The 112,893-nt window shown below is 40.4% G+C and overlaps 8 protein-coding genes across 10 annotated transcripts; 5 read left to right on the top strand and 3 right to left on the bottom strand.

Annotated features, from left to right (window-relative positions):
• The first annotated feature begins 10,792 nt into the window (after window positions 1–10,792).
• lman2lb (lectin, mannose-binding 2-like b) lies at window positions 10,793–18,702 on the top strand. The gene is made up of 8 exons (XM_071911518.2): window positions 10,793–10,997; window positions 11,940–12,058; window positions 12,915–13,032; window positions 13,168–13,250; window positions 14,340–14,501; window positions 15,150–15,264; window positions 15,839–15,955; window positions 16,969–18,702. Exons 1-8 carry the CDS (start codon window positions 10,793–10,795, stop codon window positions 17,109–17,111), a joined length of 1,062 nt encoding a protein of 353 aa, XP_071767619.2. The 3' UTR covers window positions 17,112–18,702.
• A 4,655-nt stretch (window positions 18,703–23,357) lies between these two features.
• Window positions 23,358–28,254, top strand: LOC139921332 (leukocyte surface antigen CD53-like). Its single transcript, XM_071911534.2, has 7 exons — window positions 23,358–23,472; window positions 24,041–24,229; window positions 24,711–24,785; window positions 25,564–25,674; window positions 26,212–26,319; window positions 26,659–26,742; window positions 27,191–28,254. The coding sequence occupies exons 1-7, from the start codon at window positions 23,410–23,412 to the stop codon at window positions 27,257–27,259; spliced, it is 699 nt and encodes a 232-aa protein (XP_071767635.2). The 5' UTR covers window positions 23,358–23,409; the 3' UTR covers window positions 27,260–28,254.
• A 1,772-nt stretch (window positions 28,255–30,026) lies between these two features.
• Window positions 30,027–35,260, top strand: LOC139921329 (leukocyte surface antigen CD53-like). The gene is made up of 8 exons (XM_071911528.2): window positions 30,027–30,187; window positions 31,237–31,321; window positions 31,918–32,103; window positions 33,332–33,406; window positions 33,971–34,060; window positions 34,255–34,359; window positions 34,575–34,658; window positions 34,789–35,260. The coding sequence occupies exons 2-8, from the start codon at window positions 31,259–31,261 to the stop codon at window positions 34,858–34,860; spliced, it is 675 nt and encodes a 224-aa protein (XP_071767629.1). The 5' UTR covers window positions 30,027–30,187; window positions 31,237–31,258; the 3' UTR covers window positions 34,861–35,260.
• A 5,178-nt stretch (window positions 35,261–40,438) lies between these two features.
• araf (A-Raf proto-oncogene, serine/threonine kinase) lies at window positions 40,439–65,182 on the bottom strand. Its single transcript, XM_071911511.2, has 16 exons — window positions 65,153–65,182; window positions 62,856–63,069; window positions 61,369–61,472; window positions 57,242–57,344; window positions 56,781–56,935; window positions 54,262–54,366; window positions 54,026–54,170; window positions 53,613–53,640; window positions 53,361–53,491; window positions 52,452–52,654; window positions 50,711–50,887; window positions 47,398–47,444; window positions 46,639–46,757; window positions 45,768–45,899; window positions 44,239–44,373; window positions 40,439–42,837 (listed from the first exon to the last, which is right to left on the bottom strand). The coding sequence occupies exons 2-16, from the start codon at window positions 62,964–62,966 to the stop codon at window positions 42,697–42,699; spliced, it is 1,836 nt and encodes a 611-aa protein (XP_071767612.1). The 5' UTR covers window positions 62,967–63,069; window positions 65,153–65,182; the 3' UTR covers window positions 40,439–42,696.
• Window positions 65,183–66,538: 1,356 nt separating this feature from the next.
• On the bottom strand, window positions 66,539–71,201 carry imp4 (IMP U3 small nucleolar ribonucleoprotein 4). Its single transcript, XM_071911529.2, has 9 exons — window positions 71,128–71,201; window positions 69,976–70,084; window positions 69,763–69,846; window positions 69,538–69,647; window positions 68,465–68,597; window positions 67,847–68,001; window positions 67,673–67,767; window positions 67,499–67,572; window positions 66,539–67,223 (listed from the first exon to the last, which is right to left on the bottom strand). The coding sequence occupies exons 1-9, from the start codon at window positions 71,128–71,130 to the stop codon at window positions 67,111–67,113; spliced, it is 876 nt and encodes a 291-aa protein (XP_071767630.1). The 5' UTR covers window positions 71,131–71,201; the 3' UTR covers window positions 66,539–67,110.
• Window positions 71,202–71,919: 718 nt separating this feature from the next.
• On the top strand, window positions 71,920–76,958 carry LOC139921334 (uncharacterized). The gene is made up of 5 exons (XM_071911535.2): window positions 71,920–72,026; window positions 74,233–74,520; window positions 75,657–75,746; window positions 76,304–76,326; window positions 76,513–76,958. The coding sequence occupies exons 1-5, from the start codon at window positions 71,990–71,992 to the stop codon at window positions 76,597–76,599; spliced, it is 525 nt and encodes a 174-aa protein (XP_071767636.2). The 5' UTR covers window positions 71,920–71,989; the 3' UTR covers window positions 76,600–76,958.
• On the bottom strand, window positions 76,821–89,462 carry rabl6b (RAB, member RAS oncogene family-like 6b). Of its 2 annotated transcripts, XM_078285245.1 has the most exons (17): window positions 89,363–89,462; window positions 88,327–88,762; window positions 87,424–87,558; window positions 86,917–86,964; window positions 86,680–86,709; window positions 86,224–86,276; window positions 85,962–86,050; window positions 85,080–85,220; window positions 84,835–84,940; window positions 84,421–84,524; window positions 83,249–83,655; window positions 82,205–82,358; window positions 81,114–81,317; window positions 80,183–80,465; window positions 79,878–80,064; window positions 79,450–79,508; window positions 76,821–79,357 (listed from the first exon to the last, which is right to left on the bottom strand). In XM_078285245.1, exons 2-17 carry the CDS (start codon window positions 88,454–88,456, stop codon window positions 79,163–79,165), a joined length of 2,325 nt encoding a protein of 774 aa, XP_078141371.1. In that variant the 5' UTR covers window positions 88,457–88,762; window positions 89,363–89,462; the 3' UTR covers window positions 76,821–79,162. The 2 variants fall into 2 exon arrangements, with proteins under 2 accessions (XP_078141371.1, XP_071767623.2); XM_071911522.2 differs by lacking the exon at window positions 86,680–86,709.
• An 848-nt stretch (window positions 89,463–90,310) lies between these two features.
• Window positions 90,311–98,131, top strand: traf2a (Tnf receptor-associated factor 2a). Of its 2 annotated transcripts, XM_071911521.1 has the most exons (11): window positions 90,311–90,498; window positions 92,043–92,121; window positions 92,681–92,779; window positions 93,709–93,870; window positions 94,228–94,302; window positions 94,451–94,525; window positions 95,065–95,151; window positions 95,365–95,559; window positions 96,126–96,303; window positions 97,095–97,243; window positions 97,913–98,131. In XM_071911521.1, exons 1-11 carry the CDS (start codon window positions 90,311–90,313, stop codon window positions 98,129–98,131), a joined length of 1,506 nt encoding a protein of 501 aa, XP_071767622.1. The 2 variants fall into 2 exon arrangements, with proteins under 2 accessions (XP_071767622.1, XP_078141330.1); XM_078285204.1 differs by having other exon boundaries at window positions 95,065–95,559.
• The last annotated feature ends 14,762 nt before the right edge of the window (window positions 98,132–112,893 follow it).

The raw sequence follows: 112,893 nt of genomic DNA, 5'->3' as shown, positions 1-112,893 counted from the left end.
ACGAACGCTTATTTGAAAATGTAATTGATCTTTGCTTCTATTGGTGGCTGTTTGCCATATGATGATCACCAACTGCAGCTCATTGTTCACCCCCCTTTGTATTTACCACTGCATCACTGATGATGGTAGGTAACTGGAGTCCCTTGGTTGAGAAAAAGATGACGCTTTTATTGACTGACTAACTTCAGATCATGTTTTTTTTATGGATCATATAGTATTTTGGAATAATACTCCTCATCTCCGGCTTCAGAGTCCATTGCCTTTGAGAAGAATTCAAAACATTGAAGCACTGAGGCTTGAGAAGGGACATTAAGGAGCTGAGGTAGAAGAAAAAACACTTTATTTTAATTTGACATGGTACAAAAAGTGCTCAAAAAGTTCAAAAAATGACATTTCAGCCCCCTTCTCCTCTTTTGATGGTGTTTTTTGAACCAACTAACCTAAAACGCGTGCCTTAGTCAACACAGGCACAGTATCAAACACTTTATTCACAATGTCTTTGAGAAGAAAGCCAATTGCCAATCATAAACAACTCTGATCAAGTCTCCCCCAGCTCTTTCCGGCAAACTTAATGTCCTCTATAGCTGGAATCCCTCTCCGCACAGCCGGGGTCACTGGAAAGCCTCCAAACCCACTCTGGCCGCGCCGTCTCCCTAACACCTCTGATGTTTGGACAGTCCAACGTTGACGAATGGCCTAATGGTAACGGGTTAGTGCGACGGAACATATTTGGGCCTTCGGAGGTGGGAGGAATGTAGTTTAACAGCGGAGCGGAGGTGCTAAAAGAGACGGTGCTGGAGTTGATATCAAACACACACAGCGGCCGCATGTCTGGAGGCGGAGCCGCCGGGAAGAGGGGCCATGAGAAAGTGAAGCGCAGTGCGTTTCATCATCACTGCTTTCATGTCAGCGATGGGGATTTTCACAGAGCATAAGCGTGGAATATGAAGGTTCCGTTTGAGTCGTGTTGAGGTACTGCAAAGGTTTTCATATGAGCTGTATGTTGTACCCATTTTAACATTTTCACATCTCAGATTTCTACCATGAATAGAACAATATATGAATAACTTCTGGAACTTTAGAATCCCAAGATCACAAGAGGGAACATGCAATTTTGACAGGAACACACCCTAATAAAGTATGTTAAAGCATTTTTTTCTGTTTTTCTGTTAATGCAACATCAATGTCTGCATAATTAACTAAATAAAATAAATGTAGTATGATGCCACATTTCCATTCGCAATTCATTAAACTCTAAAGGGTTTTTCCATTTTATATCTCTATCATTCATGGAATATGCATCCATGTAGGCTACTGCTGCTTCCCCAATTTTCAACAATAATTTCATTTTGTCAGTGTATTCCTTTTTAAATATGCATTCAGCTGATGCTTTTCAAGAGCAAATTACAATGATTCCAATAGTAGAATACGCTATATTCATAGCTTGCCAACATTACAAGCAGCCAGTAGTAAGGAATGTGAGGGCCGGAGCCACAGCGCCCGATATGTATTCATTCACAGTTCAGATTTGCCCGTAAGACACGATTCACACCGAGACGGCTCAGTCCAAAACACGCTTCAGGATGAAACTGTGTGCAGACGAGGCCGGCAGAAGATAACCTCTGGGCCGCGGGGATGAGTGGGGGGTTCTGAGGCGCAGGATTCACAAGGTGATGCTAAGCATTCCTAGCATTTCCCAGCTCCTCAGATCCTCTCCGGGAGGTGGGAGGGTGAAGTCAGACGTAGTTAAGACACGTGTTCGGTAGGGTCTGAGTATCGAAAAACAATACCCATTAGCACCGTACACATTTTTGGTGTCGTTTTTGAGGTATCAAAAGGTTTAAAGGTGTCCAAATATTCAAATCTTTAAATAAGAATTTTCTTCTTGTTTATGGGAGTTTGTACAGAGGAATTCAATGTAGCAGGTGTGGATCTCTGTGGGGAAATTGTCTGGTTGCATGACAAGGACATATTAAGTGGAAATGTATGAATAAAAAAGTATGAGCATTATGAGGGTGTAGCAGCAGTAGAGCATACTGAGAGAAAATGAAAATATCTGTGATCTGAAAATATGTGGAAAAACATTAAAAATAACATATGCATGTGATATTTTTGTATGACATGAAATATATACAAATGAGAAACAATATGGGCATAGGAAGAAAATAAATATGTGAAACAAATTAGGAAAGGAAATAAAGGTGCTTTCATTCAGCAATCAAAAGTATTAGGAACAAAAATATTGTAATAGAACCGATACTGAAAATCCACAGATACCCAGCACTAAAGTCCAGTTTCATATTTGTCTTAATAAATGTCAGCTATGCCCCTTTGAACCCTGCAGATAAAGCCTGCTGAGGCTAAAGGTTACTCCTCACAGGCTAATGTAAGAACCTAAACTAGCTTGCAAAAAAGATATGTTCTCTATTATGTATTTTAGACTAGTTTACAGTCTATTTTAAATCTCTGTCATTTTCCATGTTTCAGTGGGTGGCAAGTTACAAAGTACATTTACTCAAGTACTGTACTTAAGTACAATTTTGAGGTACTTGCACTTTACTTGAGTATTTTGTGAAACTTTCTACTTTTCCTCCACTGCATTTATCTGCTGGCTGGAGTTACTAGTTACTTTGCAGAATAAGGTTTTACATGCAAAACATACAATAAGCTCATAAAAATATGTTGCATTGTTAGAGTTTAAACTCCCCAACAGTATATGGAGCCGTTAGACCGACAACATTAAAATACTTCTTACAGGTTAATGCTTCAATAATTTAACACTCTGAAACAATGAGTACTTTTACTTTTGATACTTAAGTACATTTTTACTGCTAATACTTCTATACTTTTACTTAAGTACAATTTTGAATGCAGGACTTTTACTTTTAATGAAGTATTTTTCCATTATGGTATTGCTACTTGTACTTAAGTAAAGGATTTCGGTACCTTTTCCACCACCAGCCTCCAGTTAGAAAGCCTACATTCCTGCCAGCATCCCATGACAGCAGCCGTGACACACTCCACTCTGGACTGCTGCATGTTCATCACAGCATTATCTTGGAAGGGCCTCGGGTCTTAAAGGTGCTGCTCTACCCACTGACCTTTAGCAACAAATCTAGATGTTTGCTCTGTTGTTTGTCTCATCAACAAACGGGCCGGTGTGCTGAACTATAGGAAAACTAGGGTCTGGAGGTGAAAGAGAGGATCTCACAGTATGAACATGATGCAATGTAAGAAGAAGAAGAAGTCTCGTTTATGTCCCTATCTCCATTTTTTCCACCATTAGCATTAGCATTGAGGAATTTCAGATCATATTTTGGTGAGTAGCTAAATGAATATTGATAGGTAGTTTTTTTTTTGCGTAAAGTGAGCTAGTAAATAAACAGCTGAGCTTTAGGTAAATTCTCCTATAGATGTGGCTGGAGCCTGTCAAGTTCCATTTTGCATGCATTTATGTTTTTTCTCCTATCTTCATATACCTTTCATCAGTTTCATATTACTTACTATTATGTGTAATATGAAATGACTGCATGTCATAAAGATTTATATGAAGCTTAGCTGGGTTCACCCTCCTCTATCCCGGACTGTATTGCAATGAGAATAAAGGTGAAACCACACAGATGTCAAAGAACACTGTTTAGCAACACCATGGCATTTAATTCACTTCATATTTCATATTACATATTTCCTTTTTTCTAAATTACAGCATAAGCTCTCCAATGGGTTCTCTGAAGCTTTCGACTGAGATTTAACATTCAGCAAAGTTCACTTCTCTCGGATTGCAAACTTTACACAAAACAAAGGTTTATGTAGAGAAAAAAAAGAAATCAATATGTTTTTTTTCAATAGCAACAAGGCTATAAATCACTTGCATGGCAGGGTGAGTGAAGAAAGGGAATGAGAAAGAGCTGTGGAGGGAGGAGGCAGAAGGCTCCTAGAAATCAATTTTCACACATTAGAACTATTAGCTTATTGAGAGGTGAAAGACAGATTGACGGCTCGCCGTTAAAGGGAGCTGTAACTGTAAAAGAGCTTCTCCATTGATGAGCTTTCTCTAAAGTGATGCTCTGTGAGGAGCACAGCCAAATATCTCTTGCTCATTATTTTCCTTCACTCCTTTATGTCCATAGATATAATGTAGTGAAGGAAAATAATTAGTTTAAATCCTTTAAAAATGTATTGTAATGTAATGTATATGATAATTTAACCCAATATTAAGAGTTTTGTTCCATAATGCAATATTAACCGTTTGAAAATATCCACTCTTACATAATAATTTATAGCACAAAATTCAAACAATTACTTTATTATTAATTATTCTGCTTTTTAAAGCATAGTAGGTGACTTATGTTGTTGGTTGAAAAAAATGATAACACTTTAGATAGACTGGATCCATAATATTTTACAGATATAGAGTGCTAAACTTCAGACAAGTTGTTGTTTTTTCCAATATCTAGTTGGAATAGAATAGAAATACAATAGAACATATAATACATGCAGAGTTATTTATATCTCAACTATGCCGTTCTTTTCTGCCGATTCTTGAGCTCTCACTGTCATCACTATTTTTAATTTAATGTCTCATTCCATCAATAACCCATTTATCCTGAGAGGTGTGAATAGCTTGATTCACAACTCTATAGTTCAGAGGATTTATCAGTCTGGATCGATGATGAATGTCACTACACAACACTCAGTATTGGACAGTTTACCAGTTAAGTGATGAGGACATAGACACCAAAAACATCCATGTGTCCCTGGTAGATCATTGACTTCAGTGTTCCATGCTAACACTTTAGCGTACACTATGTTGAGTGATAGCAGGCTCCATGCTAACTCTTTAGCGGACACTATGTTGAGTGATAGCAGGCTCCATGCTAACTCTTTAGCGGACACTATGTTGAGTGATAGCAGGCTCCATGCTAACTCTTTAGCGGACACTATGTTGAGTGATAGCAGGCTCCATGCTAACTCTTTAGCGTACACTATGTTGAGTGATAGCAGGCTCCATGCTAACTCTTTAGTGTACATGTTGAGTGATAGCAGGCTCCATGCTAACTCTTTAGCATACACTATGTTGAGTGATAGCAGGCTCCATGCTAACTCTTTAGCGTACATGTTGAGTGATAGCAGGCTCCATGCTAACTCTTTAGCATACACTATGTTGAGTGATAGCAGGCTCCATGCTAACTCTTTAGCGTACACTATGTTGAGTGATAGCAGGCTCCATGCTAGCACTTTAGCATACACTATTGTTGAGTGATAGCAGGCTTCATGCTAACTCTTTAGCATACATTGTGTTGAGTGATATTGAGTGAGAGTAGGCACCATGCTAACACCCTAGGTGAAGATGGTGGGCAATGGGAGACTGTGTACAGCTAAAAATCACTACACAGTGAGGAATACGTGGTTGCTTGCCTGAAATAGTTCCAAAAATAAACCAGGATAGATCTGCTAAATTGAGTTAAAGATATTTCATTTTAAAATGTATTAATTAAGAACTTTTTATTACTAAAAGGTCAGCTTTCTTACTTTGGATAATGCTGGTGGCTTTCTATCACTCAACATAGTGTATGCTAAAGTGTTAGCATGAAACACCGCAGCCAATACTGGGAACATTTGATGATTTTTTTGTCTATGTTCTCATCACTTAATGGGTAAGTTGATCAATGGGCCAATCTCCCAAAAACTTGGTGTATTCCTAGACTAAGACTATTTGTTATTAGAAATAGGATGTTTCTCCAATAATCAGTGTTTACAAAAAAAAAGCATCTCATAATGAACAACAATCTTGACAACTGAAATGAATTCAAATTCTTCTAATTTCGCATTTTTAATTTCTTGCCATTTTCTAATTTCCTATGACTAAGATAATAATAACACAAATATTTAAAAGAAGCGCTGATGGATAATTAATTAATAGCACCTCATCTCTCATGCGTATTCATTTTCCTGTCTTTCCTTCTACCGTGCATTCAAGTTTGATGCTCTGAACTGAATGCCGCTGCACTTTTCAGCACAATTTACCGACGCTGGCAGACATTGGCTAATTTTCTGGAGTAGCTTTTGACTGCGTGAGGAAGTCAATATTTTTAAGCAGTGTGCTACACAGTTACAAATTTGTTCAAGGCCCAGACAACTTCCTGCACTCCATCTTAGCTGGCCAGTGGGGTCAAAATTTGGATAACTCGCGAAAAATGAATTCTCAATTTTCTCTTGACATTATATTTTCTGAACAGAGAAATACTGAACAGAGCTTGTCAAGTAAAGCCTCGTGGCACCATGATGACCTATATGTTAATTTTGATTAAACAGAAGAACTACTACATTTATAGAGCATGTTTGTAATATCGGTGCGCCACAATTTTCCTCCCTTCGATAAATAACCTCAGACAAATTATGACATGATAATCAATTTGGTGTTCATGAGATCACCGCGGCTGTGAAATATTGACACTGAAAGTGCCTGGATAACACGCCCCAAAGAGAAAATAGTTAGGAAATGAGCGCTTCAATTAAGAAGATGTGTTTTCCTTTTTGTCAGCACAAACAGCGGCGGGGAGGAAAGGCCCATTAAAGCGGATCTGACATGAGGGAGCGGCCATATTTTACCCCGCCGACCGGCCTGACGATATTCTCTCAGGGCCGTTGATTTGAATAGTGTGAATATTTATGTCCAGAGGTGTTTTGCCTGTTCTTAATGTCCGCCGTCTTTAAGTAGATAAAGAGGACAGTTATTGTCTCCCATAAGTGGCCATAGATTAGAAGAGGCTTGTCCTGCCAGAGGAAGCATTAAGGCCTCTTCATTATTTAATCATTCCCTGCTACACACTGTGGGGTTGTGTTCGCATATGTGCAAGGTAAAGCCAATCCACACTGTGTCTGATTAGCAAAGATAATATAGATTATTCCAAATTGGTCCTATAGAGATATGGTGGTAAATCTACTTCCAGTTGGTGATCATTATAAGGCAAACAACCATCAGTATAAAGAGAAATCAATTCTACTTTAAGACAAGCATTATTTTTAATTTTTTTGCTTTTTTCCCCTTAAATCACGTGGTTCTCAACGTGTGGTCCGGGGACTGCCAGGGGTCCTTGAGGGAGTTCCAGGGGGTCCCCAGCAAATTGATGAATTGTTAAATATGAGCAAATAGTTGTCAAAGCTCAAAAAGGAAGGAAGCCCATGTTGTGTCTCTGAAGTATTGTATATTATATATGCAGCTATGTAGGCTATATTATTTCTTCATTTCAAAAAGTGTATAACATGTAAAAGCCACAATGCATAGAGTATGGTCATATAAAAGTGATGCCTTCCACTCCCATAGGCAGCATTCAACCCCAATTGTTTAGATGCCAACAGGTGTGGCCCGCTTTCATAAAGATGTGTATTGAGTGAAAGGATATTATAATATCTCTTGACCTCGCAAACACGGATTACGGTCCGAGTCTGGCGCAGCGGGGGCCCGACGGCACATGACAGGCCCCGTGATCCTCTACACTCAATAAGCCGAGGCACGATTTACGGCGTGCAGACGAGGCCCCTATGCGCTGTGTGGCGGATGCGGATTATGGGATACGCCGATGGTGATGTGTGGGTGTCGGGGAGACGCGGCAGACGCCGGCGATGTTTCGAGTTTCAAGGTTCAGCTGGAATTCTGCGGGGCCTTTTCCAATGGAAGTGAACCGTATCTTCCCCAGGGGACGTTTGGAGGAAATACTGCAGGCCCCAGAGTCACTGCAGGATCATAAACATATGATCTACGGCGGTCTTAACACCTTCCTGTTTGCTCTCTTATTTCCGCTCTATCTCTTTGTCTGTCTGTCTGCTGAGAGGCCGTCGTCTCCGAGGAGCAATAGCGTCTCCCGCGAGTCGACTGCATTAGTGTAATTCCTCCCAGGATGTTGACACAAGCCCGGCGCCCGGCAATTAGATGTCAATACTTGGCCGTGTCCGTCAATCGAAGCGGCCGCCATTCTTTTATGAGGCGCAGCGAGGACGGGTGAGCAAGCACAGAGCAGGAGCAAAGAGCTGAGTCAGATGGATTTCACTGTTGTGCCAGGCTGCTTCGCAGTTTGAGGCTGCCATCTAGCTCTTCATTAAATCTGCCTTGTGAAGAGGCAAATAATGGGAAAATGCAGGGTTTCAAAGTGTAATCCATCACAGATTACTGATTACCTGCTTGAAATCAGTACCATAATCCGCTGGAATATTTATAATCAGTAACATAATCTGATTACTTGCAGTTACATTTGGATTTTGCCCCCCAGCCCCATAGAATATGCATTTAAAAGAAATGTTTTATTCCACTTTACAGACTGTAATTTAAATAGTGATGTTACTATCTGCAGCCGGTATTAGTACAACCAAAAGTTAGTTCAACATATCAGTGAGCAATCCAACAAATCTATTTATTCTATTTTTTTTATCTGATTACTGTGATTACTGATTCTTTTTCAGTAGATGTAGTGGGTGATGAGTTTTAGTCATTTGAATACTGCAGCCCCATCACATGTAATCCATTACTCTCCAACTCTGCAAATAGTGGCAAACTATGCAGCTTTGCAAATATGAAGGCAAATGTGAAAGCAAAATCATCCATCCATTTTAGTGACTCTGACATAATCCAATTTGACCAAAATAATGCCATCTCACTTTTCTTTTTCTTTTTTTTTCTTTTTTTTAATCCATACAAAGAAGACATCAACAAGAATTGTATCAAAAATATCAAAATGTGGTAATCTCCTCCTGGAATTGGACTATTTGCTCATTACTTCAGATTGTGTTTCCTCTAGTCTGTATATCAGTTAGATTTGTTTGAATAGGCAGACAGCCAGAAGCCTCGAAGGCTACATTTCCATTATTCATGATCAGAAACCTGCATGATCACTCAATCCACATTGAGTGATCAACTTTTTTTTATTTATTTTTTTTATAAAATCATGCTATTCAGAGAAACAGGCTTAAGCTGCAACTGGGTCATGAGAGCATAACACTATCAGTAAACAAAACACCTACATTTATCTGAATCATTTTGGAAAATAAAATGATCAAAGCTGTTATTTATGTATCTTTTGCTATCCATCAGCCTGGTTGTAAGTTATGACTTTGTGACTTTTTTGGTATTATTAGGCTACGTTTTGACTTCACCATTTTGTTTTGCACTATCAATGCCTTAAGTTGGTCCGGTTCTGTTCAACCCACTCATGATGGTGACCGTATGGGTCACTGGACTACTGCACCACTGGACGCTAGGGCTGGGCGATATGGTTGAAATCAATATCACGATAATCATAAGGATTTTTTTTCGATATTGATATATATCACGATATGGCTCACGTATGCAAAATCACATGTTAAATAATCAAATTAATCTTCATCCCACTGAACCGATTGTTAGGTGTAATGTCAAATGAAACTGACATTTTCAAATAATATTCCTACCATGAAGGTTCAGGGCATTCAGAAGTTCGTTTTGGGCAGTTCTCAGAAGCAGTTCTGATGAAGCATAACCAAGCCTTTAGCCCTTATTGTGTTTGCCTGATCCCAATCATCATGATCTGGAATAGCCATTCCTTGCCTTACATCATCACACTGATCTCCAAAGCAAGCCATCCATAACAGTTGTATATCTCTAGGTCTTGGGTTGTAACAGTGACACACTGTGGTTAACTGGCTCATAAAACCTTTCATCTGCCATTCAAATTGGTTAACCATTGCACATAATTCTGAAGGAGTCCATGGTCGATAAACCTGTACACAATCATTTTGTCCAGGTCCTGCAGGGATAATACGCATCGGCATTTGTGTTAATTTTGCTCTGGTCCTAGCCACTATGGGGGTTAAGTCTTGTGCATCACCATAGTATACATAAATAATATACATTGCGGTATTAAGAAAGATGTTGCCGATGTGTATACAGATGAACATTCCGTTAGAGTGAAGAAAATAAAAAAAAAGGAAGAAATAAGAAAAATACATAAAACATTGTAAAACATGTTATGTTAAATTCTAATTGCTGTTCTAATTGTACTGATTCATCCCAGAGCAACGTCTGAGCGTCAGCCAATAGGAAAAGGACTAGAAGCTGAACCGTCCAATAGCAGATGTGGGCGGTGGGATAATTGTGGCTGCATCAAGTTAGGCAGAGTTAGCAGGAATACTACCGGAAAAAGGCGATTTTCCTTCAAAATAAAAGCGGTTTATAGTTGCTGATTTATTTGCAGAGGTGGAAAGAATAGACGTAGCCTACTACTTCTACTTAAAATTTAAAGGATTCTCATTCAAAATGTACTCAGAGTAAATGCCACTGAGTTAACAATACTTTACAAAATAATTATAAAGACGTTTGACCAGTTTCTGATGTGATGGTTATGGAGAGCCTACAAAATCTCAGTTCCATAATGGATGTAATTTAAAATGTTGAAACGTGTAAATGTTCAGTCAAAGCACATTTAAATAAAAGAAAAGATACTGACTTCAAACAATATTTTAAAAAGTAAAAAAACAAACAATAAAAAAACGACTCAAATACAGTAGTAATTTATTTCATCTATCTTTGCTCGTACTGTGAGAGTACAGCCTACAAAAGCAGCAAATGTGCTTTGATTTCCTGACTTTCATCCTTGAGTAAATTCATTTTCACTTCTGTAGTTTACTTTGCATAACCCAAAAACACCTGTAATAACGGTCGTCAGTGAGGTTTGTATTTTGACAGTTGTGGCCGGAAGTTATGTTTTTTTTTTCTGGCGAACTTGACAGTAACTGATTAGTTTGAAGTGGGAGGGGAAAAATGGCTGCCGCCGTAACCATGTCTAATCTGTGTCGACTGAGAAGTTTCTTTATTTCACGTTCAGTGTTTCGTTTTAAAAACATCCGTGAATTAACATGTTTGTTTGTTGTGTTTTGTACTTTGATGAGCCAGTCGTTGGCAGATGACGAATACGAGATGGACGACTTTTTGAAGCGGGAGTATTCGCTGACAAAGCCATACCGAGGTAACGTTAACTGTAAACTAACTAGCCAAGTAACGGCGTTTCAACCAGTTAGTTAAACTCAACCAGGCGAAGTCAACCAACCACTGAAACTGCTTTTATCATTAAGGTGTAGCAAATTCATACCGTCTAGCCCCATTCTAAGGTATATTTGTGAAATAATTAGTGTTAACCAACAAGAACTTGGTTTGTCCGCCTCGGGCACTTGTGATTGCACAACTACACAAATCTTACAGCACGGAAGGTGACAGTGATATTATCATTATACTGCTAGATACATGATGAATAATAATGTAAAGAAGTTGAACTTACTCCACTAGTAGCCAGTTATTTCTGCCATGTAGTGGCAAGCCCCGATACGCGCAGTGCTCTGGTATGGAGAGAACGTCACGCAAAACTCCATTCAAAAGTCTGGCAATTTTAATGTCGCCTTCCTTATCGGCAAATGCACATACCTGGTAGGGCATGAATCAAGACCTTTTACGAATCGTTAGAGTAAACTCGTTAGAGTAAATTCGGCATACATTAGATATACCGAGCCGCACTTCTTTCAATACAATTTCAACTCTTAAAACTGCTTTGCCTGTTATTACAGTTGTCCTCTTCGACCAAAATATGTGTGAGCAGCATGTGAGCACTTTTTAGATTGTATTGTAATTAAGTGCTGCTTGGCGGATCACTTGTATGCCGAATTTACCAGAAGAACCTAATAATTCAGCAAAGGTCTCAATTAATGTTTTGCGAGGTGTCTACATTTGCCAATAATCAACGAAGCATAAATGCCCAGATTTGTGAATGGAGTTTGTTTTGTCGATCTGTCCATAATTAATCAGCGGCAAACCAGCCTGTTTCATTGTGATCTAATGACAGAGGAACGCTGGAGTAATTCCTGTAATGTACCCCATACAGTGATTACTCTAATAGGTCTACTTTATTGTTGTGTAGGGTTGGGTTTCTCTAGCTCTTCCCAGTGGGACTTGATGGGAAGTGCCATGGTTACCCCTGAGCATGTGAGGCTGACCCCAGACCTGCAGAGCAGACAGGGAGCGGTGTGGAGTCGAATCGTAAGTCCACTATAACAAACTGCAAAACCTGCACAAACCCCGACCACTGTTGGCAGTCTGAAGGGCCACAAGAGACCTTCTGTTTGCGTTGTACATCATCACCAAACATCCCCCACCTCACCTCACTCTCACCCAGGTTCACAGTGCAAGTTTTTACACGAGATAAAGTGGACCGACCGGTATGAGAAGAGATGAAGACATTCTTTTATCAGCTTTTGTGTGCACTCCCCCGCCTGCTTTTTACATTTTAAGGTTGCGGGATGACATTTGAAAGAAGTCCAGTGGAAAAAAATCATTCTATCTCTCGATAGTTCTTATTCTGTTGTTTTTCCTTGCACTCGCTCCTACAAGATTGTTCTATGGTCACAGGATTATCATAAGGGCACTAAGGCCCTGATATAGGAATAGTGATATAGGAATCGAAGATTATTCTATTATTGCACTCATTCTAAGGTGCTTTGGATAAGAGTGTCGGTTAAGTGCCTAAAATGTAAATGTAATGTAAATGAGTGCCTCTTTGGTAAAGTTTGAGAGTGAGAAAAGAAACATCTACAGAAGCTCACTTGTTGAAGACTTTCGTTTGAAAATTAGATATTAGATGGCCATTTGAAAAAAGTGGCACCTGCTCTTTTCTGATACCGCAAAATTAAGACAAATTATGCCATTTTTAAAATGATAGTAGTCAAGTCCTTTGTTGACAAATGGTTGTCACTTTTATACACTACATTTACAGATTGTTTATATTTTAGAGTTATTGAATACTTCACATACATCTACTAGCCTGCATACTATGCATAGCAGAACCCCTACAACATAAAGAATAAGATGCTTGTTTTCATTCTTTGTGTGTTTCTAGCCTTGTTACTTGCGGGACTGGGAGCTTCAGGTGCACTTTAAAATCCACGGCCAGGCCAAGAAGAATTTGAACGGAGATGGACTGGCCATCTGGATAACCAAAGAGCGCATGCAGGGCGGTAGGTAGAGATTGAACCACTCCCCGGGTGGCAAGCCTCGTACAGTGGAAAGGAACTAGATGCTGCTAATCTTGTGTAATTGTGTAAGTCGTGGTAGTCCCTGTTATCCCGAAGTGCTTCGCTGCTTCTTTGCAGGTCCCGCATTTGGCAACCTGAACCAGTTTACTGGACTCGGGATCTTTGTGGATACTTACCCCAATGAAGACAAGAACCATGAGGTGATCCCCCATGCCCCAATCCCATATTTAAAAACGCATAAACACTTACGCTCATGACCTTTAAAGGTGTTACGCTTAGCATTTTGAAATATCAGTATATCATCGACGAGTAAATTGCGATACCGTAGTTTAATTACCATGAACAAATGAGACCATGGCCTAGTGTTTCTGAAAGTTTTTGCTCCAGCTCGACTCCTGCAACCCTGATCCAATTAAGGTGTCATGAAAATGTGTAGCCCTTAATTGGATCAGGTGTGTAAGAACAGGACTGGAGCAAAACCATGCAGTACACTTGGGCTTTGAAGACTGGGCTGAGAAACACCGGCCTAGATGATTGGTAGCCTGTGTCATGCTAGTGGTATTGTTACTGCTAGTGTTTCTCAAAATTAAGACCACATTTCCCATAAACCCAGCTTCTTGTCCTCCATCTCCCTCCTTGGTGTCTGGCTTTTACTGAAGAGGATAAACATGTTGACTCTTTCCACCATCTGCCATTGCCAGAAACTCTTAAAGGCTTAGCTCTGTTTGCGCCCTCATCTTGTTTTGTGCTGTAAAGCAATCCATCAAATTTCCGACCAAATCTGACCTAGTGGCACACAGTGTAAAATGCAGTGTAGAGGCCGATAAAGGCTGCCAATCTTCTTGGAAGTGGTCTTGTTTGGTTGCAGTAATTATGCTAAAATCTCAAAATGAATGTGGTCATAATATATTGATGTCAATATGCTGCATGTAGCGCCTTTAATCGACTGACAACAGTTAGGACCTCCATTCCCAAACAATCCTATACTTATATGTATGTGATCACACTGTGTCATATTTCTTTTCCTTCAACCCTCTTGGATATGCAGAAGAGGCAAACTGGAACTCAGGTAGCTTCAGTAACATCTCAGCTAGTCAGGCCATGAGTTGTTTATCCTTTACCTAAACCAGTGCACCATCCCACCATGTAGAAATTGTTTTGATTCATTAGTGCCATTTGGTGTCCCTTAAAGCTGAGTCTGATGGGGTGTTTTTGTGGTTCAGTGGCATCTATGGTGTGTATGTTGTGTGTTCGATTCTAGTCATAACCTCCCCCCCTCTGTCTCGCAGAGGGCTTTCCCATACATATCGGTGATGTTGGGGAACGGGACTCTGATATATGACCACGATCGTGACGGACGACCCACTGAGCTCGGCGGGTGTACAGCTCTGGTGCGCAACACCGTCCACAACTCCTTCGTCCTCATCAGATACTCCAGAAACAGGCTGACGGTAAGAGATGCTCTAGGTTCGACTGATAGAGGTTTTTGGAGGCCAGCATGTCACTGATATTTTTAGGTTGAAGCTGCAGATAGTTAATATTTTGCGCCAGTATTCAATATCTTTAATTTTGACAACATTCATGCCAAAAAATCTTCAGTTATTCCCCCAGAATTTTATTCTTGTCAGGGTGAAGAAGCCTCTGAAACAGCATCTAGACCATGGGACACTAAAACTCTCCATTGAAACCCAGGATAATATTAATTATAAACATATGCATGCATACTTTTGTGTAATCCAACCAAAATGTTCCAAAAGAATCAGTTTAGGTGTTTGGATTCCCATAGAGAACCAGTGTAATATTGATCAATTCTACCATAAATATGTAATGTAACAAACTGCATCATATGGGAGGTGGACGACCCTGACTGGCTGATATCTGATTTTTATAGACCAGTATCTCTAACCCTAGTTCTAATGTTTACATATGTACAGAAATAAAACACACACAGATTTGGATCAAATAGTGAAATAGTGTAGATAACTCCTAGTGTGAGTTTTAACCTTACTGCGTCAGGACAATTCAGATAGCGTTGGGTTACGTTGTCACCTACCCATCCTTCACCGGTGATTCATGCTGACCGTTCCTCTGCCCTCCAGTTAATGGTGGACGTAGATGGCAAGCGGGAGTGGAAAGACTGCGCTGACATCACAGGCCTGCGGCTACCCCTGGGCTACTTCTTTGGTGCCTCCTCTGCCACTGGAGACCTGTCAGGTATAAAACCTCAACAGTCTATCATCTGAAGGATGGATGACCACTGTGATCCTCTCTCTACATTAGATTAAATGAAATGAAACTTGAATGATCCCTGTGGGGAAATTGGGTTGTTGCAGCAGCCAATAAGTGTAAATGCAATGCATCTCTAATCCATATATAACGACTACTTAAACGGAAACAAACTTTAGTGCCCGGATTCAAACAGGTCAGGACACTCCTGGACAGGGATCAAGCAAGTTGAGGAGTTTTATTGTCAATTTTAAGGGATGAAAACATAACAGGAGGAAGTGATGTGCACAGCAGTCTGTTTTGCCGAGGGAAAGATAAATGCGATTTCAGTGGGTATACCCAAGAATTATTGTAATGTCAAGTGTAAATGTCATGCAACCACATCATATCTACACACAGATATAAGATGCATGTTGATACCTGCCGTAATGAGAGTCAAAGAGGTACCCGGTGGACACAAGGGCTAAGACCAATCACAAACACCTCACAAATATGCAGTAATCTTCAGGTCTTTGTGAATTCTTTGTGGGGTATTAACTGTCGGGTTATGTGTTTGCTCTAGATAACCATGACCTCATCTCTATGAAGCTGTACCAGCTGACAGTGGAGAGGACTTTAGAAGAGGAGCAAGAGGAGGAGGTCTCCATCCCCAGTGTGGACAACATGGCACAGTTCAAAGGTATAAACAGCACGCTCCTTACAACTCATCAAGCCTTTGCCAGAATATTTGAAAATGCAAAATCTATTCACCACCAACTTCTCAGCACAAATCTTTTTTTTCCAGCATGTTCACAGCCTTTGTTTTTTAGCTTTGTGCTGAAAGGTTGGTGCTCAATAAATTTGGAGAGACAAACTGGAGAGAAGAATGTGCAACTATCAGCTATATTGTAACTATTAGCTTAACTGTTTTTTTCAGCATGGTGTCAACAACACCATAATAAGAGGTTTATAGGGGTCAGTGTTACCAGGCAAGCCAAAGTTGTGGTGCCTGCAGTTCAGGATGAAGCCCCAGCTGATGTGGCTTTTGAAGGTGTATAAGGTATCCATAATGACAGTAGAGAAGTAGAGAAAGCCCTTCCTATGTTTAGGAAGTGATAAGGTTCGCCCAAGCAGTTTCTCGAGCTAAGCAGGGACAAGAATGAACTGGGAAACTGTAGAGAGGAAGAAGCTTAGTTGGAAAGATCTTTGGAACATGGAGGCGTCTTACAATTAGATTTAGTGGTGGAGCAACCTATGATGTACTACTATCAAGCCAAAACCTCAAACCCCATGAACAATTGAAGACCTTGCATCTGCTCTGTGTTCAGAAACAGCAACTTTCAGACATTTCCTATCAAGATGCAAAGTTAGTCTTGCCTGAGGACGATGCACTTGAGCATAACCAAATGTTAGTCTCCGGCAGAGGCAAATGAGAGCAAATTAATTGAAATGTATTATTCAATTTTCTCTTAGGAGGGTTATTAGGCACAAGTTAGGGAAGGTAGGAATTGGGAACTTTGAGCAGACATAGGGCATCAACTTAAAGTTCTGCCAAGAGATAGTCAGCACCAGCCTAAACCCTGACCTAGTGCTGTGGTTGCACCGCAGTACTAGGTCAGGGCACTCTATGCAGTTTTAATGTTTACTTTGTAGAGATAACCGTGTAATAGGAAGACAATCTGTTGATCAGTCTCCCAACCTTTTGCCTTGCAGTGGAGGTTCAGGAGGAAGGGATGAGCGGAGTCCAGTTCTTCTTCACCCTCCTCTTCTCCGTCATTGGCCTGGGTGTCCTGGTAGTTGTGGGCTTGATCCTGTATGGCCGATGGAAGGAGAACAGCCGCAAGCGCTTCTACTGATATCCAGTGATCCACACAGATTTTCACAATGTATGTTTCTTAATCGACATGCAACGCAACAATAGTAAGACTGCCGTAGCTTTACTCAACCAGACAATTGAATGAACTAAATGAACAAACTCGTGCGTCTCAAGCCAAGAGAACATGAACAGGCGAAGCCATCTGTGAAATTTGCTGGAGTAAGTTGTCTCGTTAGTTTTGACTTTTTTCAGCGTTATGGAAGATAGAAAAGTTAAAGCTGCACTAGGTAAGATTTTATGTAAAAGAAAATACAGCCATCTCATCAGCCTAAAATTGCAAAGGGGGCTATAACTGAGAAGAGCGTCCCATCCCCTCTAATTGAGATCCCGTAGATTCGCCGTATTTACCCAAATGAAATTCAGGTGTCTGGTATGGTCAATCAAAACTTGAGAGCGAAATCCAAACTAAGCTGGACTCACCAACGTTAGATCTTTTCCTCTCTCGTCTCTTTGGTATCTTTGGTATAAAGCATCACAGAGCAGCCGGGTTGGTAAACATGAGCGAGCTGTGTGCAGTTTACTGACGTCACCTTACAGGATTTCTGGGTATTCAAATTTTTCCAAATGTTACCTCTCACTGCCACTTGGGGCTGTCAGAGTTGCCTAGTGCAGCTTTAATCCGAATGCTAGCTGCTGTGAAGACCGACAGTAACCTGTGGATCTCAAAACCTCTCATTGCACTGATATGAAATGTCCATGAGATAACATTTTATTGAACTCCCATGGATTTCAGAGAGAAAAACCAGGCAAAGCACTTATGTCAGCAGCAAGTTGATTCCATGTTTGCCGTTTGTAGATATCGCAACGCTATTCATGGATACATCATGTTCTGTATTGTACTTTAAAGGAGCGAGTAAGGTAGCTGATACTGTCTGAAGTGCCTAGCTAGGACCAATTAAGACGACGTCTTACTTTACATGTCATGCCCTAGTCTTGTGGTTTGAGCTTCACCTGTATTTTGTGTTTGACATCGCACGACTTCACTCAATTTTTGAAGTTACTGTTAGTTCTCAGTTAGGATGTGATTATTTTCCTAGATCTATTTTTAACTGCTGGCAACCAAATATTGTCCTTGGCACCAGCTTTCATGTTTAGCGCACACAAAACTCAAATTCAAACTAAATCATCAGACCTGTGACAAAAGAAACATTGATTCAAATTAATCATGTCACCAACGAATTCATTTGTGATCAGTTTTCTCGTTGATTTATTTTATTTTTAATTTTTTTTGTTGTATGGGGAAAATGCACTGGGTATCAAATGGGAGTCAAATGTGAATTTGAGTAAATTGAAGTATGTATGAATGCTGTTTAGCGTTCAGCTGTTCAACCTGTGATATATACTGCTGGGCTTTTGTTGCCACTTACATGCTGGTGCCTTACTCACGTTTCTCTGAGATCAGGGCCTGTTTTCATTAAAGGGGAAGTCCACGGAAATTACTAGGGTTTCACTCTGCAGAAGTAACACTTCTTTTTTCAGTTTTATGAGTGTTAAGCAATGAGTTTTTAAGATCAAGGAAAATAAATCTCTGTCAGAAATCAAATTGCTTTGCTGGAGGTGGTTGAAAGAAAAGAATTACCAATATCAAGCAGTCTAGAATATATATATATATATATATATATATATATATATATATATATATATATATATATATATGTGTGTGTGTTTGTTCTAGAAAAACACTTAACCTAATCAATTTCGGCGGAATTCCCCTTTACACTTGTAAGAGTAGCATTCTACCGGTTGAGTCGTATGACCATACAAACTTTACCTAAAGGTATACTGAGTCAGCTTTCAGGGATTTTTCTAAAGCTAAAAGTGTAGGTGACACTTTATTTGAATAGTCCAATGTTGATACTCAACTTCCTATCAAGTGACTATAATGTGTCACTGAAGTGTCTACTGAGGTTCAAGTGAAAACTAGTCTATAGATATTCAGTGTCTGGGCTAGAGTTAATGTTAGGGTTGGGTTAAGGTTAGGGTTAGATAGTGGAGATGCACCATAGGCAAGTGACATCTACTTTTTGTCACCTGATAGTTGAGTATTAACATTGGACTATCCAAATAAAGTGCTACCAAAGTGTATTTCTCACATATTCATCTCATCTCAGCACTTCTGTTCCAGTGTGTATTTATCTTGAGAGCTGTGTATTCATCTGTACAGACCTCCTACTAAGACCAGGGGGACATTTCATGGCCTGGTTCCAGTTGTTTTACCTGTGAGTTTACCTATGGAAAAGTACTGTAAGTACACAATAACACTCTGAGTACTTCATGATATTCTCCCAAATATATTATGTACTTACGAGGATGTAACAACACAGTTAAAGTACAAAGTGCACAAACATAATGTACTTAAATAAGCATGCATAAAAAAGAGCTCCAGCACTCTTAAATAGTCAATTATTTTTCTTATTTTCTGCAGGCAAATAATATAACACCACCTTATATATTAAAACCTGTCACTTTATCACTCAGTGAAACACAAGTAAAGGAAACAGCAGTGGTACATCACTGGGAAACCCTTTTTCTAAGTACTTATTTGTACACTTTACCTACATTGTGCTTTAAATTGTTGTAAAAGCAAGCAAGAGATGGAGATTTCCATTTAGTGTTACTGTGTACCTACAATACTTTCCCATTTGATAATACACTATTGTAAAGTTACCAAACGTATTTTCTGCAATTCCTGAAAGTTTGAATAACTTCAAAATGTTTTGTATTTTGGTTCTTATGGCTGTTTCATAGCCATATCAACCCATAAGCGCCTATTATGAAAACCACTTGTTATTTTCTGGTCATGTTTAGAGTTATTCAGTTTACTGACAAGTCCCGCCTCTTGAAATTTGCCCTGGCGAGGATGGACACCCATATTGTTGTCATTCTAATAGTTTATTTGAGTATATCTAATCTAATAGTGTACTTAGGTGTTATTTTTTTATATAGTTCTTTAGTTTACTGTATACCAAGACTAGTGAAAATAATTTATTGCACCATGAGCCATCATGGGGGAAAAATAGCCCTACAGTTGATTATTTAGATGATCATGTTTAGGCAATGAAAGTGTGAATGCTCTTAGCTTTAATCAGACTTGTGAAATCTTCTGCTTTAAATCTGCCAATCTAAACTCTTCTCTGAACAATCTAAGTGAAGAGCATGTACACTTTTCGTGCTCCTGTGTCCGATTTTTTTTCAATAAAAGTTTCTATGGTGATCTTGCTCATTTGATGATATGTCTATTTTTGTCGGTACTACTAATAGCTGAATCGATACAGTAGCTGTTGCAAAATTGTGAAAATATACATATGTGCAGTATGTGGAAGAATTAAACAAAATCAAGGTAGATGCAATATACTGTGTAATTATAGGTGTCGGGGCCGGGCATTTTGAGGAGGAAGAGGAAGAAGAAGAAGAGGAGGAAGACAAATGACAAATACATGAGGGTCCATCAGCAGAACTGCTTGGCCCATAATTATCACTAACATATCTTTGAAATCATGTGTCTCTAATCCACACAGCACAAAGCCTGAGTAGACATAAGCATGTTCATTCTGCATCACCCGGGGCTTGAACTCACAACCTTTGCCACCAATGGCAAGTTGTGATCGAGTTAAGCTACCTGAGAAGTGGGAAAGTTAGAGGAGGCTTCACACTATGACTTAGCCAACCACCAGGGTGCCCAATAACAGCTGTCCATGCATGTAAAGGCAGATTTCAAACTAGTGTAAAAAATTCAGCATTCAAGACAAAATTATTTGCGTACTTCATGTAGACAACATATAGATGTCTGTAATTTCTTTTTACAAAGATTGATTGCTCCTTAAGTGAAAAACTGATGTTTAAAGATGCTCTATTTCCATTGACTGCAATAGTTTACATGAGGGCAGAATTCAAAATGCTATCAAAAATTCAGTTTTTGAGATACACACTTTTTACACACCTCATCTACCTTGACTGGAAAATTTTGTCTTTTATTTTCATGAACATTAGAGATTTATTTAGCGAGAATTTGCAGTAGATGTTTACAGTACCATTTACAGTAAAACATTTTGATGTACTGTGAGCTCAACGTTTGATAATTAAAAAATCTGGCTGGATCGTTTGTGGAGGACAGTCTGAAGATGAAGTGTAGCAAGTTTGGTGTCAATTGAGCAAAAAATGTGGGAGGAGATAGGTTTAATTAGTTTTACAGTTTTTGAGAAAAACAGAGTGATGGACTTCATAATTCCTGTCAGCTCGAAGCATCTGAACATTTCTGCTCACTTGGGCCTACATTTTGTTGAAAGTTGCAAAGCCGTAGCATGTACGACTGATTTGTTATGAATTTTCAAAGTTTAAAACTTTAGTTGGTTGCTGTAGTGCCACCATCAGTACTATTGACCCCCAAAGCCAGTTGAGGAAGTTTGGCATGGGACCGGACCTATGTGCAAAGTTTTGTTTATTTTCATGCATGGGAAGGCAGATTTCCTCGGAGGAAGAAGAAGAAGAAATTGGGAAAAACAATGCTGCCGGTCCCTAATGATGAAGAAAACTATTTGAATTTACAGCGTCTATGCAGATGATGTGCAAAATGTGCAGGTCATCCGTATTTAAAGAAAGCGTCTACGCCTGCAAACATGGATTGTGAAAAATGATCTCATCAAATTAAAAAAATATCAAAATTTATACTAGACACCAACATTGTTACAGTAGAACAGCATCTCCAAATGTTTGGTTATTTCTTAAATATCGGATATCGTCATGTCGTCCACCTCTGATATGATGGATGTTCCTCCCTGACCACAGCTAAAGAAAAAAGTCTGTACAACTGAAATTTTGATTTCTTCGCACATTTTTCAATGTTTTTTGGAAATGAATTATTGATTCAAAGGCACTAATGTATCCCAGAGTTTCCTCTAACATGGAATAGGTGTGGTGGGTATCCTGCCTTAAAGAGCTGCTAACACTAAAAGAACTTCATTAGTCTGGGTTTCAGTGGAGAGTTTTCGTGTCCCATGATGGACTAAATGCTGTTTCAGAGGCTTTTCCACCCTGACAGGAATAACATTCTTGGGGAAACACTGTATTTTGACATAGAATATTGTCACAAAATACCAGCAGCTTCAATACATCAATAAATATCACTATCAGCCTTCAAAAAACCATATTAGCTGAACCCTAGTCATTTCACACCATGGTGTTTAGTAGTCCCTCTTGTGATTTTTAGGTGAAGTGTGAACGCCCCTCCTTCTCCACACTGTTAGTTGTGTAAATACATGAATAGACATTTCTTCACTGACTATTTTGAGACAGAGGCCTTTGTTGTCTGTCCTCCTCCCTCGTATTTCTCTTCCTCGTACCTGTCTGTCATTAGTTAACACTGGGAATGTTTGGGAGCAACACCAGAGAACTGGTTACTGCATCTGTCGTAGCAACTAGTGGGAATACTGCTGGGCATAAGGTAAATCTTGAGATATTTAATGAATTAGTTAGAATTATTAGTTAGTGATTTTCACTATGTATGTGTGAAGGTATGGAAAAATGTGAGTTGGAGCATTTTGAGGGTGTGTAAAATAACAGCATACCGAGAAAATGAAATGTATGTGGTATGAAATCATCGAAAATTGTAAAAATATAGATAAATGCGATATAACGGGTGTTTCAAGAGTAGGTATGCATTTTTTTTTTTAATAACGAAAAACAAAGCTGTAGAATTTTAGCAAATTTCCTCAATTGTCAAATTTCCAGCCATGACCTGAAAGAGAAAGTGTACCCAGAAACTGGAAAAATATTGAATAGAAAAATGTATATCTACTTTTTGAAACAGGCTGTGTATAAGTAACAAGAATATGGAAATTAGAATAAAAAATTCTGTGTTCTCAGCAGGAGGAAATCTTCTACTGTACCTGTTTTAAGCTGCTTTGAGGAAACAACTGTCTAGATATTTAAGAGTAGAAATGCAACGATGAGGATTAATCATCAATGATTTATCTGGAAACGAGCGTAGGTAAGAATGATTAACCTGAGATCTGACTTGGGCCTGAATAGGTCAAGGGCCTCCATTGTGCCTGATGCCTGTGTTGTCACACCAAACACTGCTGTCTTGTCAACACTCTCTGCCTCCAGGAGCATCGCCCGCTTCACTTGTTTTCCTCCACAGCTTGTAGAGGATCTCCATCAGATCGCCGCCTGATCTAACATCTGTAACTGTATCTGTGCGTGTGGCGTTTTGTTAAACGTGACACCGACTTCTCTGATTTAGTCTTACAGGTCTAGAGGAAGATCATCAGGAAGGAAGGATGAATCGCTCCTGTGTGAACTGCTTGAAGACCATGATGATATTTCTCAACTTCATTTGCTGGGTAGGTTACAGATCCATACACATTTCAGCTTTCATACACTAAAAAAATTGGAATTTGTGAATATGTAATGCCTAACGCAGCCAGTAGATGGGATAAAAACATAGATCATGGTCATTGTTATGTTATCCTGTGCAACCCGCATCATTTTCTCCAAAATGTATATAAAGTAGCATCTTTGAATGAAACCCTAAATAATCATTTTGGATTTTGCGGGTCATCTTTTTCTTCTGTAGAATCAGGTTTACTTCAATGAGGGTTAGACGGATATATGGGGCCGATATTGGCCTTTTATTTAAAATCAGATCTGGTCCGGTCAGTGTCATCCACCTCTGATATGATGGATATGATGCAGTTTGATTGATTACATATTTGTTGTAGAATTGATCAACACGACACTGGTGGTCTATCCTGGGTTCCATTGGAGAGTTCTAGTGTCCCAGGATGGTCTAAATGCTGTTTCAGAGGCTTTTTCCACCCTGACAAGAATAACATTCTGGGGGAAAACCGTGAATACTTCCACTATCGGCCATCAGAAACCCATATCTCTTGTTCCTGCTGTGTGTTGCAGCTGTGCGGGGCGTTCGTGGTCGCGTTCGGAGAGTTCCAGATGGTGCACTCCAAGTACGCCTCCCTCATCACCTCCTTTTGGCCCATCTACCCTGCCAACACCCTGGTGGTCACCGGCACTATAGTGACCTGCGTCTGTTACCTGGGAGTGTTGGGAGGCCTGAAGGAGAACCGCTGCATGCTCATCACTGTGAGTCTGTCACATACACACACACATACTTTATGGGACAGCTGTAGTCAATGACATTATATTCAATTCAGTGTAATTTTCTGATGTTTGTCTGGTGATTACATTGTAAGGAAAGTTTATCTACACTTCTAATGGGTTTTCTAATGTGCTTTTAATGCAGTTCATATTAAGTGTTACCAAGGTTTGAAATATATTGAGTGCAATCCCATTCCTTTGTATAGATGGATGGGGTTTGCCATACAATGATGGGAAAGTATTTGAAAGTCAATTTAGAATATGTTTCTGTGATTGACTATCTTAGCACTATCTTAACTGTCCTAAACCCCACCCATCTGGTCCATCTTACAGTTTAAAACAAAGAATCATTTGACCCAAATCTGCTCTATACTTTTTAATACTACATACTCTAATTGCAAACAAATGCAGAACCTATAAACTCATTCTTGTTTGAAACTGATTGTATGATTTGCAATGATTGCAGTTTTTCATCCTGCTCTTCATTCTGATGTTGGTGGAACTGGCCATGGCCTGCGTGTTCCTAGTCTACAGTAGAGAGGTACACACATCTATGTCTTAAAGTATAGTTGAATATATATATATATATATATATATATATATATATATATATATATATATATATATATATAAAATACATACAAAAGTATAATTGTATGTGTTAAAGGTCCAATCTGCAATTAAAGTGGTTAATTCCAAAGCGCTACATATCCATTTGGGGGGGAAACAGTTACCTGATGTTGACTGCTCAGTATTTCAAAAATACTGGTTATATCATCTAAAATATTACTTTTTTGTAAGCAAAGGTCTTATGTTACCAATAATTTCACTAATAAGCCCTACAATAAGTTTTACTTTAATGCCAGCAATCACTTTTTTTTTTGTGGATTTTCATTTTGGGGTGAATCTCTTTGATTGCAGTATGGCGCCCCCTTGTTGAGACACTGTCAGCTCACAAATGGCTTTGTTTACATTGTGATTTATTGGATTTAAGACATGTATGACTAGAACTTTTGAAAGAAAGATCAAGGCCAGCAAGGGACAGTTCAACAAGAGTTTTCTATGCAATTTGAGGCTGTAATGTCTCATTTCTATGTGTGATGCTTTGTGCATGATGGCGTTAATCGGACCTGTCATTTGAGTTATGATGTGTTAAGACAGTTTTGAAAAGTTTATTTTCAATCTACAAATCAAAACTCTTCCAGACTATTATATGAATTTATCCAAAATCAACATGATCATAAATTCCAGGTTGTATCTTTAATGTAGGTTATAAAGGCAGGAGTACTGATGATTGACCTTGCATGTGTGTGGTGCAGATCAACACATTCGTCGAGAAAGACCTGATGCGGAGCCTGGAAACCTACAAAGAATCCAGTCCAGATGGGAACCAGACCATTAGGAATGACTTTGACGCTGTCCAGTACCTGGTAACTGTTCCACTAGACTGCTCCATCCATTTGTTTTCTCCATATTCCCATATTCTTTTTCATTTATACATTCATTCATCTTGATATCATTATATTTTTTCACTTATTTCATGCATATATTTCATTTTTGCTATATTTACATATCCATATTTGCATAATTTTATAATTTAGTTGTCTTAATATGTTCTACTGCTATTATTTTACACACCCTAATGATGCTGTAAATCATATTTTTTCATACATACATTTTATTTACATTCTTCTTTGTATTCTTATTCACAATCATTCTCATTTGCTTTTTATTTCCTTTCATGTTTATTCCTATTTTTATTCTTATATTATCCACAATCCTATTCTTATATGCATTCATATTCACAATCTTATCTTATGCCTCTTCTTAGAATAATGTGTCACGTCGATACAGTTTAACACATTCACACCAGAGGGAGCCGCCCAGTACAACCACAGTCTCCTACAGTCTCAGTATCAAATAAAACACGTGTTCATGTCACTGACGCAGTTCTGTCTTGTGTGCAGTTTAGGTGCTGCGGAGTCCATAGTGAGGCCGACTGGGAGGGGAACGTTCCCATCTCCTGCTGCACTGAAGACCCCTGTAACAGCGTCCCACACACCAACTGGCGGGAGGTGGGTCATATTGTCACCATCTAAACCAGGGGTCCTCAAACACATCTCCACATAGACACACATTTAAGTCCACTGGATCCCATTTGATCAGATTTGATCCCAGGGACCCATGATTAAGATTTCTGCTCTTGTTGATTTAGTATATTATATTTATGACAAGGTGGGTGACCTTTGACCTCCAGTCAGTGATCATCATAAACCGTAGTTGCACTTGACATAATCCTTTGTCATTCTGAAGTTTTGAGTGAGGAACATCACATAACATTTTCATTCTTTTTTTCCCTAAGTGGATTTTTGGGTGTTGAATGAACAGAAGTGATATGAACTCTTGTCTTTCAGGGATGTCATGTGAAACTGGGGAACTGGTTTGCCAGAAACTTCCTCAGCACTGGCGCAGGCGTCGTTTCCCTGTTTATCATACAGGTACATTCAATTGTTTGTTTTCCCTCATTAGAAGGCTTTCAGGTGGCAGCTATGGCGGCCATATTGGAGGTCCGCAGCTCCAATGGCCATTTGGTGTAATCTGCTCATTCCTGCTGTTTCCAGGGAAACAGGCTGATTGTGGAAAAGGAACCCATTTGAAATAAAATGACTATCGCGATATTCACTAAATATCGCGATATTCAATATTATTGAATATCGGCCCAAGCCTACTGCAAAGCCTCTATAATAACTGTCCCGGTTACTTCTGTCTTACTGTAGTTTCTTTACTTAGTTGGAATCTAAGGACTGCGCATTTTCTTTATTAGTTTGCATAGTTGGCTGTTCTGTTCTGTTCTGTTCTGTTCTATTCTATTCTGTCTTTGCATGTAAAAAGTTGTTTGATATTAGTTCTACCGCATATTTAATATGTCTTTGTCTTTCTCTGCAGTTCATGTGTATGTGTTTCACCGTCCCCCTCTTCTGCCACTTCCGTCGACGTGGACTGGGTTACAAGTGAAAAAGACCCAGTGGCATCGGCAGTGGATGCTTTCACCACAGCGACTTTTCCATGTGCTTATCTTCTACATTTTTCCTTTACTACCATGTATAGAATTTCTTTAGAGACCCTTTCCTATATGATTTTAGTAGCCATGAATCCCCTAGTTCAGTAAAAGGTAAAATGGCTTTTAAGTGCAATAACTTGCCCGATCTTTTCTTTAAGTGTTAATCTGTCTCTTGAAGTGTTGGGGATGAATTCTGGACTATAATCGTGCATCTTTTACTCACAATAGGCCAATACACAATACAATATGTATGCCAACTGTCCAAAGACTCATTATAAGTGGAAATGAGTTTGACAGTGTATATTGTAAAAGCTCTCTATACATTTTGTCTGTGCATTTTGTTTTTTTGCATTTTGTTGTCCTTGATATATGACACAACCCTGTGTAACTTCAGTGTTTCTACTCTATGCTACTTCTCAGCCTCAGGAAGTATGTATGAAGAATGCACTTAGTGACTGAATGTTGCGTGATATGTATAGTCTACTATCTATTGTTGGTCCACCAGTGTCTCTTTCTACTGTGTGTGTTGTACTACTATGTTAGTTGTCAGTATGTCTCTGCACCAAAGCCACAAATTCCTATATATAAGTTATGCTTAGAAAAGTGATTCAGATTCTCATCAGAGTTGTTTCAGTTCAGCAGTTGATATCAACTGGCTTTGAATAGAGGAGTTTCCTCTATGGGACTCCCAATTGGGTGTGGCACACATTTACATCTGAATATTGTGTGAAGTCCCTGAGCAAGCAAAGGAGCCCCGCACTACCACCCTGTTTCTGACATACTTGATAATGGTAATAAACAAACAATAGTTTGTTATTTCTTCATTAAACTCAATAGGAAGTTTTACCTTGAGAGATGGTACTTTTGTATGGCATAATGTAGTATGTAAAAGTAAATGTAAAAGTGAACAACATATTCAGCTGAATAAAGTATTGAATATTTTGTTTAATCTTAAGTATTGAAATTCTTGTTTGACACCACATTCTGCATCCAAGTTTGATTATCCAAGTTTGGTTATAAGTTTATGTCATGAATGTTCAAATAGCATTTTGATTCAAAATGAGGGAACGCAACAGAGAACCAACTGTAGTAACAGTTTCTCATATTTCAAAATGGTTTTGTCTGAAATGTAGACGGTCACCCTTCATATCATAAAGAATGTACTTTTATTCTGTTATTTTGAACCATAAAACACTGCAATCAGCTAGAGCTGCTGGTCAGTCCTTGTTCTAATGTTGCTTGACCTATCGGCTGTCTTTGACACAGTTAACCACCAAATCCTCCTCTCCACACTCTGAGCTTGGCTCCTCAGGATCTGCTCTCCGCTGGTTGGAGTCCTACCTCTCAGGGAGATCCTTTAGAGTGTCTTGGAGAGGGGAAGTGTCTAAATCCCACTGCTTGTCCACAGGGGAACCTCAAGTGTCAGTGCTTGGACCCCTTCTCGTTTCAATATACACCACCTCACTTGGTGCAGTCATCCGCTCACATGGCTTCTCATACCATTCTTATGCTGACGACACCCAGCTCCTCCTATCGTTCCCGCCAGAAGACCCCACAGTCTCGGCACGGATATCGGCATGCCTCGCCGATATCTCTGCATGGATGAAGGAACGCCACCTTCAGCTTAACCTGTCAAAGACTGAGCTCCTTGTCATCCCAGCCAGTCCCTCTGTACAACAACAGGTCAGTATCCAGCTCGAATCAGCTCAGCTCATTCCTGCAAAGTCTGCCAGAAACTTGGGTGTCATGATTGATGACCAACTAACCTTTAAGGAGCATGTGGTTTCTGTTGCTCGGTCATGTTGATTTGCCCTGTACAACATCAGGAAGATCAGACCCTACCTGTGTGAGGCGCTTATAATATCACGCCTTGACTACTGCAACTCCTTACTGGCAGGGCTCCCAGCATGTACGCTCAAACCTCTGCAGATGATCCAGAACGCGGCGGCGCGTCTGGTCTTCAACCAGCCCAAAAGAGCACATGTCACTCCGCTGTTCATATCCCTCCACTGGCTCCCAGTTGCTGCCTCATTCAGGTCTACCTCTAAGGCGCCCGGTGCCGCCACGACAACAAGGCCCTAAGTCTCTAGCCAGACTCAGGGCCTTGTTGTGGTGGCGGCACCGGGCGCCTTACAGGTAGACCTGAATGAGGGAGTTCAGGTAGGTCGGAGCCGTTTTGGTTGCCGCTTTGTAGGCAAGCATCAAGGACTTGAACTTGATGCGGGCAGCACCGAGGAACCACAGAAGAAAAGTCTCTAGCCAGACTCTTCTTCTGTGGTTCCTCGGTGGTGGAACGAGTTACCAAACTCCATTCGATCCGCAGAGTCCTTCTCGATCTTTAAGAAAAGGCTAAAGACCCAGCTCTTTAGCGAACACCTTCTCACCTGATGGACTGTGTAATTGCTAAAAAAAAAAAAAAAAATCTTTATCTGCCTCTATGCACCTCTGTCGGGTCGGACTAGAACTTAACTTTATGGCACTTACTCTCGATCCTTGCTTGTGTTGTATTAAAATCTCATGTATAATAAAGGTGTTGAGGACTCTTTTGGTGTTTCAGTGGTTGGGCTCATTCTCTATTGTAAGAGTTCACATCTGGGCTAAATATAAAAGCAATGCGTCAGACATGCATCGTGGTCTTTTTCTTTTTTTTTTACAGTGCTATTTACGTTTGTCCCCCAGTGCACTTTCTCAGTCATAGATTTTCCATGTTCTGTTGAGAAAAAAAAAGGAAGTGAGAAAGGGTGCTGAAGCCCCAGGCGCTTTACAATCAGCAGCAGTATGAGAAGGGGAAGTGCGGGCAACAGCAGAGTTCACTGAGAGAAGCGTTAACCTTTCTTGATCTTCTAAAAAAACAGAGGCAAACCTACAATCCACTCGACCAGGTAAGCCCTAAACTTTTATACCAATATCTAACCTCTGACTACACTGTATACGATCTTTAAACTGTTATATTGTTAAAGTTATCGTGTTTCACTGATGTTTCCTGACTGACATGACAGAAAATTGTTGATGTTACGTCTCCAGAGTGTCTGTACTTCTTTAGGTTCTGTATGTCTGTAGGTTTTTATTAACAAGGCAGTAAAACATAACTGGTTCTAAACAATAAAAGAAAATGCCCTTGATAAAAGCATTGGAAAAGAGGAACTTCAGTGTTAGCCACTTCTGAAAAAAAACATACAAAAAAAACCCAGAATGAAACCAACATGGCCAGCATTATATAACTCAAATGTGTCAACTGTGTAAAAATACTGAAATTATTGAAAAATTTTATTATGGCAGCTATAGCTTTAGGAGTGTGTAACACTTGAAAATCGACCAAGAAGAATATTATTAATTAATAATAAGAATATACTAATATACTAATCAATACTTTCATTCTTAACTATTAGTTCTTATAGATCAACAATTTGATTTATTGACACTATGAATGGCTCAAACATATTTGGGTGATAAAAGTCAAATGTGTTGGGGAAGACCTCTACCCAAAAAAAGTTCCCTTTTACATTTTGGGGAACTTTTTGAAATTGTGGTATTTCCAAACTATACCTACATTTGTGGTTTCCCCTTGACGTTTTTCCGCAACATCAAAACTTTACATTAGTTGCATTACGCTTCAAATCTCGTTGAAATGCAGTTTCGGGCAAAGGAAACGCAGGAAGTGAGACGCGTCAGGATCACTTCCTCGTAGTGTGACTATGACACTTTGACAGCCTTAAGATGGAGGCACACACACACACACACACACACACACACACACACACACATACACACACGCAACAAACAAAACCGTAAACAGTACGCTGCTGCCATTCCGTCCTGAGTGGGGGAAGTACAGATGTGATTCAGACACTCTGCCTTGGACATTTTCTGGTACCTTGGTCCTTACTGGACGATAACATGCTAATGTGTTTTTGTCGTTTCGTTTCTGCAGGTCTGACAAGAGGTTTTCAACAATGGCTCAAGGTTGCCTCAAGTGTTTGAAGTACACCATGTGTGTTGTCAACTTCCTATGTTTTGTACGTACGCCTCAAGTATCACAGCATCACATTCAGAGTTTACTACTTATCACGTATTATTATTATTCTCCCCTCCCTCACTAAGTGTTGTGGAGGAGCCTTTGAGTAAGGCACTGAATTATCTTGAAGTAACAGTTGATTAAATGTTCTTTGTGGTGATGTAGTTGGTATAGGGACGGGACGATATATATCGAAATTCAATATATCGCGATACAAAAATGTGATGATACGCATCGTGGGGCAGAAAAATGAATCGCGATATTACATGTTATTCTGCTGTCGTAATCACAAATGAGACGCTTGACCATCACAATTTCACAAGCTCTCCATCCAAATTATGTTACTTGTAATGACATTTTAAAATTGTTGTTTACATTCTAGCAAGCCAATGGCATCGCTAGAAAGATTTGTGGCTCAGAAATAAACATAATTCTGCACAGTCATACTTTGAACTTTTATTTATGACATGGTATCATGGTTGTATTGAATCATGAACCCCATATCGCAAATTGTGAGATAAGCGTATCGTCCCATCCCTAATAACTGTGTCACTGTGTTACATTAACTTGATGACGTGGCACACTGTCTCACGTCAGATATGCGGCACGGCGGTGCTAGGCTTCGGGATCTACATGCTGAACTTCAAGATGGACTCCCTCTTGCCCAGCCTGGCCGAGCTCAACGTGTCCAGCGCGCTGCTGATCAGCGGCATCATCATCACCTGCGTCTCCTTCCTGGGCTTCCTGGGGGCGCTGAAGGAGAACCGCTGTCTCCTCCTGACGGTACGTCGCCCATAACTCCCCCCTGCCCCAAGCGGTCCCACAGTGCAGAATGTATTGGACCATCTAGCTTCTAACCCTAAAGGCCACAGGATACCCTAAACATACTTGGCAGGCCTCAGAGTGAAAATAGGGAGATTTTCAAAACGAAAGTGGGAAGTCTGGGGTTTTCTCTCACCCAGTACATTTTAAGATGCAGAGATCTTATTTCCTGCATTCTGGTGACTTTCCCATGTATAAAAGTATAGTACAAAAGTACTATAAGTACAAAAAAAAATGCATCTGCATCTTTTAATTTAGTTATATTATTTGAAAAATATGAATCAATTCATAAAATTACATATTTAATATTGGGTCCAAGCGTCCCTGAACTAATAATAATACAGACTACATTTTTGGTGGAATGTGTTTTGTTGACCATTCAGAAACAGCAGTGATAGTATAGGGCCTAGACTTTTTGTGTTACTATTTGTAACAAATATAGTGAATGAGCCGATTTTGAAATTTAATATGGGAGAAAATTGAGAGATACTATGGGAAGCAACGATACACACATTTGTATGCGGCAACATGTTCGTCTGTTTCCAAAATGGCCCATTTTAAGTATATTCACATATGTTTGACAGAAAATATGCTTTTTGGAAATTTCAGAATACATATCAGGGATGTAGTGGAGGGTAAACCCACCTTTTTATTTGTGGAATGAAGTTTGCAACCCTTTTCAGGCTGACATAACTCTTTATAATGTGAATTCATTGTACTTCATCATGGTAAACAGTTTCAAATCTGATGCAAAATATATGAGGATAAGGTCTTTTAAGGAAAACATGTATAATTTAATGCTTTTCTGAAAATGTTATTGATTTTTGGCCATCTTGGTGGTTGTTATTGGATATCAGAGTTTACCCACCTTGTTATTTTTATTTATTACCACTGCATCACTGCAAAATCCTGGACCTAAAAAAAATCCTGGTCCTATTGGATCGGGCCTTTAAACATTATAACAAACTGCAGATTTGCATCAGCAGAAAACATTTGCTGTTATTAATAACATAATTCAGAACACATGATTAGCGTGAAATTACTGGCTATTTGAAGACCTCTGAATTCATCATTCATTTCTGCAAAATAGATGTATGTCCTGCAAAATGGATATGCAACGTTGTATCGTGGAATGAAACTCTTCACAGTGCGAGACTACAGTGGAATAAAGTGGGATCTCTGTTCACAGTTCTTCCTCCTGCTGTTCATTCTGATGCTGGTGGAGCTGACTGCAGCCTGCCTCCTGCTGGTCTATGAGAACAAGGTAGGCGTGTGTGTGTGTGTGTGCGTGTGGTCCATCACTCAGGCCCTGAGTCTTCGTTAGAAATTGTACAGAGCTGTAGAGTCATAATAGAATATTTAATTGATAAAAGAGTGCTGCTGAATGTCCATTCCAGCCCAGCTGAAGATTTTATGCTGCGTTTAGGTCCTATGGAAAAGACAGTAAATACTAGCTTCCTACTAGAAAATACTGTTCACCTCAGCTTTCACATAGTAAATACAACTTGTGGAATGAAGTTTACAAACCTTTTTAGGCTGACACCTCTCTGACATCACCAACAATGAAATACCCGTAGTCAAGTGTAGGGAATGATTGATTCATTTCAAATATAACAAATAAAATGTAAGTATTTTTATCACATAAGTCATTCTAAAATGCCTTGGCAGGACACAACCGCTTTCTGGATTTGGTAGTTTGTGGTTCACATTGCAGTTTGGTTTCCTGGTAAACATGAAGTCAGATGTATCATCACTAAGTGCATGGGTGTTAAGTGTGAAACTGTGCAATAATGGGACAAGTTACTGATATCGTATTCTTATTGCTTAGATTGGTGCGTGGGTGGAAAAAGACCTTACCAACGGCTTGACCAGAAATTCCACAGCCATCAGCAAGGACTGGGATCTGGTTCAGGTCACGGTGAGTAAATCCCAGAATTATTTTTGAACTCGCATAGTAACACAAATGCACACACGAAGGACAACAGAACCCCACATTCAAAGCAAAGTGACAGTTGCAAAACATATGGACAGTAGACTAATTGTGAAATACTGACAGCTACTGATCTCAGTCTATTGAAATATGACAGTGTTTTTCTGAATTGTATGTTGTAGTTGGATTGCTGTGGAGTCCATAATTACTCCGACTGGAGAAACGGAGTACCTGATTCTTGCTGCACGACAAATCCATGTGGCCCGAACCCCGTATACAAGCCAATGGTAGATATAAATAAACCTCTATTATCTGCTTGGAATAATAAGGTTTGTTTGAATAATCTGCCTTCATATTTATTGATCCCCATAGGGAAAAGGGAAAAGTTTTCACACTGAACAGAGCAAAACCTGTACAACCTTTGTAGAGTTTTTTTCACCTATACAAAGAAATACTCAGCAACGCGTTCATATTAAATCTCATGGATGTTCTTCCTGTAAAGGGTTGTTTGGATAAAGTGAAGACCTGGTTCGAGGAGAACTTCCTAAGCACTGGGATTTCTGTCATCGTCATCTGCATCATTGAGGTAATCGAGTTTCAAATGAGAAATGATACTGAGATATATAATGGTTGGTGCAAGATCAGGTAACGAGTGGATGTGTAGTGTTTTGGAATTAAATTCTTCAATTTTTTTATTTTTTTCTGTTCGTCGACAGGTCTTGGGAATGTGTTTCGCCATGACTCTCTTCTGCCACATCAGCCGATCTGGACTCGGCTACAAGTTATAGACCACATTCTCTCTTCGACAACCCCCATTGTCTATACTTAGTATACTTATTATTGTACAGTCCTGTCCCTTAAATATCTCTGATAATGCCACGGTGGCAGCGAGATTGCGAGCGATCAAGCTATGTAAATGCTATTTCAGTCTCAGCTATTCGTAATGAAAGCAGTTGTGGTCGCGTACCGACATTGTATTTGACTTGCTTTGTTTCTAAGTCAACCTCTTTAGATGCGTTTATGTTTTTTTCCACAAGTGATTGTACATTTTGCCAAGGGAATGAAGCTTATGAAGTGAAAACTGTGTAGAATTATATAGATATAGATATTATATATCCTTAACATTCATCCATAAACTTTTCACTGACATCTTTTTGGAAATACATCAATAAAATATTTACAAAAGTATGACAGCAGTGTGTACACCTGACTTGGTAAGTGCCTGACGCGTGTAAGGAGTGGTGTCAGATGATCAGCGTTTCCCGTCTGCAGCTCACTGATAGGTGTGGTGGAGCTGAGAATGTAACCACTTCCTCTTTGGGCGCTGCTGAACCATCAGTTGGTTCCACTAAGCTCATAGTTTGCTAGGTATGACAGTTAGTCCTGTGTCAAGAGCACCAAAGCTTTCACAATTGTTTGACATGCATCGGAAGTGATGCCAATTTTGTCGTGGAATGCATTCTATGGAAAACTTCAAGACTTCTAAGAAATTAGATTCCCAAAATGAAGACCCACTCGAGAAAGAGAAAGTTCCCTCAGTCTGCTTTAAATAAAGTGGACAATTTGTAGAAAATAACTAATATAAAAAGGGATAACATATCAAAAAAACAGCAAAGAATATGGATGTATTTCTTAAGTATTCCACAGTTTTATTTAAAGAATAAATCCTGCATCAATATTTTAAGACAAAAAAACTAAAAAAATACTAAGATTTCCTTTACATTTTAAAATATTTTTGTTCTTTTTGAAACCATCACACAAAAAATAGAAACAAGTACAATTTTTTGTAATTTAAAAAAAAAAAAAAAAAATGTAACTGTACACAGCAGAATATACCATTTATTGCAAACTGAACACCCCTGATACCTCAGAAACTATAAACACAATTATTGCAATTCACCTAGAGATATGCAAAAAACAAAAACAAAAACAAAAAAAAAAGAACCCTACTCCGATAACAGCTCTCTCGTTCTCTTCTTCTCTGAAACAGACAGCTGTTGTGTTTTAGTCTGGTTTTCCCCCCCTCTGCGATGCCCCTGCTAGTCTCCGGAGGCGGCACGGTTATCTTCTGTGTGTTGTTAGCAGTCCATTTCAGGTCCGTCTTTACGGGGATTTCCAGTAACTGTGGCACTTGTCCCCCCTCCCTCCTCCTCCAGACACCAGATGAAACACGGTCCTCTTTTGGGAGAAAGAGGTATTGCATTCAACTGAGCTGAAACAATCCCATCTCTAATCTCTTAACAGGGGAATCAAGTCTTGGAAAAACCCTCAACTACAGGGAGATTCACAGGAAACCTAGTCCGGTATTACTGTCTGCAATAGACTTTCAGTAACTGCTGATCTGTTCCCTGCTGATCTTTCAGTATGGGAATGACAAAAAAAACATGACGTTCTGTCCTTTGCTATTGCTTAACGTTTATAAAAAAAGGAACACATTTGGAAAAGATATGTTTCTATGCGTCATTCAACCGCCTTCGGGCCATTCAAACACTCTTTCTAACACACACTTACAACTCATAGGACAGGCCCCCTTTCAAACACAAGTTACTTTCTTTTACCTGTATTTTGAATTGTTCACCGTACAAATGCCACTGTAGTGAAACCCTATAAACTACGTTACCACATTGCTACCAAGTTTGATACCTACTTTGTGCCTAAGATGTATTTTTTTTTTTTTTAAAAAGCCATTCCAAATGCCCCTGCAAGAGACGGTATCAGAATAAAAAGTTCTTTTGGAGGAGCAGACTGAGACAGTACCGTGCCTTAAAGAAGAAGAACATTCTTGTAAGAGAGAGAGAGAGCGCCCAACCCATAACTTAAATGTTGCAAAAGAGTGATCTCTCTCAGTAAACATTTAATCCACCTAAAAGATCCACGATCGCAGACGGAGAGCATCTGCGAAGACGTCAATAAATAAGAAGTGACAGAAGTGAAGTCTCCCCCCCCCCCCCGGACCCTCGTCCACGTCCCACGACCGTGATCCACCGACATTACTGGAATGAGTAAAAACAATGAGGGTACCCAGCCCCTATATTCAAAACATTAAAACATCTAGGTTCAAGCGCCTGGATCCGCCGCTCAGGAAAGCCGTCAGTTCGTTCACTTTGTTCAGTAACCGCTGCCCCCGACGTTAAGATCTGCGCCAGCTAAATCCTCCATCACATCAAATACAGTATATAGAAAAGCACGCCCAGCTCACAGGACGTCAAACACATGACCTTAAATGCCACCCTCACAGTTGCCGTTGGTTCAATTACGCTTGAGCGCGACACTAAAAACCCTGTGACTAATTTGTACTGTAAAGCAGAGACTCGTTCCAACCAGGGAGCAGTGAACTTTGCGTTGATGGATTCCTCTCATTCCTGTTACAAGCAACACTTAGCACAAATTCACTGGGGGAGTGGGGATCCAACCTTCAAAAAGAGAATAGGCTATTTTTTTTAAACTTCCTACAATATTCATTTAAATTGTTACATTTATATCCAGAGTAAAGACCATTCTCGGCAGCCATTTTGAACACTTCAGGTGGATTCTCCACTGAAAAACATGTTAGAAACATAGAAACAACTGGATCTCAAGAATCCAGGACACAGGTTCACATTTTAATATATTTGGCCCATTATCGCTCACTACCAGTCTAGCCTAGTTAAGTAAGTTCCCTGCTAAATTCAAGCAGTTGTTCCCGAGATTGCTAGCTAATTTGAGAACTGCTTGGTCTATCTGAACTCTTTGCTTATGTGTTGAAGTAACGCTAGTTTTATATATTTATGGCAATCTTCTTGGTAGAGTTTCTCACCCCAAGAGTTCAAAATGGCCGCCGTGTGAATAAGGTCAATGGTGTGGCAAACTGAAACTCAAGAGAAGCTAATGTGACCGTAAGGGCTCCGGTTCAAAACCCTGGAAGAGCCGGGACAATTTGGAAAGGGAAGTGTAGCTCTCCCTTCACCCAACAGCAATGTTTCCATCCAACTATTGAGCAAATTATAAAAAGGTGCAATAAGTACAATTTTCACTGTCCCATAGCACAAAATGACCAGACTATATCTGCGGGGGGTTGACAGGGTTCTTGATCAATACCAATGACTCAACCATTACTTCAGCAGCTGCTGAGATTTCTGGTTTTCAAAACTCACTTCTCTCTATTGAATACATTTTATAGAAATTGGCCATTTCTAGGGAGGGAACGATATATATTGAAATTCAATATATCGCAATGCAAAAAGGTGACAATACGTATCGTGGGGCAGAAAAATGAAATCACGATATTACCTACATTTTACTCTGCTTGTAGTAGTCACAAATGAGACGGCTTGCACGTCACAATTTCCAAATCTCTCCATCGAAATTATATTATTTACACTTTGTAATGACATCTTTAAATTGTTATTCTAGCAAGCCAATGCCATCGCTAGAAAGATTTGTGGCTCAGAAATAAACAGAATTCTGCAGTCAGACTTTGTCATTGAACTTTTACATCGTATTGTGGTTGTATCGAATTGTGAACCCCATACGGCGTATTGAATCGTATCGTGAGATATCGTCCCATCCCTAGCCATTTCCATTCATCTTTTCTTATTTGATACCTTACAACTCGCATAAAACTACTTGGATGGAAACCCAGCTAATAACTACCTAGATGTGCTTATGCAAGGCATTTTAACCCCCAAACTGCTCCAGTGGAATTGCACAGTGGCCAACAGTACAAGAGCGTGGTTGTACTCATCCTGAAAGCACTACCATAGCCCCGGGTGTTGGAAGTATTCTGTCAACTTGCCTGGTTAAAGGAGGATTAATAAAAGGTATATTATAAAAAAAGAAAAACCCTACATAATTCAACAATTATGGCTTATATTTGTTTCTAACAAATCTGACGAGTTCAGCCATATCAATTTCTATAGAAATCATATCTGAGAACAAACCAGATGCCACGTGATAATAACTACTCTGAAGCTAACCCATACCATCAACACTGATACTAAAAAGGGTCAAAGACAAAAAAAAAACAAATGCAAGAAATACTTTCCACTTCGACACTGCCATGTTGCTTCATAGATCACAAAGAAACTGAGAGGAAAAGCAGCTCCAGGGAACGGTACGAGTAAAGGAGATGCCGACAAAGTCCCACCGCCATGTACAGTTCTGGTGGTTTCGCGTTGGTGTGCCGTGCTTCTGCGTGGGATTAGGCCTATAATCCCTGACGGGGCTTGACCAATTCTAAAAAACGACGAATTGGGTTCCCTGCGATCACTTAAATCCCATGATACATTTCTTTCTTGATGGGAGAAGTGTTTCCCAGAGGACAACGCCCCCATCAACAAGGCACGGGTGGTCATCCAATGGTTTGAGGAGGATAGCGATGTTAGCCAAATGTTAAGGCCTTCCCAAAGTCAAGGTATGATCATAATTCACCCTTCAGCGACTGGCCTCCAACTACAACCATGCCAGGAAAAGCCCTGCACACCATTACAGATCCACCATCATTACTTGGGAATGTCTTTATGCCGCTGTACCCTTTATTTTGACCGCATCCTGTAGTTACGTAAGGCAGCTTGTTTTAACCACTTTAGCCAAAAGCTAGTACATTGTCTGCATCAAAAATTAAAACATCCATTGGAAACTGCTCACTGCATCACGAAACAGTATACACCTGAGCACTGGACATTGCCTCGGGGTCAAGAGAGCGATCCTGATCAGACAATGCAGATTGCATCGCTCCAGCTACTAAAATTATCTGGGGAAAAACATAAAACCTAAAGAACTGAACGGAGGCCTCTGCCTCGCCAACAGTCCATTTACCATGTTGGTCAATAGACAACACAGCAGCTTCTGATATGTGTTAACACATAGGCCTAACCGTGCGTTCACACTGCGAGCAACACCATCAACAAGTCACCAGAAGTCCGTTCATTTCCATGGCTGAAATTTTCGCGGTCATTGGTCGTCAACATTCACTAATTTTCTTTACCCGCATATTCCAATTCAGCATTCCAGCATACATTGCTTGAAGGCAGGGAAACACCCTGGACAGATGGCCAGTCCTTCACAGGGCTTATACAGGTAGGCAGACACCGCTACACATTCATACATATAGGCAATTTAGAGTCTCTAATCCATCTGACTTGCAGGTTTTTGGACTGTGGGAGGAAACCCATGCGAACACAAGTAGTGCACACAGAAAGGGCCGGGGCCAGGAATCGAACACAAGACTTTTTTTGCTGTGATGTGACCGTGCTAAACACTGAGCCACTGTGCCACTCTGGCCATCGACAGTGAATCAGATTTCTGTGCTTCCTCGTTTCCCCGCTGATTAATTTTGTTCCATGAACAATAGTTCTGCCTGGCAAGTGCAGAATGAGAAGAAGAAGTTGATTCCAGCCATTCAAAGCTTCCAAACTCTCTACAACTTTTACTTGTAAGACTACAGAAATAAACGTCTCAAAAACGATGCTTGGAGAACAGTTGCATCCATCGAGTTTTTCCTGTTTATTTTTCAGAAATGCTACCTAATTAGTGCTTGCTAACAAGCTATGTCAAGACATCAAAACAATGTGACGTTCTGAAAGGCAATACCAAAGCAGCAAAAAATACATAATTTGCCTGTTCAAAACTTTGTAGCTGCAGAGCCTGTCGCACCGCCCACAATCGGTCCGAATAGAGCGACCCATCAACCAAGATGCTCGCAGTGTGAATGCACCTTCAACAGCTACAGTACTAGAGAAAAAGTGTATGTATGTATATGCATGTATGTATGAAATATGGTGACCAGTGGCCGTTCCATGGCGCAATGTTAGAGACAAGCAGAATGTAAGCATTGAGAAAATTCTTTTAAGACTAAAGGTTTTTGTGGCCTTACAGACTACAAGAGAAGATTTAATAAAAGATGTTTAAAAATGGTACTGTAGAGGCTACGTGCCACGGCGGTGTGCTCGAGTCCCAGTATGCTCGCCACGGAGGCATACGACAACAAAAAAAACAAACCGTTGTATAGCAGCAATACAACTTAACGTTTATATTCTAAGACTGCATCTTACTAAGGTTTGCCAAATCCTCATTATGTTAAAATGACAATAACTTAAAGAAAACACGATCGTAAGCAAAAAGTCATCTCTTGTCTGCAATCCTCCTCTCTTCTGAAGCTGATGATGACATTGTGGTGAAACTAGTGAAAGGAATCCGTGGGATAAAAGCCTTTAGGCTTCCATTGGCAAGCATGTGTTGGAATGTGGTCCAATAGATCCAGGTACATCAGCTGATTGGGATGGATGCTGAGTGTTATGCTGATGGGTCAGGTGGAGAGCAGTAAGGTGAGTGTGCCTGAGTATGTGAATGTGTTTGTATGTCACTGTGTACTAGGGGCAGACCGATATATCAGGTTGCTTTTGGGTTTTTATTAAAAATCAGATATTAAGCAGTCAGTGTGGTCCACCTCTGATAGGACGGATATGATGCAGTTTGCTTGATTACATATTTACAGTAGAATTGATCAATACTACACTTGTCTATTGGAAGACCTTAACCTGAATTGATTTGACATTTTGATCAGATTCCACAAAAGTACGCATCAATATTTTGTTATTTTTATTCTCCTAGGTCTCAGTGGAGAGTTTTAGTGTCCCACGATGGTCTAAATGCTGTTTCAGAGGCTTTTCCACCCTGACAAGGATAGAACTTTGGGGGAAAATGCTGAATACTTATAATTTTTTGGCATGAAAATGGTCAAATTTAAAGATATTGCATATCGGCACAACATAAAAGGTATCGACAGCTTAAATTAAAAAATATTGATAGCGGTCTTGAAAACCCCATATCGATCAAACCCTACTGTATACACTGCAAAGTATGATAATCCTAACAATTCAATTAAGTATTCAGTCTTAAATTCTTAAACCAATCGAAAAACAAATCCCTTTGGCCTGAGGTAAATGACATTAGAACTTAAGTGAAATTAAAATTTCAGAAATTTTCTTTAGATCAGTGACAGGACCTTGAAATGAGGCACAAAACCTGCTTCAAAATAGTGTCACTTAATTTAAGAAAACAACAAATGGGTTGACCATACCGTGTTGGCAGATTTCTTCCCAGTTGTTTAAAGAAAAATGTTTTAAGACTCAATACAAAATTAAATGACTTAAGATGCATCATTTTGCAGTATATGTGTGCACTGCAAAAAATGCTCATTTTTACATTTTCCTTAAACAAGTCAAAAAATCTCCTAGTAGGGTTAACAGTTTCATTTTTCTGATGCAAATCAACTTGTTTCATAAATTTTTCTCATATCAAGTAACATTATCCTGAAATAACTGGAATGATTCGACTTATTTCAAGCAATTGTCACAAGAATATTTCTTGACACAAGTGACACTGCATTGGAAACGAGTGAAAGTTTCTCACCTCATGGCCCGAAGTTTTTCCACTTGTATAAAAGGAAAACAAGACTTTAAGACTCAATATTAGACTGGAGTTTTTGCAGTGTGTTTCTGGTGGAGTGGTTGGTTGGGGGAGGTGTGTGTGTGTGTGTGTATGGGGGTGGCGGGGGGGGGGTCAGGGCAGCCAGCTGTGGTGGGGGTGGGGGGGTTTTGGGCAGGGTGATGGTCTATCCGCCCGACGGTGGTGTTGGTGGGAGCTCAGAGGGGCATGAGCCGGGTGGTGTGGAACAGGAGGGGGTTCAGGTCCTCAGCGTGGACGGCCCGGTGGAGGGAGGGCTCCGAGGCACTCCGCTCGATTTTTGGCAACAGGTCCTGAACCTGCTCGATGGCTACCAGGATCTGGTGAAGGGCAGAAAGGAAACAAAAAGGAAAAATGGCAATAAGAGATTTGAATATGATGTTCAAACATTTGCTGTGTTAAATATGTCAATCTTACTAGTCAATTAGTCTAGCAAGTCGTTTTGCATTTGAAACAGGAAATTATCGTGTCAGCATAATTTCTCATTTGTTCTGAGAACAATACAAGGATGGATGGATATTGTTGCCATGTAATACACAATGCAATTTAAAATACAAGTGTTGGTCATGTTAAGACATTGCTGTCAGATAATAACAATAGATGACAGCATCTCATTTCTTTGGCAACCCACCTTTAGTTGCATCTTCTAGTCTCATCTTCTTACTTCCATAACTGAGGTGAAGATTCATTTTTGACCTTCACACTGCATATTGTGACTGTTTTTAATCACTCCATATACACTCACCAAGCACTTTATTAGGAACACCATACTAATACTGGGTAGGTATCGCCTTTCAGCTCAGTGTCAACCGGCTACCAAAGTGACATCCGCCTCCAGGTTGGACGTGTTGTGCATTCTGAGATGCTTTTCTGCTCCCACAGTTGTAAAGTGGTTATCTGAGTTACTGCCTTTCTGTCAGCTCCAACCAGTCTGGTCATTCTCCTCTGACCTCTCTCATCAACAAGGCGTTTCCGTCCGCAGAACTGCCGCTCACTGGATGTTTTTTGTTTTTCACACCATTCTGTGTAAACTCTAGAGACTGTTGTGCGTGAAACTCCCAGGAGATCAGCAGTTTCAGAAATACTCAAACCAGCCCGTCTGGCACCAACAACCGTGCCACGGTCAAAGTCACTGAGATCACATTTTTTCCCCATTCTGATGTTTGATGTGAACATGAACTGAAGCTGCTGACCTGTATCTGCATGATCTTATGCATTGCACTGCTGCCACATGATTGGGCTGATTGGACAATTGCATGAATAAGCAGGTGTACAGGTGTTCCTAATAAAGTGCTCAGTGAGTGTATAAAATATTAGAAACACCAGTTTTTTCATGAAAGATAGACCAGGTGAAAACGACAGTGTGATCTCATCGATTTCTCCTATTAAATCCACTTTAGTCACTTCAGAGGGTTCAGGAGGGACATATAACCTTATGACAATTGAGAAATTGATTGTAAACAATTCAAGATAAGCTATGACCAGCTTGGTGTGTTCTGGGAGAAGCCAACATGCAAATTTTTTTATTTTATTTCTGGCACCCAACCGACTGACCGATACTACCTACTGGTTGCAGCTAAAAAAAAAAGGTTCAACTCCCTCTTTAGTACATTCAGTCTATATAGTACAAAGCTATTATGCTATGCCCCATTAAGTATGTACATATGTTATGGGTTTCCGGTTGACAAAAGCTAAACCCATAGTGTGCGCGTTGCTCTCACCTGTGGAAATAGGGGCCTCTCGTCGCGTTTGAACTTCAGGCAGTCGATGATGAGCCTTTTCATCGACTTGGGTGAGGTACTATACAGCTTACTGAGGTCTGGAGACAAGTAACCGCGTCCAACCATAAAGATTATCTGAGAGAGGAAACAGAGGAGTCAGTTACTGCCATCTGAGAGTGCAATAGCTGTTGATGTCTGTGTGTGGTGCCAGTGCCATTAACTTCAGCCTTACTTTGGTTAACAAACAACAGGGTAACAGATTTTGTGACTTGCCAACCGCCTCAAGATCTTGATTTCACACAGTTGGTTAATGTGAGAGGGCCACCAACCGGGTGATCATGAAAGTTTGGAGTGACGATTATTGTCTCAAACAGTTGCGATTAACGATTTAATTGACTTTTCCCCAAGGAGAGTGAGTAATGAATTGGGCACATGAAATAACAGATAAATAGTGAGATACAAAGATCACTAGCCCATCAGGCGAGTGACATTTGCCAAGATGTAAATACACATTTAAGGAGATACCAACTAAATGCAATTTCGCTGCTGCCAAGTCACACTGACAATGAATAGGCTGCTATACAAGCCAATAAGCATCTGTTACTAGGCGGAATTCTACCATGGGCATGCCTTCCAAGGTAAACACAATGACGACAACACAAAGCGCCAACGTGAGAATATCTCCATGTTCAAAACAACAATGGCCACAGTGGTGAATATCGATGTTGCAATTGAAGTAGTTTTGAAAAGACTTTTATTTAATGGTCTGTGCTCGCTCATCATTGGCCGCCCTGAGGCATGGATAATCAATGAAAAAAAGAGGGCCCCGAGATCTACAGAGACCGGCTGTTTGGTGTTGTCGCAGATGGTGTTGTCGCAGACGAAGTCCACATGGCATATAAATGGTAGGCTACTTTATATGGAATCTACCTATTTCACTACATGAGGGGTACAGTGGATAAATTGAATTTGGTCGCATCATTAATATGGGAAGCAGCGTTTACCTAGTTGTTCACCTATTACTTGGCAGATCATGCTGAAATGAAGACTACAGGAAAGAGGTAGATTTGAGACCTTATAAGAGTTGACTGAACTAACCCAAAAGTTTGTACAATTACACCAAGTTGTTCTACTTGTTATGACCACAGTATTGGCCATGTCTTTGCAAGTTGCCCATTTGAAAAGTAATCCCGCACATAAACGGCAGGTGTTTTTAATATATCAATCGACATTGCAGCGGCTTCCCTTGATAACTAGCTAGCTGGTTATCTGAAATCAGTTAGTGTTCGGTTAGTAATTGTCCCCCACAATGAAATCGGGAAGGGACTACTTATCGGCCCTGGCCCTGGCCCGTCCGTCCATCACGCACGGGACGGGAACTAGATTAGTTTTGACTCTCTAAGATATTTGAAGGCCTTGAATTTTGATCATTCACTTTAAACATTTTAAGGCTTTTTAAAAGGACTTTCAGACAGTCTGCATTGGACTGAGTCAGTATTTTGTTAGCACAGAGTAGAGCAGCATGTAACCTGGTCTCTGTTGTTGATATTGGAGTAAGGCAGGGTCCCTGACATCAGCTCAAACAGCACTACTCCGTAGCCGTAGACGTCAGACTGGAACGTATAGGGGTTGCTGTCCTGCATTCGGATCACCTCAGGAGCCTGAAAACACAACAACAAAAACAAATAATGTCCCGTCATAATCACCACGATGTATTAAACACAACCACTTATGCTAATGAGGTCTTTCATTAAGCTAATTAATGCATTAATTATCACATGGATCACTTATCACATGGATTGTATTAATATGAACTCCTTAACTTAGAGCATTATGGAGTAGTTCCAAGAAAATCAGTTTTAATATGCAAATTTATGCAAAAAGGTGTTCCAAAATCTAATCAGATCATCTACTCTATAGGGAAACCTGTGGTGTACGTATGACATTTCTATCATGTATTGCTCTTGAGTTACTGTGTTCACAAGAATGCTTCTACAGACATGGTGGTGTCTGTCTGTCATGTCCTGCATACCATGTACCATGGTGGTGGAATGTAAACAAACTCCATGATTCTCAATCCCAATTAATGTGCTAATAATTTAACTGGCCATGTGAAAGCACATGCTGATACATGTGTATACACCACTTAAAATTTGTATTATTTGTATTATTCCACAGAGGCAGAACACCACGCCTGACATTTCAACATCAGTGCTTTTCAATGGTTGGCTATGGAATAATAAAAACATGTTGAAACAGAGAGTAATGTGTTGGCTAAATGGAATAAGACCTAAACTGTGCTTTCTGAGGGACTAAATGCATGCCTAGGTTGCAGGGTAACTACAGGCTTCTGCAAATCAAAGAATCTCAATTTTGAATCAAAGTAAAAGGGAGTCTTACCATCCACAGAATGGATCCGCTTGGCTGTTCTACCTGTTGAGAGCCGCTCCATCGAGACTTCACTGTGGCCAGGCCGAAGTCACCAATTTTAACAGTCCAGCCCTCGTGGAGAAAAATATCTAGCAACGGAGCTCAGGAAATATGGTAACAGGCAACTAGCATGCATATTCAGGGAAGTGATGAGGACAAAACTTAAAAAAAAGCAGGAAATGATGGGAAATAGGAATTCTCCAATACAAATTATTGGAAGTGTTATTACAAAAGCAAAGGTTGAAATCCTGAACTCAAAAATCACATTCTTGCATATCGTCTCTGACTAATGCCATATTTGTGAAGTCAAGGGGAAGTGCAAATTACCTTCAGAACAAAAGCTCTGTATTGCCCTAGATGTGATTATCTAACATATGGGATTACTTCTGGTATACAGTAGAGGGAAGATGATCAGCAAGTGAAATTAAACTTAGGCATTTATTGCATTTGACAGGGACGAGGGGGAACTGGTAACACAGTTGGAAGGCACTCACATGCAGCATCATCCACACGAACATGTTGCAGAATTGGTGTCAGCATATAAGTAGGTGTTGCATCACATTTGTGGTTAATAAAACCCTTGCTAGCTACAGAACATGGCGTTTATATTTGTTAATGTGGTTACTGGTTGAGTCTACAACAACCCAGTTACAAAGACCTATATAGATCACACACACAGACAGTTTGCAGCAAGCAGTAAGAAATTACCACTGGACAGCAAAAGGATACTGTTTGATTTCAGATCTCGATGAATTATGTTCTTCGCGTGAAGATAACTAAAAGGGAAGCCAAATCAAAATCATTATTTGTATCTGTAGAAGAGAGAAGGCACAGTTCAAGATTTTGAAAACATTAAACCCCACTTACAGCATCCTGCACAAATTTAAAAAATCGCAGTGAAAGGCCAACAATCTTAGGTTTTGTTGCAGTACACTAATCTGGACTAGGGATGTCAGTTTCGGTTAATTTTGCTTTCGATAGGCCGACACCTATTAACCGGTAACTAACCGGTTAATTTTTAAGAAAAAATGCAAAATGACATGAAATACAAGAATGTGGCGCTTTCCTTTTAGTCCGGCGCTCCATTGACTCAACTAGTGCAGTGCCCGTTCGCCCCGCTGCTGCACAGAGCGAGGTTCGCTTGTTTATTCAAAGTTTATTAATAATGAACGTGTCGCGTGTCCAAATTGCACCAAATCCGACACGGCACGTCCTTGGTCCCCAGCAATACACCCGCCAAGTGTGAAGTAGATCAGACGAACGGTTCTCGAGATATGCAAAGGACACACACACTCACTCAGACTCACAGACAGACAGAGATTCCTTGCTTTAGTAGATAGATGAGCTTTGGCGCCGCATTTCAAAGCGCTGTCCATTTGCTGTAATTTGCATATAAATATCTGCACTTGTTATGCACGCCGTGGCGTAGCCCGTTTTAATATTAAGTGCTGACTCCGCCCACCCGGGCCAGTTTCGGCGTACGCCGGTAGCAATTACAAGTGGACCCTATCCTACAGTCCCTGCTCTCAGCGGAGGGAGGGGGGGGCTACGCTGTGTGTGGGAAGCGCTGCGATCATCAGACCTCTCTGGATTAGACAAGCAAGTAGAGAAAACCGGCATCAGCCGAACCGGTTTATTGCCAAATGCTTTGGGATTCAACACTTTAACATTGCTTCCCATGGTCAGAAAAAGTCGCCAGATTTGTCGCTAGTCGCTTTTGAGAAATAAAGTTGCCAGGGGGGTCTGAAAAGTCGCTAACTCTAGCGACAAAGTCGCCAAGTTGGCAACACTGGTGTTTGCAAATTAACCTATAGACCGACATGCGTAACCGGTCAAAAATATTCTCGGTGGTTAACCGATTAACGGTTAACCATTGACATCCCTAATCTGGACGTTCACATAATGAACTGAAGAATGTTAATTGCTTTCACTGCTCAGCCACAACAATGGCTGTGCAATGAAACAGGAATTTGCAAACATGCATTTTTAGCACCTTCAAAGTGACACTGTTAGGGTGTTTTCACACTTGGTCCCTTTCAGCCCTCCAAACGAACTCAGAGCGATTAGTCAGCATTTTTTGCGCATATGTGAACACTCCAGAAGAACTCAGACCCCTCTGAAACGAACCGTACTCAGACCTCCTCGGGAGGTGGTCTGAGTATGGTTCGCTTCAAGTCCGTGTTGCGGTTCGCTTAACCTGTGCATTGTGAACACAAAGCGCTCCAGGTTCGCTTCGCCCTTTGCCATTCTATTTTAGCCCTCTAGGCTTGCCGTAGACAGATCACATGCTATTGCACTGGGACGCTCGAAAAAACAAATAGACAAAATCATGGCCGCTGGTAACGCTAGCAAGACTAGTGGACGAGGAGTAGTTTGGTCCGAGGAAGAAACTACTGCACTTCTCCAAATATGGAGCGAAGAACATATCAAACGGCAACTGTCTACAACGCACAGAAATGCTAAGGTTTTCCTCCAATTTTCAGTTCATATGAAAGCGAGGGGCTTCATTAGGACCGCACTGCAGTGCCGCGTCAACGTAAAAAAAACTTCAAACGTCAAAAGTACTTTACCACACGCGATAAAATGAGAAAAAGCGGAGAATCCTCTGACATAAAAGACACATGCCCCTTTTACGACGAACTGGACAGTATTCTGTGTGGAAGCGCCTGTGCCAACCCTAAAAATGTCATTGAAGGGGGAAGCGTTGACCAGCAGAGTGATGAAGGTATGGTAACGCTAGTTATCTATCTCCAGAGGAACTATAGTGTGAACAGACCCCATCAGAGCTGAAGTGGACCAGAAAGAGAACCAAGTCCTCTTTCAAATGAACTGACAATGTGAACGCAAAAAGAACTGAGTCCCTTTTCTGTTGGTCCACTTTTTGGTCCACTTTAAGAGGACTGAGTTTGGTTTGTTTAAAAAGGACTACCGTATTTCCTCTAATAGTGGCCGGTAGTCAATTAAAAGCCAGGTCTCCAATAAGTGGTCGACACAAATAAAGGCCGGCCCCAAATACAGGCCAGGTAAAAAAACAAAGGTGGATACCGGTAAACTCCTGGTGCCTGTTATATAATGTAACTGTAGTTTGTAGTAACGTACAAGTGCCACAAGATGGCAGTATGCCACAAGATGGCTCGGCCGGTGGAAGTCTCTGGAGCATGCTGTCGTCAGTTACCGTAATTATCGGTAATGCATTGCAGTACCAAAAAAACGGCTACCTAACGTACCCCAACAGAAGCAGATCAGAAAACAAGGAGGCTTCGTACTAAAATATGAGCAAATATACTTATCAAACAGAGGGAATTAGAAATAAAGGCCTGTCTCTAATATAAGCCTGCTTCCAATAAAGGCCTGGTACCCTCTGCAGTTAAGGTAAATAAAGGCCCGGGCCAATATTAGAGGAAATACGGTATATGTGAAAACACCCTTAAAGACACACTACTATCGGTACTGGCAATGTGTTACTTGGTATTGAAGTTGATATCAGCCAAGAGCAAAGTGGCATGATTTTCTGCCTTTTTTTCAGTACTTTACATATCTCTAATGGAGACTAACTGTTTACATCTCCATCAGTTTTGACACCAAGCTCATGTTCCAGTATACAGAGTTCAGTAAAGGATTGGAATATTTTCTCCCCATGCTTTTCATACATACATTTTAACTTGATATGTTCTTAAAATACTGGATTAAATCAGTTGTGTTATTTAATACTTACAAAAGGTTATATTATTTATACTTTATTATTCTTTGCTGTATCCTATTATTTTGCTGCTGCAATAACCCAATTTTCCCTTGGGGATCATTAAGGTTTCTCATCTTATTGTCAGTGAATTTCTTCAAAACTAAACTTGTTTTGATTTTCTGCCTCTTTCGCACCTAGATGTTTCGCACCTAGATGTTACATCTCGACCAAAGTGTCTTAGTCTATGGAAACCACGCGTCAACTGACACTTAACATTCAGCACTCGGAATCTGTATCAGCAGAGTGTAAGTGGTATCGGTGTATCCCTGAAGTGAAAGGGTATCTAGCAGCAGGTCTTACTCCATGCCCTGTGCCGTCTGCCTGGCCACATCAATGCGCCGCATGGTGTCGAACTTGGTCTCTGTGACGTGCAGATGGCGGTACAGGCTGCTGCCTTCGCACCACTGCGTGATGATGGCGAAGTTGGGCTTAGTCATGTAGCCCATGAACAGCAGGATGTTGACGTGGCGAGTCTTCCTGCAGAGAAACCAATGGTAGTCACGTCAGAAACGGCAGCATCTCACCCAGGACTGGATTTGGATGAAGGTTTGCAAATTGTTGTTGTTATAATTCCAAGTTAGATAAATAAAACGTGATGCCAATGTTTTTAACACTTCGAGAAGAAAAGCGGCATGTACCAATTATGTCAAAATGGAATAAAAATGTCCCTTTAAATAGAACAAAAGCATCCCCCCCCCCCCCCCCTTGTGTATTGCATATTTTTTTCTTTTTTGTTTTTCATTATTATATTACATCATCTTCTTTGGCATATATCAGTAGTGTTTTATAGTCATCATCATCTGATCACCCATCTGATCTGATCACTCATCATCACTCATGCATGTTCATTTGATTATTCCTGTCTTCTATTCCCTTCCCATCTTCAGACTGATGCAATGCAAATATTGTTATTGATGCTTAAAATGTTATAAAAAAAAACAACATAAAACCCCATTTGAAATGTATGGGTTATAACATTATTAGTCAATATTATATCAGTTAAAAATATCTTACCCCCCCCCCCTAATAAAGTAATGATCACCAGTTAATGTAATACTGTGATGTTATATTATATTTTCAGGTAACAGTTGTGCGATTTTAGGCCAACTACATGTCTGCACCTCGCTGTGTGTGTGTGTGTGCGCGCGCTCTTTCTCTTTACCTAACTTTATTCTCATTACATTTTCAACCCATTTAGAGGGATATTTTACATTACATCTAACAAGTGACTGCATTACCCATAGGTATGCCTTTATCAAGGTGGTTGCTGTGGTAGCAATGTAATCATTAATGTATCAAGGAAAAAAGAGATGGCACACTCCCTCGTTTCCCATACAATGTTAATATTTAGGCAGCCTGCACAGGTAAATTAACAGCCTGCGAAGTAGATTTTTGTTTTGGATTCATTTCAGGTGCCGTGATGCATGAAATCTGGCAGTTCTCGCCAATGTAGTTGTCAAATAATAAAGATTTAGCCTAAGGCTGTCAAGCGCCCGAAAGCTTGTTAGTGAACTACAATGACCATAACTCATTGCACCTATGACACAGTGCATCTGTGCCGACACAAACTGGATGTAGAGACAATTTGAAATGTAGCTTTGATAATCACATGGAATTACAATTGATTGAGAGACTCCGGTGCCTGAAAAAAATATGAGTTACTGGACTCGCAAATTGAAACATCAATAAAATGTCGTCAATAACCCCCCCATCTTGATGCTGCCGAAGTAAACTGACAATCTGTGGGAAACACTGTATTCTTCTCTCAATTGTGTGACGTTTACTGGCCACCACTGTTTCACTGACTAAAGCCTTGTGCTGAAACGTTGGTGGTCAATAAACATCACATAACTGTGAATAAGTGTGAATATCTTCTATAATATAATATGTTCCTGTTTGAAATTGATATGCTCCAGTTGTCAGCATCTCACTGAGTGCGCGCTCTTTTTCCATCATTTCATTATTCATTTGGCAGAAAAATTACTTTTCCAAATGAAAAAGACCAAAAGGTAATTTGTGAAAAGGAAAAGTGTCTACTCACCGCAAGACCTGCATTTCATTTTTAAAGGCCTGTAACTGCTCAGGCGTTGGCTCGGTCACTTTGAGGATCTTGATGGCCACGTCTCCATGCCACTTGCCCTTGAAGACCGTTCCAAAGGAGCCGGCGCCTATTCTCTTCTGGATGTTGACTTCTCGTGAGTGGACCTCCCAGTAGTAACTTGAGTCTCTGTAGCCGCCACGGTGCTGAAACAATAGAGGATCAATACAATGCATCATATTAGAGGTCCACGGCTCTTGGCTACAACGCTAAGAACAGCTAATTGCATTTCTAAAATTATGACTAACAGCATGGAATAGACTTGGTTAATTTCTGTGCCGTTTTTGACTGGGATCATTTAATCACTGATACATCGGAACAATTTTGATTTTAGATAATGTTAGTTTGTTAGCTAGCTAACCATGTTTGTTAACCATGTCTGTTTTGTTGATCAAACATGCCCATTAGCTAACCTTATGCAGCTAGCAGTGGCTAGGAGCTACATGTTAAATTCACATCAGTTGCTTTGCTCAGTTAGGTTGCTGGCTGGTCAACTAGCTAACAAAGGCAAAAACCAACCGTTGACTTCACAAACTACAGTGTTTTGGAGAAGAGACTAGGACTAAAGGCAACACAGTTTACGGTCACAGTAACCTACATTTGGAAACAAATCTACATGCACCTTATCAGACTATTTATTTTAATTTATAATGTTACTGAATTGACCTGCACCCACATCACAATAACAAATCTTATTCAGGTATCTCCCTCTTTCTAGCCTTATTATTATTACATATTTAGCCATTATTCGTGCACAGCGAATTTGCCAATGGACCTTCACGATGGTGCCAGCCATGCTTACTGCAAAGCCTCTTTACACCTGCAATTAACGCCTCTCTGAAGACAACGTACCACTTTCTTTTTGTCGTCAGACGAGGAGGGCTTGCGCTCCTTGTGCTCTGAGGGGGACTTGGGTGGTTTCCTCCCTGGAGAGCCGAGAGAGGAGGGCGGGCTGGTGGAGGGCTTCGGCGAGGGCTCAGGACCTGTGGAAATGCCAGACAGCGCAACAAGAGATGAGCCCAAAAGGAGAGTAACAACACCATATGCATTACAAAGGAAGACTGACTCTGAAATGTAAGTGAAAAAAAAAAATCTAAATCATACCCATTGTATTGTTGAGTTTTAGTGCTTCCTAAAAAGAGGAGAAAAACAGCATAATAAATTTACATTTGATCGCTTAATACACATAGCTTAATACACATAATATGGACATTGAGCTCCATGCATTCACACTGCAAGAAACACGATCAACAAGTCACTAGAGGTCTGAAGTAATTTTTTTGAGTTTTTTCTGTTTGCTTTTGATGAATGCTACCTAATTAGCGCTTGCTAGATAGCTATGTTAATACCAAAGCAGCGAACAATACACGATTTGCCTGTTCAAAACTACATAGCTGCACGACACCACTACATAGATGCAACCGGATCCTCCTGTTCCGAATAGCGATCCCTCAAACAAGTTGCTCACAGTGTTAATGCATGGTTAGTCTACTAATGTTGTGCACTCTCCAACTGACCTCTATGATGCTAGCACCAGCAGGGCCCACTGTGCTGACCATATGAACGTTGGGAGTGGAGGTAGAGCGATGCCTCTGTAGAGACTGGCCTTCTCCACCGGGCATGGGGAAGCGAAAGGCCGAGGTCGGGGACAGGAGCCCCATCCTATTAGTACATGCAATCAAGAGTGAATTAGCCACAGAAGACCATGCTGTCGTTCACATATGAATCACATTTGTTGTGTATGGGAGCTTACCCAGCGGGCTCTGGGGTTAAGGCTATGTCGCTCTGCGATATGGAATTATCTGGCATTAGTATGGATATCTGAGGGTACTCATCTGTGCAGGGATTGGGATCACACCTGGACACAGTGCACAGCACAAATGAAAACATATGGGAACAGTGATTGGACAAGGACATGACATGAGACACATGATGAAACAAGGGATCAGACATAGGGCACATGTGTTTAAGGGCTCCCGGTTGTCTGGTGACATACCGGCTATGTGGAGTCAATGCACAGTTTAAAACTGGGCCCTTAAGGCAGTTGACCTGCATCAGCTGAATCAGCAGTGTAAACTGGCCAACACCCAAAGCAGAAAGACACAATGTGACAAGTAAACAGTTCAATGGCTAAATATATACACATTTTGTCTGCAGTGTAGAATCTTCTGTTTTTATCTCAGCTTGGGTCAGTAGAGCACTTTTGTTGGGATCTAGCAGCACTTGGTGAGCTATTTGTTTGTTACTGTGCTATCTTTCTGTTTTAGTTAAATCTGTGTTTAATTTGAAAGTGTTTGGTTTGGTGCTGAGTAGTTTCGCTGAAACTAGTTTAGGTGAAAGCAGTTAAATTTCAAAGTGCTTGGCTGGGGAAGGCCAGTTGGTGTTCAAGTGGTTGTTAATTGCTGGGAGTGGCTTGAGCTCCTCACCTGGATACTTAAATTGAACTAATTGTGTGTTGAAGTCAGTACACATTTTGTCTGCAGTGTAGAATCTTCTGTTTTTATCTCAGCTTGGGTCAGTAGAGCACTTTTGTTACTTGGTGAGCTATTTGTTTGTTACTGTGCTATCTTTCTGTTTTAGTTGTCGTTTTAGTTTTAGGCCATGTGATCTACTCTCATGGCTTCTATCACTGCTATGCCGACGACACTCAACTCTACCTCTCCTTCCCCCCCTCAAATACACAAATTGATGGACGCATCTCCGCATGTCTCAAAGACATCAGTGCTTGGATGTCTGTGCACCACCTCAAGCTCAATCTTGAAAAGACGGAGCTGCTCTTTCGCCCATGGAAAGATTGCCCTCTCACAGACCTCTCCATCTCCACTGAAAACACTACTGTGTTGCCCTCTCAGACTGCCAAGAACCTCGGGGTGATCCTGGACAACCAGCTGTCCTGCTCTGCCTACATTGCAGTGACAACCCGCTCCTGTAGGTTCTCCCTCTACAACATCCGCAAAATTTGCCTGTTCCTTACGAGGGAAGCGGCACAACTCCTGGTCCAGGCACTTGTCATCTCCCGCCTGGACTACTGCAACGTTCTTCTGGCCGGGCTACGTGCCTCTGCCATCAGACGTTTACAGCGCATTCAGAACGCTGCAGCCCGTCTGGTGTTCAACCAACCAAAATTCTCTCACGTCACTCCCCTCTTCCGGTCCCTTCACTGGCTTCTCATCTCTGCACGCATCAAATTCAAGACACTGGTACTTGCCTACAGGGCAGTACATCAGACTGCCCCTCCCTATCTGCAATCTATGGTCAGGTTCCAAACCTGACCATAGAGCTCCCCCCTTCTGTCAGAACGGCCGAATCACTGCCCATCTTTCGGTAGAGACTAAAGACACATCTCTTCAGGTTACACCTGGACCCTTCTTGAACTAACCTATCTTCTTACCCTTCTTAAACTTAAAAAAAAAAAAAAAAATTCAACGAATGCTACTTATTCCTATTAAAAGTCTTAGCTGATGAAGACTGTGATGCACAGTTGGTTTTACTACTGTTGACAAAATGTACTTACTGTAAGTCGCTTTGGACAAAAGCGCTAAATGACATAATGTAATATATATATAAAAAAAAATACATTCAAGGGGAGCTCGCACTCACAAATGTTAGAAAAAAAACTTCTCAAACCAAAATGTTAAAATGCAAGTTACCTTTTTTTTCTCATCTAATGAATAAAATGCACCAACGATGGAGTAACTCCAACACATTTTACACTTCTCCACTTGAGCATATGTCTTTTTATTGGTCAGGTGCAGAATAAATAAGGTTCCTTTTGAGAGTGCAAGCTCCCCTTGCATTTATTTCTTCATTGGATTTTTGGGCCTATACACCTCTTTTTACATGTCCATCTAGTACAATAGTCGCAGACTGAGTTTGTGCTATTCTGATCAAGTACATCAAGAGAAACATTCAAACTCCATGTACATTTCCTTATCTATTCCCGAAGAATGTAAATATTGATGTTGCTGTTTAATTGGGGTCCACAACATCAAAATTAGGCATGAATTCTTGGAAAGGGTTAAGTTATCTAAACTAGATTTTCTATAGTAGGCTACATTAAAACTGCATTCAGATGCAGATATGCCCTTGGTTCGCTGTCATGTTTATTTTGCTGCCTCCTGTTTAGGTACTTGAATATGGCAGTATACTCTGCCCTTGCTGGTATCTGCCCTCATATGAGCAGGAGGGTGCCGTGTGCCTTTAAATGAGTACACCCACTAATAAACTGAACAGACTCACTGCATGGCACTGAGCATTTCTTCGCCAACTCACCGTTTGGTCACGGTATCCATGTCCAAGCACACAGTAGGGACCTTGCTGCTGCAGTGCTGATGAAATTTATAGCCGCATGTCTGACATCTGAAGCCATTAAAAAGAAACTTGTGGCAAAAGTCACAGTAAGCCAGCTTGAAGAAGGTTTTCCGTACCTGCACAGATAAACAGGTCAGTGTTCACCTCTGTATCAACAATGTTTAATTATAATTTCAGCAATAAAGAACAACGCTAACATTCCAAAATCTCCAAACTTAGCATTGGTGATTTTCATATTTTTACTTGAAGTTAAAGTGTACATAGTGTTAAGTTTGAGTATGTTCCATGACCCCATGGGCAACAAATGCGTAGAAACCAATTGGAAAGTAGAATTTTTCTAATTCCTGAAAAGTTCACATTTTGGAAGTATGAAGTCTTCAATAAACTAAAATAACATGGTACATTCGTTTGCAGCTACTTACGAAGTTGTGCATGGTGAGGGGGACATCATCCAGAACCTCGACCAGAAGCTCCTCTCCAACCAGAGGAGTGATGTCAGTGTCCCATTCTGTCAGTCTCTTACGACTGGAGAGAGCAAGACAGTACAAAAACAAAGGTAAAAACATTAAGTGAGAGAAACAGGGTTCCAACACATTTTCCATTTCAAATATGTATGATTGATCAACATTACACTGGTTGTCTATAGGAAGCCGTCAACTTGAATTGATGTGACACTTGTGTGAACATTAGGGTTGTGCGATGCCCAACATCGTCCACTGAAACATGTCCGGTGGCATCGGGAGCAGCAGGGAGCCCAAGGGACCTTTGTTCCCTCAGCCTGCCAGCTAACCTAGTAGCTGAAGTTTTGGAGTAGTGCCAATAATTTAGGATTTCTTCTTAAAAATAGTAACTGTTGTATTAGAGGTCTTCACGGGTCTACCCGGACCCTAGGATCCGAGACCCGACCCAAGTGTTTACATGAGCGCTAAATATAATGATCGCATTAAGATGTGCGTTTACATGCTCCACAGTATGTAATCAGAATAAAAGTTTCTGACATGCGCAAAACACCGAATCCAGCACTCTAACACGGGCTTACGTTTTTAAAAGATGGACCTGCGTCGGTTATTTCTTTACTGCTGTTCTTTCTGATGAAGCAACAGTTTTATCAAAACATACAAAAAAAGAGTAACGTAATTGACGTTACTTACGTTAAATGCGCGAGCATGTGCAGAAAGAGGCGAGATAAGGAAAGTGATCGGAATGAGTGTTTACATGACGAAATTTTATCCATCGACCGGATTATGAAAGGGTTATACCACCCCTCTCAAACGGAATGAAATTTCATTCGGATCGGCCAGTTTATTCTGATTGAGGTGTTCATATGAGGCATTTTTATTCTGATTGGGCTACTATTCTGATTAAAAGGCTCCATGTAAATGCAGCTACTGTCATCTACTGGACAAACTGTAGAACGGCACAACTTGGCAAGTCTTTCTGTTATTTTGATCTCCTTTTATTAGGCTACCATATGTTGTATCCGACATGATAAACGTTTTTAGCAGTAGAACGGCATTTTTAGTAGCAATTTTAATTACCGGGTTTGTCGGGTCCATAAAATAGACCTGAGACCCGTCTCGGGTCTCGGGTCTCTCTCTTCTTGGACATGCACCGGGTCGGGTCTGTAATATCTCAGGCAAAAACGGGTCGGTATATATATATTTTTAAAAATTATCGGGTCCAATCGGACCTCAGAACGAATTTCCCGGGTCCATTAGGGTTCGGGTCCATCATTTTGGACCCGTGAAGATCTCTATGTTGTATCCCTAACTACACACACTTCAGTGATGTTTTGTCAATGCTAAAATATTTATAATTTGGGAAGACGTCTGGCCTTGGAAGAGGCGGCTGCCTGACAGGCCTGGAACAGAAATCCCTCAGGTGCGGGGATTGTGAGAACGTTTTTTAACTTAAGTCTGCTGCTTTCATTTTTAAAAGTTTAAAACTTAAACAATGGTCAGCTTATTACTCTGCTGCAAGCTGAAAAACTGAATGTTCTCTTTTATTAAATTTAAAAAAAAAAAAAAAAATCATCAGCAAAATATCAACATTGTCAAAATGCCTGAAAATATTGGGATATTCTTTTTAGCCAATATCACCCACTCTAACCACAACTACATAAAATGTGATGTGTGATATATGTATTGGGACTAGACAGCAATATTTTTCCAGACTTAATATGCAATTCCCATACTATTAAGACCTTGGAATTATAAAATCTATTTTCTGTACTTTTCCAGACGTGTGTAGGAAGACCTACTGACACTGACCATCATCTCATAAATATGCAGCAACGGTGAACGTGTCAACATGGGAGCAAATATTGGAGACACTCATCACTGCTGGACATATTCTTCATGTTCTATTAGTAATTATTGAATAATAATCTTAGTCTACTCTCTAGTGTGATCACAACAAAATTATGTTTTCTGTATTACCTCTGCCTTATATATATATATATATATATATATATATATATATATATATATAGATAGATTAGGGCTGCACGATATATCGTTTCAGCATCGTCATCGCGATGTGTGCATGCGCAATAGTCACATCGCAGGACGTGCGATGTCAAGCAAATTAACTCAAACACGTCATGCTACAACTTTTTTGCTGCTTGATACAAAAGGAAAACTTGCACGGTTCTCATTTTCCATGACTAATCTACAAGAGAAGTCTGTCTGATATAACATAATTTACTCCGATTTAAGGGTTTGTTGTAAGAGTAGCGTATGTTACCTTTCCAGCTTTCGCGGCTCCGAACCGTAGTTGGGAAGCCTCTGGTGTTGTGCTAGCCTACTTTAGCTTAGCCTGGCTCATAGCTGGTAACAAGCTTTTTACTAAGAGTCCAGACCAACTCTGCAGTGGAGAACTGGCACTTTATTTCGGTACAGCAGCGAACATAATGCACGTCCTCCCGGTGACGTTCTAAGCTCTTTTCCCGCTAACTATGGTAACTTTACTCACTTAGCATCCTGCAACTCACTCTGGCTGCGGCTAAAAACACACTTCCTACTACGTCACCCGTGCAGGTTACCCACAAGGCCACCTTCTTAAAGGGGCAAGGCTTGATAGAGCTATTCAAGTCATTTGGTGAAAATTCCTGTATTTTTTCACATCGCAATATATATCGCAGAAAAAAAATATATTGCAATGTCAGTTTTTTTCAGTATCGTGCAGCCCTAATATATATATATATACACACACATTATATATATATATATATATATATATACACACATACACATACACATACACATACATACATACATACATATATATACACACACACACACACACACACACACACACACACATATATATGTGACGCGTTCTATCATTTTCAGTCGGAAGTCGCAACGGCGCATTTGTGGATAAACGTGATTTTATGAGAAAAGAGCGATTTTTGGCTGTTTTGGGGTTTCATCAGATTTTAATAAAATAAAGCCTTGGCTTTCATTCTGTGTAAAGATTATTGTGAAATTCAAACGCTAAATATAGTTTTGAAGCTCATAAAGGTAGGGTGACAAGCAGAACTACTAGCTTAGTTTGTCAACAAAGCTCGCATTCCTCATGTTGCCAGGTTCGCGGTTTTCAATGTACTTGGAAATGTTATAAATGCTGTAGGACTTAAAACGCTGTTTATAAAGTTTGTCAGGGTTGTATTGTGGAGTTTTGTTATTGGTTTGTTATTTTGGACTAGTTTCATTGATCATTGGGCTGTTTATGGGTTGGGTTTAATTGGCACTGGGAGGGTTTTGTCGCCAAGAACCTGGCAACACTTCTCCCCGTCCCTCTCTCCCCTTACTATGTGTCCCTTAAAATTATGAATGAACATCTGCATAGTAACAGGTGTGTGTGTGTGTGCGTGTCTGTGTATGTATGGGCACTCAAGACTGCAAATGTAATGTTAGTATGTTATGTTATGTTTGAATGATTTCTTTATTTGAATAAATGTCTCAGAATTTACTTCAAACTTTGAGGCCCTTTTTCTCAAAAACAGTTTGGAAACAGTCAAGACATCAAGGGGTGCATCTCACTCAATCTTTGGAGTACAAAGATCATTTTGATATCACCAGAAAGCTTAAATTCTCCTCTTTCCAACAGTTTATTAAACTCAAAATGGTTTGAGGGGTCAATGTGACTGGAAATGATAGAGCAGGTCACATATATATATATATATAATGAAATTATTTTAACAATTGGATGGTGTGCATGATTGAATGTCTCCATTGATGGGGTCTCTGAGATATGAAAATTTATCAGAAATATAAGGATGATGTATGACTTGCATTGTGTATTGACTGTGAAGGAAAAAAAAACACACAATCACCAAGTGGGTGCGCATCAGACTTCCTACTCTGCCTTCAGTTCTAAGATCTTACAAATACATCAATAAACCATATTGTACGATATGTAGATCTGTGACTCACAGCAACTGCTTGCTGCCGCCCGTCTATCTTCAATGTAGGCGATGTGGAATGCAACCTATTAGCCCTATATGGAGTGGGAGAACATTCAGTAGGCAATGATGCAATCTTACCCTTCTAGCAGGCGAAATACAGCGCAGCAATCCTGGCTTAGGCCTCTCACTTTGAGCGCTTTATCTAGACTCTCGTACACAGTCTGTCCTTGGCGAACATTTACCTGAGAACATGAAACAATATTTGAACATGTGTGACTTTGAGATGACATTCAATGGCCACATACATAAAGATAGTAACAAGGAGGCACATCCAAAATACTGACTAAGTGTTTGATATAAAATCCAACAGAAAAAAAGCAAAGACGCCCACACACTGAATAAATGTTCCCTTGGCGGATTATTCACGTTTTTACCTCAACTGTTCTTCGTCAGACATACAATATTGCTGGAAAAACCACCAGATATATTTTCTCACAACCATGCCGCATTCACATTGTGGCCAAAACAACAACAAAAAAAATGCCATACCAGTCAGCATTGTGGGATGTCAGTCAACCAAAATGGCAAACTGCCGGCTCATTGCCATGGTGATTTTGATAATCACTATGGCAATTCTGTGTGCATTTATACAATAAAACCCGATTTGGTAAATAGTATTGTGTGACTGTCAGTTTCATTTCATTTCATGTCATGTCTAATAGATTATATTTAGCAGAAATAATTAAATATGATTCCTAACATAAATGAATAGCAAGCCAAGCAGGGAACTGGAATGGTGCAGCCAAACCAAAATTGGCAGTACATCTTTCTCCCAGAAAAGTTTTCCTGGATTCCAAAATGGTCAGTTAGTCAGAAGAAAGCTCTTGTGTAATTGCTTTTTTATCTTCGCTGGACGAGGAAACGAGAGCTGCTGCAAAAATGCATGTGGGTACATCCATTTTGCAAGATTTTTTCAACTCTGGGGTTGTCTTCAGCACCGCAGCAGAAGTTGTGAAAATTCAACTTCTGTCGCCAAGTTCTACCAGCAACTTTGTGCCAGTGTTGGCCGGGTTTTCAGTCGTTCTGCTTTTGAAAACAATGTACATCCAGCTTGCTGTCTACCTCATACCACCACAATGTGAATGCGGCATTAGAGCACAGAGATATGGCTGACACAGAAAACATACAGTCCTCCACACAATTCAACTACTGTGCCTACTGCATCATTAATACTAATGTGACAATTTAGAGCAATGCTACCATGACAAATCTAACATTGATTAGAACAAGAAAACACTGCAATCATGGCTATGTTTGACAGAGGAATTATAAACCTAATAATTGAAAGATGGAGGCAGGCACCATCTGGCAAACGCCAACTGTCCACTGGCTTACTCATTACCAAGTTGTGAAATATAGCAAGCTTTGTGAGAGTAATTACACTTACAAGCAACAGTGTTGGCAAAATTAACTCTTTCGTAGAGGTGATGATTGCCATGCATCACTTATTAATCAAGCTACAACATATTCATATTTTATTTGTTCAAGAAGCCTGTTAGAGCTCATTTTTCCAACACGAGTTAGTGCATCATTGATCTTGTGTAGAATGCAGCTGAGCATCTCACCACTGTCCTCTGTTTGTTGGGGAGGAAGACGCGGATGGTGCCCCCACCTCGGGGCACATCCTCCGGACTGGTCTCTCCCGAGGAGGAATAGGAGGAGGAGGTGGAGGACATGATGAGTGGCAGGAGGAGCTGGGGGAGGCAGCGCTAAGACACCACGACCTCAGGAGAGCTTCATGCACCGGGGATCCAGGAGAGTTAGCCCTTTATCTAGAACCTGCGACACCACAGATTTTAGTTATGACACTATTAAATCACTTACGTTAAAATTAAAAAAAATAAATAAATACATTATGGAGGTGATGCAGAGGACAATAATGCATTTGCCATCCTAGACGCCATGATAATAAAATGAGCTAAGGGTGTAGAGGCTCCTACTCAAAGATTCTGTAAGAATCCAACATTTTGAAGAACTACTGATGCTTTAAAATGTATATTGTTATCCATCCCCAATTCCTGGAACCCAACTCCATTTGAAAATCTGGCAATTTAATGTGGTCTTGCTTATCAGCAAACATGACTTAAAACAGTTAATTTGTGAGGGCCAAACTGGTAAATTCAGCAACCACATTGATCCACCAAGTAGCAATTTATTTCAATTAACTTGTAGAATTAGTTAACACTGTTCGGTACCGGCCGCCCACAGTGTGTTTTGGTGGAGGAAGATTGTGGAAATAATAGACGAACCAATCCTAAAGGTTGAAATTGTACTGAAAAAAGGTCATGTTCTACCGGATATGCCAATAAGCAAGACAACACTGCCAGATTTTTCAGTCAACTTTTCTGTGATGTTCTCTCCATACAACAGCGAGTGGAATGTATCAGGGATAATTGTATAATATTTTCTCCAGTAACATTACCTATATTTTAACAACCAGCCCTGTTAGTTATTTGCCATAGAAGACAATTTATGTTCACAAAGGCAAGGAAAAAGTAGGCTGTCAAATCAGATTACTAGCAGAGTGTCTGTTAACAGTGTCTGTTGACAGCTGTTAAATGTGTGTTAAAATGTGTGAAAAAAAATAAAATTGAAATGAGAATAAAAATAGAGCTCTTAAGGAAGCAGTGCATCTCTGCTAACCCCGATAAGCGCCGCTCTCTCTCCTATGGAGACTATGTCACGCCAAACTCCATTAAAAAAGTCTAATTGCTTAATGTGGCCTTGCTTATCGGCAAAAAATCATACCTCGCAGAACACAAACGAAGACCTTTAAAGAATCAATAAAGTATTTTAGTAAATTCGGCATACAAGTGATCCACCAAGCAGCTCTTAATTTCAATAAAACCGCAACTTTTATAATTGATTCACCTGTTATTTCCACAATTTTACTTCCACCAAAACACAACTTGGAGGGCGGTAGCGAGCCGAATGGACCATTTAAAATGTAAGATTGTATTCAAATAAAATGTTTTTTTGTTGAATCATTTCTATGACGAATAAGACCACAAGGGGTTGTAAAAGGTTTTCAGTCATTTTCTCCCAGGTGTGAACGATAACGCAAGGAAACATTATCCGACTTTTGAATAGTTTGGCGTGTCGTTTAGAGAACGGCACGTATCGGGGCAACATCTGTGTGTTTAGCGCTGCAGACAAACGGCAAAGATGTTTCATAGCTTGATACCCAACACAACAAATACTAGTCTATGTGATATAAGTGTAAAGCTGCCAGGCCTAAATTTGTGTTGAAATTCCGCGCTGACAGTCAAAGTTGCAAACTAGCAAACTTGCTAACTAACGTTACTCGTATGATGCTAATGTTAGCTGACGTTACGTTAGCCAGTTAGCTTAGCATGGGATTTGACTGCTGTGCAATATGACATTTCGAATTTTAGGAGGCCATGTTTGTCTCAGTGCTCCAGTGAGAAGACGTTAGCCAACTAGCCAACTACTTTTAGTGATAGTTTGATGGAGTGACAATATCATGTCGACGATGCAGGGTTATCAAAAGCTTTTTAGATTCCCGTCAGATGTTTACCAAGCTCGATTTGAGGCGGTGCTAGCTGGCTAACTGCAAACTTGAGGGGAAGGGGATTATCTGGCTAACTCGGTGGCTAGCTAGCTTTACTGGCTAGAGCTTTAATGCTAACTCTAGCCAGCTAACGTTAGCCAACTTGGGGGGGTTTACCAACGCGTCAGTTTGTCAGCTACTTCTGGTGTCTTGCTAAAACTCACTTATAATGACTTATTTGACTGGGATGCGTATAACAGCACACACTACACTGACATTTACCAGTAAATGAGCAAAAACACCCATCAACAAACTGTTTTAATGCAGTTTGGCTCTAGGTTAAACTCTTACCTGGAGCAGCCATCTTGAATCCTCTCAATCTGAAGTCGGATCTGTCAAGAATTTCAGGGAAAGCGGAAAACCTCCGCAATGCTCGTCCCTCATTGGTTAATTCTTGTAGCTAAGCCCTCTCATTGGACAGCACAAGCGGTACATTTTTAAGGGGTGGGATTTGTAAGTAAACAGTTTTCTCAGTTAAAGGAACTATATTAAACTGTAGCCAGGCTATAATAATACTAGTAATAATAATAATAACAGGAACATGTGTGTTATATTTGTATAAATATAATATATATACAAATATAACATATAACACATTACATTACACACATATATTTGCATAATTAGTATATTCGCATACAATTCGATTTTATATACAAATGTAATTTTGGCAGGGCAAGCATCTATAGATCTGCTGAAGTCGCTAAGTGAGGGTAGGATTTCATTAGGTCCTTGTTCTCCTTTGCATGTCTTACATGTCCCTGTGGTAGTAACCTGTATAGGCCAGCTGATGCCCCTCATGTAAGATCACTGGTAAGACACAACATTTCGTGACAAATGCATTTGTGGCACAATATGCCAATGGACACAGTCTGATAATCATCCAAAACTAGGCCTACAACTAAACACATACAACTTACCAGCTTTACTGAAAATTATTTTAACTTCTTCACTATTTTCAACTGCCATGCCTAAACTGCAGTAATACTTACAACTGCATTATAACTTGCTCCCCTACACTAATCTTGTATATTGCCTAACTTCAACACAACTCAAAACCAACAATATTTAGCTGACTCCTATATAACCAAATTGATGCACATCTGCTCATGCAATATAGGACATCTAGTGGTCAGCAAAATACTGTGTCAACTAACCACTCTCCACAACCTTGCAAATGTACAAAACTTACTGCAGGCCCACCTCATCAAACACAGCATTATGAAATATACAACACCAACACCGTTGCTAGTGGGGTGAAAGGCGGTGACGATTCTAGGGGCCACAGCTGGAGAGGGCCCACAACAACAACAACAAGCAGGATGTATGAATTCATGTATTCTATAGGTCCTGCAAAGGCATTTGATACTTCACAATAAAAAAGTAATAAACCCACAAATTATGCAATATGTGATTAAAGTCGTTTTAATTTTCCAATTCATGCCCCCCATGACTTATAACATATTTCTACTCTAAACCCTTTGCTGTCTCAATAAGTGATGTTGCTAAAAGATTTTGTCTGTATCCATGACAGTCATAAAAACATCTACAATTTAAGTCCATAAACCAAGAACTTATTACTTATAAAAATGTGTGGCTAAGAACACAACTTCCCTCTTGCTTCCTGTTTTTTAGTTTCAATCTATCAGTCTGTAAAAAAAACATTTTGAGCCCGTGTAAGTAACGAGAAACAGATTTTATTACAAAATGCAAACCATGCCACTTACAATATGCATAGTACAACATGTATGAGGTCAAGGTCTACCGATATAGAAAGCCTTTTATACAAAATCAGATATGCTCCAGTCAGTGTGGTCCACCTCTGATATGATGGATATGATGCAGTTTGACACATTTATTGTAGAATTGAGACATTTTGATCACATTCCACATATGTCTGTATGAATGTTATCATCATCATCATCATCATCATCATCATCATCATCATCATCTCAATGGAGAGTTTTAGTGTCCCTTGATGGTCTAAATGCTGTTTCAGAGACTTTTCCACCCTGACAAGAATAAAAGTCTGGGGGGGGGGAACACTTCACACATCATATTTAACAACACTGTACTGAAGTCTGTTAAGTTAGTGAACGGGGTTCCATTGCGTCGCTCGTCATTCATGATACCATCTTTATAAAACATTGTCCAAAAAGCAATGCCATATCCACTTGAGACGACATAACAGTGTGAAGGCGAGTGGGGTATCTGATCGGCCTTTTTGACAGTTTGGTGATGAATAGCTCCTATTCCAGGCTGAGGACCCTCCTTTTCTTAGCTGTGTGTGTATACGCATGGTGGCGCCACTCAACATCCGCTGTGCTCTCATTTTCCAGGGTGCCGAGTTTGATCATGTACACTATAAAACAAACAAAACAAACACTTCGTCAAGAATATTACCTACATCTCGACAACAGAAATCCTCAATCCATCTTGGTTGTTCTTCCTCCTTGTTCCTGAATGCTTACTTTACTGGTAATATGTGTACCTTCACAGAACTTGAGCTTTCTTCATAGCCGTCTTAGCTATGTTAGTGTCAACCCACAGTAATTCACTGCCCCTCTATTTTCCCACTGGTGACCCATCTCTTCATTTATTAAAAAGCCCTCTGGTTCAACACTGAACCGTACTTACATTTCATTTCAAACCGGGGCCCTACTTCTGTCAGCTCTACGTTCTTGTGGTCCGTTTTCTTATAGGTGTGATGCCTGCAATGAAAATTTGATAAATATATACAGCATATACCTCAAATAACACAAAGTCTATATGGCGTTTACAGTATATTCAGAGATGTGTTGTCGGACCGACCTGAACGAGATGAAGTCCTCTTGGTTGGCAAATGTGATTACACGCCTACTGTCCTCTTTAGGCACTGGAAACAGATACTTCAGGATATTGGATACCTGTGGGAGGAGAATTAATTAGCGGTATGCACAAACAACTGTGGAGAGAGGATATTAGCCGCGGGGTCCGGTCGCTCACTCTCTGGCCGAGCCGCGAGGTGAAGCTGTGGAAGATGAGGTGGGGGTAGGCCTCGGACATGGTGCCGATGTCCGGGACGTCGTGTCTCATGACCACGTTGTAAAGGGTGAAATACGCCGTGGGCCCAAACGGCAAGTGGCACACCACCAGCCCATCTGCAGATACAGAGGGGAAAGATTCAGATGGTCCGCAAGGGTAACAGCCACAGTGCCCAGTAGGGATGGGACGATCTGCTTATCTCACAATACGATTCGATATGCGATATGAGGTTCACGATTCAATACAACCACGATACGATGTAATAAATAAAAGTTCAATGACAGCAAAGTCTGACTGTGCAGAATTATGTTTATTTCTGAGCCACAAATCGTTCTAGTGATGGCATTGGCTGCTAGAATGTAAACAACAATTTTAAAATGTCATTAAAAAAGTGCAAATATTATAATTTAGATGGAGAGCTTGTGAAACTAAATATCGCGATTCATTTTCCTGCCCCACGATACGTGTTGTCACATTTTTTTAATCGCGATAAATTGAATTTCCATATATCGTCCCATCCCTAGCGGCCAATAAATGTAACGCATATGAAAAGAAAACTATTAAAGTGAACCGCTCTACCTGGCTGTCCTCTGGTTTCGTGCACGATGACGAGGTCTGTGACGTTGTTAGCTTTGCAGGCTTGGACCAACGCAGCGATCTCGTGGTTTCCCCTGTTCATGCGCTGGGCTCCAGGGAACATCAGCTTCATCTCCTGTGGCGGCACAAAGTACACATCATCAGTAACTGTCACACATGAGTTAAGAAGATGATTACTGTCCCATTTAAACACATGAATTGGAATCCTTTCTACAAACCCTACCAGGGTTAGACTGATATCGATTTGCTGATATATTGGGCCAATATTGGCCATTTCGTTAAAATTGGCTATCAGTCTGTCAGTGTTGTCCACCTCTGATATGACAGATACAATTAGGGCTGGGCGATAATTCAATATTATCGTTTATCATCTCTGGAATCATATTATGATGGTATGAAGATATTTTGACATCATGATACACAATTCTGTTGTCTAAATTGACAACAAGTACATTTTATTTAACAAAATAAGGTATGAAATATTTAAGGAATATTATTTGAGTTTTGTTTGACATCACACTTCGCAATGCAGTTTAATGCGATGATCAATTTGATTACTTAACGTGATTTTGCATACATAAGCCGTATTGTGATATATATCGATATCGGAAAAAATCATTATAATTATCGCGATACTGATTTCAACCATAGCACAGAATTTTAATGTACCATTCAGAGGCTTTTTAAGTCTGCAAAACAATAAAACTCTGGAGGAAAAACATTTAATTTGGGGGATTTTTTTTGCATGAAAATGGTCAAATTTAGAATATATTGAATATCAGAACAAAATATTGGTGGCATCAATCCAAAAATATCGCCATCAGTATTGGCTTTCATAAGCCCATATTGGTCAAGCCCTAGTGCCCACTAGATACCCAAAGATATGGCTGTTCAGAGGCACGTAAACCATGAGCTGTAAATGACACATGAGCTATTCTGTAGCGTACATCTGGCCTGTGTACAAGGAATGGAACCAGCAGCTTTCCAGTGACTGGTCATCTTCACTACCTCTAGGTCACTCTGCTGTACCGGCTGTACACAGAAACGGGTCTGACCTTGGTGAACATTTTGAGTCGGGAGCTGGGGTCTCTGGATGTTGTGACCATGACTTTAGGATCCTCCACTCCAGCCCATTTATACTCATCGTCCATGTGAGAGCTGACGCCTGCACAGAGAAGACGCATTAAACAACACAAAATAATAGTCGGATTTCACAAAATAGGGTGACAAACAGGTGCTGGCTGATATGATGAATTATAGGAAGAAAATCAGACACTAGCCTTCTGCCCCTTCATCGTCATACTCCAGTAGTTTCTGTAACTGCACAGCTTCTCTGCGTACCTCAGTTGGAATGAGACGGTTGTCTGCCGAAGAAAGAAGAAGAGGAAAAACAACCATTAATACATTTTGTGTATTACCAGCATTTCAGGTACGACCAGTAAGTCTGTAGATGACCAGTCTGAAAAATCGCTGGTGAGCGGATGCCATCCTACCATCAAGAGCAACCTTCAGCTTCTGTTTCTTCTCCTCGATGGTTCGGAGCCTGTCCTCTTGCGCCTTCCTGTACAGGTACTCCCGTCTCAGTCTCACCTCTCGACGAAGCTATTATAACGTCGCACCAACCAAACAAGAGAAAATCGTGAGCACAAATCTATAATGATTATTCATGGAAACCTTCAGACTATGTGTGCTTGATTCAGAAACGTCAGTGTGGGGCTTGCTAGAAGTTTAACTGCAGCATAAGATTATTTTGAACATTATTGTTCATGTTGCTGCTAGCTGCTAGTGAATAATCAGTGGTATTGGATAAAGGGGCTGAAATTAATCTAAAATAAATAAGGCGTCAAGGGTGTCGCCAGCCATTGTATGGAGAGAACATCACGCCAAACTCCATTCAAAAAGCTGCCAATTTAAAGAATCCTTGTTTATAGGCAAACGTTACACACCTCATATGACATGACTTAAGACCTTTTCTAAATCATTACGAGACACTTTTCAATTCAGCACATATCCAACACACCTAGTAGCACCCATTTAGGGAAGATTTCAACTTTTATAATTACTTCGATTGTTAATCCCACAATCTTTTTCCACCAAAATAGTGATGAGTAGTGGTGAGAACAGTGGTGAGTTGTAGCGAGCAGTGGGAATCAATTCTCAAAGTTGATATTTTCTTTTAAATGTGTGCATCTTGGCAAATTGGGTGCATGCCGAATTGAAGAGTGGACCCCATTAATCCAGAAAAGATCTTAAATCATGTTTTAAAACATGTGAACGTTTGCCAATAAGCAAGGCAACATTCACCTGCCAGATTTTTAAATGGACTTTTGGATTACATTCCCTCCATATAAGAGAGAATGGTACGTGTCGGGGCTATGGTTTCACCAAATTTAGTTAACAATTCCTGCACTTCCTACACTTAAAACAGACTTTGCTAAAGCTAGACTGTGATGTTGACGTTCAATGAAAAAATCAGGCTAACGCTAACCACTAACAGTAGCTATTAGGTTACTGACGTTTTGTTAATATAGTTTTGTTGCTCACAAATTTCGTTTCACAACTTTCGTTGTTTTAGAAACTATATGAGAAAGTCAGCTATTAAATGGACACAATGTTTATGCAGTTTGTATGAGCTTTAAACTTACCATGATGTTTCCTTAGCAGCAGCTTCTCACATGGAGGCAGGAAGACATACATACAAGAGTTTACTTCATTGGCTAAAAGAGCAGCCAATGACAACGCCCGATACTGCCCAGCGAGTTTACTGTTTCAAAATAAAAGCCCGGGGTTGGTAGAGTTTTGAAAAATGCTGCCTTCAAGTGCTCCTCGTAAGCTACTATTTCTGAATTCAAATTCATAAATACAACTCATAAATACAACTCGTGCATTCAATTGCTTTTGGTAGTAAATAATAACAAAACGTGAAAAGTGAAAAGTAGCTAGCGTTGTAGCTAAGCTATCAACTTGTCAAACTTGTTCTACCCAGGCAGAAAAACAAACCAGAAGTACCGTACCTTTTCTGGGGGCTTGTGGGAGAATCCTATTTCTAACTCAGACCCAACCAATATTGCCTTTGGCTCACCAAGGTCTCGATATCCCACATTTTATGACGAGAATTTCTCCAGACCTCCGTAATTTGGTGTGGCTTTGTGAGATAACGTTGGTCATAATTACGATTTTTCTGACACCACTTGAAGGTATCAAATGGTCTATTAAAAGTCAACCCTTTTTAAACCTGTGTTTAACAATAGAGAGTATTTAATATAGTATAATATATAGTATATAATAGGGAGTTATGACAACATTCCTTCAATATATAAGTAACTATAGTTTCACTGGTTTTCAGATAAAAAAAGATAAGATATTATGATACAAATCAACCCTTCAGCAACAACACATATCTGTGGCTACACATTTCCTGAAACTTTCTCTGTCACATTTCAGAAGAGCAGATCTTCTTCCTCTCCTCCATTATCAGACCTAATAACAACACTGAGTACTTAAATTATGTACCTTCTAATTTCTATATTGCTTTTTGGAGCAGGTAAGTGTACACCTATGATGATCTGACCTTGTGTTTAGAGCTTCAGACAATACATGGACAATTCAAAGGCATGGTATAGTAAAAAATGTTTGATGTGTTTGCAAAATTTAGAGCATTTATCATGTCCACATTGTGCATTCAAACCTGTTAAATCGCAGTTACAGATTTTGTGAATGTAAAAATGTAAAACTCATGAATTGATTATGCTGTTAGAACATAGTATTTGGTTTTGGGGCCAATGATTGGAAAAATGTTTTTTTTAATTAGTTATTTTGTCTCATACCTAGGTTTAAGCTTGTGGATTTTAAATAACTGATTCATTGCTCTGCTATACAATGTTGTTTTTCATTAGACATAAGTCTTGATATATAAGAATATAAACCACCAGCAGTTTTCTATTCATAGTATCCCCATGATGTCACATGCATTTCCTACCAATATGATACTCCGTATACACAGGTCATCGGCTGTGAATGTCATTTGATTATAGTCACCTGTTAAATTATTCCGATGATCTGTTATTTTCCTACCAAGATGGCTGTGTGGTGATGTAAGAGAATACTATGAATTCCATATGTCCTTAGATTTTAGTATTCCTGTCATTAGCCTAGACTACTAGATTACTGTATTACTATTATTACTACATGTTAGTAGAACGCAAATGTCAGAAGTTTGAATTGATTTGAAAAGGTATACCTGATAAACAATTTGAAATAGCATATATACTCTATTACCAATAAAATAACATCATTTGACATATCAGCAGACCTAAAACTGAAGAGTTCTGTACCAAAATGCTACATATTCACCTGAGGTTTAAGAGTGTTTTAATTTTTTAAATTACTTCCTATCACATTAAGTAAAATTTAAATAGTACTTAAAAAGTACCATCATTTACTGTATCCTATATATCCTGTTAGGTAGTCACTTTGGGAAAAACACTCCAATTTAATTTAATTTATATATGAGATAAATTCATACTATACATCATAGTTAGTAGTATCAAACTTATATAAGTTATATGAGAATAGGACTTAAAAATAAAATAATGCTTTTCTGAGAGTATAATTGATTTTCATATTGGTGGCAGGGCTGAATTAACCAACCACAGGGCCCCTGGGCACACATGTCCTAAAGGGCCCCCCTCCCCCTGGTACACACCCACACTAACTAGCCTGTTTACAACCAATACAAATGGAAACCTTTTACAGGTTCAAAGTAATCTGAAACTCATTTTATCTACTACAAACTGCCATTTTTTGTATAGAGCTCATTCAATTTGAAAGTGATATAAACATTCGTCCAACCCCAAGGCAAGCTTTAGTTTCTAGGTGGTGTGGCTTCCCTTTTACATTTGGATTGCAGATTGTGGCTTTAAGGAGGTGAGGTGACAGGTGACAAGAATGACCAAAAATGTGTTAAGTTAAAATTTATTGAAAAGTTTATGTCTGTACATAGACCCCCCTGCGGCACAAGTAGCCTATATAGTGCTCTGTATCTTAGTTGGATGATATTCACTAAATGCATTGCTCATAAACATACAATAAATGGGCCTAGGTGGCAGTTTAAAGGAATACTGAGCTGCGTTTTCCCCCTTGAAATAACATAAACTCATCCATAAATTATCCTAGTCAGTCATTACTTATGGTCCATTGGTAGTCTGTGACAGTGTGTGTCTGCAGAGAGCCTGCCTTCTGCCTGGGTTTTCTGAATGTTCGGGACGTTTCTGGGCGTCAGTGTAACTGGAGTTCTGGTCAGAGCTAGTGTGTGTCGTGAGCTGGCAGCTATACTGTTGTTAGCATAACTTCGTTGAAGAAGAAAAGCTTATACCTAGCTAGCTAGCTAAGCTAACCGGCACCTACCTGTCCAACAGAAAACAGGCCAACTCTGAGTCGCTCTTCATCCCCATCCTCTCAGTATGCCTTTAATTTTTCTTTAACTGTGGTTGGGGCCTCCGTATCAATAGAGGCCGTCACTTGGGGCCCCAGAATCATTCTAAACTGTGACCTACGGCTCAGCGCCTGAGGCAGGTTAAGTGTGTGTCAGGGTCCTGTCTGGCTACACATTTCAATTAAAATTAGTGAGATGTTGTGAAACGTATTGAACAAGGACGCAGTACTCAGAATCTTTCAGGGTCCACGTGCCCTGCATGCCCAGTCATACAGTTCACTGACCTCTTTATTCACCCCTCCGTCATTGTGTGCAGGTACATGTGAGGGAGTGTATTTGCAGAAGCTCACATGTCCGTATGAAGTGAGGCACAAGACCCTGCCGAGGGTTTGGTGCAGGCAGAGCTCCACCCGGTGCTGCGTGGGCCTTGCCTTCGGCCAGCACACCCAGCCGGTGGACGGAGGGAGACTGGAGGTGACCCAGGACCCGGACTCCTTCACTGTGGCGGTGCTGGAGCTGGCCCACGGAGAGGGAGTGTACTGGTGCGGTGTGCTGGGCAGGAACGACACCATCATCAAACTGGCTGAAGGCTACTTCCACAGCTGTAAGTTAAAAAAATACAACTTTCTGGAGTCTGAATGTGCTATATCTGAGTTTGACAGATATGGGCTTTTGAAGGCCGAGATTCATATTTTTAGACTGATATATATTTTGTGCCGATATTCAAGATCTTAAAATTTGACCATTTTCAGCTCCAAAAAAAATCCCTAAAGTATTCAGTGTTTCCTACAGAATTTTATTCTTGGCAGGGTGGAAGGTGGAATAACATATTATTATCATTGTTGATAATATTTTTTAATTCTGTATTTATTTATTTTATTATATATATTTTTTTCACATTCTGTATTGTAAATATCTCTTTTTGTTTTTTTATTTTTTATATTTATATTCTTGACTTGACTACAGTACTTGTTGTGCTTTTTACTTCTACTTCCTATTTTTCTCCATGTTTATTGTATGCACCTACATACCAAGGCAAATTCCTTGTATTGTGAACTTTACTTGGCAATAAACCTGATTCTGATTCTGATTCTGATTATTCATTTGACTTTTTTCATTCAAGATCTTTAAATTTGACCATTTTCAGAATTTTTTAAATTTTTTCAAAAAAATCCCCCAAAAGTGTTCAGTGTTTCCCATACAATTTAATTCTTGGCAGGGTGGAATAATATGTTATTACTGCTATTGTTATTGTTATTATTATATTACTATTACTATTATTATTATTATTATTATTATTATTATTATTATTATTGTTGTTGATCTTATTTATTTGTTCATTATTTACAGGCCTCCTGACATGCCAAATGACTTTATTTTAATAGTTATACAATATGCTATCAAGTTGGTTATCATTTTTTTTAAAATTCCAAATCAATTCAAGCTACCAATGTTCTATTGATTAACAGTAAAACTCAATTCTGTCTACATGTGGAATAAAAAATAACTGCTAGTGGTTTATTCTTAGACATCAAGACAAAGGTTTAATACAGCAACTCAAGTATATTGCAGAACAATGAGATTATCAGCTGCTCAAAAAGCAAAGGGTAAACCTGTAAACACACTATGTGATGATTGAAATATTATTAAATATAATAATAACTATCAAGTCTTGCACCTGTCAACACCCATACCTCATTCAGGCCATCTCATGCCAGTTTATTTTCCCCAACCCTGCAGCCTCCGGTGCTTATATGTGGAGCTTTGCCCGCTGGATTCTGCTGCCTCCGCTCCCCATGCTGACCATTTTCATTTCCTGTTACTCCAGAAGTAAGTTGCCCTGCTGCTCCACCACCAGGAAATCCATACATGGCTGCATTTACATTACATTTCAGACAGTAAAGTGGCGGTCAGTTAATATGTTTTTCTTCAACGACCCAATCCTCATAACACATATCAGTTAGTACTTACTGTGAACTCATAAAGGTTTATGTCAGCCTGAAAAAGCGGTTACACTGAGATTAAGTGGGTTTACCCTCCACTACCTCCCTGATCAATGAGGTCAACAGTAAAATCATAGATGCAAATATTACAAATACAAAAGATGCTGCAAATCTTCCTGTGTCCTTGATTATGGATGGTAGATCTGTATAAAGAACTGAGGAGAAAAGGTAGAAAGGATTTTATTTAAGACAGGAGAGTAAGCGGCACTGAACTGTCTCCTGCAATGGGATTTGAATTTCTAAATACCTCTTTTATGATTGATCTATAATGACAGTGACTGTATAATGACAATGATAAATATGACTGATTCACATAACAGGACAATGCTTGTGACTGTACAGTCTAATGGACCTTTAGTAACTTCTTAATGTTTTCTTTCCCAGCAAAAATGAAACACATTAACAAGGTAAAGCACTCCTAACTTTTTCATGCTATTGCTAATGCTAATGCACAATGGATTTCAAAGATAATAGTAAGTATATAGTAAAGTATATATTTAAATAAATAAATAAATAAAATTGTTTGAATCAGTGAATACCAAGCACTAGGATGACTAATGGGTATAACGTGATTTTTTGTCATTCTTTGTAAGGGGGAAGAACTTTACGACGACATTGATTTGACAGTAATGGATCCACAGTATGAAAATACAGAAGGGCCTGTCTATGAGCTGGAATGATGAGGGAAATTACCAAGGAGTCCAGATCTAACTTTCCTTATTATTCAGTGAGGTTCTTTTGCTCCCTGGTGGCAAACACAGCAACACACACAAATGCATCCCTTTGAAACATTTCCAAAACTATTTTGACATTCAAATTCTGAAGAATGGAATAAGAAATTGCCAACTATGAAGAAATAAGTTTGCATTTATTGGAGAAACCAAACATAGGCAAACTCACACATAGTGTAAAGATGGAACATGTCATGGGGTGAAAAATAAATGAAGGGTTTAATTCCAAAATGCTATACATCCATTTAAAAAAAAAAAAAAAAAAAAAAGTTCACAAGTCAATATTTCCAAAGTGCATATGAATGCATCCTCAGAAATGTTAATATTTGTAAAGCGGTCAATAATTTCCAATATTTGTTTTTTTCTTTCCTGTCAATAGTCTTCTAGGAAAGGATTTTTTTTTTCCTCACATGGAGAATATCTCATTTTGGAACAAACCTCTTCAAATATATATATATATATTTATACTTTATACATTCTTTTCTTGCTATACATATAAGTCTCATGCTTCACTTGAAACTGTGCTTTCAGCATTTATCCTCTTCACATGACAAAAGACAAAATAGTGGAGCATACAGTATTCAGGATCAATGCTGCATAGTTTCAACTTTGGAATATTAAACATAATTTCTTTGTAAACCAACACAATGTAACAGTTAAGTGGATGAAAATGGAAATGGTATGAAATCTGTCAGTTGTCAAAACGTACATTTCGACATTTTTGGAAATAAAATCTGTTAAAAATACACACTGTCTCCTATGTTGGGAGGAATAGATGCTCTTTGCGCTTGAACACAGACTAATCAGGCTTGCTTTCATCAACAGCAAAGCATTCACTAGTTTGATATATTTTGGTGATGGAGATGATTATGGAAGTTATCACATGGTTCGGTTAATCTCTGTGTATCTGGAGCAGGCAATTCGAGGCATCTGACAAAATAACACATGATACGTTTAGATGAGGATGTTGCTAGTTTACATCACCAAGTACATTTCCTTACAAGCAGTGGAAGTAAACCATGGAGGAAAGGTTAACAGAAAAAAGTCAAGAAATGAAAATAGCTGTTGCCCATAGAAAGCTGCATGAAGTATTTGGGAGAACAATCCAACCGTTAAGGATAGACAATTTCAGCACGAATCACAGAAACATGAACCGGACAAGTTTTGAACAAAAAACAAAACAATAAATAATACAAGGATAAAGAGATGAGAAAATCTTGGAAAAAGTTGCACTTACAGAGAAACACGTTAACGCCATTCAATAAAACTTGTATAATGGTAGAGTGCTTGGATGTCCGATGAAAATCAGACAAAAACAAAAGACAAACAAAACAAAACAAATGTAATGATTCACTGCAATCTCATAATAGGCTTCATGGATGATATAGCCTATGTTTGGAGCAAAAATTAAGCGATTTAAAAGGCTAGAACAACATTCCGGACCCATCCGAAGCTACTTCACGGTTTACAGTAAGAACACTTAAAATGGTTCATGAGGATAGCGGCACATCGTTCCCTTGTAATAACCTCATTTAAGGCATCCGCAGAAAACATAATGAGAATATGTAGCCTATGTGGTGAAGCCGGGGGAAATGGGTTGAGAGAGAAGTCAGGAGTCAATTTATACTCAGTTGTGGAAGGGAAATAACATCTACCAGCTACTTTGGCCAGTGGATAAATCACAAAATCACCTGATCACATGATTTTCGAATAAGATCCAAATGATGACTAGTGTCCTGCCAAAGTGGCTGGTAGAGCGGACGACCATTATAGCCACAGACAATATTTAGCAACATTCGGCTAGTGGCTGGTGTCCGTTTCGCACCTTGGGTGTTACGTGAGAAGTCATTTCCTTTCCTTCTGGTGGGCAAAATTCTTCAGTCAACTCACTCTGAATTACTCCCTAGTGTTTACGAGTACAGACGCAAGACTAGAGCTGCACAAAGTTCTGCCATTAACCATTTACATCATCGAATAGGAAAAAAACAACAACAAAAAAAACAATTATGAACACCTAAGGAAGTCTCTATGGAGTCAGTCATCACTTTGAGCATGCTCTCAATTATTACACCAAACACACAGACATTCAGACAAAAATGGTAACCGTATTTACACTAGCCGAATGGAGAGTGTATCAATTAAAAGAAAGTATTAAGCAAATATATTCAACAGTCTCAAAGTACAAAGGGGCCGTTTTCCTTTGAGGCTCCGCCCATGAGCAACTTTTTACGCCACTACAGTACATGTCAGTCTCCTTGCCGTTTGGTCAGAATGAAAAGTGACAGCAGTAGTGCAGATGTGGAAAATCAATCGATCGAAAAGCAACGTACAGATACCGGGAGTCCTTGGTTATTTTACCTGGGTGTCGTCGGTAACCTTGCGTATGGCTTGCAGATGCTGCTTATGCACAAACAAGTCAAGACCAAGAGGTTTTTTTTTGAACGACCGCGCGGGGTCGCTGCTGTTCTGCGGCTCGGTTTCCAAACGAAAGCGGGGTTTTTAAATTTTTTTTTTAGAGTTCTTCGTAATCTCCACCCTCTCTGTTGGATGATCCTGCCCCACCGCCCAGGAAGTCCTCCAGCTCGTCCACTTCTGTTTTCTTGGTCCGGGATTTCTTTTTCTTCTTGTCTTTGTCATCCACCGCTGCTGCCGTGTCGTCTTTTTCCTTTTTCTTGTGTTTGTGTTTCTTCTTGCTCTTTTCATCCTCCTGAGAAGGACGGATACACATGTTTTGTAACAGCTTCATATACGGACCAGACATGCTTTGAATTTATGCAATATTACCAACTACAACATTACCTCCTTGCTTTTCTTCTTCTTTTTCTTCTTGTCTTTGGAGGAATGTTTGCTTTCTTTCTCTGAAAGAGGATCAGACACATATTCTTAAAGAATTGCACGTGTTTTCTGTCCTTGAAAAGAATGTTCCAGATAAGGACAATGGCAGTATTTGTGAATTGAAGCTGCATATAGATGATATTTTGTGCCGATATTCATTTCATCATCAATTGACCATTTTCATGCAAAAAGTATCTTTATTCTAGTCGGAGTGTAAAAGCCTCTGAAACAACATTTAAACCATGGGACACTAAAACTCTCTGTTGAAACTAAGGATAATAATTGTGAGTTCTAAATACAGGGACTGTGCCTGCATCTGAGACTCTGAATTCAGTGATTAGTCTTGAATTGAAGAACATGAGAGAATGAGACAGAGATATTGCATGACTTGCCTTCTTGCTCCTCGCTGCTGTCCTTGGCTGCGGGAGCCTCCTCCTGGATGCCGAGGCCAAACAGGTCGGTGTCGTTCTTGTGTTTGAAGGAGATGACGGTGGGTTTCAGGGGATCCGGTGCCTTGGCTAACTGGACGTCGTCGTCTGAAAGGTCAGACAGCAGCTCGTCCCGGAGTGGGAATGCGTCCTGGGTAGAGCGGAGGGGACAAAAAGCGATGATTGCTTGAGGAAATGCTTTGATTCGATAAACACGTTAAATTCTATTGAATTCTCTCTGCGCTGATGGCGGGTCGGTTCTACTTTACCTTTGTTACTTTTGGTGTGTCCGACGCTTCGGAATCAAAGTCGGGGTCGTCCATGATGAAAGAGAGCATCTGCTGGGCTACAGGGGCCTCTGGGTCCGTGTCGGAGTCCTCGGCCTTGGGAGTGTTCCCCTTCTTCTTGCCTTGGTGTCGGGCTGGCTGCTGCTCTGCTGAGGCCGGGGTTAAAGTGAGGGAGATGGGCGCTGCGGTCTGGAGCTGCAGGCCAGGACCTTTGAGCTCTGGAGCTTTAGACGCCACCTTTGGTTTTGTTATATTGACCACAGGCCTGAAATAAGGTGATAAGGAACGTTTGTTTTTTTCAAATTCTCATATTTTTTCTCATTTGTTACATATAGCATACATCTTCATGCACTTTTTTCATACATTTCTACTTAATCTTTCTTAGTATGTTGGAATTTTTATTTGCATTATGTTTAATAAAACCACCCATTCACTACATTCTTATCTACATTTTATTTTTCCTCTGCTATATCCTGTTACTATTTTGTTTGGTATCGTTCAAGTTTCACTTTATCTAATCTTATTAAAATCACAGAAACCACAGGAAGACTCATGAACTATGTCAGTGGTTACACTTGTGATTTTTTTTAGTTAGTTATTTGTGCCAGGACACATTAATTGGCAGACCTAGATGATAGTCGGGCTATGCATTTGCATTGTGATCCACTGAGCTAGGGCCATCTTAATTGTGACCAGTAATCTACATAGTCTGGACACAATCCAATCACAATGCACACGACTAATGTAAAGAGATGGAGAGCAAGAGCAGGACAAAGTAACACAGACACAGACTTCGGCCTCTGATCTCTTAGATTTTAAGTAGGGACATATATCGAAATTCAATATATTGCAATATAAAAATGTGACAATACGCATCGTGGGGTAGAAAAATGAACCACGGTATGAGACTCACTTTTTCAGCTCAGGCTCACTGTCCAGGTCTTGGTCCAGTGTGATGGCAGGGGCTGCTGGTTCGCCCTCCTCCTCGTCACTGGTCAGAGTGATATCTTTACTGCGAGGGAGGGTCTTACGCTGGGGGAGGGGGGGCTCGGAGTCATCTGGGTCCAGCTCGTCCTGGAAACCGGCAACCATGGGGTTTCCTCTGCCTTCACCATCGCTGGGACAGAGAGAGAACAAGAGTGCATTTATTTTATTTGTCTGGGGAAGGTCAAGGGAGTGCCATGATGCTGCTTTACATTCAAACAGTTCTACAGATTCCCCGTGCACAGAGCCATAGGGATTCGAAGCCCATTTCTCTAACCTCTAGGCTACCACCACCCAACCTTAAAGGTCTCCTTTAAAGTGAGGTCAAATGAGTTTCGACGTGCAGAAGGTGAATTAGGACAGGGATGTAAAGCTGTACCTCAGTTGACAAAATCCCTCCAGCTACAAATTACCACAAAAAAAAACATAGGAATTTCCTAAGGGAGAGAGGGCTTAACATTTACCATGGCCAGAATTCTCCTTTAACATGTATCCTAGGTGTTTGGATTGCAATCAAATAGAGCAAAAACACATTAAATCCAGGTGTAAATGCACTCAAGAAGATCTGTTCAGCCAAACCACCTCTGGAAGAGGTCAGGGACGCATCTGGCCACATTAACAACAAAGTGTAAAAGCAATGCGTCTCCAATCCACATATAGCCACTATGTAAACTATGTAAACATTTCTGCAGGGATCCAACCAGGAAGCAAATCAAACAGACAGCAGGCAGAAATAGATTGTCAGGATACAGGTAGTCCAATTCTAATACTTAAGATGCATGTTAATGTCAGGTATAAATGTAATCCAGCTAAATCATATCTAGACATAATTCAGAAGCAAGAGGCACATTTATGCAAAAGTATAAAAGGGATGACTGAATCCCAACCGGCATCGAGTTGCTGGTCTGCAGCAGATCCTGTTGCTCTGATCTTTCTAAGGTGGGGGGCAGACGAAAAGATGACATCCCCCCCCTCCTGAGGATCAACAGAGTATCACAGAAATATGAATAAACATCGTACCTGTCGCTGTCCACAGCATGCGCTGGCGCTGGTTGAGGCACCTTAGACTTAGAGGGCAGACTGTCCTCCAGGAAGCTTTTGTCGAGTCTCTCATCTGGTATAAAATCATCCACACTCTGGACATTAGCAGGACAGACGGGTGCAGGAGGTCCCTCTGAGGAAAACATAGAGCCACACGGTGAAGCAAATGAATATGATAATGATCAAATAAAGCTAACTTAATTTCAAATTATTTTTTAATGTTAAAGAGCGTTCATAGTCTAGCAGCACCAGCACAATGTGCCTTGTTTATTAAGAAAAAATGCATATGAAACATTGAAATCACATGAAATTCCAATACCAGGGAGTGCCTGGATCTTTTTCAACGCCCTGCATTTCTCAACTGCTAAGCCTTGAGTCTTGTGACTACTTCCTATGTACTTGGCCAGTTTCAAGTAGGGCTGAATAATACATTTAAAAATTGCAATATTGACTACTCCTAAATCACAAGAAGCTGCATTTTTTTTTCTCAAGCATGATTCTGACAGATTCCAAAACAAGATACTCTGTTGCTGTACAGAATTGCTGGCCTACAAACCAAGTTACAGAGAAAAAGCTTAACTTTATTCAAGCTTGACAAATCTTATCCATTAGCATCTCACCCTCCCCCAACCACAATTTGTTTTAATCACTGGAAATCATGTAGAAAAAGCTGCGTCCAACTGTCCTCTAATTCCTATCACAATAACCACAGAAAAAAAATGCAGTACATTTTTTGTCAGTATTAAGCAGCCCTAGTTTCAATACATAGCCAGTGAGAGAAATTCATTGTAAATCAGATAGCTGCAATCCCCAGTTCTGATTGGCTGAGTCAGGCTGGAAGCTGTATTCAAATACCTGTGGCATAACAGTTCATTTAAATATTGATAGGATATTATAATATGAATGCGCTGACCAAAACTGACCATTTATACTGCTAGTTATGTATTACTTAGCAACCATTTTAACATTTAAAGCACTACATCTCATAGCTTATTGCTTAAACAAGCTGTAGAAGAGACTCACCTGCCACAGCAGTGGGAGACTCGGTGGCGGGGGACGAACCGAACCAGCGGGACATGAAGCCGCGCTTCTGGGGGGCCGAGGTTCCGGAGGACTGAGAGGGGTCGAGGTGCTCGGGCGACTGGGCCGAGGGCTTCGACTCGGCGGCGGGCGAAGCCGCCCCGCTGACCACGGTCGGTGGAGGGGGGGGAGGAGGAGGGGGAGGGGGAGGGGAGGAGGTGGACAGGGCCTGCGGCTGCGGGAGGATCTGGGAGGGGACGGGGGGCTGAGGGGTGCCGGGGCTGGAGCTGCCCGTGGACGCCCCGCTGGGAGGGACGATGGGTGACTGGGAGCCCGAGGAGGGACTCTGGCCGTTGGCTGGACCGGGAGAGCCGTAGCCTTTGCTGCGAGACTCCAAGTTCTCCAGGAAACTGCAGGATCCACAACAGTAACAGTTAACAAACGGTGCACTTCAACTACAATACTATCATATCTGACTAAGGCTTGGCACACACTGCAGGACTTTTAGGCTGATTACAGCCATGATTTGGCCATCGCAACTGATTTACAAGATCTAGACTAGAGTCTGCCCTAGTTCGGGGTAGTCATACAAATGGTGATGTGGTGTGTGAGGGTTCCTCCTGATCCAGCCAGGACCGTCATGATTCAAACATGTTTGATTTTTTTTCCAACATCCTCCTGTAGTGTGAGCTGGTCAATCACTAAAATCTGAACGCAGCCCGGCAATAGCCTTTGAGAAAAGGAACAAATAAGTGTGGAAATAAAAATGCTCTGCCTTAAGGTTAGTTTTGTGTGTGTGTGTGTGTGTGTTTTTTGGGGGGGTTGTGTGGGGTTAAATATGTTATGTCCAATCTTTTCATAAGCTGGGTTTCCATTTAAGTATGCTTTATAAATTATGATGGCCAAGTATATTTCTTTGTTTTCATCTTCTGATGAAAGCATGGCCAAAATTAGCTGACAGTAAAGAACAATAACAACTTGCCCAGCACTAATTAATTCTTGAAAGACTATTTAACCTATTTATTCACTTCAACGCACCTATTATTTGCATTTTATTTTTTGTGACATTTAAAACGTTTGCGTGAAATTCGCTTGACATTTGGATGGAAACATAGCTACAGTCTGCAGTGTGTTCCCAGCCTGAACGCTCCATTGGCAGAGAAAAGAGAGCATACATCTCATAGTTCTGATCCTCGGTCTCCTGCTGCACACAGAGTTCCTCCAGGGTGGCATCCATATCCAGCTGGTTGGTCTCCAGCTGCCTCAGGAGGGTCTCCCTCTACACACACACACACACACACACACACACACACACACACACACACGACTGACATGAATGACTGGGCACGAGCTGAGATCCAGCGTTCATATTCATGCTGTATGTATGCAGGCTTTTAAGAATAATAACCCAGCTCAAACTATGGAGCAATTCCAATCTCATTTTCTCCTATGCAAATAAATGCGGCAATAATCACAAAAGCACACTGAAAATATATTTTAGAGCAAGCCAGTGTAGCCTGAGAAAACAAAATCATAATAGAACAATAATGATACTAATTACGATTAATGAGGAAGTTAAAAACAATAACCTGAAGTTGCAGGAAGGGGATGTTGAAAAATCTGTGCAGATATTTCAAGCCAAACCCGTTCTTCATGGATGACTCAGCATAGTGGATATAGGACGATCCCATTGGTCTGCAACACATTACAGTTATTACTAGTCAACTCAAGCTCAGGGTTCGTATACATGTTTACATTTGTTTTTGTACATTTGTACAAAAACGCTGCAAGTTTTTGTCTCCATCTGAGATTTGACCATTTTGTGAGTGCTGACCTGTTGAGTCCAGCAATCAGGTCTCTTATATCATCAGGCAGGATGACACGATGCTCGCCCATGTCCCTGTGGTTTCCCAGCACACACACTGGCACGTGAGTGGGTACTTTGGGCAGTTCCCTCAGGATGTAGTTGAATGTCCTGCAAACAATAAAATCAAAAAACGGAAGAAACAGAACATCTGTGGTGTAAATCCTCCGTGGGTGAAGAATCTCTGTTTGCTTGATTCACTGGTGGGGCTTAAATAGATCTCAGTGTTAATGTGCTTCACATTTTTGTGTTGCTTACAACTTAATTATTGAACATGGTCAAGGTACACACTTACATTCATGTAACCCATCGGTTTAACAAAGATGGTTTAACATTACAAGAAATGCCATTAACAGGTACAAATATAAATCAAAACAAGGGGAGATAAGAGAAAAAAGCAACAGAATTAAAAACAAAAAAAGAGAAAAAAAATATTAAAAATGCCATTTGGAAATTTATTTTTCAAGCTGTGGTCTTTATTTAGCCTGTTATTTTTTTCCATTTTTTTAAAAATTCCTTTCAATTTGGATAGCAACTTAGATTGTTGATAAGTTTGGGGTGTATGTCTAGAGCCAGTTTAAGGTTATAGCTTTTGTGGCAGCATTTACTAGTATTTGTAATATACTATTTATTCCCTCAGGCAGGACGCCCAAAACGGCATGTTGAAATTGCTTCAATTATTTTGCCTTTGAAGCTAAACAAATTCCGCCACTGAAAGCACTGAGCTTCATGACTACATGCAGACAGACTGCAACCTAATCCCTCCATGCATATTGTAGCATTAGAGTTCATTGATTAGACCGTGTAAGGACAACAAAACAGAAGCTAAAGGCTCAGGCAGAGGACTCTTACCACTGCTTGGTGATGTCAAACATTATGATGACCCCGTTACAGTTTTTGTACACATCCAGGAACTCTGCATCCAAGGCCACCTCATCTGACTACAGACAAACATTGGATTAATCATGATAAAGTATAAGACATAAAATACTTTGAGGTGGATAACTTATGTTTATAATTTACAGCCTTGAGACCATTTGAAGCCAACACCGTCACTGACCCACATAAAGGATCCATTGTTTTTTTGAACACATGATGGTCATGTGATAATCACCTCTTGAGGCTCATTTTCCAGTTTCAAATTCTCTCCGCGCTTTTTGCCTTTGCCTGCAAGAAAGAGAGAAGACGAGCGTTACGTTTCGGCGAACCGAGAAACTACGACAATCTACAAGTCAGTTTCTTGCTTTACGTTCGGCCATCATGAGTAAAGCAAGCACAGCAGCACAGCCCCTTTCCTTATGGAAAAGCATCTTGCAGCCTGACTTCAGCAGACATAATCATTTACTCGACTAGCTGCTGGCTTCGGTTCACGGCTCACACAGTGCAAGCACTCAGGCTTTATTGATTTACAGCAGCACATCAGCCAAACGTTGAGGTTTTTGCCACGCTGCAAACCGGGCGGCAGCCAAACCTTGAGAATATTTGCATTCAGATAAGACAAGAACAGGAGGGGCAAACCCACGGCACACAAGCGAGACGTTTTTTTGTGCACACCAACAGTGGCGCTCACCTACACCTTCGGGAAGAGGGTGTTTTTGGCCTGAGACAAGTGCGAGAAAGACAGCGTCAACACTGAGGACATGTGGCTCTAAATAAACACCAACCATGCAAGTATTCCATGTTATGAAAGACGGCGGCAGGTCTATGACGATCAACTACAGTAGACTGACAAAAGGTGACTTCTCATAGCGTGGCAGGCCTCAATAGAAACTCTCATTCTTTCACTGGAATATGTGTCAACACTCACCTTTGTCTACCACGTCCCACACCTCTACCTTGACCACGTCATCAGTAGCTGAGAGAAACAGGAAGGTTGTTTTCATCATTAACATTTTCGTACTACAGAAGCAAACAATTCACATTCACAAGCTCTTAAGCCACTATATGGACGTAGTAACTATGTGATTGTTTTGACAATCTACTTGCTATGACAGTAACATAATTAGCGGGATGTTTGAAGCCAGGAAAGTAGTGGTGGGAAAAGGCTTGCTAGGTATGGAGCTACTCCGCTACTAACACAAATACAGGACACCTACTCTAAAAATAGGTTAGCTGAAGCTAATTCTAAATCCACAGTCTCGTTTTTTACCTTGATATGGAGCCACTGAAATAAACAGTCGAGGCACAAACAGTAGACGTCAAATATGTACACGGCCAAAAGTGAAATACAGCTGATCAAAACAAAAGCAATGACGATAGAACAAAAGAACTTGTGCTGTTCAAGGCGATGTTTGAGGTGAGACAGGAGTCTTACTTTTGTAGTTCCAGTGGATACTGGTAGCCTGGATCTCCTGAGTGGGAATGTACTCCTCCAAGAACTTCTTGCCCTGCAGTCGATGCCATAGAGTACTCTTGCCAGTATTTCTGTCTCCCCGGATGACTATTTTCACTTGAGGAGGAAAAAACAACAACCAATGTTTACAAACTTAATCATAAAACAGGTCAAGTGGTTGCTTAAGAAGTAAAAATTGATATGATAAAGGGTTCAAAGTTCCACACTTGTTTTCCAGACCTTAATTTGAACATATTGGTCAGTGGTGGCTTGGTAATATGACTGTTATCTAGGGAATTTCACTCTATAGCTGACAATTATTCTATAAAAAAAAAAAAATCACAATATGTACAATGGGAGGAAGTCTGCAACTACTCAGAATGTGTAAACATATAGGCATGGGAGCTGAATATTTTTTTCTGTTACATTTCCAGGCTTTTTTGTGTAATTCTTCTCAAAACCTGATAACTATCAAATTAATTTTCCACAGTTTCTAGACTTTCCAGATGCGCAGAAGCTCTTTTTTTATTGAAGTTAATCATAAAACAGATAAACTAGCAGCCTAGCCCAGCAACATATTTGATAAAACTATTTCCCGCACAGATCAATACATGCATAAAGCAACATATGCCATCGACAGAGTGTTGTCTGGAATCATAGGGATAAGTAAGACCATATATATATTTGTCTTATTGCACTTGCTTTCCCCACAATTGTCAGGACGGCTCAGTGGTCTCCAGGGTTTCTGGTTTCTAAATGGAGGTGCGGGTTTGAATCTCACTTCTGACAAGTGCCTTTACACTCGCTTAACTGTAGGTTTCCCTGTGTCTCCAGAGGTTTTGGACACCCTGCAGTGTAAAAGATAAGAGTAGCTAGATCACTTACTATTATACTGGACCCCTTTGGCGAAGCGTCTCTGTAAACTTTGGTTCATAGACTGCATGCCAGCGGGAATGTTCTTGTCCCTGAGCTGCCCCGGCTCAGATCCCACCAGCTTCTTCAGAGCTGAAAACATCTTGACGAAGCTTCAACTAACCGGTTAACACTCAATAAAATAGTGAAACTCTGCCCAAAAATTTGTCACACAACAACTGATGGAAAGTGTAACAGAGTACAGGACCACTGATGGCTGAGGAAGTTAAAGGTCCATGCTTTTAGACAGATATGATGCACTTCAGATCATGCCAATTAGTAATTTAACATTTGACAGCTGCTATTGACCAGTTACTCTGGATTGTACAGCTAGTCTCTTATAACTGACCAGATGTTCTTGCTCGCCAGTCAATGGTGGAGGTTACTACCATGTTGTCTTGAGCATCATCTGTGAAAAGACAATCAGTAACAGTTGGGAATTAACAATCATTCACGTCCAAGATGAAGGCACAGTCAATGGTGGAGGTTACTACCATGTTGTCTTGATCATCATCTGTGAAAATACAATCAATTACAGTTGGGAAATTAACTGTCATTCACTTTCCAGATGTAGGCACAACCAGAAAGGCCTCAAACAGCTAAATTATCATACATTATCACGCCTTCATTATTAGACTTGCTAGAGGGATGCAGACAGATCTGGTCAATTCATTTGGTCACCTAACGTTATCTAGCTAACGTTAGCTGCCCGGGCTGTTAGCTAGGTTAGCTCAGGGCTAACAGTTATATACAATTTCCTCAAATCGACTGTACTTGAAAATGTTAAGGTAGACTACTCTAAATGATATGTCAAGGTCACCAGGGGCTGCAAAAAGATGAGACAGCCCGGTTCGTTACCTAGCGTGACTAAAAGGTAACGTTATCCGTTGGCTCTGTTTTGGCTAGCTAGCCAATATTAGCCTAGCTTCACCCTCTCTGCGTTCAATGACATTAAACGTCAGCTACTCTGGGTCTTTTCCACCAGGTGATATCAGGCACAAATACTCACGGTTAGTTAATGAGACAAACAATTGCAGTGCTGACATATTTTTCTCAGAACATCTGACAGTCCACCATCCCGACAGAGATGTAGCAGCGACATTCCTTTGCAAAGAAAACAGCTACCGAACCAGCGACAAGCTAGATACAATATTTAATGACATCCGGTTAAAACTTTCAAAATAAAGCGTGTATTAACGAGCGTGTTGCAGCGTTGTTGTTTTTTTTGCATAATGCAAAGTACACAAGTGAAAACAGAAGTATATTTATGTAGAGATCTGTACTAGATGAAAACACTATTGTACTTTTTTCCCTTTTACTTATCCAGGGAAAGTTGACTGAGTCCTCTTTTCAAGAATCGACCTGCTTCACATTCAAATAGTTCCACACATACACATACAAACTGGCCTTTTCACTTCTCACATTGTCATATGGGCCTATACAAGGTGCAATACATACAGGGCAGGGCAGCCAAAAGTATGATATGCATATAAAAAATCCTCCAACACCAAACTTATACCAGAAAACTGTTTTTTTTTCAAGAGGGACAAATTCTTTGCTTTTACTTTGAAGGCAAAATCACGTTACTTCCGGAAGTACGCTGGCTAACTGCAGCTTGCCGCAAGTCTTGTTGTCAAGCGTAGCCTGCTTCCTGATGCTTGCCTCTTTCACTTGCACCCCCTAGTGGTAGACCTATTAATCTACAACTGAACACAGACATCCTCAACTGTCAATTTTAGCACACCAAAACAGCTGGCCTTATCACAGCATCGTATGCGTAGATCAAATGTTGACGGAGTTATTTAACACAGACAGTCAAACATAATGCCAGTGGTGTGGGCTACAGTCAAAGAGCAATGAATCGTAGCAGCCAAATATTGCTAAAACCACATCAGCTGTGTTGGCTGTCTTGAACACACCCCGCCGAGTACCCCGATATTGTCGTTCAGGGGGAATAATGGCTGCCCAGGAGCCTTCTCCACCATCTTCACTGGAAGGCAACAAACCGGGCTTCCCCAAGAAGATTTTAGCGAACAACCTCGAAGATAAACACTTGTGCAATTCGTGCCAGAAAATACTGAGGAGGCCCTTGCAAGCCCAATGCGGTCACCGCTTTTGTTCGTTCTGTTTCAACAAAATTGTGAGGTGAGTAGTGTCATGGTTGCTAGCTAGCTAGCTAGATGGGTAACGTTAGCCCCTATAAGCAAGGAACGTTTCCCCAAACTTGTTCACAAATCTGTCAATTTAACGCTGCCTTGCTTATCGGCAAAGTTATATAACTCGTAGAACATCACTTGAGACCTTTAACGAAAGGCAAGGAGCCACTGTGAAATTCGGCATACAAGTGATTGACCAATTAGCAATTAATTTCAATAAAATCTCAACTTGCATGATGGGTGCACCTGTTATTTCTACAGTCTTCTCCCAACCGGTAACAGACATTGTGGCGGGCGTTAGCCAGCATTGTAAACCAATTCTAAAGGTTGAGAATTTAACTGAATTAAGTGATGCTTGGTAGGTTGTATGTATGCCGAATTTACTTAAAGACCCCGATATCTGGTAAACTCTTTTAACATATGTTGTACTGGGTATGTACCTTTGCCGATAAGCAAGGCAACATTAAACCGATAGATTTTGGCGTGACCTTCTCTTCATATAATAGATTACGGATCGTATCAGGGATAGCTAACTAGCTGGAAGGCGTCCTGGCTTTCACTTTCACTCCCTGGCCGCATGACTGCAACGTGTAGCCGCTTGCTAACTGTCTTCAAGCTTTCACGACAGCTCTGCCTGTGGCTGGCTGTCATGAAATTGACAGTAGGCTATTTTATGTCAGTTCAACATCCAAAACCTTGGTTTAATAATACAGTTTGTTAGCTGATGTGTGTTTAATGCAAACCATTAATCACCTCAATAGTGCTCAGCAAATAAGTGAATGTGGTTAAATGCAGGTCTTCCTTTCATGAGTTGTGAGGGTCTGATTGAAATTCGCCATATAACGTTAGATGATCCACCAAGCAGCACTTTATCTCAGCTTATAAAATTGGTACATACTGCTCACTACCGTGTATTTTGCTGGAAGAGCGTTGCGGGAATAAGAGGTGAACCAATTCTAAAAGTTGTCATTTTACTGAAACAAGAGCTGCTTGGTGGATCTGATATATGCCGAATTGAAGAGTGGATGCTAACCATTCATAAATGGTCTAAAGTCATGTTCAACCAGGTATGTATTGTTGCTGATAAGCAAAGCAACATTAAATTGCAAAATCCTTGAATGGAGTTTGGCATTACTTTCTCTGGACCCCTGGATGTCCTCAACACCCACTTTGGGAACCACTGAGTTGATGCATGATCTTGCCCAGGTTAGGAAACAAATGTTTTCAGCTATATGACACAGTGGTGGCTGATAGTTTTTAATTTTTTACCAGACACCTTTACTCTTTCAGAAGCCCATTATGCTTTGTAGAACAGAATCAGAAGTCCTAATGATGGTTGGTTACTTGCCAAAGTGATTAAGTACAATAGAGTAGCTTACCAACCACAGCCATAGTTTACCAGGATTTGGATGGTGACGTGGTAATTTGCCACATCATGTCAAGTCTCTATTGTCTCATCACAGAGTAGATGGTAGCTGAATTATATTAATACAATATGTGTGATTTTTGTGAATGATTATTTTTTCTTTTAAGTTCTGGACCACAAAAATGCAGCGCTTGCATCAAAGAAGACTTGTTTGAGGAGCCCACTTCCATTCTCAAACAAGGCGGTGTAAGTACATATTTACCCTACATTTTATTTTAGGCATTTTGTCGACACCTTTTCCAGTCACTTACTGTTACAGTGAGTGCACAGTGCAGCAATAGAATAAGGTTCCTAGATCACAAACAACCTGTGGTAAAGACTAGGGTTCAGCTGATATGGGTTTTTGAATGTTGATACTGATCTTTTTGGACAGAAGCTGCCGATACTTAGTATTGTTTCAACATCTTTAAATTTGACCATTTTCATGGCAAACATTAAAAAAAAAGTAAGTATTGAGTGTTTCCCCCTGAATTTTACTCTTGGCAGGCTAGACAGTAGATGGAACAAATACTAGTCCTGCGTCCCTAGAATGACTGCATATGATGGAGAAGTGTTTTGGAAAAGAAATAAGAGCCGGGGGACAACAGGTAGAACTATCCTGATCCTGAGTAAACCGATGCAGAGCTTGAAGCCCTCGCCGCTTGTAACACTAGCCTTCGGACTGTAACTAAAGACACGAACCAGATGGCCGGTGACAGCAGCTACACCACTCGGGGACCTAAAATAACCTCTGTTTTCCATCCAGGCTTTTCCAGACAATGCAGCCCGGAGAGAAGTGGAGGCCTTGGCAGCCGTCTGTCCCAATGAAGGATGCACGTGGACGGGGACTATCAAAGAATACGAGGTGCAGACTAATACTTAACAGGGTGAACACAAGCCACCAGCCCCCATGCTATTTGATATTATCGAATATCCATATCGTGATATTTTCTGCAGTATCGAATTATAATAATTATTATTAATAGCCTAGAAATTAATTTAGAAGAAATAAGATCAAAAAAAACAAAAAAAACACAACCCCCCCCCACCCCCCCGCTGTGATAATATCGTATATCACAATGTTTTGGCGGGACAGTATTATGATATTAAATTACAAAATCACACTGATTGGCTCAAGGGGGCGCCACAACATTGTTGGTCAAAATTTTCAACCAGCCATAGAGGCAAGTTCTACCTGTAATTTCAATTGACATGAAGTCCGGTGCACACATCTAGGTATCATTGTGCTACAATTTTTTTTTTGCCTTGAGGACCATCAATGTACATCTTATTGGATTTTGCATCATTTTGAATTCCCTGGAAAAATGGTTTTCTCTTTTTTTTTTTTTTTTTTTTTTTTTTTTGACCTATTGGCACCAAGCCTACAACAGGTGGAAATGTTAAAGATGGAAATGTGAAGTTTCCTGCCCTTCTTCAATACACAAACGAACTGGCCAATGAAATAAAATCAATTTCTACTGTAGAGCGTTTTCAAGCTTCAACAGATATTTGGTAAAATGGGTCTTGAGCAAAATACAAAAGGACTAAAGCAGTAGTTTGGTTTTCTAAGCGTTTTCTACCCGCTTACTTGCCACATGATTCGAGGACCACAAGGAAAATAAGTCATGTAACTTATGTATATGCTTATTGGTATATTGCACTTTCATTCATCAAAAATTCAGTCATTCAGCATGTCAGACTATGTGTCGATAAAGGGATCTGTATTGGAGTGTGCGGAGACGTTGGGGCACATTTAAAACTCCTTGATGACTATTTGTTGTTGATCTCCTGCAGGCCAGCCATGAGGGAAACTGCGACTTCATGATCATCCTCTGTCCCTCCTGTAAAGAGCTGATGAGGGCCAACGAGCAGGAACGCCACAACGAGCGGGAATGTCCGGAGAGGACGCTCAACTGCAAATACTGCAAAGAACCCTTCCTGTTAAAGAACATCAAGGTGAGGCGTCTCTGTCTTGGAGACGCTGATGCAGGGACACGGCTAACGGAGTAACATAAGTACATACAGGCTGACATGGTATAGGGATATATTGATATTCTGTTTTTTATATTTTATTCTTTGACATATATTTCTTTACTTACCATCCCACATGGATAGACAATATTTCCTTGGATAGATTTCATTAAAAAAATCACAAAAAAAACCTGTTTTGAACAAGTTTTGCAGCACAAGAAAATGTGCAAATAGTCAAGGGGGATGAATACTTTTTGTTTGTGTTACTTTGTGTTTTGTATTTATTTGCCCTGAGATGAGATATTTCAAACTGTTATGATGATCTTTCTTTCTGTTTTTTAGGCTCACGATGAAATTTGTCCAAAGTACCCAATGATTTGTGAAGGTTGCGCAAAGAAAAAGATTCCAAGAGAAAAGGTATGGCCCATATCTCAAAATTCTGTGTGATTTGTATAATGTTAGCACGGATTTAGCTTGTTTACCATTCACTTGCTTGGGATCAAATGTTGCAACATATTTTGTCATAGATCATTACCTTTTTTTTTTTCTTTTCTTTTTTTTTCAGTATGTGGACCATATTAAGTTCTGCAGTAAATTTAAAGCGCCATGCAGATTTCATGTTGTTGGCTGCGATATGTCTGTAAGTAGACATTTTTGTCATAAGTTGCTACATGTGGAACAACTGTTAATGTAATAACTGTTTACTAATTTACTAACTTGGCTAGAAAATATTCAAAGTTGCCAGATAAGAAATAACAACTTTCAACTAATGTTTTGATGATTAAGAAGTTACACTCCCAATTATGTAATATTTCCCGTTTCCCAGTAATAATGCATCACATGATCAGGAAATAAATACAATAAAAAATTACAATGTCTTTTTTTTTTTTTTTAACCTTTTTGACCCATGTAGAGTGAAATTTTATTACATTTTGATAAGTTCTTACATTATCTGACAGTTATTACATTGTCAGTTGCTACACAGCTGTAAATTAATACTGTGTTGTAGAATATAAAGCCTCCATTTATATAACCCTCATTTGCTAAATTCTTATTTCTATTACATTTTTCTTTGTGTCTTATTAGTATTTCCTGCTTCAATGACACAGTTTCCCAACGCAGATCATTAAAGTTTCATCTTACCTTTCTGTTCTGCTTCTGTCTCCTTTTTGCCCCAAGGTGGAGAAAGAGAAGATCCACGACCACGAGCGAGCATGCTCCTACGAGCACCTGAACCTGCTCCTGCACTTCATCATGGGCATCAAGGTGAGCCTGGAGAGCCTGCAGCCCCAGAGCCTGGAGGTGGCCAGCCACAAGCTGCAGGAGCTCCACCAGTCACTCAGGGACCTGGAGCTGAAGCTGAGTCAGCTGGGCGGTGGGGCGGGCGGGGCGGGCGCGGCTCCCGTGCAGGGTGCCTGCGCCCCGGTGCTCGCCACCTCCTTCACGCCGCTGCCCAGCGCCGTGGGCGCCGCCCTGGAGCTGCAGCTGCACAGCGAGAAGACCAAGGTGGCCGAGCTGAGCCGGCGCTGCCAGGAGCTGGAGCTCAAGGTGGGCACCTTCGAGAACATCGTGTGCGTCCTCAACCGCGAGATGGAGCGCTCCTGCACCACCATGGAGGCCTACAACCGCCAGCACCGCCTGGACCAGGACAAGATCGAGATCCTCAACAACAAGGTGGAGAGATCTCTGCAGTCCATCTGTGATTTACTTATTAAATGAGATTAAACTTTAATGATCCCAGTGGGGAAATTGGGTTGTTGCAGCACCAGAAGTTCCATCTCCACTTTCTCTCGAACAGTTTTTAAATGAATGGGACCTGGTTGTCTAGAGTTCCCAAAAGGGCATAAAGTGACCATCAACGGCTAGTGCCACATAATCCCAATGTTTTGTATCCAAATGATTGCGGAAATGTATCCAAATGAATCTGGAAAGCCTATTTTTACCCCATTATCTTCTATATTTAGCTCACAGACACTCTTGTTGAAAGCTTGAACCGGTGTGTGCCTTGTGTCACCGTACACAGGGTGTCTGCACCTCCTGAAAAAGTCTTTATCATTGCCTCACATTATCTAAACTCAAGGCCTTAAAAGGTATTAAATAAAGTTAAATATAACACTTTACGTCTTGAATATCTTCGATAATCATCAGTCTAAACTTGGTTTGTAGACGTCAGCAACAAACCAGTAACAGCGGGTGTGGCGTTCTTCCAGTGTTAACCCCGGTGTGTTGCTGCGCTGCAGGTTCGCCAGCTGGAGAGGACCGTGGGCCTGAGGGACCTGTCCATCGTGGAGATGGAGGGGAAGATGAGGGAGATGTCCGCGGCCACGTTCGACGGCATCTTCGTCTGGAAGATCTCCGACTTCACCAAGAAGAGGCAGGACGCCGTGGCTGGCCGGGCCCCTGCTATGTTCTCGCCTGGTAACAACTTCATACGAATACTAGCAGCTCAGTTACAGATGGCTGGGCAGTCATGTGCCATGGAGGGCCGAGAGCATGCAGGTTTTCATTCCAGCCAAACACTACAGCAGGTGATTTCACTAAGTAGTTCCTCCTCTCTGGTTGAAGGTGTGCTACACGGTGAAATCACTTGCTGTAGTCTTAGATTGGAATGAAAACCTGCAGACTCTCGGCCCTCTATTGCACATGATTGCCCATCTGGTTATTTTATTATCAGGAGCCATCTGTCTGATTAAGGATATCCACTCTTGCATGTCAATAGGCTTGGGCAATATCCAAAATTTAATATCACAATACCGTCCTGCCAAAATATCGCGATATACTATATTATCGCAATAGTTTTTTTGTCTCTGTGTTTTTTGGGGCGGGTATTTTATTTAATTTCTTCCAAATTACATCACATTTCTAGTAATAGTTATTATTATTATAAACAGCCTAGAAATTTGATCTTACTATTCAAGCATTGGAGGAAACAATGGCCATTTGGTGTAATTTGCTCATTGCTGCTATTTCCAGAAAAACTGATTGTGCAAAAGGGAACCCACTTGAATTAAAAAGACAAATTTTTCACTTCAAGTATGATTATTTTTGTTTTTTTACTATCCCACCACTAGTAGATTTTCGATATCGCGGGAAATATCACAATGTTTACGAAATATTGCGATATTCGATAATATTGAATATCGGCCCAAGCCTACATGGCAGTGAATGATATACATCACGCCGCTGTTTGCCTGTCTCATCTTTTCCAGCCTTTTACACCAGTAAATACGGCTACAAGATGTGTTTACGGATCTACCTGAACGGTGACGGGACGGGCCGCGGCACCCACCTGTCTCTGTTCTTCGTGGTGATGAGAGGGCACAGCGACGCGCTCCTCAAGTGGCCGTTCAATCAGAAGGTAAATCTCACTGACCAGCGGCCCCCAAACTGCAAGCCAAAAATAATCCCATTGGACACTGACGATTATTTTGAAATGTGACAGGTCAAAAATAGTCTCCTAGGTTATACATAATTAATATGCTCTTTAATAACTTCTTAATGTTAATCTTAATCCTCTCACATATGTTAATCATTTGAGTCAAAATTGATGAAATACGTATGCATATTTTATACTCTTTGAGACACTGTGGACGGCCAAAATCTTTTTGCTGGCAGCTAAATTTGGCCTGCAGGCCGCTCTTTGGGCAGCTTTATCATCAGCAGATCATACATCATAGATGACTTTGGAATCCACAAGCACTATTTTTTCATTTCATTTTATTTTAGATTTTATATTATTTTATTTTTTGATTTTTATATGATCTTTAATTTATTTTTGGTAGTTGAACATAACATCCCTACCTTTTTTTTTCTTTGATTTGCTGTATTTATTGATTTATTTTTCATTTTGAATACACTGAATTATAAGTACTACAGCTCTTTTGACAGTCTCCATATCACTCAGTCAGTCTTGCTGTAACTGCCTTGTGAATAGCATGCCATAGCCTGGAAATGCATTAGCGGGTCAGCTCCAGGTTTTGCCATCAGAGCGGATGTAAGGCTAGATGCTCCTAACATCTGTGCCCAGGTCACCCTCATGCTGCTCGACCAGAACAACCGGGAGCACATAATCGACGCCTTCCGGCCCGACATCTCCTCCTCGTCCTTCCAGAGGCCCGTCAGCGACATGAACATCGCCAGCGGCTGCCCGCTCTTCTGTCCGCTCTCCAAGCTGGACTCTAAAAACTCCTACATACGCGACGACACCATCTTCATCAAGGCTATCGTAGACCTCACCGGGCTCTAGGCGAGAAGACGAAGGCGCGGATCTGACCGCGCCCTCCGTTGCTACTAACCCGTTTGAATTTGACAGACTTTTGTATCACCACTAACTGGCTTTTCTCTTTTGGGTCTGTAGTTCTTTTGGTTTTGGTGTGGATTGTTGGTGGCCATACGTAGGACCAGGGCAGGAAACTAACTTTTTCCACCGGCCGCCGCGGCTGGTGGATTCCAAAAACCTTCCCAGCCACTTTCACTATTTTACCAATCAAATAGATTTTTTGGGATCGACCAAAACCGGCAAATGATGGATAATTACTTGCCAAAGTGGCTGGACGAATGGACACTTAACAGTCACAGCCAAAATATACTAGCATTCGGCTGGTGGCCGGTGTTAATTTCCCACCCTGCGTAGGACCCTTGCACAGCGTTTGAACTGATATAAGCATTCCCAGACCTAGAATATCACACTTGTGAAATGTATCTTTCAGATATGTAAACAACTAAGATATTGTGTCAAATCTGCAGTGATCATACTATGGCTGCTTGTTCCATGGACCACTGACAAACGTAGCTACGTAGATTGAATAGTCTACTAACAGAGCGATAGATCAAGCTGGTCTTGTGCTCACTGTCGGCGTGTAGTGCTCGATATTTGGTTAACCATTCATTTATTTGAATTTTTTTGCAAGTTTTGCATATACAGACGTGGAGTTCCAATAACAACAATGTGACGCCCATGTAGCCTTCAGATTATCAGCTTTGCACACACGGTTTGCAGTGCAGTAGGAATTTTCGAAGTCGTCAGTTTCTCGACATCCGTGCCTCCAAATCTCGAGTCCTGTGTTCATTGGTAATCATTTGTAGTGGTGGACATTGCTTGAATTCCATGAATTCCGAGTGCAGTATCTGAGTTGTGAATGTCGTCGTGTGTGTACCGTCACCTTTCTTTGCGGTTAGTTGCAGTGTCAGTTTGCATGTTGGATCTGTGGAAGATGCACCGTAGCTTGCAACAGTTTCTGGGTTGTTGGCCTAGAAAACCTTAATAGCGATGGTAGTAGCGCTTATGAGCCCAAATGGAAATATGACATATTTTATATACAAAAAAACCCAAACATATTTGCCTACATGTTCCAATATATTCAGTGAATATCTTTCAATATTAGATTTAGGCTATTTTTCAATATTTTTGATTTGTACATATTAACAATTATATTTGTTTGTATAATTCTACTAAGAAATACATTCAAGTAGGCTCTTGGGTGATGCAGCAGAAAAACACTTGCCCACCAAAGACATACGTTTAAGATAATTTTACCAATTTGATGTATTTAATATGTGGAAAATAGTTTAATTATTGAAAATGGCCAAAGGTGAATATTAAAACATATTTCTGCAATATATTTGTACATATTTACACATATGTGAGGTATATAAAAATATGTTACTATACAGTGCCTTCAGAAAGTATTCAACTCCCACAACTTTTTCTGCATTTTCTTATGTTGCGGCCTGAATTCAAAGTGAATCTACACAAAGTAACCCATAATGAAAAAGTGAAAATATCTTTTTTTTTTCAAAATTTCTGCAGTTTTATTGAGAAAGAAATATAAGGAAATCTCTCAATTTAATTTGGTATTCAATACCCTGAGTCAATACTTTGTAGAAACATCTGCAGCGAGTTCTGTTGAGTCTTCTTGGATACGTCTGGATCAGCTTGGCATATCTGGATTTGGGGATTTTCTCCCATTCTTCCTTCATTTGCTCAAGATCGGTCATGTTGGATGGGAAATGTCTCTGAACAGCTATCTTCAAGCCATTCCACAGATTTCCAATGGCATTCAAGTCTGGTCTTTGGCTGGGCCACTCAAGGACTTTCACCTTCTTGTTTGAAGCCATTCCAGTATTGATTTGACTGTATGTTGAGGGTCATTGTCCTGTTATTGGAACAGAAATCTTCACCCCGATCTAAGGTCTTTAGTATCTGAAGCAGGTTCTCCTCAAGAACCAGAATCTTTTCCCTCATGCTCTGAGTCTTTCACCACCTTGTTACAAACTCCAGGCAGCTGTCATGTGCCTTTTTCAGGAGTGGTTTCCTTCTGGCTCCTCCTCCTTTGAATACATGCTGTAACATCACAAAATGCAGAAAACATCAAGGGGAATGAATACGTCCTGAAGGCACTGGATTATATTTCCATATGGGTGCAGCCCTTGGTCCCGCTTAGACACACTGACATCAAAACCTGTGCTAAGTGGAGGAGACTGAGATTGGAGGGCCTCAGGATGAAAGCCTAGTTGAGGTATTAAGAGGGGAAACGGTCGATGTTATTGTAATATTTTCCTATTTTTGGCTTTTCCTTACAACTTTGAGCTGACCTACTTTTTACAGAAAAAGAAGTGCCTGTACCAGTTATGTTTTGGTTATGTTTCTTGAGCCCACGGAATTGTGGATGTGCTTTCCTGTGAATTTGATGGAGCCAAATGTGAGACTTTTGATTTTGGCTGGTGTTTTCTCAAATTAGTGTCCTTTATGGTGCCCCCTTTACTGGACTATATGACGTGACAAAATTCCAAGTGACTATAATACTATGTTTCTCTCGTCACTTTACATTGGCATACGCAACCGATGAATGTTATACAGTATCTTACTTAAAGGTCCCATATCGTGTAAAACGGGATTTCCCTTGCACAGAGTGATTATAAAGGAGTTGGATGTGCTCTCTAAACATGGTGAAAGTATCAAAACGCACAGTCGCCAACTAAATCCACACAATCCATATTAGAAAAGCGAGCCTCTAAACGAGCCGTTTGGACTTCCGTAACTTTGTGGCGTCACAAAGGTTCGCTCATTAGCATTTTTGTAAGAAATAATAGACTAACAAAGTGTTTTTTTCAAAGTGGTTGAGCGGTTGTCATTCTTTATTTACCGGAGAGTTTTCCCTGCCTGTAGCTGCCGGGCTGCAGTGTCTCACATTTCACTCTTGAAACGGTTAGCCAATCAGAACAGAGGGTCGTTAATATTAATGAGCCTTAAAGACACAGCGACAGAAACAGCCTGTTCTTGGTAAGGCTCAGAGAGATGCTGGAAAATGAACGTGTAAAAATGGATTGAGAGTGTTTTTGGTACATGACACCACACAGACAGCTTTGAATGGACCTCAAGACAGAAAATAAACACTGGAAAGTGGAGAATATGGGACCTTTAACCATAGAATCAATGAGGTATATATGTCAAGCGAGGACTAGATACCCAACTATCAGCTTTGCAACCACATGCAAACATATCAAGCATGTTTTTAAACCTCTCTCAACAGATATTGAAGCCTCTCTGTGCATGAGATGTTTCAATAGGGAACAAATACATATATTAAGCACTGGTTTACATTGTAGACCAGCATTTTATTTTTTTATAATTTCATTATCAATATATACAGTATATGGATGCTATGATTACGAGTGCGCGTGATATTATTTTGGTATAAACTGACATAGCTTCGACGGCGCGCTCAAGTTTTGATGAGGTGTATGCTGCGAGAAAGTTTAAACATATCTAAATAATATATAGATTCTATTTATTAAAAAGAACAAATGTTATACTGTGTGTTGAGACAGTTTAAAAGCATGCTTGGTTAGGTTTGCCAGACTGTGATCATCAGCAATAAAGAGAAGTGACTGATGCATCTGCAGTCTTTCCAGGGTAAACAATCTGACCTTGATAAGTTGCAGTTTATGTGTCTGGAGTTGGTTGTTTCTATAGAAATCACTGATTCTGCCTTTTTCTTTTTCTTTTTACAGACCAATATTCCCTCTATTTTTTTTCTTCTCTTCAAAATATATTGTTGATATTGTTGCACATAATGTAGACCACATCTTTGCATGTATGACTGCGGCCTCAAATAAATAAGCTGCTACATTTGCTTGACCCTATGTGCTGATTATTGCCCATAGACGCAGCCTAGCAGCACTGTGCGGATGTTTTTCTTTTGCTCTTGTCTTGTAAAAGGGAAAAAAATGATGTGTTACCTGATGTGGTACGGGATTTCAGCATCCTTCATGGGTACGCTTTGTCAGAAGAATACGATATGTGATGAGAATTGGTGAAATTTCTTTAAAAAAAAGGGCTTCGCTTTTCATTTCCTTCTGCTCAACATCACATGTAGTTGCCTTTGTCTGTTTAGCCTATACTGTATCTTGACCTGTTTGGCAGATTTGGCCTTCACAAGACTCCGGTTGGGAAGAATATCAAAATTTGAGCCGATTCACGCTGTGCTGTATCAGCAATATTGACAAGTAGGAAGCGTCAAACTGCCTCGCTGTTGTTGCAACAGAATAACAACAGTACGTCAATGTGATGTAGCTTGATGTGATTGAAGCTTTCAGTTTTTTTCTAAACGGAACAGGTCAGTTTGATGTTTCGTTTGTTTACTTATTTATTTATCTATTTATTAATTCTCTAAAGCCCATGTTGAGATTAAGATGAAGAGCTTTCATCTGTAGAAATGACTTAAAACTACAATCTACTACATTGTTCTCTGCTGCATTGTGTGGATAGTAACCTATGTGTATTAGTAAACTCTTTGTACTGCAGGATATTTGTTCCATATTTGTATTACTTTTGTTTTATTAAAGGTTTTAAGATGTCCTCTATGCAAAGCACTTGAATGTTTCTACCTCAATTTTATCACCTAAGCCTTTCCACATTTGAGCTTTGATAAACCTGGTTTTGCCACATGGGGGCGCATTATACAAACAAACATAGGCACAAAATACCAGCAAGCAGGGGGGAAATCAGCAAAGATTCACATTCCTTGCATCTCAGAGAATGGGCTATTGCATACAAGATGCAGTGATGGAACATTTTAGAAGATACTTTAAGATTGGAAAGCAGGGATGCCATTTCTTACTCTTTCTCCTTCACCAGAGAGCCTCATGTCTTTGTGCTTCCATTTGGAAATATAGTAATAATAATTTGAGAGAATCTGATGACTCTGAAAGTTGAGATTTTCTGTTTCTAGTTGCCAAGATGAGACGTTAAGTGGTTGGAGAGTATGGAAGTGTGTCAACGACTGATGGTACAACTGATGTATGCAACAGCTTTTTTCTGCTCATTTAAACATCAACTAAATGCTTGGTGCACATTTAACCACTGCAGCACAGTTGTATTTACAACTTCCGTCGAACGTCAGAGCTTAAGAGGAGACCTTGAAGGCACCATTTCACACACCCACTCTTTTAGATAAGACGAGGACAAAGTCTGGAAGAGTGAATGTGAAGGACTCCCTCTGTGCTGATGGCTTTTCCAGAGTGCAGCACAGCCAGTGTAGTTTCATGGCGGGGTAGTGGAGGGTCAACTCACCTAAACTCAGTTTACCCACCTTCTAAAGCTTGTATAATCCTTAAAATCCTATAAAATCACGGTATACAGTATAGTGCATTGATTCCGGCTAGTATCAAATTAAGCTGCATGAATAAATGGTTGATTAAAAATAAAATAAAGCATACATATCTGCAAATAATGTTCTTTATAGCCTCCACTGTAGGTAGTTCTTTGAAGTATCTAATCCCACCTATATTTTACCACTACTTGACCGCTGAGTGGAAATGTCAAAATGGTCACACAGACTCTCTGCTTATCCACACACAAAGAAGCTCTTGTTGATCTCATCCAAGATGACCTAAGACTTATGCCGGTTCTCTTCATTGCTAATGTAATGGATATACATCACTGCCTCCTCATTACACCGACCTGCCAACAGTGGCTCCCATTCAATCCCTAGGAGCTCCTATGTCTTCCAAACATCTGCTAAAGATCTCCCTTTTGCCCTCTTGATAGACTTCCTCCTGCGTGTATGATTTAATACGTGGCTTTAATTTATAATCTGTGGCCATGTAGATGGATGGGAATGGGAATGACATCCATTTACGGATGATATGTTGAATGGTTTATGTATTTGGATGATCTCTCTACGCTGAAGCTAATAAACCAACTTGTTGCTGCTGTATCTTTGAAAAAAGTCAACTTTTCAGGAATTGAGGAAGGCAGGTTTAGGGTCATGAAACTTGCTCTATGAATGAAGGACCATGCAAACCTTTGAGCTAAAAACAGAGTTATTAGGTTGTTTGCGACTTATGGAGTTCCTCAAGAAATATCAGCACTGCTTTGCTCATTCTCTGCTCAGTGTGATACAGTATGAATTATTGTTAAAGTGTTAATGCTATGTTTTCTCAATTATATGCATTAACAGTACTAGCAGCAGCCTTTACAAAGACCTGTTTCTTCTGGTGTCTTTCTCGGGCAGGTTGGAAACTGTATTGAATGCGTAGCTTCAAAGACAGAGTTCAAGTGGAGTAGCCAGAACCATTGGGAAGTGAGGAAATGACCAGTGACAGGCACTCAGGAATAGAGTGAGTTTGACTTAAGGATGAGGAAACATTACCTCCCATTTGTATGAATAAGGCCATGGTTGTCCATACAGGCTGATCTTTGTGAGATGTGCCCTGCAATTCTACCCTGATCCAGGTTAATATGGTGCCTCAAGTGAGTAAAGGAACACAAGCTGGGAAGTATATTGAGAAAGGCCTTTCCAGGGCACACAATTGCACCAATGTCACCAAGACAAATTCTTGTGCATTTATTGTACTTGGCAGTTAAAGCGATTCTGAGTCTGGCTTCTGATTCACTGAGAAAAAGTTTTGAGTCTTGGACTTATCTAGGTCTGTGCCCAGGTCAGTACGGTCTCCAGACCACTTGGACTTGTCTGTTCTTGTGTCTATTTTGACTGGGACTTGTCTTGGTCTACTGAATGTTGACCTGATTTGTTTTTTTCCACCTATCTCAACATTTTTCAAAATCTCCACCTGGTCCACCTTCATTTATTGTCTCCCCAGCATTGAAGGGATTACACCTGTGTATAGGCCTACATAGTATGTAATACTATGTATACTACTACTAAGTTTCTATGCATTGATTAATTGGATTTTGAAAGATACACTATAGTATAGCGCTCCTGCAGATAAATCTACATTTCTGTTGATCCTTCAGAAACTCCTTTATCATTATCTTTACATTTGGAAAGACATGTACACTGTTTACTGTCTATTGTGGTCTTGGTCTTGAATAACACTTCATTTACTTGACTTGTCTTGACCCCCTCTGGACCCGGCCTTGACTCAAACTTGACTGGACCTGGTCATGGAATTGACATTGACTCAACTAAGGTGGTCTTGACTGCAGCCTTGACTGTACCATTAAGGCTTAGAGTTTGACACATAGTAACCCTAGTACTGTCGGTATCGTCAGTGAGGGTTGTAACTCTAGTTGCTATTACCAGTGTAAGTGTAGAGGGTATACGATTAGGATCTTAATAATGCCTCCTGCAGTCAGTGAGCTGAGCTGGGAGATATGGTCTAATATGTGGATTAGCACAAGGAACATCCCAGAGGAAGGATTTCCTCCTTATACCCTGCGGCATTGTGTGACATACTGAGAATGAGGTTGCGTTTGGACATGCACAGAGCACGCTTAACTCTAAATCCTTATACCAGTCCGAGGGCATTGCAAGCACTTATTGTCAATTCATCAATGTCATTGGGAAATTATTGCACAAGGGCAAGAAATACCTTTAAAAATACTATGAATAATGCGAGTGGAAAAATGACCTAATCAAAACTTACAGCTCTCTGTACTTCATCACTGTCAGAAATAAATGATCAAATCACCATTAAAATGTATTTTGATATGAAACATTCTTCAAGGCAAAACCTTTGATGTCAACTTAAATCCCTTGGTGTTGATTTATGGAAAAGGAGGAGAGCAAGGATATGGTAAATGGAACTTGCAATGAAAATGCATTGGTAGTTAGTTCATTGAAACTTCATATTCCTGTACAGCCGCATATCTTACATCCTGGTTATAATCTCTACGTGAAGACCTGAAACCCATTATTGATGGTTTTACCATAGGTGATCATCATAATGAGGGGGATCTTGGTGTACAGGTTGTTGCAGTTGGTTAGGATGACCAGAAGTTAATTTAAGTACCACAATGCAGTTCATTTGGTTTAGTTCAATCCATTCATTAAGTGCATTTTCTTCAAAAGTATTGGAAAACTCCTTTGCACTTTCTTAATTTATTAATTGATTGATTGAATTGATTGAGTGATTGAAAGGGATTTGACCCTAACCCTTGTATATACAGTGTATATTGTACCTCTGTACTCTCTTAGGTAGAGATCTGTCATGTGCCTCAGTAGAGGGCAGGCTTGTTCCAATTTTGCTGAAACACCAATGCAAATAGAGTATGATTTTAATACACCACAGAGTTCTTCCTCTTGCTTTTTGTGTTACATAAAAATGCCTATATCCTGCCTCTCATATGATAAATCACAGAGTATTGTTTAGTAATTTAAACATCTACTGTCACAATATCTGCTTCAGTTCAGTTCTGTCTCAGAAATGTTGAGGGGGAAAAAAGCCTTGTAGACACAGTGACGGCTGAAGAGAATGATTCATCCAGGCTGACAAACATTTTCTCCCTTTCATTCATTCATCCATCCCTCATGTCACCTCCTCAGCGTGGTCACCATGCCTCCAACAGTCTTGATTAGGCATTGTGGGTAGCAGTCTTCATCCCATTTCCCCTCAATGATCTCACTCTAACCACTTCCCCTTCATCTGGGTCTATAGTTTCCGAGGCACGGTCTGATTTCTCTCTCAGGCTAGGTGTTGGTGAAGAGGCCTTCAAGGAGGACTCTTGGGTTTCACTGTAGGATACACAAGCAGCTCTTGTCCGTCTCAAAGGTAAACAGTGAGTGGCCCCTGAGGAGCCCCCTGCTGAGCTGATTTACACTAGAGGCCAGGGATGTGAGTCCATCATCCATGCAAGGGAAGAAATACAGACCCAAGTTTTTTTTAAACAGACCATGGGTGGAAGTAATGGATTACAATTACTTTTGCTCCTGTAATTGAGTAGCTTTTTGTCTACTTGTACTTTTTTGAGTATTTTTTGAAGGCAGTCATTTTACTTTTACTTAAGTACTTAAGAACTTAAGTATTTTACTTAGCTGCTAAATCACGTCCAGAGATTACAAATTTTGTCATCTCTCCATAAGCATTGCATCAGAAACGCCTCAATGGCAAATAACGTTAGCATTTACATCAGACCTGCTCAAACATGTGGAGGAAACCTTAGTTAATTAACTGTAACATTAAATGCTAAAATGTAACCATGATAGTTGCTTAGTTAACATTAGCAAGAAGCCATCCATCCAGCTACAGAAGTATTGGTTTTTGTTAGCCTGGCTATTGTCTTGCTAGTGCGGTAGCAATGCTAGCTAGTTGGCAAGCTAGTAGCAAAAAACATCAAAGTGGATGGGCATTTTCTGTTTTTGCTTCTTTTTTTTTTGTCATAGATCAAATAATGACATGGATTTTAGAAATGTACTTGTACAATGCTCAACATAACCAATGTCACATGAACTCTCTGTCCTTTGTCAACCTTTTTGAATTGCATAGGAAAGATCATTTCTAACAATATGTTTCTTCAAAGTAACTCAGTAACTTTTACTCTGAATAAATTTTAAATGAGCTACTTTTTACTTAAGTACACCAATACACCAATAACGTTTTAAGCAAAGTAACAGTACTTCTACTTGAGTAGGATATTTTGTTACTCTTTCCATCTCTGAAAAATACCTTCCTACACAGAAAAATCAATAAGCTGACTTCCCCAAGGAAAAAAAGACATGGGGCACTCTTAGTGCAGAACAGCTATTTACTAGGACCAACAATAATGATAAATACTAAGAAATGCGTAACAATAAATCTGATCTAGTGAGAGTTCTACTATCACTTCTTTTCTTGGAAAAGTCATTTTATGATGGGTTTTTTTTTGGGAGAGAAGTTCTTTTTTATAGTCTATATATATTTAGTTTTAGTATCTCATTCCCCCTGGTATCTATCTTGCAAGAGATATACTGGACTATACCCTCAGTTCTTATGTTTGCCTTAGATCACTCAGCGCCAGGCGATCAGTTATTGTTATTGCTTTTAGGGGCCCTCAAGAAGACACACCACAATGTGTGTTCTCTGGTCTATTTGTCTTAGGGCGAGCGGCTGTTTTACTACTCAGTGGAAATACTGAATGGCATTCAGGAGATGCCGCCGGGCTCTCAGGGTTTCTACCTGCTGTGTTGTTCATCATTACGGTAAAGAGTTACCTACTGAGAGGCAGGGCCGCCTCTGAAACGCTCCCCCATCGGCCCTTTCTTTGAACTGGGCCTTGATATGCCTGTTAAGCAGTAGCTCATTTTTTCCAGCTAAGGTGGAAAAAGTGTGAGCGTTAGCCTCCTTTCAGTTCTGACTCACCCAAGGGGCTTCAGGTAATATACAACTTAGCTCCGGGGTCAACGCGCCAAAGTTCATCTGGGTTGACATGTCAAGTAGGCACACATTGTAAGTTTCACGCTAATGAGCCAGTCTTAAAATTCTTCCTCACCTCAGGGCTTGCCTGTTAATGTTATATGGAACCACAGCAATTTTTGAATGCGTTCATTGTGAGGTCTACAGACGTACATACGGTAAGATGAACAGTAGCTGAGCGGACATGTTCATGCATCACTCAGCAACACGCTTTAACCCATGATTAACACGGGGCCTGCGGATGGAAAACTGCTGCAGTGGGAAAACTCACGGATTCCCCACAAAACCCAGAGGAGTCCCTTTCATGTGGTGCTTAACGGTATAAGGCGCATTCTGGTGGCCTGAGCTCACTTCCAGACCTCATCGCATGGTTCTGGTTCCCCTGCTGATGTGGTGAATACACACATTCTCCTAATGTCCTTCATTAGCCCCTACAAATACACACCCACACACACACTTTGAAACAGATGTACACAGTCAGTGGCCAATGGGAATGGAACAAACTAGAGATGATGGGAGGTCTGACTCCTTCCACACCTTGAAAGTCTGCTTAGCTTTCTGTTCCCGGTGCCATGGCAACACCATCAGCAATCGTGAGAAAGCTTCCTAGTTTGCCTTTTGAATGGCTTTTTCCATAAACACAATGTGGACAGCCGTTTCTCAAACATCTGGATGCAGGCTTTCAAACGCACTGTATTTATTTAGGTTTTCCTCATACCTCCATAACATGGAAACATTGCGAGACCTATCAGATCTTCTTCCCCTTTTGGTCTTGGGTATTCATGTGGTCTTGTGTGGCTCAGTGGGTCCACCATGGCTCGACCACTAGCAGAGTTAGGAGTTCGGTTCCTGCCGGGGCCACCCGTGCTGAAAATGCGCTCATGGTACTGTAAGCCACTTTAGATAAAAGCGTCCACCAAATGGCAGATGTTGATGGCCTGTGTCACGCCATGTCAGCATGAGATCGTCCCGACTTGGTGGTGGGCGGCTGGCCTGTGGAACCAGATGGTGGAAAGTTAGGCCAGTGTTAGGGTTCACCTCCCCGGACCGCAGGGTTTGAGGAGAGGCAGTGAAATGTCTCTTGACAGGGCCTGGCGACTCCCCGGAGAGCACAGCTATCAAATGGCGGCCTAGGCCATGTTACTGCACAGACGCGTGAAATAGAGGTGGGGCAAGACTTTTTCCAAGAGCCATCCTAGGCTTCTACTCGGCCCGGGTTACTGAGGGCAGCGTCACGATGGGGAGAAGGACGGTGTTCGGAGATGGCGGTTTGTTAGAGTTGAATATGGGCACCCCATCTCATGGGGTTTGGGATGATAAAGCAGCTGTCTAAAGACATTGGGTAGGGGCAATTTTTCATTTATAACAAGGAACATTCTCCAGAGTCCAGAATGTTTGCCACTTATTTTGTATGAAATGAAACAGAATATTCCTGAAACATTACATCTGCAAGGGATTTGCAATCAGCAAAGTAAGATTTCAGACACTGAGTTGGAGAAGCGTAGTGTTTTCTGTACAGCAGGAAATAGAGACGGATGAATGAAAAGAATTGGAAGGGTGCATTATAGTGAGTGTTTCTGATGTGTGGTTAGAGAGTTCTTTCAAACAGGAATTGGTCTTGGATGGAGCAGGCGAATATTGCCTAGTTTCAAGTGAAAATCATTTTTGTTACACATTAATGGCCTCTGTGTAATGGGACAGTCACTGCAAATTTATTCATCTCACACATCATTGGTATTCGTACCATGATTAAACATTGTCAAATCTTTTTAAAGACAGACAAAAAGTCAAAAGTTTTGGTTGGGGGTGTGAACTACAGGTCACAGTTGGCTTTGTTCGTAATATAACATCTCTGTCCCTTGGGATTATATTTTGTTTCATAACAACAACTAAAAGAATATAAGGAAACTATAGAATATAAGGAAGGTAATAAATAGGAGTATTTAGATTCTGCTTTTCAAAAACAAAATATGATGGGGAGGGTCTTAATTTCCTATAGCTTATTATCATTAACCTAAGAATCGAGCATTCAAAGTTTCCCATAATAAAACAACCCACTCCGCACTTCATGCCCACATTTGATTATGGCCTTGTAACTTACAGCAAGGACTTGATTGAATGTGGCAAATGGAGACCAACTTTGTCCTGCTTGGACAAAGAATTGTTTCAGCGATTCAGGTATGCTTTGCAACAATTTGACTAAAAAAAAACTGAATGGGGCATTTGTAAAGTCACTTTTCCGTGCAAGGAAACCTAGAATTTATAGTCATGCAAAAGAGCTATTGAGCTTCTCACATCAGAGGAGGAGGGGGGTTTCTAGAGTCTGGACTGTGAACCTCTGTAGATCCTAAATGAAACAGGAAGGAGCAGGCTTCTTACATAATAAACCTTACAGCCCAGTGTTCCTCATTTATTTGGACAAGCTTACTATGATGGAATAAGTGGGTCAATGTATAGTATAGCGTTCAAATATTTATTTATGTCCCAACCATGATAATGAAGCTTAATAATACTACTACGACTACTACTACTATTACTACTACTACTGCTACTAATAATAATAATAAGAAGAAGAAGAAGAATAAACTTTATATAGCACTTATCTAAAAGCTGAGTTTGCAAAGTTCTTTACAGGGAGGCATAAAAATAAGAATAGTAAAATACATAATGCTGCGATAAAAAAAATGAGAAGCACAACCAAGAGAAAACACATTAAAAGAAGAATAAACAGACACATTAAATGAAATCAGATAAAAGAAAACAACACAAGACTAAAGGGGGCAAAAACAATTCCATAAAAGCAAGTCTATAAAGTGGGTTTTAAACCTCGTTCCTCAGGCACAGCGTTCCAAAGTCTAGTGCACTAGTCTTGGTCTAGTTTGTCTAAGTGTAAGAACTATGAGTCACAGTCTGAGAACCAGGTTACCGCTCCATTGGTGTGACTAAGAGGTTTACAGTGAATGTACAGATTCAGTTCAGCTATACAGAGAAATGAGATAAGCACCTTTCTCGAGACCTCACAATCAATAACGTGGATGAATTCAACCCAGGTGTTACGTGCGGTCTAAAACACAAAGAGCCTTCACTCTGCACCTAGTTATATACTCTTCCACAGATATGTACATAAAACCATAATGTACATTCACTGCGTGCTGCTTGTGGGCTGGATCTTACAATGCCTCTATTCTTCGGCAGGTTTTATAACCGTAAGAACATTCGTCTCTTTCACGTCGCCTCGCGGTCGGCTGCGGAGAGGCCTCGGCCTGCCTGTCTCTCGGTCGCCCCGGACTCGGAGGAGGCTTTATTTTCATTGCTGGCAGCGGTGTTCCTGTGAAGAGCCGGGGCCTCTCGCGGGGGCCGTGTTTTCCTTGTCAACGGCTACTGTTTTCTTTCGAGGCCTCGCGGCGCTCGCTGACTCGAGCCGCGATCGCACAAAGCGAAGGGCGAAAATCCTCCGCCGAAGCAGAAACCCCCGCATGGTTCTCATTATCGCACACACTGTACCGAACGTTCAATTTATGACCCGTTCTCCCCGGCTCAGCTCCGAACGGACTGCTACACAGATGTTGCTGTTTTTGTCTGAATGAATGCCTGTTGCATGTGATGTAGCGGGGATGTAAATCATGTTCTATGGCTTAAGTCATCTAATTTAGACTTGGCCTCTTACACTCGGCCCTCCGGTGACACGGCTGCGTGTTTAACATCCTACAGATGTGTGTGTGTGCGTAACCCATTTCAAAAAATTAAGATGCATGTCCTCATGGAAGCAGGAAAATGGGTCACTGAGGCAGTTATATTACTATTACATCCCCTCCCGCCCACCTTCCCCACCTCCTCCCCTACTCCCATTGAGGCCGGAGCTTCCTTTTTTCACGGTTTTGCACTTTTTGCAGAATTTCCGGAACATGAGGCCGATGGAAAGATTCTTGAGATAGGTGGGCGCCCCAGACAGAAGCTTGGCGACAGGTGGCCTGTTTGGGTGTAGATGGTGGAAAAAGGAGAATGATAGAGTTAAGACCTGCAAATTTGAAACAGCAAGTCCACTTTCAACGCCCTGCCTCTAAATCACCGTCTTGACATTAACACCTCCAGTAAAGATACCTGGAAGAGCCGTGGCCAGCCATTCATTAGAGATGCCTGCACTACTAAGTAAAGGTAACTTTTACATTTCTATGTAACAGGTAGCATTTTTGATAATGTAGAAGACCAATATTCAGTCGTATTTGCGCTGCCCTACAGGTCGAGGGACAGTGTTGGTGTGTTTTCATCCCTTCCCCTAGGCTTTGATCGTTCACTTTCAAAGACTGTTGCACGACGAGCACCTGGATCTTCCTCGCGGTTTACAAGGCACAACTATGTGGCAGAAATGAT

Source organism: Centroberyx gerrardi, chromosome 8 (assembly GCF_048128805.1).
Source record: "Centroberyx gerrardi isolate f3 chromosome 8, fCenGer3.hap1.cur.20231027, whole genome shotgun sequence".
In the NCBI taxonomy this organism is placed as follows: domain Eukaryota; kingdom Metazoa; phylum Chordata; class Actinopteri; order Beryciformes; family Berycidae; genus Centroberyx; species Centroberyx gerrardi.
The sequence above is the reverse complement of the archived record's forward strand: the minus strand, read 5'-3'. Positions and strand labels throughout refer to the sequence as shown.

Coding starts and splice junctions, on each gene's coding strand:
- lman2lb (XM_071911518.2), top strand. CDS start 10,793: ATGGCTGCCGCCGTAACCATGTCTAATCTGTGTCGACTGAGAAGTTTC. Junction 10,998..11,939: donor GCTGACAAAGCCATACCGAG/GTAACGTTAACT, acceptor ATTGTTGTGTAG/GGTTGGGTTTCTCTAGCTCT. Junction 15,956..16,968: donor CAACATGGCACAGTTCAAAG/GTATAAACAGCA, acceptor TTTGCCTTGCAG/TGGAGGTTCAGGAGGAAGGG.
- LOC139921332 (XM_071911534.2), top strand. CDS start 23,410: ATGAATCGCTCCTGTGTGAACTGCTTGAAGACCATGATGATATTTCTC. Junction 23,473..24,040: donor TTCTCAACTTCATTTGCTGG/GTAGGTTACAGA, acceptor TGTGTGTTGCAG/CTGTGCGGGGCGTTCGTGGT. Junction 24,786..25,563: donor TCCTAGTCTACAGTAGAGAG/GTACACACATCT, acceptor TGTGTGGTGCAG/ATCAACACATTCGTCGAGAA.
- LOC139921329 (XM_071911528.2), top strand. CDS start 31,259: ATGGCTCAAGGTTGCCTCAAGTGTTTGAAGTACACCATGTGTGTTGTC. Junction 31,322..31,917: donor TTGTCAACTTCCTATGTTTT/GTACGTACGCCT, acceptor GTCTCACGTCAG/ATATGCGGCACGGCGGTGCT. Junction 34,360..34,574: donor ACCCCGTATACAAGCCAATG/GTAGATATAAAT, acceptor CTTCCTGTAAAG/GGTTGTTTGGATAAAGTGAA.
- araf (XM_071911511.2), bottom strand. CDS start 62,966: ATGTCCTCCACCTCCTCCTCCTATTCCTCCTCGGGAGAGACCAGTCCG. Junction 61,473..62,855: donor CCAACAAACAGAGGACAGTG/GTGAGATGCTCA, acceptor TCATGTTCTCAG/GTAAATGTTCGCCAAGGACA. Junction 44,374..45,767: donor ATATCAACAACAGAGACCAG/GTTACATGCTGC, acceptor TTCCTCTCTCAG/ATAATCTTTATGGTTGGACG.
- imp4 (XM_071911529.2), bottom strand. Junction 68,002..68,464: donor CGAAACCAGAGGACAGCCAG/GTAGAGCGGTTC, acceptor CTGTATCTGCAG/ATGGGCTGGTGGTGTGCCAC. Junction 67,573..67,672: donor GAGGACTTCATCTCGTTCAG/GTCGGTCCGACA, acceptor TTTTCATTGCAG/GCATCACACCTATAAGAAAA.
- LOC139921334 (XM_071911535.2), top strand. CDS start 71,990: ATGTACCTTCTAATTTCTATATTGCTTTTTGGAGCAG. Junction 72,027..74,232: donor TATATTGCTTTTTGGAGCAG/GTAAGTGTACAC, acceptor CATTGTGTGCAG/GTACATGTGAGGGAGTGTAT. Junction 74,521..75,656: donor TGAAGGCTACTTCCACAGCT/GTAAGTTAAAAA, acceptor CCAACCCTGCAG/CCTCCGGTGCTTATATGTGG.
- rabl6b (XM_078285245.1), bottom strand. CDS start 88,456: ATGTTTTCAGCTCTGAAGAAGCTGGTGGGATCTGAGCCGGGGCAGCTC. Junction 86,051..86,223: donor TGGAAAATGAGCCTCAAGAG/GTGATTATCACA, acceptor GTTTGTCTGTAG/TCAGATGAGGTGGCCTTGGA. Junction 81,318..82,204: donor CATGCTGTGGACAGCGACAG/GTACGATGTTTA, acceptor TCTCTGTCCCAG/CGATGGTGAAGGCAGAGGAA.
- traf2a (XM_078285204.1), top strand. CDS start 90,311: ATGGCTGCCCAGGAGCCTTCTCCACCATCTTCACTGGAAGGCAACAAA. Junction 90,499..92,042: donor TGTTTCAACAAAATTGTGAG/GTGAGTAGTGTC, acceptor TTTTCTTTTAAG/TTCTGGACCACAAAAATGCA. Junction 94,303..94,450: donor AAAAGATTCCAAGAGAAAAG/GTATGGCCCATA, acceptor TTTTTTTTTCAG/TATGTGGACCATATTAAGTT.